This window comes from Balaenoptera musculus, chromosome 2 (assembly GCF_009873245.2).
Source record: "Balaenoptera musculus isolate JJ_BM4_2016_0621 chromosome 2, mBalMus1.pri.v3, whole genome shotgun sequence".
Classification (NCBI taxonomy): Eukaryota; Metazoa; Chordata; class Mammalia; order Artiodactyla; family Balaenopteridae; genus Balaenoptera; species Balaenoptera musculus.
The window spans coordinates 75701233-75845411 of record NC_045786.1 but is presented as its reverse complement, the minus strand read 5'-3'; the positions used below and the strand labels follow the sequence as shown (position 1 = coordinate 75845411).

The 144179-nt window shown below is 40.7% G+C and overlaps 1 protein-coding gene across 2 annotated transcripts; it reads right to left on the bottom strand.

Moving 5' to 3' along the window:
• Positions 1-25528: 25528 nt before the first annotated feature.
• On the bottom strand, positions 25529-121825 carry ALDH1A2 (aldehyde dehydrogenase 1 family member A2). 2 transcript variants are annotated; one of them, XM_036840047.1, is made up of 13 exons: positions 120985-121825; positions 85652-85756; positions 85329-85469; positions 82325-82454; positions 68014-68075; positions 65898-66026; positions 65658-65771; positions 39197-39299; positions 37355-37539; positions 35255-35419; positions 34414-34571; positions 34027-34101; positions 25529-27408 (listed from the first exon to the last, which is right to left on the bottom strand). In XM_036840047.1, exons 1-13 carry the CDS (start codon positions 121099-121101, stop codon positions 27336-27338), a joined length of 1557 nt encoding a protein of 518 aa, XP_036695942.1. In that variant the 5' UTR covers positions 121102-121825; the 3' UTR covers positions 25529-27335. The 2 variants fall into 2 exon arrangements, with proteins under 2 accessions (XP_036695942.1, XP_036695951.1); XM_036840056.1 differs by having other exon boundaries at positions 85679-85756.
• Positions 121826-144179: the final 22354 nt, after the last annotated feature.

The following is a 144179-nucleotide window of genomic DNA, read 5'->3' as shown; positions in this document are numbered from 1 at the left end:
TAGTAACTCCAAATTAGTCATTAGTAGTTGTTTTCCTGAAGGTTTAAAAGAACATCCCTAAATGTACCCAGTGGAAGAACAGGGAGTTCTGACTTATCAGGCTAACTTGTCCCTTGGGCTGAAGTGAGGGTGTAAAGCCTCACATTAGTCTTTGAATAGACAATGGCCCTATTTCTCCACCCTTGCTATGCATCTTTGTACCCACTTTTGAGCTCCTCTTTGAACTATCCAAATCCAAAGCTGTTGTGGACTGAATATCTGTGGCTCCCCAAAATTCATATGTTGAAGCCTTAACCTCCTATGAGGATAGTATTAGGAGGTGGGGGTCTTTGGGAGGTAATTAGATATAGAAGAGGGTAGGGTCATGAGGGTAGGGTCCCCATAATGGGATTATTGCCCTTAGAGAAGAGGAAAAGACACCAGAACTTCTTCTCCATGTGCACACACACCAAGAAAAGGCCATATGAAGACACAGTGAGAGGGTGGCTGTCTGTAACCCAGGAAGGGGGGCCCTCACCTGACACTGAATCTGCCAGCCCCTTGATCTTGGACTTCTAGCCTCCAGAACTGTGAGAAATAAATATCTGTTGTGAAAGCCAGTCTACGGTATTTTGTTATAGCAGCCTGAGCTGACTAAGACATTCCTCAGAACGCTCACCCCTCTCAAGAAGAAACCACTGTGCCTCTGGCTCAGGCGTTGGGAGATGCTAATGGGCTGTTCCTCCTCCCAGGCTTCTCTTTGCCTGGAGAGGCAGAGTCCCAGTGATTGCTTCATCTGCACTTTGGTCTTTCTCCCCAGAGGATGCCCATCACTGGTTTCTTCCTGAATCACCTACAAGCATATGCCACTATGGAAACCAATTTTTTTCTGAGGATGACACAGTCTAGTCTATGAAGAAAACCTATTTTTTTCTATTTACCTGACTCTGACCTTGTGAAATAACACTTGCCTTTTTATGCCATATGTATATTTGTCTCCTTTCTGAACTATGTTCATTACAAAAAGCCCCTCACCTCACCCTTCACCCCCACATTCTCTGAGATCGCATTTCAGGATGGAGGGCACTATCTCCACACAGCTTCTCCCTGGAAAGTGAGGGAGGGCCCATTTCAGCTCGTCTCCACAGGCATGCTTTTCCTTTAGACCGCAATGTTCCTTCTTCCCCAGTTCCATTATCTAAATGGCTTCTGCTTGTCTGTCGCTTCTCAGCTCAAAGTTCCTCAGGGAGTTCGTTCGCTCGTTCGTTCGTTTGTTCATTCATTCATTCATTCCTTACTTCCTAGCTCTGTACCAGGCCCTGGGCCAGATGTTGGAGATACAATGATGAGCCAAGACAAGTATGTCCCTTATGGAGCTCACAGTCTTGTGGGAGCAGACAATCAAGTTGGAAGGCATAGAGTGCCACTGTGATAAGCTCCAGGAATGCATCACTGGACAAATTGGACACATTTAGGGAGGGCAACAAGGGAGATGTATGAGCATTCCAAGCAGGGGAACAACCCGTGGAAAGGTCGTTCGTCAGGAGGGAGCAAAGCACGTATTAGGGATTGAAAGAGGGCTGGGCTGGCTGAGGCAGAGAGTGTAGGCTGTGTTTTAGTATGAGTTTGGGGAAAGGGAAAAGGGCAGAATATCAGGACTTTGTAGGATATGCTCTGGAGTTTGTCTTGACTCTTAAGAGCAAAGAGACATTGAGATTTTCAGTGTTGGGAAGGGGGTGGGGGTGTGGAAGGGTAGAGGAATAGAGGTGAGGGTAAGGGTGGCATGATCAGGTTTTCCTTTCAGAAGACCACTGTGGCTGCATTGTGTAGAATGGACTGCAGGGGCCCCGGGGTTGGGGGTAGACCCGGTAGGGGTACTACAGTGGTAAACACAAGAGACAACAGTGCTAGTGGAGACAATGGCAGTGAAGATGGAGAGAGGTGCAAAATTCTGGAAGATACTTAGGAGCACAATCCAGGGGCTATGGTGTGGGATTGGTAATGGGGAGTCAGAGGGTATGAGGATGAGTCCTTGGTTACTGGCTTCCACACAGGCACTGGGGGTGGGAGTTCTGTGTTCCCAGATGGATAGGACTAAAATAAGACCTGGTTTGGGAGGGCAGATCCTGAGTTCTATTATGCCCTTCCTGTACAAACCCAGCCAGCGCTCAGCAGTGTTGTCATTAATCAATATCTGGGTAGTTATGTGTTTATTGTATGAATTTTCTGGACAATTATTCATTCCACGAGGGTGGGACTAGAGTTGGTCTTATTCACCAGGAAATCCGCAGGGCCTGACTTGCTGGCATTCAGCAAATGCTTGTTGAATAGATTAGTGACCATCTGCCTTGGTCCGTGTGCCATTTGAAACATTTGCCATTTCTGTAGCCTCCATGTATCCCAAACTGAATTTGTAACTAACCTTGCATGTTGGAGTTGAAAAGCGCTGGGCTTGGAATCAAAAGATCTGGGTTGAAAACCTACTAGTTATGCGCTAGGCTAGCCAAAGGTCTACAGATGAGTCAGAAATATTCAGAAATATGTTCCCTCTTGGGTAGAGCAACCTGGAAGCCAGGCCAGTCAGAATATAAACACAGCAAATTGAGAAGTGGTGATTATCATTCTGAAGGTGCTAGCTTTAATATACCTGTAATAGCTTATTTTATCATTTCACTTCATTTCATTTTTATTATTTTTAAATGGTGGGGTCCTAGAGGGGCCTCAGAGTAGATCAAAGGTCTCCAAGAAGGGACTGAGTTTCCCCCCAACAGTGGGGCTTCCCCAAAAGGAATTTCTCTAGGAGACATTTCTCTAAAAGACATTTGCCTTCCATCATTCTTTCCTTGGGAAGAAGTCAGAGGTCAGAGGGGTTAGGGTGTGAGCTCTGAGTCACGCGGGGGAAGGTGGGAGCCCAGCCTCAGGAGTCCTGATTCCAGACCCAACCTGCCATGTGGTGATAGAGAAGCTAGCCCCACCCCAGCCAGAGCTTGAGTTTCTGCATGTAGAGAATGAAGGCCTTGTACTAATTTAATGCCGATTCCCAGGGTGGCACTAGGTATTGGGGGTGCTGTTGCAGAGGCAGGAGAGGTGGTAGCTTACAAGGCTAAAATCAAGGAGGCCAGAGTTGGTGGGATGAGGCTGCTGACCTGATACCAGGAGGCACAAGTTTAAATCTCCAGCCACCTGAGGTCATTCTGTTGGCTCATCAATAAGGCACCCCCTGAACCCCAACCTAAAGTGGGCCCCCCATTATTTCCTATCATAGTGCCCTATCTTTGAAATAAACTATACAAATTTTGCAACTTTAAACTAAATATTTGTGTGATTATGTTTCAAATGTGTCTCTGCCACCAGGCTATAAGTTCTATTAAATGACCATTCTGTATGAACAGAACTTAGCATAGTGCCTGCCAGGCACAGAGTAAATGGAGATCTGTTGAATGAATGGATGGATGGATGGATGGATGATTGAATAGATGAATGAATGGATGGATGGATGGATGGATGGATGGATGGATGGATGGATGGAGGAGTGTGTGAGTGAGCGAATACGGAAACAGCAGTTCCCATGCTCCAACACTCCCTGTTGTACTGGAACTTCTGCCTTCCATTTTTGATAAGTTCACTCCCTCTTCCCCAATGACTGCTCCCATCCCCCACCCTAGCAGAGTCCACGCCACTTTCCTTGGCCCCAGGAGAAGACCCAGATCTCTTCAGCTCACGTGCCAGGCTCAGCAGTGGGACTCTTTTTACTACTTCTGTGGCTGCTGTCCTGGTAGTCTTTGCTTCTGTGATTAGAAGGGCTAGAAATTAGCCCAGTTCTGAAGATTACTTCACGGGGACTAGCTGCCATCCAATTTCTGGCTTGCCAGGAGTTTGCCAATACCTCCAAGATGACTGTGGTCCTGACAATGACAGCAGCTCCATTATTATGTTCTTATTACTTGTCAAGCTGTGCTGAGCACTTCCACATCATCATTCATTCTCCCAGCCATCCTGTGACATAGACGCTATTCCCGCCTCCACTTCCCAGATGAGGGCACTGAGGCACAGAGGGGGCCTGTCCATAGTCATGCAAGTAGCAATGGGCTGAGATGAATTTGGATTCAGGCAGTCTGAGTACAGAGACCATGCCTGTAGCCATACGATAATTTCCTCTTGTCCTAAAAGTGTGTTCCTTTCCGTTGAGTTCCGGCTTCAGCTGTGAGATTTCTATTCTAGGGTTCATATTGGGTCTCCAAGTAATGCCCAACTGCAAAGCAGGTGGGTGTGGAGAGGGCTGCTGTGTCCTGGGGAGAGGAAATATTTTGATTTTTGAGTGTCAATGGTGCATACAAGTTCTGCAGATTGTCCTCCTGGGGGTGCAGGCTGTGCTTTCAGGAAATGCTCAAGTATCCACTCTGGATGCGATCAGCCCAGGGAGGAGGGGCAGGTGCCCGACCTCTGAATGCCAAGTGTGGGCCCAGGACAGTGGTGATTCTCACATCTTGGTTGGCTTCCCAATAGAAGGATGCTGAAGCTCTGCTGCATCTCTTTCTCATTGAATTTATTTCAATTTTAAACAGTAAGGATTTAAAAAATCAAATTTAGGAATTAAATCCAAAAGTGTGCCAAACAGCAGACTATAACACACGGAGGATTGATGAGTATTTCATAAAGCACCATTTTAAAGTAACAGAAACGCTCCCAATTAGTGTTTTTAACCCTTTTTTTAAATTGCTTGGATTAAAATCAACTCTTAAACAAGCCTGGAACCAATATGCTGTTGTTTCTTCTGTTTGTATCAATCTTACAGCTGTTGCCTTGCTAGGATTAATTTGTCTCCGAGGGGTTTCAACACTATCCTCCCTAGTGTATTTTCAGAGCCCATAATGTCATGTAATCGGGACCATGTTATTTTTGTCTGAATCTCTGGGAGTGATGTAAGAGGAAAAAGGAAACCAGCTAACTCCCAACCATTTGACCAAAGGTTAAATTAGTCTTGGCCTTTCCCCAGCTGGACGGAATGCTGCTCAGTCAAACATTTATTCCACCCAGCAGAATGGAAGTCCTCTTCCTTTCTTCTTGAATTATTTTCCTTACAATATCCTTCCCCATCATGTCCCCAAGTAATATGCCAATACTCGTGTCCCCCTCCTGGGCCCCCACCATCTTTACGTTGTTCATTATGGATCATTGGTACAGAGTAGAAGTATGTAGAAAAAGTCATACGAGATGAACAAAGATCCTGACATGGGAACTAGAGGCATGTTATTCTTAAGAAAGATTTCAAGCTGCTAAGTGGCTGCAAGGAGAACACACTGCTTGGCCCCTTGGTCTTGTCACCAATGCAGATGCACAGTGTTGCCAGCATCTCGGGAACACCCTGATGGCTCCGATTGCAGCTTCTTCTGAAGCCAAGCAGGACAAGCCAGAAACCCCACATGAGCCAGTAGATGGTCCTCTTATGAGACCCATAGACACGTTGACTTTCACTCCATCAAACTCATACTTCCTGTAAGTACAGGAAGCTCTCTCGGAGCCTGAGAGCAAATTAACATCTCTCCATTGACACTATCTGTTTTGTATTTGAAGAAACTTCAGGGCATGAGTTGTGGCTATTGAATGATGTAACAGGCCCAATGAAATAGTCATGTTTCCTTTAGGTGTTCTTCTTTTGTCAGCAAGCCGATTTATCCAGTGGTTAAACTACAGTCTTCTGAAAATAATGTCCCCCCTCCCAGGAGTGCGGACACTTTGGTAGAGGAGAATGATCTGGGACTTTGGAGCTAGAAGAGCTGGAAAAGCAACAGCTGACATTCATTGAGACTTCACCAGGTCTGTGCCAAGCACTTTACGTGCATGATTTCCTTTGGCCTATGCAGTGATCCCAGGAGGCAGGTACTTTTGTTGTCCCCATTTTTCAAGAAGGAAATTGAGATTTTGAGAGTTTGGGTAACAGGCCTAACATCACAGAGGCAGGAGGTAAGAGCTCAGTCTGGGACTGTCGGGACGGGTTTCCCAGGCTGCTCCCTATTGCTTCCCTGGGAGTGGGTTGTGGATGCGGCCTCACCGTCTTCCTCCCTGAAATGGGAACAATAAGACTTGTCTTTCCTACAGAGAGGGTGGTTATAAGACTCGAAGGAGGTACAGATGTGAAAAAAAAGGTGGGCCTGTGAAACAATATGCAAATGTCTGTTATTTTACGGTGGAGAAGTGAGGAGCACCAGGGACCCGCTGCCTCATGAGGCTCTGTTTGTAGCCTGAGCTCTTGTAATCTGTAGGACAGTTTGTGGGGATGGGGGTCTATGTGGACGGTAGTGGTGATATTTCAATTCTTAATGGATGAAGTGTAAAATCAAGCAGAAGCAAGAAAACAGGAAAGGGATCTAAGACAACAAGGGCAACTCAGTGTTGTGGAGAGAGGAGAGAAGACAAGATGCTGCAGTGTCAACCCTCAGGTCAGTTACTTTCCCTCTTGCCTCCTAGCCTGCAGTCCATTTGGTCATCCTCACCCAATCAAATTCTGTCAAATGCATCCCCCAAAGAGCTCTCACATCTCACTCCCATCGACACTCATCTTGTCACAGCCTCTACCTGTTCTCTATGCCTCTAGTCTCATCCCTTTCCTCCACCCTGCCATCAGAAACCTTACCCTTCAATGGCTACACAGTTCTTTGAAGAATCATGTCTAAATTCTGAGCATGAGTTACTGCCCTTCAGGACCCAGACACTGCTAGGACCTGCAGCCTCAGCCACAACTCACAGCCCTATATTCCAGCCATATGGAAGCACACTGCTAGGACCTGCAGCCTCAGCCACAACTCACAGCCCTATATTCCAGCCATATGGAAGCACTGGCCATTGCCCATGCCTGACATTTCCTCTCTCAACCTTTGGGAGGTGGAAAAGATGTCCTTCCCTTCCTTACCTAGAACTCCTATGAGAGGTCCAACTTATGAATTGTCCTTCTGTATATTCTGATTGGACTGTAGTTGAATTATCCACCAGTATTGTAATAATTTAATACCTGTCATTCTCACTCAGGATTTCTTAGCTGTGGGAACTATGTGTTAATCTCTAGAACTATAATCCCCAGTATTGGTGTCTGGCACATAGAAGGCACTTGAGAGAGGTTGTCTGAAAGGATGAATGAGCCTCTAAATTTGGAATTGGGCTTGTATGCAAGATGGGTCTTCCTCTTCTCTTTGTTCAGTTCACTGGCTGTGTTCTACAAATTTTCATGAGTTTTTCAACAACTGTAGAGATTGTATTCAGATCTTATGATGTGATATGGCTACTTCTGATTATTCCGGAGTTTGGGGAGTGGGTGGTAGGTAAATTATCTTAAAGCAAGTAAGCCAAAAAGAAAGCTTTTTTTTTTTTAATTGGAAGAAGAAGAAAAGATTTTGGTTCAGCACAAGGTTTGAACAAAATCTCTGCCAGCCAATTAATCCAGGAAAATGAACTCCCCACACCTCCCTTATCTGCTCTTCTCAGTGGTTTAACAGAAACAACTGGAATGTCATTGACGCCACCATGTTATCCAAAGGAGCAAGATTCAGAGCTGTTCTTTCCATCAAAAGGAAACTATATAAATTCTGCAAGCTGAGGCATGTTTCTGTTATTTTTTCATGAAAACCTATTCCAATTCAGTGGGTTAACCACAGCTGTTTTGGAGATACACTGTATTAGGTGTATAGTCTCAAAGCCAAAATGTCATAGACATTTTAATTAGTCTAGTTGACTAAATATTAATTCATATATATATATTCTGTTCTGAATTTTCCCCATCAACCAGCATATATAATAACCTAAAAATAGAAATAGATTTAACTTTTAATTTTTGCTAATCTGATTACAAATGAGAAATCCTGTGTGGCTAAAAGCAACAGCAACAACTTCAGTTAAATTAAAATGAATAATGTCCACTGAAAGCCTCTCTTTAGAAATATTTCTTGGGCTTAGCCAGAGTTCTAGCTGAAACCAACTTATTTTCTAGGAAGTTGCTATACTGGGAACAGTAATCTGGTTCAGTGGTTCACAAATACTAACCCAAGGATTAGTGTAAGGCAGGTGGCATATGGAGCTTGAAAGGAGATTTTCAAAAGTGCTATTTCCAGATCCCCCTAGATATTGGGTTGGCCAAAAAGTTCGATTGGGTTTTTCCATAAGATGCGTGGAAAAATCCGAACGAACTTTTTGGCCAACCCAATAGATACTGATTTGGTGTGTCTGAGTTTCGGGGAGCCTGGAAACCTGTACTTTTGCAAAGCCCCAACTAATTTTTATGCAAAGTTGGGTTTGAGATCCACTCCCATCCCATCCTTCACCTTGTATGGGTCTAATTTAAGATAGCATCTTGGTACTTCTTTAAGTGGCATCTCTGTCCAGGACCTAAAATATGTGGCAGTGCCCTGCATGCTGGTGTTCTATAGCGAGAGCCACAGGCTAAATGAAAATGTGTTTGCCACTCAGAGAGCCAGATTTTGGTATTCCTGGGCAGTCAACAGCCTCTTCATATGTAAGTGATTTGTCACAGATTATTCTGGAGTAATTCTATTACGTAAGAGAAGTGGAACGGCCTAAGAAAAGCCACTCTTCAGCAGCCTCTGCTCTCACGAATTCTGAAGTTTTTCTCAGACCAGGGTAGGAAAGACCTAGTCTTTCAAGCTAGACTGTCTTCATCTGGTACAGATCTGGCCCATGCGTCTAAATGCAAGGGCCTTTTCCCCCAAGGTCAGCAGAAATCAGATACCTCAGCCTGTTCTCCCAGCTATATATCAGAGGCCTGACTGAGGGATAAATGTTCTGGGAAAGCTCTTCAAGGATGAATGGGGCTGTAGCTACCTTAGAACACCCAGTAATGGCTGGACTCTTTTATTTTGAAAGCTGGGTCAGGCAGAAACATAGTGAGTTATGGAAGATGGCTCATGTCCAAGGCAGCAGGTGCCCACTGGACATCAAATTGTTTCTTTCAATACAAACCATTAAGCACTCTACACTTCCTTATTTGTCATTAGATATGTATAATAGATTTTAAAGAATATATTTTTAAAATTTTTATTTATTTATTTTTGGCCACACCACGCAGCTTGCGGGATCTTAGCTCCCCGACCAGGGATCGAACCCATGCCCCCTGCACTGGAAGTGCGGAGTCTTAACTACTGGACTGTGAGGGAGGTCCCTAAAGAATATTTTAATATTTAAATTATCTTGTCCACAAATATGGGAAAAACAATTTTAAAAAATCACTCCAGCTGATTGTACTATTCCTATCCAGGCAAAGAAAGTAATTTAAGTTTGGAGAAAGTAGCTGAATCCTCGTTTTTCTTTCAGTTATAAGTTGGAATGAATAGATATAGATTTGTATTTCTTAGTTTGCTTTTCCTTAGTTCCTTGATTTCTTGTTATAAAAGGAATTTCCCCAAAGGGAAGACAATTAACTAGGCAACAGCAGACAAAACTGCTGCTACTGAGAGAGAGAATTTTAAGTTCAGTAGCATGAATCCAAGTGTTCAGGAGATTAGCACTAGTAGCAGAGATCACTTCAAAACCTCAACACATTTTACATATTTCACCCTAAACCCAGACACTTATTATCTCTAGAATTGTGTAGAGATGAATCCTAGAATCATTGGTTCTTCAAGGTGAAATGAACATAGTGAGGCCCTTATCCAGTCCTGTCTTTACAGATGAGGCACCAAAGCCCAGATCAACTGTGTCATCTCAGGCCATAGAGATGTTAGTGGCCATGCTGACTCTGAAACCTGGGATTGTGATACATACCCAGGCCACAGCCCTTCCTTTTCCAACCGTGAACAGTTAACCCTGGGATGAGGGATTAAGACCCCTGACCAAAGGAAACAATTGTGTGGCTAATATGTGTTTCCTTAATGATGACAACTGACTCTGTCACTGCACAGTCCTGTTTTCAGGATCTCCAGTTCCTCCCCAATCAAAAAAAATCAGCAATGTTAAAAGAAGCCCTTTCCCTGCACTATGTTCAAGGCCCTGTACTATGTTCAAGTGTCTGAATAACCAGCACATGTTCCATTTTTCTCTTTGGGAGATGTCAAGAACAGTGTCTATGAGGATTCATTCCTCCCATCTAGTCACCACCTTGTGCTCGACTTGTCCTTCAGATCAGACCAGTTCCTCTGCAGCAGAGAACAGCTCATGGTCCTACTGCTTCCCTCTGAGGAGACCCCAGTGGACTGCTGCACAGAGGGGCTGCAACAAAGTGTATGTAGGCAAAGTCTCTCATTTCTTCCTCCCTCCCTCCCTCCCTTCTTTCTTTTTCCCTCTTTCTTTCATGTAATTCACCCCAGTCCCAGATATTTGAAACCTAGGGTGTACTGAATGAGCCCCACACTACATGTTAGTAGCTGGAGGTTTCCCTCACATTCTTCTTCACTTCAACCCATATCGGGTACATTGGTAGTACAGTCTACCTACCGCCAACAGCAGACCTTGCCATGTGAGTTTCTTTTCAGTTTCAGTAACTTTCACTGATAATTTGGAAAGCATTCTACTAACAGTGTATTTCCTATTTCTTTAAGGAATTGAGATTTGTAAGCATAACTTTCCCTCAAAGCTATTGGTACTATATCCTTTCCTTTCCCTTCTTAGCAATTAATTTGTGATGGCTGCTCTGATGGACAGACATTATCTTGGTATTAGGGTCTAAGCCTCAACAACAATGTGTAGGTTCTCCACCAACCCCAAAGAGAATTCACTTCATGAACAAGCTTTTAAAATATTAATTCTCGTTGGTGGCACTCATTAGTCATTATTACAAATCTGTCCGAGTTATTTCTTACGGTGGAGATTTTAAAAAATCTTTTGGCGTATAGAGAGACATTCACTGACATCCCCTGGCTTCATCAACAAGCACTGAAGTTACAGGAGAGATGCTGGAAGTAAATCCCGTGCACTGAGGAGTGTGCTCAACAATTGCTACAAACACTCAGATGCTGGAAAGGAAGATATGCCACTAACAATCTCCTGAATGCATGTAAAATACGGCAGGTCCGTACTAGAAAAACAAAAATTCTCAGATGCTACTGTGAGAACCCCATCACCCAGAGTGCCCAGGAGGCAGTGGGAGCCTGAAAGATGGGTGGGCTGAGGAGCCCAAGCTCCATCCATCACCTTCAAAGCAGCAGCCTGGGTGGGAGTGCTTACCAGGGTGGGCTCCGCTGGGCAAACAAGTGTCCCATTTGCATTTCTTTGTTGCACTGTTTTCATTTTGCACTTCACCACTTGTCAGTACCCAAAGGTAGAAGTTCATTAAAATATCCTCCTCGCTCAGGAGATAGGGTTTCCCTTTTCCCACAGGAAAAGACTTCAGGGAAGTCCAAGGTGGCCCCTTTTCTTCAAGACAAAGGAACTTGGTGCTCAGAAGCTTCTCCTTTGTTTTCCGAGCCCCTTCCTCTTCTCATTTATATCTAAATTTCATGTCTCCTAGGACATATCTACCCCACTCTAATAAGCCTCCTTAGATTAACTTTGTGGATTAGAGAGAGTTAAGCACTTGACTCTATTCACATAAACTTCTGGATGGACAGTGGGTCTGACCAGATGGAGTGGGATCACCAACACTTCTCTGCAGATACACACTCTGCACTTGAGAGCTGAGCATCTCTGTTCCCAGAGGCATCTTCTGGAGGCGATGAGCACTGACTCCCACAGAGAGGAGTATTTTTCTTTAATATTTCTGTCATGTCCAGCTACTTCTGGACCTATTGACAGTTGGCACCCTGTGAAGGGGCGCCCCCTCACATGGTTCACGGCATGTTTGGATGAGTTTTTGCAACTTTTCTTTAAAGGTTACTTGGCTCTATTTATCTACTTACGCTTATTTGCCACCCAAAACTAAGATAAAGGTGAAACAGCTGGAAATTATGATCACTGTTTCATAATGATATCTTTGACCTTTAATGAATCTTGGATTAAAATATTTCTTCTTAGGAAAGGTAACTACTTTTTCTTAAACAGATATCAGTATGCAAATTCTGCCCACAGGGCAACATGTTTGAAAATGGCTCTGTTAGAGACTATCTACACAAATATATGTTCTCATAGAGGATGTTTTAACATGTTTCTATCCCACCTCTGTAAAAACAACAAAAACTGTATTTCAAACCTTTCTCGTTGCCTGGTTTTTACAAATGAATTTTAAAGTTGCCATTTAATTTAGTAAAAAGTTAAATCCTCTCTAAAACTCTTGGGCAAACTACTTAAACTCTCTGAGTCTCAGTTTCCCCTCTGTAATTTAGGGATAATAATGATACTTGCCTCCCTGAGTCTTGGGGACCAAATCAGATAATATGTGAAAGTGCTTTGGAATACAAATATTAATTGGTAGTGATTTCCTTGGAGCATTGATTGGGAACAAGAGAACCATCATAACCAGGATGTGTTTTGTCTTTGCCCTCAAGCAAAATACTCATGCCATGAGTTAGGCTTTTACTGGGGTTGCACTTTTCCTAAGGAAGTCTGGTGAGATGTGTATAAAGAAAAAGACATTAACATTTTACAGGCACAGAAATGAAGCCGAGTCTGAGTGTTTTTATGCCTTGGAGAATTTAACTTTGTATTATTAGAGCACTAAGGCTTGGAACCAGAATCTGAACCAGGAGCGTAATTGAATCTCTCTGGTCTTAGTTTCCTTATCTGTAGAATGGCATTAGGCTAAATGTGGGCCTTCCCATCTCGCATATGGAATGATTTTTGCCGACCCATTGTAGGAAGGAAGGTAATGACAGTAAAAGCTACATTATTGAGCCCTTTCTACATGCCAGCCACTAAGTTGTTCACATGTATTGTTTCATCTATCTGCACAACAACTGCCCTTGGCAAGTACTACTATTACGCTTATATCAAGAATGAGGAAACTAAGGCAGGAGAAGTTAGATGACTTGGCTAAGCTCAGACAGAGTAAGTGGTGGAGCCAAGGTATGCACAAGACAGTCTAGGTTCAGAGCTGGAAATGTTAACTATACCCCATGTTGAGACAAATTCTTTTACACACACACACATATATATATATATATTTTTAAATTCACTTAACGTATTCATTTAAACTAATCTACAAACACATTCTTATAAGAAATTGAAACTTTCCTGATAGAGCTAAAGTGCCCTTTGACAACTCTCCCCTACCAACCGATGGCAGGCCCCTCCCTTGAGGTAGCCACTGATAAACATTTGGTGTGAATCTTTTTCAGTCTTTTTCTAGACATTTACAAGAATACAAGTGCACTATGGACATATATAGTATGTTTGTGTGTGTGTTTCAACCTACATGGTATCATGCTTTATATATTATTCTGCAATAAGCTTTCTTCACTTAACATTCTATTTAAAAACACATTGTTTTCCCTCTTCCCAGCATGTGCAAAGGAGTCAGTAAGTGTAATTTATTTCATGGTAGAGCTACATAAAGTATACTTAACTAATATTGATGGCATCTCACTGTGAATCTGCACTGCCGGGATTACTAGTAAGAATGAGGATCTTTTCATACGCTAACTGAACAGGCCTTTATGTTTATTCTTCTTTTATTTTTCTCTTGAAGAATATATTTATTCTTCAATAGTTGTCTATTGGCTTTTCTTTTTCTTATTGATTTCTAGGAGCTCTTTATATATTCTAAATACTGATAATTTGTCTGTTACATATATTGCAAATATTTTCTCCTAGTTTGTTGGGTGGATGCTTTAAATCCTCATAGCACTGCAAACTATATATTACTCTCTCTTCAGTTTTATAGGAAAGGAACATGAGACGCAGAGGATAAGCATCTTGCCTCAAGTCACACACAGACAACAGAGTCAGAATTTGAAGCCTACCTGTCTTATTCCAGACTCAGTCTTACTATCACTCTTGACTTGTCTATTCTAACAGTTCCACTTGGCCAAATGCAAGGATTCTTATAATAGACAATATAAACTCTTTAATTCAACTAGTAAGTTCTCATCCATTTTCCATTAATGTCATTTGGTGTGACAATGTGCAAGCAGGTCCAAGAAGTATAAATCAAACCACAAGCCTCTTAAGGCCGGAGCCAAGTCTTGCTCACGGTGCTACACCAGAGCCCACTGCAGTGCCTGGTATGTGGAGGTGCTGGGAAGCCATGAGGTGAAAGTTTCTATCTCTAGCAGGCAGAGTTCTACTTGCCTGGTGTTGCCACCCATGGAAGGATTTGTGTTCTTCGGTGTCCATGGGGATGTCTTTCCACCAATGCATCCCTATCCTGAAGCCTGGGTTAAGAGCTGTGTGACTAGATCTTACCCTGTAGTGGGTTCCCTCTTCCTCCTGACCATTCACTGCTCCTCCTGGACTCCAGCAGAGCAGCTTTCAGTCCACTTGCCAGCCTGGTACACTAGAAACCAGGGGCTAAAGATCACAGAGCAAAGGAGAAGTGGACCTTGAAACTGCATTTATCTTCAAGAGCCCCTCTTCCAGAACGTGCCCCATCCACCTCCTGCAAGGTCCATTTAGAATTTCAGAGAAGAGTGTGCAGTCATCCCTTCCATTTGTTGCCTTCAGTTCTTGGTCGCTTTCTGAATCAGTCTTCAAGGCTCTGCCAACACCTCACTGTTCTGCTTATGCACACTTAGAATCTATCCCTGCTTGGTAGACAGATATTTTCCCCTTGAGGTTGATTCCATATACTTTCGGTTTTCTTTTGTGGCTTATATCCGCACTTTTTTTTCCCCTAGAAGTTACTGTCCCAGAGTCAGTATGAGGTTAAGTAAGATTCTGGGCTTTGGATATGCCTCTGAATCTCCTAACTATGTGCCACTGGGCAAGTAAAAAATGCCTGCTATGTAATAGGCTACATGGTAAATCATAATGTTCTCACTCTCTAATCCCTACCCAGTGTTCATCCTTCTAAAATACTTTTGGAAGCAGGGAGGTATTAAAAAAACTCAAATGTCACCTTCTGCATAAAACGTCCCCCCAAACTCACCCTAGCTCCTGCTCAAATCAAAGTTTATCACTTTCTTCCTCTGCCTTCCCATTGCAAATTTTCTTCTTCCTAGTACAGCACTTATGATATTACAGTGATTTATTTCTCTGTCTCGCACATTAGACTGTGAGCTCCAGATGACCAACACTTCTCACTGGCTAGGTATTCCCAGCACCTAGTATACGCCTGAAACCGAGCACAGGGCAATCATCCTGCTGAAAGTATAAATAAATGACAGAAAGAAAGGGGACGTCAAGGGAAGTGGGGATGGGTTCTGGGTGGGTGGCGGTGGGGAGTAAGTGTCAGTGAGCAGAGTGGGAACAATACCAAATGGGTGCGCTGGGGCTGGAGGAGGAGATGAGTGGGGGGATGTGGTGATGGAGATGTGTGGCTGGGCAGAGGCTGGGGGTTAGGGTCCCATCACTTCTGATACTCCACCCCAAGGCCTGGAACTCTAGTTCATATACTGCGGCTCCTGAGCTCCTCTCAAATCTCACTGCCATCAACGAAATGGGACTCATGTACCTCCCTTTCAGGGCAGTGGTGAGACTGAAGTGGAACAACGCAATGGGAAGAAACTGCGCGGAGGAGAGGCGCCAGCACGTGCAGAGGAGGACGCTGGCTCCAAGGGTGTGGCGTCAGCACACAGCCGGGACCAGAACCCAGGTGCCCGGACTGTTAGTCAGGGGTCCCTCCCACTGCAGAGGGCTGCCCCCATGGGAGCTCTAGAGTGAGGAACGTTGGATTTTAAGTAATGCGAAGGAATTCTTCATATGCTCACACACAAAGCCCATACTCATGGCCAGCTCCAAGGCGAGCCAATTGGATGCTGAGAAACAGGAAACAACCAAGCTATGAAGTAAACGGATCCAAGTGTTGAAAAGATAATATGTCCAAAAACAGACCCCTGGTGAAGCTTCACTGTGTTATTTATTAGCTAAGGGCAGGAGTATGTGGAAATGGAGGGTTGCTGGGACCACTGCTAGAAGAACCTTAAGGCCATTACTAACTCAAATATCAGGAACGAAGGCTCTTTACTCTCCAGGATTTCCACCTCCTTTTCTGGGAAGATTTCTCAGATATGAAACCAGTCAACTTTGGGAAAAAATTCCTGCGTTCAAGTTTTTGATGCCACCAAAGACAGAGAGAGGAGGGAAGGAGGCAGTGCCCATGGTGGAGCTCTTATCTTCCCAAGGGCCTGGGGAGATGCATTTTTTTCACCTTGCCAGGCTTCCTTCTGAGGCAGCACCTGGGGGTCCCAATCATTCATCCAGCAATTTGGAAGCCCAGCCAGGTGTCTAGCTCTGAGCGCAGGAGACCCTTCCTGGCAAGGTTCCATGCTAGGGGCACAAGTCAGCTCTCCCGGCTTCAGGAGAGGAGAGAGAATCTGGGGCTGGACACACCATAGCCCTTCAGTCCCATACAGCAGTGGCCTTCAGCAAGGCAATGACAACAACAAGCATAGGCCTTAAGACATGCCAAGCACAGATTCAAGGGCACCGTACATCAGTGCTGCTGTCAGTTCCCAAACACTCCATGAGGAGTGATGTTTTAATGTCTGTGAGCTTTAGTTCCCCCATCTGCAGTAGGGAAGCTCTAGAGGAGACACCCCAAATGCCTATCTTCAAGCCAGCTGTACCACAATCACTTGAGCTACATGTTAAAAGCACTGATGACATCTTTGGAAAGATACCAAGAAACTGATATCAGGTCTACTTCTGGAAAGAGGGATGGGAGATGAGGGCAGGGCACTGGAAGGAAGCTTTCCAGTATACAAATACTTTTTTTTTTTTTTTTGTCTTTTGAGTTTTGAACGTACCTCATGTAATTATTCAAAAATAATTAAAATAACTCACATTTAAAATAAGATGAACCACAAATATAGATTTCCAGGTCCTACCTGAGTCCAGAGGAAATGGGGCAGTGTTTTTAACCAATTCTCCAAAATGACTCTGATGCCAGATTCAAGGACTCCTATCCTCCAGGATGACACTTCCCTCCTGACGAAGGACCCTGTTTTACAGATAAAACTGAGTTCTGAGAAGGGTAAGGATGGGGCCAAGTCACACTGTTGCTTAGAAACAGAACAGTAAGTAAAATCTAGGTTTCCAGTACCCAGATCTTCAAACATTGTATCCCTTACCCTCAATCCCATGGGGGCCCCCAGCATCGTCTCCTCTCAATTCTACTTCTCTACACAAGAAAGACTTTTCTTGTCTCAGATCCCTTGCCCTTCAAACCCTTCCTTCAAGCTAATCTGGTAAACTGAGTGATGATGTGTTTAGTGGGTAATAATGGGCAAATGCGCTCTATTAAAAAACACTCATGAACCCTTCTGGAAACATTTGCAATCAATGACTGCGTTTCACTTCTGTAAAGTAATATGGGGGATTCAGTATAAAAATTTTTCTAAAATTCTATCCCAGGAGGCAGGGGAGGAAAAGCAACAGACTTAAGTTCCAAGACCTGGGTTGAAAGGTTTACCGTGTGGAAGTCATCTCTCTTTTTGGCTCATTTTCTACATCTGTAAAATGAGGGCATTAGACTGAATAATTCAAAGGTCCCCTTTAATGCTTAAAATTCTATTATATAATCCCTGACTAAATCTGTCTTTTCTTTTTAAATCTATATTTTCAACCATAGGCACTAGAAGATATAATTGTCCTTTTGGAAAAGAGTTCTCAGTAACTAAATACTGTGTAGCTCTGAGCACGAGTAGCATGGTTTTAGCCATTTCAGGATTAGGGGGGTGGCAAAGGGGACCATTCAGTGCAAATTCAATCTTGATCACGAGAAAGAGGAATAGCTTGGGATTCGCTAAAAGAAACTGAAACCAAACAAAAGTTAAAGATGGAAAATAGCCTATTAGAACAGGAGAAGACCCAGCACGGGAAGCTGCAGGTCAGCATGGACACGCCTGATCTCTAGTGATTTCTGCTCCTGCTGAGGGAGGAAAGCCAGGTATACGTCTGAGAAAGAATGCTCAAGAAGAGATGCTCTATTTTTCATTCCCTTAGGTCCCCCTGTACCAGCTGGGATAAGGAGCCTTGATCTAAGGCTTCTCTCCTGCTAAAATGCAAGTGTCCTGAGAGCCAATACTCTAAGTCTTATCAGCCATATACTCACCCCAAGTGCATATGAATTTATCAAATCTTTTTATGAGTAGGGCTTTTTAAATTGTGGTAAAATATACATAACATAAAATGTACCATTTTAACCATTTTAAAGTGTATAGTTTAGTGCCAATAAATACATTCATAATTGTGCAATCAATACCACCATCCATCTCCAGAAATTTTTCATCCTTTCCAGCTGAAACTCTGAACCCATTAAATAATAACTCCACATTTCCTCCTCCCCCACTGCCAGTAACTGCTATTCTACTTTCCATCTCTATGGATTTGACTATTCTGGTACCTCGTATAAGTGGAATCACGCAATCTTTGTCCTTTTGTGACTGGCTGATTTCACTTAGTACAATGTCTTTAAGGTTCATCCATATTGTAACGTGTCAGAATGTCCTTCCTTTTTAAGGCTGAATAATATTCCATTGTATGTATGTAGCACGTTTTGTTTACCCATTCAAGGACACTTGGACTGCTTCTGTCTTTTCTGTAAATAACACTACTGTGAACGTGGGTATCCAAATATGTTTGAGTCCCTGTTACGACCAGGTTTTGGCGGAGTGGGAGAACCAACTCCCTACTTCAGGGTTTTTCATAGCCTTCCCATGGCACAGGTCCCCCACCCTCATTGCTTTAGGTCTGTTCACACCCCGGCATCTATCACAGCAGATGGAGCCCCACACACCAGTGAGCCCTCACTAGTTGGCAGCTGTGTCCAACACCCCCCGGCTCTCCTTCCCAACCAGGAAGGGCCTGGAACAGCACAACTTGGTGGCTCTGTGGAACGTTTTCCTCACAAGCGTGGACCTTCCTGCCTCTTCAGCTGAGGACACGGATTCGTGACTCAAACTCACCTATAAGAATATCTTCCAAAGTCTTAATGACCTTCAAAATAGGAAACAATTTAATTGAAGGGTATGGGAACCTCTCTCCTAGAGTAGGACTTTAAAGGTTACCAAAACATTTCTGAACAATGTGTTGAATAGACAAGACTAACATTGTGGTTGAGTTTCCTGAAAAGAATTCCTGACAAGCTTATTTATTACAAAGCCCTTGATGTCGCTGAGCGTAAGTGGAAAAAAAAAAAAAAAAAAAAGACAAGTGTTTCCAATATGGATGTGGCTTTGTGCATTAATTTATTTGTTATCTTTGAGAAGGAAAAGAAAAAAAAAGCCAAATCAGAATCCTGGGTCATCATGCCCCAAGCCGAGCCCTCGGGATTGATTTTCCAGGGTGGTTTTATTTTCCCTAGGTTCTTCAAGGTTATCGATTCTTCTTGTGGGTAAGCCTTGTAACAGGTTTGTAAGAATAACAGTTTCTTGTGGGAATGAAACAGACAAACAGGGAGCAGAAGAATGTGTTCTGGGCATTTTTCAGGTTTGCTCTCTGTGGCCCTTTTGGCTTAGCTGATTTGATGTAGGTCCCTGCTTGGGACAGGGCTCCTGTTTCCAACATCTGGGCCTGAGCTCCTCTGAAAGGGCCAAGAACTTGCAGAGTCATACTTTGTAGCTTCAGGGGAGAGGAGATCTTTCAGATTGTCACTCTCCCATAGGTGTTACCATCCCCTTCCTGAGAATCACTGCTGGGCTTCAATTTAAATATTCAAACCAGACAAGTGATTCCCCTCCCAGGCAAAAAAGCCACCATGTTCCTTGAATTAGAGAACGATAACAACAACAATAATAATTTAATAATATTCTATTATTTTCTGTTACTATATATAATAAATAACGTCAATACAGCTGACATTTATTCAGCACAAGGTGGTAAAACCCTCTTCTGGGTTAACACTGGCCTGTCTCACCCCTGTGCCTCTTCTTGCTACCTGTGCTTTTAAACAAATGGGAGCCATGATATCCTCTGTGTTAAGAAATCCTTAGATCTCGGTGACTCAGCAAAACTGACTGGGCACCAATGTCATTTTAAATGGTGATTATCCTTCCAGCCTCCCAGCATTCACCAAGATTCCTAGTTCCAATCCCACCATCTAACACAGGTGTCCTCCTGCCTGGCTTCTGCACAAGAACCCAAAGCCCCAATGTGCTAGACGAAGGCCAAGGGAAAGTGAGATTTACACCTTCTTTGGGACTATAGCGCTAGTGAATACTTACATATTTATTCATTTTTAATAGTTGCTAATTTTTTTTTTTTTTTGCGCTCTTACAATGGGAACTATTCAGCACATTACATGTACTTTCTTGTTCCACTCTTATGACAACTGTGTGAGGGAGATAATTTTATCACCCCGTTTTCCATGTCAGGAAACTGAGGGCTGGGATGGCTAACTGATTTTCCAAGGGCACACAGCTGCTGAGCCGTGGAACACTTTAGGATTCTGCTCCTTTGGCCACTGGAGAAACTCTTTATGTTACTAACAGGCTTCCCTTTCTGGAATTAGCGTGTCAGATCTGAATTTAAAAGACTAGACATATGATGGATGGACAACTTTACACACACACACACACACACACACATGTGCACGCCCCTGGTCCCCAGCCTTTGCCTGACGAGCTCCTGTCCCCACCTGCCGCTGGCATTTCTTTTAGCACACACAATTAGGGGCTGCGAGCGGACACGGCTCCAGGCTCTGAGAGTGTTTGGGGGCATTACACCTCCCTCAGGGCCGCTAGAGAGCATGAGCTAATTGTATTAACAAGTGGCATCTGAAATTTATTCAATTTTACACGAACGCTGCATTGTTTATGAATGAACCTAACTTGGGAAATGGAGACTAGGATCCCGGCTGTTTAACAAACAGACCCTTCCCCTGGGTTTGCCAAGCTCTGGCAAACTAACAAAGCACTTGGGTTCATGTTCACTGCTATCCATTGGCTACCCCATGGGAGTCTTGAGAGTTCTTATTCTAGGTTATCATCCAATAGGACTTGGGCAGAGGTCCTACATTATCCTTCCATTAAACTGGATGCACCTGCCTGGAGTCGGAAAGAGAGAGGTCTTCCCAGGGTCCTGGAATCCCCGTGTTTGGCTCCAGAAGGGGTAGGGATTGGAGGGGTCTCTATTCTTTGCAGCTCAGGGGTGCCTGGGTTGGTGTACTTTTTAACCTGCTCAGAATATAAACTATGAAATCAGCTGCACATTTCTGCAAAACAGGCTGGGGAAATGGTCACCGGCAAAGCCCACTGGGGTCCTCGGGATAAATAAGATGGAATCTAGGGTGGTAAGATAAAGTCTACCACTAGTCTCTTGCTATCTGAAACTGTCTGGTGTGCTCTGTTTCCAAGAGGTTGTTAGACCATTCGCTCAGGGATGCGAAAAGTCAGGTTGGAGCCCTGGGACAATCAAGCACGTCTAAAAGCAGCTGGGGAGAAGTCCTGCTCCTCCGCCCGGGGTCAGGACGCCGCCCCAAATCAGCAGAAAGCAGTTACAGACAATAGACCTGTGCCCTCAAGAATGAGGAGCAGGGCAAAAGACACAGGAGGGACTTGTCACCGGCAAAGCCCATTAACCATTCCCAGGCAATAAAAATAGAGTTTGGATAATAAAATTAAGCCTAACCTTTTTTCTTTTTCTTGGTGCTTAGTCTGGTTGCTCTTGCTCAGAGGGGGGCCTCCTGCAGAGGCCTCTCAACCGGCCTTTCACACCAGAGCTCCTGGGGCAAAACAGCAGCGCCCAGCACCTCAGCTCCGGGCTGTGAGCAGAAGCGCCACGCTCAACACTGCAATTCAAGATGGCGGCGTCGGCGTCGGCGGGCTGTGCGCAGAGACGCTGCCCCCGGCGCTGAGATCTGGAGCCCTGAACTGCGCCTGCGCCTGCGCCCCACCCCCTAGAACCCCACCCCCTCCCAGCTGACAGGATCCCTATAAAGCAGCCACGCCCGCCCACAGCGTGTCGGGGGAGTGTTTGGACTCCAGAGCTGGAACGCGCACCTTTCCCTTCTCTGATCAAAAAACAGAGTTTCCCTTTGCTTCTAAACCGAACTCAGTCTCATTCTGTTGGTTCAGACGACACGGGGCAGGAAGATCCTTGTTGGGGACTGACTTGGAAGGGTCGGTAACAAAACCATGTAGTAAACGAAATTAGTCAACTCGAGCCGACTTGGTAAATAACATATATTTCATTTCACGAGAAGGAAGACAGGGACCTGCTCTTGAGAAACAAACCAAAAAAGCAGGGTTAAAAGACCTTGAAACCATTCAGAGGCGTTCCTGCTAAAGCAGTAATGGCGCCTGCGCCATGCTGGCTTCAAGTTCCTCCTTGCTACGTTAATGGCCAAAGGAAACATTATCCAGGAGTTCCACATCAAAGGCTAAATGGCAGGCTGATTTTCCCTTTAATCTGTCCAATAAGCAAATGAGGATTAGACAATGTACATGTTTAGGAAGAGGACTTCATGCCTTTCCAGAGTGGACTTCCCTGCATTCTCATTCCCAGCTGGTCCCCACCGAGGAGCAGCTGTTGTGTAAAACATTCAGGGTGGCACAGACAGTCCGGCCAGAGCTTGGAGATCTTGTAATCACCCTATAGAATGTCGGAACAATGTACTGAATATACACAACCAAAACCTGGGGAACAGTTGGAGCTGCATTCACCGCCTTACTCCCAGCTGGCTTGAGGAGTTCAGATGAGGTCCACCTTTGGGAAAGGAGGCCTCCTGGAAACCACAGGAAACCCGTCCTAAAGAGTCAGGTTCTACATGATGGCCTCAACACTGGATGAGAAATGATGGATTCTGATGTCCTATGGACTGAGCAGCAAAGCAACAGAGTCATCTTGTTCGTACTTTTTGTGGTTGTTTAGAGTTGTATGTGTGCAGCATGACATCTCAGACCAACAGAAGAGATACATCATCCATGATGTTGTTTAATGCTCACACAACGTTGTGAGGTAGGCAGGGCAGGAATGATCATCTGGATCCTACAGAGGAGGAAGTGGAGGCCCATGGAAGTTAAGTGACCTACGCAAAGACACACAACTTGCAAATGGCCAGTTAGGGACTTCAGGTGAGGACTTCTGATCACTTCTCTGACCCTCTGATGCTTTTCGCTCTGCGATGTTGCTAATCGGCTATTTCTGTGTGCAAAGTTGTCACTCTGGATTACCAAGAGGACCTGGAAAAGGTTCTACATTATCCTTCCATAAATTGAATGTATGTGCCTGGCAAGGAGTTACAGCGACATAGCAAAGAAAACTACCAACTCTTGGCTCGGAGTTGCCATATGAGACCATGAGATTCACGAAGGCAGTAGCCATGCCCGGCCCGCTCTGTATCCCAGCGCCTGTGCTGGCATCTGGCATAGTGAACATTTGTGGAGGTAGGGAAGAGGAGAGGACGGGAGGGAGGAAGGGAGGTTAATTTCTTAGGCTCACTGGACTGCGGTGTTGGCTCTTCTCTCACTAGATTATCAGATTCCCCTAAGACGAGTGATGATAGGACTTTGTAGAATGTGTATTTTCTGGTCTCATTTTGGCTGCTTTAGTTTCTCACCTTTGTTTTGTTTTTTCCTTTACTCTTGCTTTTAATTCATGTGATTTTGTTGTTTTCATTTTTTCTGTTATACTTTAAGCATTGCTGTTGCTGACTAAACATTTCTGGGACATTAGTCAACCAAAAAAAAAAAAAAAACCTAGAAAAGTGAATAAATAGCTATATAAACACATGTAAGTAACAATGGGCATTTCTGTTCTATTTGTGCCCCTCCCCCTGCCAAGAATGCAGCCCATGTGACATTAACAAATTCTGTGGGGAGATTTTTTTTTTTCCCAGCAGTCTTGCTATCCCTCCTCTTCACACCTTTCCAAATTCTACTCACTCTTTAACACCTATCACACGGACAGTTTCCTCCTCCCTGACCTCAGCTAGCTAAATACAGCTCTAGTTTCTTCTAACTGAATGTAGCATGTGCCACTTGCGAGCTCTGAGGAGCTCTGAGGCTGGCAGGAGCATGGAGCAGGGCAGTGCCATGGAACTCGCCGGCCGACCCCCATCTGACCAAGTTACGGCATGTGGTACCTGCTCTTGCTGGTCCATCCCCTATCACAAAAGCATGCTTTGGCCTCCCTCACCTCTGTGCCTCTGCAGGTTACTCCTTGGGGCAGGAATGCCTTCTTCTTGCTCCCTTGCCTATTGAAATTACATTCCTTCCTCAAGCCTTGTTCAAAACCCACCTCTTCCATTAACTTGTCTCTGACTGTCCTCTTTTCTTGGGTGCCTTCCTGTTTTAATGACACACTCCAGTAGAGTCACTGTTCCTTTCTGCTCTTTACTCCCTACATTGCAATATTTTCGTCTTTTATTATCTAAAATGTCATTAAAAAGAAAGACACTGTCAATATGAATGCACTGAGGGTGTTTCGGAGGAAAAGGTACAATGAAAATCTCAGGGGTTAACAAAAAGACTGTAATTATGTAGTGCCGATGACAAATCACCAATTGGTGTCTCTGTGTTGGTTTCATTAATGACACCTAAAATGCCATCTCTCTTCATTTTCCTTTATGTCAGCATCATAAATGGATGAGGTTTGAGGGACTTTATGCTTTGAAGAACTATCAAATTATGCCTTACTTTATTCCAGATTCCTGCTATCTATAACATCTACTTGGCACCTAACAAAGGACTTTTACATGATTACTCTGTGTCCATCTTGTTCTCATTTTCTCTCCGATGCCCGGAGTATTGAACACGAGGTAAATTCGCAGAAAGCCTACAGCCTACGTTTCAGAGTTCACCCCATGCCCCAGGGACGGCATTCTCCGACGCCCAGTTTGTTCCTCTGAGGAACAAGATACCAGCAGTCAGAGCAAGGAATCCCAGTCCAGAGCAACATGTCTCTCCCCGGGTCTCACTTCCTTTGTGTCTAAGTCATCAGTTTTTGTTTTTGCTTCACTTGACCAGGACTTGGGTGGGGAAGCACGGTTGGAAGGAGGGGATGTGCAGGTCTAAAGGGTGGAAACCGCTCTCCAAAAGCACAACCCTGAGAACACAGAGAAAGCAAACAAGCTCTGGCTGGTCCTACCGTCACCATTTACAGCTTCCTTTCTACAGCTGCAAAAATATTACATCAGGTTGTCAGTTTTTGACTTTGTTCCACTTCGGTAAATAAAAATAAAGCTACTGATAAATGCCATTAGCAAATGTGAGCTCTCATCACGTGGTCCATGTTTGTGAGAACAGGCCTGAAGACTCCTCTACATGTTAGCTTTCACAGAGGCTCCTTTGGATGAAAATTGTCATTTCATATGTTTCATACATGGTTATACTTATTTGCCACACAGAACTGTATGTATACCTGGATTTTAAACAGTGTCAGAAATAAGGGTCTTGTTTACCTTATGGCAAGAATACCCTCCAAATTCTGCTCAGTAGCCAGAGGCAGCAACATACCGGAAAAGCCCAGCAGCTGAGAGGAGGACCTAGATGGACTCAGTATGACACAGAGACACTGATAAACACAGCCAAATGATCCCGAGGAGTACACAATATAAATGCTTTATTGCTAGCACAGAGGTTTCTTTTTAAGTAAATTAAAAGAAATAAATCTTCATTTTCACATTCTATATTGCAGTTCAAAGGTAACTAGCTGGTTAATGGATATGTTCACTGGGACACAGGCTATAGGAGGAGAGCATGACATTCACACGAAAGAACTCAGAAATGTGGCATCTCTCAAGGCATCTGGCCACTGTCCTTTGTCAATAACAGCAAGGAGAGGTTTCTTTAAAACATCATGAATAGTCAAGGGTTATAAATAGAAAACCGGTATGGTTAGAAAGCAGAAAACCATTAAATACAGAAGGCTATATATGTGTTGCCCATATTTCATATATTCTAGGTTATGTTTGGTACTTTTAAATAAATGATCTTCATCTAGGTTAGAGAATGAATTGGATTTGGCAGCTGGAAAGAGGGAAGAAGGAAAGGAAGCTGACACTGCCCATGTCAGAGATGGAGCCTTCAGTGGGAAGCAGAAGAGGAGCGCGTGGCTGGAGGAAAGGGAGCCAGCCTGCTTCATGCTTCCCCCCTTGGGAGGCCAAGAGCAAGAGTGGTGTGTGGACGAGCCACGGGCGTGACAGGTGGAGATCTGGTGCAGCGTGGCAATCGTGGCACACTGGAACTCTACAAATGGAGAAGGAAACCTCCGAGCCTGGCCAGATTTTCCAAGGTTACTGCCAGTGGATCTAGGGCATGGGAGGCTGAAGTGACACCCACAGCACTGGGACTGGGAGGTGGCGTGCACCAGGGACAGGGACTGGGGTGGGGGGACCGGTGCGGAAGAAGCTATAGAGTCCAACTGCAGAGATAATTCATTTAGTATGAATTGTCAGCAGTATTGGAAATGGAATTATTTCTACAAGGCACCCAGCATTACCTTTTTCCAAATTCTCAAGCCCGCTCAGATCAGTTTTTGGTTGATTTTAAAAGACAAGCTTTGGAAAAGATCAATCCATGAAAAACAACCCACCCCCTGACTTATTCCAGAATGCTCCAGAAGGAATTAAATGCACAGATGTGTGCGCAAACGCGCGCACGCGCACATGCACACACACACACGTCCCTCTCTATTACCCCCTCAAACCATGCAGTGATGAGCTCTGAGGCTGTGAACTACACATGATGATCTCTGGAGCTCCATCTCCTGATCTTTCACTCATGTTATATATGGATGTAAGAAAGCCAGACTGGGTCAGGAATATCCCAAGTTCTTTCTCCTTAGTACATCTGCAGTGTACCAGCTCCTGGCATTTTCAGTCTGGTCTGGCTCTAACTGAAACCATTTCATGTTTTGCTTTGAAGAAATGGATGACATGAAACGGTAATTTGGCTGCAAAACCTTGGAAAATTGTTCCCGGCCCAAACATCTGCCCCAGATGAGCTCAGCTAAGATCTCCTTGGAGGAGCGGGAGGGGTGCGTGAGCAGGGAGAGCCTGGAAGGGGGAAATGAAGACAATGGAAAGGCTACCTTTGCTCACAAGCAAAGTCCTGTGTGACAGAAGGCATCAAATAATACAGCTCCCTCATTCAGCCCCTCACCCCAGGAAGAAATACTGGGTATGCCCCACAGCTACTCCTCGTGCCTTTATCCCACTTTCCCCAATATTTGGTACTGTTAAGGTGATCCCTCACAGGGTGCCAAGAAACCACGCCCGACTGGTTTGCTTTCATTACGCAGCGAATGGCCTGGCCTACCTGCTGTCATTTAAATCATTAAGTAAGGACTGAGTATCAAGTTTGGATTCCTGAGAGCTGGGCCCCACAGGGAAAGCAGAGGGGGAGAGTCGTGCAGGCTGGCCTTCACCTTCCTTCTTGGCCATCTTAAGAGTTCTTCTGGGGGATCTTTACTGTCACAGTCTTAACTTCGGAGTACTCTCGCAAACCAAATTCTCCCCTGAAAAACAGAAACGGGCTGTATCAGGTACCAGAGGCCCAGGCAGCCCAACATGGGCTTTCCTCTTCAAAAACCCTGTTCCAACCACTGGACGCCCAGGATGTGCCTGTGCTCTAATGGCTCTCCTAGAGACCCGGTCCGCTTTACCTGAAAGAAAACCACGAGGGTCCTCTCGGCTTGATGGTCTACATTCCTTCTCACTGGTCCTTCGGTTTAATAAGCGGAAACGATACCCAAAGGCCCACCACAGAAGAGTACAGATCACACGCAATGCCTTAAAGACAGAACCCTGAACAAATACCATCTGCGGCCTCCACAGAGTCAGGGGAAAGAGGAAATCAAAACAACGGACGGGATAGGAATTGGGAAGTGTGAGTCAGCTGTCTCCCGAGACTTGCCCTCGGCCACTTCCCCTCCTGGCTCGTGCCACCCTCTGGGGCCTTGATCAGGGACCAAGGATTTCTGTCATCTGGCAAACAAACGTTTATTGCACTGTTACTGTGGGGCAGCACCGTGCTGGGCCGGGTGCAGGAGAAGGTAGATAACCGGCCCCGGCCACTGAAGGGCCCGTGGGTGGCCGGGCCTGAGAGGGAAGAGCGGGAGCCAGGTCAGCTGCCTAGGCGGCCCCGGGAGAAACAGCGCCTCCGACCACTGCTTGAAGGGCGCTGACGCGTGGAAAAGCCTCACTGCTACGGTGCTCCTTTTCTTCCCTTCTCTTCTCTAGCTCCTTCTTATTCCTACCTCTCTTTAATTGCCTTTCTTTCTTTTCTCGATTTCATTGTCACATCAAGCATGTTCTCTTAATTTTTTTTCTGCAAAATACTTGACATTTTCTTCTTCTTTTCAAAGTCACTCCTCTGTGAAGCTTCTCCTCAAGTTCTCAGCAGAAGGAGCGCCCCTCCTCCTCTGTGTTCAGAGCACCTTGTACCCACCTCTACCACAGCCCTGTCATGCCAGGAGGGAGGGCGGGGGCTGCTCGAGCGTCTCTGTCTCCCCCACCAATCTGCATCTTCCTGATCTTGCTTTCTGTCCTCCCCCAAACCTAGCGTGCGGCCCACAGCATCAGGCTGAAAGAAGGCACTTGATAACTGTGGGAGGGAGGAAGGGGGGGCAGGCTTCTTCCTACCCCCTCTTCCCCAGTTCCACCCTGCTGACAGACCATCTCTGCCAGAAAAAAAACATAAAAGAACGCTTAGAGATATATTTGAATAAGAAAGGATTAAGAAAGCCCGTTTTTAAAAACAGTCTTATATAAAAGGTACAAAGTTACTGCAACTGGGCTTTACAGTGAAGACCCGCTGTAAAGGATACATTCTGCTTCCCTGGCCCGACACAGAGCTGCCCTCGCTGTGCCAGCAGCTCCTCTGAGCGCCAGGGCACCTGAGTGGTTGTGCCCCCCTCCTCCCCCACAGCCCCCAGAACGTCAGCGACTCAGGCGGCATGCTGCTCTCTCGTCTGCACTGGCCATTCTGCGTGCAGGAATTGGAAGAATAAACTTGGGATTGCCCCACTCAGTATGTGGCTCCCTCACCCGCTCTGTCCAGGCTGTCTCTTTATTACCAGCTCAGCGCTGGCTCTCGCTGGACTTTCTCCTGCCCTCGGGCAATTGTGCATGTGTCTCTTCATCACGGACATCATCTGCCTCCTGTCTGAAGTGTGGCTACTCCCTTCTTGTTCCCTCGCTTGTGCACGCACTTGGGGCAGGCCCTGAACCACTTTCCTCCCACTCAGATCTCTAACCAGGTTGTGAGAAATGTAAGAAAGTCTAGAGAGCTAGAAACCTTGCTTTCGAGTGTGACTGCCGGATCCCAAATCTCTGAGTGCTCAAAGCAACGGAAAATTCTGCTGGACTGGAGGTGCTCCTCTCTCGGGTCCCAGGCGGCCATCTGCTGCGTGGCCGGCACAAAGCCTGCTCCGAGATGGAGGAGTGGACTCACATCTGCCGTGAAAGGAAATACTGCCCATGGGCCCAGGCCTCAAGGAAAGCCAATGAGAGGTCTCAGGGCAGCGCGTGGAGCAGAACACTGAGGGTGGGGGTCGGCAGACAGGAGTGCCAACTCGGCTCTGCACTAACTGGCTGTATGACTCCAGCTGACTCTCTCCCTCCTCTTGGCACCCGGTCGTCTCTCTGACATCAGTTCCTGAACCTTAATATACACATATCACCCAGGAAGCTTGCTTAAGTTGTAGGTTCCTGACCATCCCCCACCAAAGATTCTGTTCCAGCAGGTCTGGGGAGGAGCCCAAGAGACCATGAGACGGGTGGCTATTGGACCCACTCTTGGAGCAACACTGCTGTAAGGTCTCGGAATCCAGTCCCTGACATTTGGATTCTTCAGCTATTTCGCCATCTCATTCCAGGGTCTTTCTCTCAAATCTACTTAAATTTTTCTCAATCCAGTTAAATTCTGTGGCACATAGTTCCATAGTTAAGGAAGAAGTCCACTACTGCACAAAAGGCAGACGTATTGTTACTGACATGCCCCAATCTCTTTGTATAGTCACCTTTCCAGCTGGGCCATGTGTCAGGGCACAGCACATTTAGAAGCCTGTATTCCTGCTTCTTGACCAGACTAGGTTATATTCCCAAAGATGAACCAAACTCGGCATACGTAAAGGTAAGGTAAGATGTTAGATTTTGGTGTCTCTCAGTCAGCCATTTTAGGAAGTCACTCATACTCACGCATAAAACAAATAGGGATTTCTGCTTAGGGTGTATATTTCCCTGCCCTTTTCTTTGACTTACAGCAGCATTTCTCAGAGCAGCGTCCCCAGACCACCTGCACGAGAATCATTCCAGAAGCTTGTTAAAAATGCAGGTCCTGGGCCCTAGCCCAGATCTACTAAATCAGTATCTCTGAGAGTGGGTCGCCAGATAGGCAGGGTTAGAAAGCCCCTCTCCCAGCCTGCAGGTGACTTTCTGTGCATACGCATGCTGTGCACACACACACTGACTCAGAGCGTCCGAACAACACTTCCCATCTTCAAAGCGTGTGTGCCCTTAGTTTTTAAAATGCTGAGGTTCACAGCTTTCTTTCCATCCCCTAGGTTTGTGATACATATTTTATAGTTTGGGCTCTATGACCCCTTGTCTCAGGAGAGCTTAAATGAGACGGAAAAGGATGGGAAGGCTGAAATAGATGGAATTAGCTGGACAAGCAGAACTGAGAGAAACTCAGCCCAAGTCTCTGACCCTGGGAATTAGAGGCCAGCCCATCGGATAACCTGTAGAGGGCAGCCCTCTCCACAGCTCTCTGTGGGGTAGCACGCAGGGGCTCCGACAGCCTCCTTGGAGCTCGTTTCCAGAAAGTGCTACTTCCCTTCTCTGTTCCTCTTAGAGGTGGGCAAGGAGATGTCAGGGACCAAAGCTGCCTGGAGCCTGCAGGCCATGAGATAAACACTTCTGTCCAGGTGGAAGGCTAAGCAGAGTTTCCAGGACTGTATTAAATGAGAAGAAGAGTGGGGAACCAGGACAGGGCAGGTTCTTTTATTTGAAGCATTTCCTACCACTCCAGGTCATTTAAGGAAGAGAAAACATGTTTTGGGGGCAAACAGGAACAAAGACTCATATAATTTAGATAAGATGAAGTGAGTCTCATCAAAGAGCACTGTTTCCTAATTATTTTTTAACTGCACTGGGAAGGCCAAATCACTACTGTGCCCATGAGACGAGTCGAGAAAGGCCACTGTTCTGTGTGGTTCTGACACAGCCAAACTGTCTCTTGGACCTTCTTTCTAGGCGAGGGCGATGTTTCTGACAGGAAGAGACTGCGCCTGAACGATGTCCCAAGCCCGAATCCTGGTAGGAGGCTTGCCTGTGATGAGAGCGCAGGGCTAGCCTGAGATGAGAAACCATCAACCAGCAATCATTTATTTCAAGTGTATTTTATGCCCATGATACACCCTGTTAATGATCTGTAACAGTCAATGTGAGCAGCATTCCCAGAGCCGGCGATGGCCCCAACATTTCAGAGACTGGGAGAGCACAAACACAGGGGCAGGAAATGAAAGAAGTTGAATGCATCTTGAAAAGTGGAAGCAGAAAGTTAAGGCCATGTGCAAGTTAAGAAGAGATACTCAGAGTACATGAAGACTTTATAAAAGCTGAAGGAATACTAATAACTTAGCAAATAGGATCCAGACTGGGTACGGGTTCTGGCTATAAAGCAAGTGGGAGGCACTGAAGGCCAGAAGCAAAGGTTCAAGCAAGAGCAGTTTCTCCCTTTCTTAATACATTTATTAAGAAAAAGAAGGACTGCCTACATTAACAGTCATCTACTTGATAAATAATGATGATAGTAGCTCACATTTTCTGAAGGTTTGCCAGATACCTTGATGGATGTTTGGCATACATGATTCTAACATTTAATCCTCACAGCAACTCTGTAGGGTAAGTACTATCTATAATTATTCCCATTTTATAGATGAGGAAACTGAGGCTCAGTGAGATTAAATAGTTTGTCCAAGCCTGCACAGATATTAAGCAGTAGAGCCAGGGTACATATCTGTGCAGTGTGATTCTAGAAACTCCGCTCTCAGCCTCAAAGCTATATCTACTTCATGGTTTCATGGCTCGGGACTAGAAATTACCAGCTACAGTATCTGAAGATGTAAATCCCCTGTGTTAGTCATGGGTTCACTGCACTTCCCCCCAAACACCATACTTATTTCTCCCACAATGCCTTTGCTCACTCTTCCCCCACTGCTATCCTGTTTTGCCCACCAACCATGAAAAACTATTCCTCTCTCCTCACCTACACAAATGTTCCTCTCCTTTAAAGGCCAATTCAAATCCCTATAAAAGATCACATCTAAAGGTTTCCTGGACTTCTCCAGCTCACAACGATCTCTATCACCCCTGAATTCCTCTACCACTCCACAGGCTTTTCTGGAATTCTTTTGATTCTTTCAATGTTGCGTATTTCATTTATCCAACAAAATTTTAAGTAATTTAATGAGTTGCACCTTCCCCTACAGACCAAGCATCATGCTTTGCACATAGTATGTATGTGCTCAATACTTTTTAGCAGATTGATTGCGAACTAAGCATTTGTTCAAAAAAGTATGCACTCAGTAATGCCAGAGGGAACAGGCATGGAAGATGTTTCCTCTGATGAGTCACAGGATTTAGAAAACATGGATCTAGCTCCTTTCGAAATGAGGGAAAAATGAAAGTTTTTTGGGATGAGGGGAGATGTCAGCTCAGGAAGACCCTAGCTACCATTCATTCTCCGAAAGCAATTCTAAAAATCCATTCATATATGAAGTTGCAAATGCAATCCCTCTAGTTTTCCTCTGCCACAGTCCCATTTTTCAAGTCCTTAGCATCACAAGAGGGCAGCCCAGCTCTGATTCTGACCCGGAAGAGTCCTTACACCTGGTTCCCATGCTTCCTTGGCCAGACATCACGGAAACTAAGCCACTAAAATTTAGGTTCAAAGCTCAGATCTGCCACTTACTGCCTGTGAGACTTGGGCAAGCTACTTAACCACTCCAACCCTTAGTTCCTCATCTGAACCATCTGTAAGATAAAGATAAATGTATCTATCCCATAGAATCACTGTGAAAAGCAAATGAGACAATGTTAGGTAAGAAGGCAGAATAAAGCCATATGCAGAGCAGGCATTTAATTAATACCTATTATTGTTATTGCAAAATCCTTGTAATGGGTCATCTTCCTGTAATCTCTGCCAAAACATCCTCTATACACCAAGAATGTTGGCCATAAAAACTTTGGTATCCCCTCAGCTCCCACAGTATGCCCTTTAAAAACCCTTTGAGATTGGGTTTAAAGCAACCTCTCCACTTGTATCCTCAGCAAGTCTCCTCCATGCATCCTGTGCCCTAGGCTCTGCAGCCCCAGACTCAAAGATCCTATAGGCACTGAGCAGGTGACAGTGAGTGAACTGGGTACGTGTACAACTAACACAACCAATATTCAGTTCCCAGAAGCAGGCATGATGGGGAATAGGGAAAACTGCAGAGCTCATAGCTACAGCAATTTTGCTTTCGGGGAATGAAAATAAGCAAGAAATCTAGATTTTTATGGAAAGTCTCCTCATTTTGAATGTCAGGTAAAGGTTTTTAAATGTTATAAGGAAAAAAAAAAAAAAAACATTTCTCTAAGCCAGATTTGTCCCTGGGTGGGCAGTTGGTGACCTCTGTTTTAAACACGCCAAACTCTGTTTTGTGTCTGGACTATTCTGTATTTGCTATGCCTTCATGCCTTTGTTCTTGCTATTCCCTCTGCCTGGAATGCCTGCTCCTAAGAAACTGAAATGTTATTTCCTCTGTGAAGTCTTCTGTGACCTCATCAGGCAAAATTAATTGATTTTTCCTCTGTATTTAACAAGATATTTGACATACTTGTATAATAGCACCTATTACATGGAATTATTGGTACATGAATTTTTCTCCATTCCCACTTAAGGTAAGGGTATTTACTGTGTTTTATTCATCTTTGTAATGTGTGTTTTGCTTATACATTTATGTTTTCAACAAAGTGTTTGTTTAGTGAATGGATGAGAGTAAGAGAATTCACTGATGTTGTGAGTGCCCCTCTATGCTGCTATTCGCAACCCTGTTTCTCTTCAGGCACCAGCAACTCTGGACACTTACATCTCTCTCCCATTTCCAGACATCTTGAATCCCCCAAAGGGACTCTGGGCATTTAAGGCATTGTAACAATTGATCCTGAAAGAAGAAAACATGGTACTGTTAGTGTGTATTCTGCTTACACAGAAACAATCCCACTGGCATGATATTTCTTTTGTAAGTTCTATTTTTTAATTCCTTTTTCCCCACATGAAAATTTTATAATTTAAGATTTACTTTGATTTCCTGATCTAGCCAATAGGAAGTATCCCTTCTCAGGGTGAAGTCTTCGGTCTCCCCCATCCTTCCAGAGCCTATGCTTTTATTTCACGCAGGCTCTGGAGAATTACAAGCCCCCTTCCACCCTCATGGAATGTGTTATGGCCAGAACGAGACTGACTCTGGTCTTACCAAACAGTCCCAGCTTGCATTGCAGAAGACACCGTGAGGGCCTTGTTGATGTCATTAGTAAAGACAGCTGCTACAAGTCCGAAGTCTGAGTTATTGGCTCTTTCAATAACTTCATCCATAGTCTTAAACCTCAGAATTTCCTGAACGGGGCCAAAGATCTGCAATAAAATAGGTTGACCAAACATGGTTGCTTCGCCATCCTTTCACCTGTTTTCTATGTTTCAAGGCAAGTTTATTCTGCCTTCATCATTTAAGTGATGTTTAAGTTTAGCAGAACATAACTGTAAAAATATCCCAAACTTTCCCAGAATAAGATTACATAAGTCTACCCTTAGAGTTTAACTCCTCCACTCCCCCACCCTGCCTGGCAACGCTTGATTCCACAGTGTGTTCTAAAGCTGTGTTCTCCATCATCCCCCAGGCACTGCTCCAGAACTGAGAACTACTGCTCTGGAGAGCTGGCTGATCTGCAACTGGTCCTCTCCTACAGAAGCGTGAGGACGCTTGGGTGCTTTCTATTTCCTGATTAACAGCCTAATGACCCATATTTGGGGGAACTGAACTGTTGACAATGTATCACTGAGACCAGTGATTGGCTTTTACGATGGTTCTGTTGGCTAATAACAATTGAGATCATAAAGCACATCACCCGGCCTCCATCTAGCTTGCTTACCTCTTCGTCTAACTTATTTCTTGAAACTGGGGATTTTCATAGCCATGTTTATTGCTATTGTACAATGTATATAAAATACAAAGAACTAAACCTCTAATATTGTCTACTAGAAATGCCCTGGAAACCATCCCAAGGAAGATGTGGCTGCTGTTAAAATCTACGTGATACCTCCTCCTTGGCGATCCGCATGTCGTCGGTGACGTTGGAAAACACTGTGGGCTCGATGAAAAACCCCTTTCGGCCCAGCCCTTTGCCTCCACACTCCAGCTTGGCGCCTTCAGCCACACCACTCTGGATGAGTTCCAGGATCCTGTTGTACTGTTTCTTATCAATCTACAGAAGAAAGTGCCTGATGACTCCAAGTAAAATCTTCCATGAAAATGGAAATAAGCAAGTGCTCAAGAATCTCTCTCATTTGTGATTTTTGGCCAAAGCTTCATTATACCTAGTCAAATCATATGGAACTGCTGTTAATTAACCATTTTTGACCTATGAAAAAGGGTAATTTTGTATGGTTCAACCTAATACATCAAGAATTCCAGTGAATGCACTGCTCTGATGATACTGCCAAATCATAAGTACCAGGTCAAGATTTAAGCAATATTTCTAAATGACAGAGATACTGGCTAATTGATTATTCACTGTTTACATAAGTAAAAATTAACCTTATAAACAAATGAACATTGGGGTATATTTTTATGGAACTACTGTTACACCATCAGAGGAAAGGATTAAGTTTAAAGAGTGAGAGCGAGCATCCTAGTCCATAAAATAAGGTCATTCTCGCCCCCCGCAAGCCCCCGAGTTATAGACTTATCACTCAGTTATTACGGTAAATAAAAAAGAAACCTACATTCACCTGAGTTTGAATTGCTGTTACAACTTCAGTCTTCTCTCAAATGGCCCCAAAACTAAGGAGATGTTGCTTATCAGGAAAACCCATGCTCTAGTGATCCAGATGAGATCTGGTCGACATATTCCTTGAAAAATTCTCAGTTCAAAACCAGAGTTCCAACTGGAAATATACCTTGATGACCATGGAGAACCTGCAGAGCTCAAGAGTGCAGCCGGCAGGGACCTTTGTGGCCCTCCTCATCCACCACAGTGCATGAAGCATTCAGAGTAAGAGAGAACCATATGGCAGAAGAGAGAGCAGACAGCTCTCCATTCCCTACACATTTACAAACTGCAAGTGGTCATCCCAGAGTAGGTCAGGTTGGTGGAGAGAATCCTTGGCAGCTGGTAAAAGTATAAATGGGTTTCTGGGAATGAGAGATACCTGCCCTCCTTGACTGTGGCACCTGTGGGGATGTCTTGAATCCAGCAGTTAAGGACTGGGGCTGGGTTCTAGTCAAGATCCATCTTGCCATGCCTGGGTCCCTTTTTGGAGCTGAGAGACTCCAACCTACCCCCAAAGTTCAAGATATCCTTAAGGCAATCCTAATCTCTTGGTTTTTCAAGGATAAAATTTAGAAACAGAAAGAGAAGCACAAGACGTAAGCAAGCAATGCCTCACTGGCTACATTTCCAGCCATGAAGACAGATGAGGAAGAAGAGTAAGGAGTCAGCAGAAAAAGGAAGATGATGCTTTGTCGGGTTCCACCAGAGTGTCTGGTTTCTGTGTTCATCAGAGATTAAGTAAAGAAACGGCACTTCCAGCACACGGAAGCAACCTAAGTGTCCATCGACAGATGAATGGATAAAGAAGATGGGGCACATATATACAATGGAATATCACTCAGCCATAAAAAGAAATGAAATTGAGTTATTTGTAGTGAGGTGGATGGACCTAGAGTCTGTCATACAGAGTGAAGTAAGTCAGAAAGAGAAAAACAAATACCATATGCTAACACATATATGTGGAATCTAAAAAAAAAAAAAAAAGTTCTGAAGAACATAGGTGCAGGACAGGAATAAAGACGCAGACGTAGAGAATGGACTTGAGGACACGGGGAGGGGGAAGGGTAAGCTGGGATGAAGTAAGAGAGTGGCATGGACATATATACACTACCAAATGTAAAATAGATAGCTAGTGGGAAGCAGCCGCATAGCACAGGGAGATCAGCTCGGTGCTTTGTGACCGCCTAGAGGGGTGGGATAGGGACGGTGGGAGGGAGAAGCAAGAGGGAGGGGATATGGGGATATATGTATATGTATAGCTGATTCACTTTGTTATACAGCAGCAACTAACACACCATTGAAAAGCAATTATACTCCAATAAAGATGTTTAAAAAAAAAAAGAACGGGCATGTCTATGATTTCTCTACCTGGGGTCCCTGCTCGGTGGTGGGGTCAAAGGGGCTGCCCACGACGCGCCTTTTAGCCCGCTCCACGCTTCTTCTCACAAACTCTTCATAGATGGACTCCTCCACGAAGATGCGAGATCCTGCAGTGCAGCACTGGCCTTGGTTGAAGAACACACCCTGGTGAGCCTGCTCCACGGCGTGGTCCACTACAAGAGGAGACAGCCATGCTCTCAACACTGCTTTGCCCGTGGAGGGGCCCAAGGGACCGAGCCTCTTCCCTCCCCACAGTCCCAGGTGTAATGTCATGCTCCCCACAGAGCAGAACCGTGAGCAGCCCAGTGAAAAGCACTGGACTGAGAACACAGCTTGGTTCTAGTTCTAACCAGACCCTGATGTTACTGGCTGTGTTAACTTGGACATCTTCACTTCTTGGAATCCCTTTCTTCTGTAAAAAGAGGGATTAGACCATGTTATCTATAACAGGAGTCTCAAACCCCAATAACCAAAGGGGCTAGGCAGATAATAGTAAAGCAATGTGACAGAGACTCAGAAGGAAAGTACCGCATTTGGCTGTTGCTATGCATAAACATAGCCCAGGGATGCCAGATTTCCAGTTTTAAGAAAAAACAGAAATCAATATTTTGTGTAATACTTAGAAGTAAACATAGCCATACCTTGCATCTGGCCTATAGACTGCCAATTTGCAATCCCTAATCTATAGGACCTTGCAGCTATACTTTTAATTAGTATTTTGGCAAATTAAACTGTAACAGCAATGATCGTCTTTGAAGACACTAAATTTCCTCTGTATTTACATGGAATTGTATAGTAGCATATGGTAACTCATTTACATCTCATGTGAAAATAAGAGATACTAAATAATACTCAATATAGTATTAATAAATCTGGTGTCTGCTAGTTGCTAAATGACTCACTGACTGAATGAATCAATGTACTGTCAGTGGAGTGCCTACACCTTAATAGGAATTTAGGTACAGAATTCTGATCCTCTTGACAACTAGTATAAAGCTGAAGCTGAACTCCTTGCAAATTCCAAGCTGGGGCTGAAATTCAGGCAATCTGCTTTCTGCTCTCTGATCTCTCTAGTAGTGAGGAAGCAGTGCTGGCCTGGCAGGATGTGAAGAAGAAAAAGGATGCCTGAAAGAGGTTTTGTCATTTCATTCCCTGGAAAGTTTTTCCAAACATGAGGAGCACACCCATGCAGAGTGGACTAGAGAGCATCCTGCCTGGAGACGTGGGGTTTCTAGGTTATAGCTCTAGGCCTCTGTATCGTCCTACTGCCAAGGTGTAATCACCTCCAATTGAGGTCTATTCATACAGAACTGACCATAGTGTGTTGTCATCCTGACTAAAAGCCATGGGAGCAACAGAAAGGTGTGGGGATGGCTAAACAGAGAAGGGGGTGTGGGTTTGGGACAACGTTGGTAGAGCTAGTGAACTAAAAAATTTTAATGATCTACAAAGCCACCAGGCATACATGAGACATTTCAGGTTTCTTGAATCTAGGCAGAGGTTATATTTCCAGCGTTCAGAGGCTTAGACCACGGCTCTTTCCACTATACAACACCGACGAGGGCTTCACCTCTTCTACCCTATTTTACAACAACACAGAGTCAAAATGTCTTACTATGTCTAGAAAACAAACTCTATCTGATTGTCAACTGATAAGTGGCCTTTACCAATATTATTTTCTCCTTAAAAGGAAGGGTCTAGATTTTTCTCCTTGAATGCCACTTAGTTTCAAAGACCTTTTTCTTAGTGTCCTGTTGAAAGTGGAGATAATAAAAGTGAGCACCGCAGGCCAGTGTGCCAGGCCACGTAAGAGATCTGTGGTTGACTTACAATCAGCATCTGCAAAAATAATATTGGGACTTTTCCCTCCAAGTTCCAGAGTTACTCGTTTCAAATTACTTCTTCCAGCTGCTTCTTGGATAAGCTTTCCAACCTGAAAGAAGGGAAATGGAGAAAGGTTTTGCACACCTTGCAGTTGAGACCGTCAGTGGCCAGAGCCACCTGTGGGCAACAGTGGGACACAGCAGTAATGGATCCTGCAGGGCAAAGCACCCACCAGATACACAGGAACAACTCCTGTGGTCAACTTGTGTGGACAAGATATAAGTCAGTTGGGATGCAGTTTAACGTCTGTTCTGAAGTGAGTTGGAAGACTGCTTTCGTATCATGATGGAAGGAGCAAGGAAAAGGGGGTTAAACCTGGAATCTTAATCACTGAAAGATTTCTCTAAAAGACAACTGGCAAGCAAAATGTAACTAGAGATTTTCCATCATGGCATTGTGACATTTAGCTTTGGACTCTGGCCTCCAGAAAAAAGCCAACTGGCTCCACTTGAAAAACATGATGAGCGTTAAAACAAACTCTTTAAGTGCCTCCAAAAGTGCCAGGTATGACTTTAATCACATGGTCCAAATATATATATTGATGTGATACCTTTGCTTCTGCCTAGGGCTATAGTAAAAGGATTCCAGAAAGCTGAGGATCTCTCTTTATTTGTGCAATGCCTATTTACCTAGAATCCAAGCAAATAAGAGGCTGAGTTTGAAGAAAGCATTTCCCATTGTGTAGACTCACAATGCTAATAAAATTGAAAGTGTCAAGATGGAAACACGGATGCAGCACCTAGAGCCCCCTTTCAAGGAAGAAGGCACTGCCTCAGTGACAAGGAATGCTGTCAGCTCCTTCAGAGTCACCTCAGCTGGAAAGAGCTTCCTTGCCCAAGGGGATGCCCTCCTTCAGGTGTCCCACATCCACCACCTGATGGTGGCGGTGGTACCACCACTAGGCAGCTCTGAGAGACCACGTCTGCTCCCCCACAGCCAGGTGCTTGGCTGAGGCCATCAGGCCTGCACTGCAGCTCAACTTCCCGTTGTGTCAACTGCCCTTCGGCTGGGATCCCTAATAAATAACCTGCACGGCAAACTCCACCTCAGCGACCCCTTCCAGGGCACCTGGCCTGTGACAGGGTGCTGCCCTAATGGAGGGCAGAGGTCACTCTACGGAAAGTGCTGGGCCACCCTATAGCTCTTACAGGCAGTTTGCCCTCATTGAGATGAAGACTGCTACTTGTGCCTGGAATCCCACTGAAAATAAAGTATTTTAAAAGGCTGGGGGGGGGGGGTGCTTCCCTGGTGGCGCAGTGGTTGAGAATCTGCCTGCCAATGCAGGGGACATGGGTTGGAGCCCTGGTCTGGGAAGATCCCACATGCCGCAGAGCAACTAGGCCCGTGAGCCACAATTACTGAGCCTGCGCTTCTGGAGCCTGTGCTCTGCAACAAGAGAGGCCGCAATAGTGAGAGGCCCGCGCACCGCGATGAAGAGTGGCCCCCACTTGCCGCAATTAGAGAAAGCCCTCGCACAGAAACGAAGACCAACACAGCCATAAATAAATAAATAAATAAATAAATAAAAATTAAAAAAAAAAAAAAAGGCTGGGGAAGAAAAATGCTAAATATATGCTGGACCCCTCTGGTCCCTGCCTGAGATCCTCAGGAAGGACGCGTAACTCCTCAAGCAGTATAGTAGAGCAGCGGTTAAGAGAAAAGGCTCTGGAGCCTGCATTTTTTTTTTTTACTGATTATATCACTTAACGACTGTTTGACCTTGGGAAATTTTTTATCTTCTCTGAGCCTCCGTTCCCTCCTCTGTCAATGGAGCTAAAAACCATATCCACCTCAGAACTTAGGTGTCCTGAGGATGAAGTGACTTAGGGTCGATGGCCCTCAGAACCCAGACTGGCACGCAGTAAGCGCCTGCACAAGTTAGCCGCACGCAGGTATGAGAGGCCAGGGCCCCTTCTTCCACGCTGGGCGCAGAGAAATGGAGGTGGTTGTCGGGGGCGGTACCTTCCAAAGCAGGTCTCCTCCCAGGGCCCCTACACTCTCTGTGCGTGTCAATTACCTCAGGAAAACCCTGAGGAAGCCCTCTGACTTGCCACCCGTCTCCAGTATTGCTCATTAGCTGGGCTAAATGCTTTACATGTTTTTATTGTTACTCTACCTCGTGCCAAAACATTTTTAGAAAATATACTCTCATTCTGAGGAAATCTAACTTCGGTGAAAAAATAGTGATGTCTCTGAAAGAGGTAAAATTAGAGTCTCTTAGATGCAGAACACTGTTACTCATTAAAGGTTTAAGAAACACCAACATCTGGCCCTAAGGATTAATGGGCAGACATCAGCCCACAGCCAGACGGCCCTTCCCCACCGGGCCGGCTTGTCTCTCTTCTACCTCCAGGTAAACCCCCTAAGAAGACGGGCTAATGAAGGCCCCGTTCTCAGGCAAACATGCTCTCCTGCAAGAGGAAAGTATGGATACACAAAGGAAAGGAGAATCTGGCCCTCCATCCTGGCAAGAGAACAGCAGTCAGGTGAGATTAGGACTGAAGCCTGAGAACCTAGCAGAGGGGAACCCACACAAGGGCAGCAGGGCAATATAACCGTGGGGCGTCCCTGAGGAGGCTGTGGCCTGCAGCTGCCTGTTCTGAGCAATTCTACTGTGCTTGTCTCTCTCTGCCCTGAGGAATCCATATCAACTGAAGGGGACTCATTTCAAAGTCCAGGAAGATAAAGAGACAAGCGCTTTCTCAAAGAAGATAACCACTGGACGTCATGAACATTATTATTAATTATATTTTAAAAACTAGCATTTATTGAGTTGGTTTATATCAGACATTTACATGTATTCATGCATTTAAGCCTCTCAAAAACCCTACAAAGTAGGTATCACCTCATTTTAAAGAATATTAAACTCAGGTTAGAAGTCAATGGATGTTACCAGGTTACCCGGCAGTTACTCGCAGAGCCTGTTGGACTCTGTGCAGGTTGACTCCAGGGCCCAAGTGTGGATCACTTCCTCTCCTTCCCTTAACCTCCTCCCAGCACTCTGCCTCCCCTTCTATATTTACTGAGCACCTAATGCATGCCACATACCACCAAAACCTTATCCCTGAACTCCAAATTAATTTAAAAGTGAGGAGGAATATCACTTTTTATAGACACAAATAATGACCACAGTTCATCAGTTACAAAAGGTATATTCCGCCTTCAGACTGACATTTGAAAAACAAAAGCAAGGAGAAATCACGGATTTTACACATAGGAAGATGCTGAATAAATGTGTGGAGTTGGTAAACAGAGTGCCGACTCACTAGCATTACATTTCCGTTAGCTCTGCTCCCCGACATTCATCAAAGTGCCCTATGGGTTGATATTTGTTGCACTAGGAATGCTGTCCAATGATTAGTATTTTCATGGCTACAGTAACTATACAAAAATCTTGCTCAGTCTATGGTCATCAGAGAAGAATACCTAAAGAATAATTTTTCCTGCATCAATGCTTTGCCATTTTTTCCTTAGAAACCAAATTCGTGCTAAACACCGAAAGGCGAATCTCAGATGAATAATGATTTTCCTTTTCATCTTTGGAAGAAGATCAAGTTGCAGCCCAACCTCAAGAAAGAACTGGATGTGTTACGCTACAGGAGAACCACTTCCATCTGGAGTGGCCTCAGGACAGGATACTCTGAAAAACCCCAGTTGTTCACCAATCCCCTTCATTCAACACTTACTCCTGGTTCTCCTACTATGTGCCAAGTGCAATGCTAGGCACAGTTCCTTATCCACAAGGAGCTCACAGCTAAGAGGATTCCCATGTAAACCTAACAGGTGTTCAATAAGTACAGAAAAATCTGGGCCTGATTTAATATTAGATCTGAACAGTGAAATTATAGTTGTGCAGCATTTTGTTATAACCCAGAGTCAGGCTCCTCTGGGCCCCACCCACAGAAGTGGGCTAGGTGTAAAAACCTTCATTAATTACGTGATTGGGTATCATCTGCCTTCCTATAATACTCTCAGTTTGCAGGTCAGACTCTCTTTGGAGAACATATTACTACTCATGAATTCTCCCTGCGAGTGGAATGAGGTTAAGTGACCCTGAAGGGAGGCACTCCTCACTGTCATTACCATAAGGGGGAAAGAGACAATACGAAGAAGAGATGCAACTCCAAAGCAGGGAATTCTTAACAGGAAAGAGTAATGTTTAAAAATAAAGAGTTCATGTGAGAGCCAACTCTTACAAAATATGATAGGTCCTGTGCAAACCAACCTAAAATATTACTTGTACAAATCCCATGCAAAGGTTTCCAAAGTTAAAATCTATGGGGTAGGAAAGTCCAGGAAAGAATGAAGTACAGACATCAAACAAAGGCCTGGGATTAAGTGACCCATCTCAGAAAAGTAGTAAGTTCCGCAGGGATATGTATGTGCTACGCCAGTCATATTTATACATGACTACAAGGTGGGAGCATGAGGTGAGATAAATGAGGCTGCCAGGATGCACAGGTCTTCTGAGTGGTTCAAGTCAAGTCAACAGGGGTGGACTTCGTAACACCAAGCCCTATTCTGATAAAAAGGCAACCTGTGAGATAAAACAGAGAAATACACAGTTTGAGAAATTAAATCTTGTATGTGAACACAGATTAAATAGAATAAAGGCACACAGAGAACAAATTTTGACCAAGTTCATCATTATCTTTTTTTTCAAATCAGAAAAGATTTCATAATATACTCTTATTATACATCCTGTCCTATCTCTGACAACCTAGCTAATTATAATCGTAACCAGGTTTATGGACGACAGTTTGGCCCACAGGAGTGAGAAGACCTAGTTTCTATAAGCTCTGGCTTGGCCTCTAACTAACCTTTGATTTGGGGAAGCCACTTCACCTCCTTGGGCCTCAGTTTCTTCAACTGATGAATGAAGACACAAACCAAGCAGTTACTCTGGCCCTTAGTACCCCAGTTAGTTGGAAGAGTTAAAAAAGACTCAGGGCCCCTGCTCATTCTGAGGGTCTGTCCAGAAGAATCCAATTCTTCTGGATTCTTCTTGTCTTACTGAGCAGACCTTGCTTTTCATAGAGGCACCACAGCTGCACTGAATGGTAGATAAACCTGATCTTTTTCGGTTTCCCACAAAGAGCTCATTATGAGAGAGTAAGTGATAATGTTCCTATCATGGGGTGTCTTAACTTGGCACTCCCTGCAGAGTCTCTCAGCTGTATCTGTGTACCTCAAACAGGCAAGGGCGAGGAACCAGGGGCTCGCCCACACATAATGGAACTGGGCTAATTCTCAGCAGGAATGTTGGCACACATCAACTCTGACTCCCATCCTCATTCTGAATAGTCTTCACGATTGATATCAGGAGTATCCCTGGAAGAGCCACAATGTACCAGAATCATGCTCACAGCAATGCAGCAGGGTAGGAAATGCAATTGGGAGCTTTGCATGGAAAAGAATTTGTTATACAGGACAAAAAGACCATGGAAGGCTTTCTGTGCCCTCTTTATTCAAGGCTGTTGCTCCCTGAACAGAGTTTCTAAAGTCTGGTAAAATTTTTCTTTTTATTCATTAGTTAATTACCCATATTTCTAGGATGGGTTTCTTCTCAGAGACATTTCTTTTTCTTGATTAGTTAAGTATACATATTGGGGTGGATTCCTTCTCAGAGATATGCCACCTTTTTTAAAAGATGGAAAACTCTCTAGCAGAGATCTCAATAAACAGGTTGAAGATGAATGCTTTTTCCAATATATTTTCCTTTCTTAAACCCCAAACAGATTGACTCTGTGCTTCTTTCCTCCTCTCCTTTCTTGATTTTCATTGTGCTACTGGTTCTATGATAGAAATAGAAATGCCCAAAATATGTATAATTGGACATTTCTTGTCTTTCTGAAATATCCAGAAATAACAGACCAAATCAGTCTGTTCAGATCTGCACCAGAAAGTCACAGAACCAAGGCATCTAAGCAGTTCCTTTAATTTAAGGGATAATAGCAATTTCAAAACTTTGTGAAATTCAGATTGTGAAAAACGATGCAGCCTCTGACTATGCTTCCAGCCCCTCTCCTCCACCACCATTCTCACCACCACACACTCATCACTACAGCACAGGAAACCACTTGCCCTTCCTGGAATATGACCGTGTCTCTGTATTAGCTGTTTCCTCTGCCTGAAATGTCTTCCCTCTCCTTGCTTACTCATTTTTCCAGCCCTACCTTTGCCACTTCCTCTGAGAAGCTAGCTTTCTAGATACACCCTTGCTATAGGGTTTGGTTTTCCCACTTTTCTGATCCCACATAACTCTCATACTGCTCTTGTTTAACAGCTGTCTTCCCTACCAGACTGACCGTGCGCAGAGGGACTCCTGTGCACGCACATGCACACACACACACACACACACACACAGATTTTCAGCAACATTTGATGAGCCGATGGGCCAGAACATGACAGCTGCTCTTGAAGTCTCTGGAAATCAGAGGCTATGAAGTCTTCAAGGAAACAGAGGTGAGCGATTAGAACACGGAATGCCTATGTCCAAGGCTTTTGCCTTGACACCACTGGCAGAATGATCTTGAGCTTTCCTCTTCTTACTTATCTTTGGCTGAAATTTCCACATCTTTAGTGAAGGGGATGGCTTCATGGTTCTGACATGACTGCACGTTGGAGCTCCCGGAGCACTTAAAATCGTTTTCTTTGTCTGGGCTCTGCCCCCAGAGATTCTGATCATCTTCGTCTGCAGTGGAGCCCATGGGCATGGGTAGTTTAATGTGCTGCTAGGGTTAAGAACCATGGAATTAAAGAATCCTTAAGGGCATTTCTCTCATACTGTCTCTAACCTTTCATTGTTGGTTCTGTTTTCCAACTGTTGAACATTATCATTTATTGAGCACCTATTTTGTGCTGCTTGTTCTCACAAACATTATTTAATCCTCATGGTGATCCTGTGAGGTAAGAATTATTACCCCATTTTAGAGCTGAAAAAAAAGCATGACTCAGGTCAAGAAATGACTTGCTGACAGGCACTCACTGAGTGGCAGAGCCAGGACTGCTTCTCTTCTCCAGATGTTCTCCTGGGGTTATATACCCTCTGCTATGAGCAGAATTCTGATGGCCAAACACACTATCCACAGCTAACAGATATTCCAGAGCGACTGCCCTGTACACTTAGCCCTCCTTCTGTTACATAAGACTCTCCCTTTTAATCTCAAATAAATTTTAAAAATCAAGATTTTGATTTTGGGGGAGGGCTCTGCTTTGATAGGAAGAAGCCTGGAATCCTCAAGTCAAAGGTACTACATGTCCCACTAACCAGGTGGACTAAACGGATGGGCTTCTTAGGATCGGTTCATTCTCAGCCTGAGCTCTGAGGAGATAAATCTACTGCAGAATGAATCAAAGAATCTCAGCTAGCAGGCCAAGACAACAGCATACTCTTTCCTATGCTTCAGTACTCAAGGTTTTATTTAAGTATTAAACAAGAAAAGGAAGAAAGCTCATAATTTAAAACCTGTACATCCAAAGGTTTTGACACAACAAACTGGTATTTTTCATTCAAATTCTGGATAGTTTACTAATGGACTCATACAACCTTAGAAAGAGGCTTATAAGTTGTTTTAAAAAAAAATAACAAAAAAACTCTAGCAGGCCACTTCTCCCCACCTACAAAGAGGGGTGAGGCTACCCAGAGGGGAGAGCTGACCTGATTCACTACTCAAGCAGCAGAGAGGGTGTCTGTATCATGTAAGATGACATGCATCTCACTTAGGAAATGAAAGGAGAACCCTGGCTGCGTAAATTAGAATCAGTGATAATACAGCTGTTAGCTACAAACATTTGTTTGGCACAGATCAGTCTGGACTCTCCTGTAGTTTGCTTTGATGGTCTCTCTACTATCTTGTTGACTAATGATGAAATCATGGTTTGTTAATTTAACTGAATAAAGAAAACATCATACCAAGCATAATGCAAACTGTTTTCCTGTACTTTATTGAGGTTGTTTATTGACTCTGTGCTTATAAGAGCCCTTTTATATTCACTTATCAAATATTTACATTCATTGCTTATGTATTTAGCTGCAGAAGGAGAAATTAATCCTATCTTTTGAGTCACTTTGTTTTCTTTTTAAAGGCCTTTTGCTAAAGTAAAATGGAAAGCAGCCACCTCAAATAAGCTTCTTGTTGCTGACTGTTCCAGACATTTTGTGATGTATAAACAGGTCCCCTCTACTAGGATAATCATTACTGGAGCCACATTCAAATCCATATTTAAGTGACATGTACCCTCTGGAAGAATCTATACAGTTTCCCAAGTAGCCTACAAAATTAAGAGAGGGTAGATAAATAAAGAAGTAAAAAAACTACAAGCTGTAAAGGGGTTTGGTGATTACATGATTCATTTGCCTGTGAAAGTTCTTCACCTACCACCATTAATATAATTATAAGATGGCTTTCGTAGTCTAGTCAAATACTTCTCCCTCTGGTTCTCTACTATCTGTCAATGATATCATCCCAGAGAAGAAACTTGGAGATACTCCAGATGCCACAGGATTTGTTTCCCTCCTAGTAAATGTAAACCCCTCTAGAGAGAGAAATATCAATAGACTCCGCCAGAAAACTTAAGGTGAAACTTGCTCTATGCACACTGCTATAAGCTACCTCACTGTGTGAATGTTCCTAACAGCAAAATACTTCATGGGGCCACCTTTCGTCTTATTCTCTTTCCCAAACTCTCCCTTCTCTCTCAGCTCCCCCACTGGATATCTGCTTTGTTGAAGATAACATATTAGTTGTTAATGTTCTTCCTGTGAAGATAAAGAATTTCCTGTGTTATATAAAGCAACAGTGAGACAGCACTATACCCCTATTAGAATGGCCAAAATTATAAAGACTGACCATACCAAATGCTGCTGAGGATGTGAAGGAGCTAGAAGTCTAATACATTGCTGGTAAGATGATACACCCACCTTGGAAAACAATTTAGTAGCTTCTGAACCTAATAAGATCCAGCCATTCCATTGCTAGGCATTTATTTACCCAAGAGAAAAAAGAATCAATCAATCTATCTATCTAACTATCCACCTACATGCGCACACAGACACACACACACACACACACACACACACAAGGACTGGCACATAAAATGTTCACAGGAGACTTTATGTATAGTAGTTCCAAACTGGAAACAACCTAAATGTCCATCAACAGGCAAATGAACAAATTGTGATGTATCCATAAAATCGAACACTACTCAGCAATAAAAAGGAATTAATTTTTGATATATATGCAAAAATGTGCATGGATCTGAAAATAATTGTGCTGAGTAAAAATAGTCAGACAAAAGAGTACATACTGTATGTTTCTATTTACATAAAATTCTAGAAAATGCAAATGACCTACAGTGGCATAAAGCAGATCAGTGCCTGGGAATGGGAATGGGGGGAGGAGCAGAGCGAAAGATGCAAGAGAGATTACAAAGGCGCAGTAGGAAACATTTGAGGCTGATGGATGTATGTACTATGTGAACTGTGGTGATGGTTTCACAGGTGGATACATATGTCAAAACTTACCAAACTGTACACTTTATGTGAAATTTATTGTATATCAATTATACCTCAATAAAGGTGTTAATAAAGATATATTAAGCAATAAAAATGTTACTTTATTAGAGTAATTATGCCATACTTCTTTTTGTTGTCCTTTGTGAATTATTGGTGGGGAAATTATATTGAATCCACATGACTATTTAAAATATGATTTAATGGTTTTAATTAAAGTTAAATGCATTAGAATAAGTTAATTAAATTTTAAAATAATTAAAGCCTGACAGGGAAAGAGAACAAGTGAAGAGGAAAAAAAAAATAAACTTAAGGGAAAGCAAAAGGTGGTGAAAACAAAGAACAGATTAGAAGCCAATAAAAGAAATTATTGGAAGTAAAAGGGTGACAAATTTTGAGATTATGAATCTAAATAAGAATAAAGCATCATACTCATTATAGAAATTGACCAGTTCTCATTTATCTGCACAGATGGTAGAACAAAATCATTGAGCTAAGATCTCATTGGGTAGATAAGGGAAGGGTGGTCATTTTTGTCAGAAGAAATGACATGTGCAAAGTCACAGAACTGTGGGGACTTCCCTGGCATTGCAGTGGTTAAGAATCCACCTGCCAACGCAGGGGACACGGATTCGATCCCTGGTCCGGGAAGATCCCACATGCCGCAGAGCAACTCAGTCCATGCGCCACAACTACTGAGCCTGTGCTCTAGAGCCCGCAAGCCACAATTACTGAGCCCGTGTGCCGCAACTACTGAAGCCCACGTGCCCTAGGGCCCACGTGCCGCAACTACTGAGGCCACGTGCCGCAACTACTGAAGCCCATGCGTCTAGAGCCCATGCTCCACAACGAGAGGCCACCACAATGAGAAGCCCACGCACCGCAAGGAAGAGTAGCCCCACTCGCCACAACTGGAGGAAGCCCATGCACAGCAATGAAGACCCAATGCAGGCAAAAAAAAAAAATTCAAAATCAGTTTATTCAAGCAAGCACCCCAGGTAATCTTCCAAAAAAGTGAAATAGAACAGCAAAACAAAACAAAAATAAACATTTATTAGAAGACAAAAATATTTGTAAAATATTTATAAAAGTCATAAAACAAACAAAAGGAAAGTAAAATTTCTAGAGGAAAGCAGGAATTAGTTTTCGACAGACATATCCTTTGCAAACAGATTCAACTAGAATCAATCAGATTCAACTAATATTCACTGAATTCTTACAATGTGCCAGCAATAGGACTGGAACTTTCAAATACACTATCTTCATTAATCCACAAATAAACATGTAAGCAGTTCTTCATAACCCCTCTTAATAGATGAAGAAATGAGAGACGAGAAAGACTAAATAATATGCCAAAGAGAGCTGGGATTTGATCCAAGCTTGGATGAATCCAGCGCCCTTCTATATTACACCACATTTTCCCAAGACTATATTGTTATATAAATTTCACTTAACAATAAATAGAAAACAGTAACAGCTAATATTTATTGACACTTTACTAAGGGCCAGGCCCTGTGCTAAATACTTTAGATATACTAGCTTACTTCCTCCTCACAGTCGATGAATTAGGTACAATCATCCCTTATCTACAGACGGAATCTGAGGGTGGGAAAGATTAAATATTAACATGTACTGTGAACAAATGCACACTACCATGAGAGAGGTTTAAATTATGTCTAGTTTTCTCATATAGATCTGATATTTAATCTTGATTGCTTTTAGGATGATTTGAAGACTATGTTTGGCATTTCTTACTGAAAAAATACTTTCCTCTAGTTTTTTTAGAGGTAGTGTGATGCAGCATTCTTTCAAGCTTTCATTTTAGCAAAGCCATGAGGAGTACTTTATTTTTCTTTAAGAGACTCTAAATAAAGGATTGAAAGAAATAAACTCAAGGTGAACTACATTAAAGCTCTAAACTCCCTAATGTAAAATTCTGTGAGGAGGTCTTCGTTGATCGTGAGATTGATCAGATTGATTATTAACCCTTCAGCTCAGTTATTACCTTTGCTTATCATAAACCACTGGATAGTTTTGTAGATGGAAATTAACTTGGCCTGAATGTAGGTGAGAGTAATATAATCTGAGCATTAGAAAGATGATTTATGGAAAATGGGTATACGGGAAAACCTAATATTTTTCCTAGCTTTTGCACACTTTTGTGTCCCTTAAATATAAAAATACTTCCACTAGAACACTGGAATTATGTGTTTAGCAGTCACTGACTGAACATCTGGTGTCCAGCACTAGATCACTCTACCAAGTGTTCGGGGCACGAGGAAATCAGACACCCACTAACTCCTCTACAAGTCCCATCTGTTGTGATTTAGATTCATAGGGCTATTTTTTCCCCCATCTCTATTAGGCTTTTCACTTTAGAAGAGATTTTAAGGATATACTGAATTAGTATAAAATCTACAGCTCTGGAGTTAAAATGCCTGTTAAAAGCAGAGCTGACAAAAATGCAAAAAACAAAAACTGCATCTGCTATTGAGAGGCAACAGTGAAACCTAATGTCCCATTTTACATTCCAGCAAAATATGTATCAAGCCTTTTGAAAGTGCTGGACTATCAGGCATGGGAAATGATTCTGAGAATTGAATGATACCAGTGTTTGATGATTATCTGCCAATATCAAGCAACACATTACTCACAAGGGTCCCCACAGCTGCGGTTCCTTTCCCACAAGTCCTTTTCGAACTTTGGCTCCCATACCATACCACCATAATTTCATTTTCTCCAAAGAGAAAAGGAAGATAGACCTATATTTTCCACAGTTGTGAATATTAACAACTGTGGAATTAAGATGTAGAATTATCTTTTTCTTAAATGGTGTTACCTTTGAATGAAATAGCTTTTCGTTTGAATTTAGACATCTTGAACACATTATATTTCTCCTTAATGCACAGATATAGATACATTTGAAAACCATGTTGAGCAAAAGAATTTTAGTTCTAGCCTTGGTCTTAGAAGGCATCTTCAATAAAGAAGTATTAAGAGAAATGGTGCAGAATTATTCTTCTCTTTCTCCATGCTCCCATACACACCACACTATACTAGTTACATATTCACAGACTATCACTGGGTTAGACTGAATTGAACAATTTCTCTAAGGTCTAACATTGTACATGATATTTAGTTAGTGCTCAATAAATATTTGCGGAGTGGACAAGACAGCTTAGGTTTAAAACTGTAAGTTCTATGCCAGAGATCGTCCACTGGGAGCCCTATAATGTATCGAATAAGATTTAAAGAGGCTGAAGATGCAATTTTAAAGTAAATTTTAGAAAAAAGGAAAAAAAGTTGAGTTAGAATAGTGTCTATGACCTTTCAGAATTACATACGTTTGACCATGCTTTGAACAGAATATGTTCCACTGATATTATCCTTCCTAAGTATCCCCTTTGATATGTCATTCCTGATTTTAATGGCTCCCTCCTTCCATGGTACCGAGTGCAGCCCCTTAGCAGCATAGCACTGTCATTTGAAGTATAAGCTCTGGGTATGATTCTCAGACCCACAACTTACTAGCACGTGACTATGGGCAGGTAATTTAACCTCTCCCAGCCACACTTGCTCATCTGTGTATCTCCTAGAGCTACTGTAAAGATGTAGTGAGATGATATATGCAAAGCACTTAGCAGGTACCTGGCATACAGTAAGTGCTCAATCGATGTTGGCTATTAATATCCACAATTTTAAGCCTTAAATACTTCTTTAAAAACATCCATTTTTAACAGCTTTATTGAGATATAATTCATATACCATAAAATCTACCTTTTGAAATTTAAAATTCAATGTTAGTATATTCAGACAATTGTGCAATCATCTCAATGATTACTAGTATCTAATTCCAGAACATTTCATATCTATTAGTAGTCATTCCCCATTCTCCCCCTTTTTCCTGCCCCTGGAAACTACTAATCTACTTTCTGTCTATAGATCTGCCTATTCTTGACATTTCATAGAAATAGGATCACACGACATGTGGCCTTTTGTGACTGGCTTCTTTCATTTAGCATGTTTTTAAGGTTCACCCATGTCAGCCTATATTGGTACTTCCTTCTTTTCTGTGACTGAACAATATTCCACTGTATGGATATGGATACACCCACATTTTGCTTATCAACTCATCATTTGATGGCTATTTTGATTGTTTCCACTTTTTGGGAATTAGGAATAATATTTCTGTATGTTTCTGTGTGGTGTTTGATTTTGTCAAATGCTTTTTTCCATGTCTATGGAGATGATGGTGTGGTTTTGTCCTTTATTCTATCCATATGGAATATTACACTGACTGATTTTTTGGATATTAAACTAACTTTCCATTCCTGGGATAAATCCCACTTGGTCATGGTATATAATCCTTTAAGTTGCTGATTTCTGTTTGCTAGTATTTTGTTGAGGATTCTTGCATCTATATTCATAAAGGACACTGGTGTATAGTTTCCATGTGATGTCTTTGTCTGAAAGGTCTTCTACTCTCTGGCCTCAATTTTTAAACTGAGAATTATTTTCAATGGCTTGATTTGCAGAATAGTACTTTCTAGTTCATCTGCCTCCCAACCTTTCTCCCCAACCCCTTCCCTATCCCTATTCTGCTCCACTAAGACTTTCTGTACCACTAAGACTTTCTGTACACTCCAGCCTCTAGTTGTTGACTAATTCTACTTCTTCTCCGTTCACTCTACTTACCCATATCTTACAAAACCTGTATCAAATCCCTCTTTCTCTTGAAGCCTTGACAGATCATCCAACTCACAGAGCTCTCTCATTTTTTAGAATGCTAATGACATTACAAACTAACATTTGCTTGTTGCTTACAACTTATAAAACTCATTGTGCATTTAATTCTCACAACCCTGAGAAATGTGTGCTTACTATTAAGCAAATTTTGTACAGAATTAAGTGGTCCATAATTATATAGCTACAAAGTAAAAAATATTAAACCCTAAGCTATTAGTGACATTTTGAAGAAAGAAAGTGTTCCACTGATATATCACCTTCTAGCTCTGAGATTAAGCTTTTATTTCTCAAATTCAGTCTTTCCTCCTTCGTGTATCTAACAAATACTTATAATTCATGCTGACTACACATCAGATGCTACGCGGGGTAGTGAGAAGAATGACTAAAGGATAGAATCCAAAGAGAATGCAAACCACCACCCCCCCAAAATCGGTATGTTTGACCAGAAACTGTAATCTTCAAAAATTAAAGCTAAAAAATCACCACTAAACTGATAAGCAAATTATCTCACCCCCAAAGATTAGAAATTAGTGTTTTATAGGCAAATCTTGCATAGAAATGTTATCATTTGTATAATAAATAAAATTAAAATAATTTAAAAAAAAGATTAGAAATTAGTCATTTATGGGATTAAAATACTTTAAAAATATTCTACACCGAAGAAACCAAGGACTTTTAAATCCAAACATTGTTAGGGTTGTATTCTTAAGACTTTAGTTGTATCAACAGAAGTATATAAATTTGTAACCTCATTGAGTATAATATATTCAATTTGAGACGATGATAAACTATGAGAATCGGTGACCTGCCTGAAACCTACCTAACCAAAGGCAAATTAGAATATCAATGGTGATTATAGGAAACTTTTGAAATCCTCAAACTTACACAGGTCTAAAATTTCCCAAACTGAATGGAACACCTATTTCAATTGGTAATTTGATGCTTCCAATCATTAACAGAGCTTACTTTCAGGAGACCCAAAGAGCTGTGGGAAACAGAGACTCCACTCTTAAAGGGCACACACAACACATGTTCTGAGACCAAAGGCAGCAGCAGTAATTTGAAAGAAGCCTGGGTCATACCCACCTGCTGATCTTAGAGAGCCTACCAGAGAGGAAGGGGGCAACTGGGGCTCACCCAGGGGACACCAACGCTGGCAGCAACCATTTTGGGGAGCTCATTCTACCACGAGGGCACTGCTATTGGCAAGTGCCATTTTGGAATTCACCCTCTAGCTTATTAGCACCAAGACCTGGCCCTGCCCACCAACCAGTAACCACCAGTCCTGGGACACCCCAGTCCTAGCAGATAGTGGTGCAGGGACACAGTCCCACCTACTAGCAGGGCTGCCATAGGACACCCTGAGCCCCAAGATGCCCTGGAACTGGCCCCAGCCACCAGAGGGCCCAGGACCCTGCTATACTCACCAGTGGGCCAGCACTAGCCCCAGGCCCCCAGGACCTTGCAGCCAGCTGTCGGGACTGGCCCAATCCACCAGTGGGCTGGCACTAGCCCCAGGACCCAGCCTCACTCACCAGTGGGTGGGTACCAGCCCTGGGATCCCTTGGGCCCAGCCATACCCAGCACTGGTCAGGACCCAGACCACTCACCAGCAGGCTGACATTAGCTCTGAGACTCCTGCCCCTGCAACCTGCCACCCCCTCCCCTGGGACCCAGCTCTGCCCACCAGTGGTCCAGCACTAGCCCCAGAACCTCTGAAGCTCTGCAGTGAGGTGCCCTGTGACCCAGTCCTGCCCACCAATGGGCCAGCACCAGGACCAGAACTCCCAGGCCCCGTGTAGCCAGTTGTGCCAGGACCTGACCCTGCCCACCAGCAGCCAGCAGCCTCCACATTAGGCAGAGCCTAGCAACCAACCAGGCCAGGGGCCAGCCATGCCTACAAGTAGGCTAGCAATAGTCAGCTCGCCACAACAGAAGGGCCCACAAAGCCCACACAGAGGGGCCTCTAGAGCAGGTAGCTCTGCTGAACAAAGGGGAATGTACTGCTGGGTCCCATAGGATGTCTCCTACATAAGGCCACTTTGCCAAGATGAGGAAACATAACCAACATACCAAATACATAGAAATAAAAATAGGAAATTAGGCAAAATGAGGTGACAAAGGAATATGTTCCAAATGAAAGAACAAGATAAAACACCAGAAGAACTAACTGGAGGTAAGCAATCTACCCAATAAAGAGTTCAAGGTAATAATCATAAAGGTGCTCAAAGAACTTAGGAGAAGAATAGATGAACACAATGAGAATTTTGACAAAGAGAAAATATAAAGTAGAACCAAACAGAGCTGAAGAATACAGTAACTGAAATAAAAAATACACTGGAAGGCATCAACAGTAGATTGTATGATACAGAGGAACAGATCAGTGAACTAGAAGACAGAGGAGGGGATATCACCCAAGCAAAAAAGAAAAAAGAAAAAAGACTTTTGAAAAATAAGGACAGTTTAAGAGACCTCTGGGACAACATCAAATGTGCTGGTGGTCCCAGAAAAAGAAAGAGAAAGGGGCAGAGAACATATTTGAAGACATAATAGCTGAAAACTTCCCTAACCTGGGAAAGGAAGCACAGAGAGTCCCATACAGGATTAATGCAAAGAGGAACATACCAAGGCACATTGTAATTAAAATGACAAAAATTGAAGATAAAGAGAGAATATTAAAAACAGCAAAGGAAAAACAACTAGTTATATACAAGGGAATTCCCGTAAGACTATGAGCTGACTTTTCAGCACAAACTCTGCAGGCCAGAAGGGAGTGGCATGATATGTTTAAAATGATGAAAGCAGGCCTTCCCTGGTGGTGCAGTGGTTACGAATCCGCCTGCCAACGCAGGGGACATGGGTTCGAGCCCTGGTCCAGGAAGATCCCACATGCCGCGGAGCAACTAAGCCCGTGTGCCACAACTACTGAGCCTGCGCTCTAGAGCCCGCGAGCCACAACTACTGAGCCCGCGTGCCACAACTACTGAAGCCCGCGCACCCTAGAGCCCGTGCTCCACAATAAGAGAAGCCACCGCAATGAGAAGCCTGCGCACCGCAACAAAGAGTAGCCCCCGCTCACCGCAACTAGAGAAAGCCCGCGCGCAGCAATGAAGACCCAACACAGCCAAAAATAAAATAAAAAATTAAAAAAAAAAAAATGATGAAAGCAAAAAACCAAGAATACCCAGCAAGACTATCATTCATAGTTGAAGGGGAGATCAAGAGTTTTACCGACAAGTAAAAGCTAAAAGTGTTCAGTGGCACAAAACAGGCTTTATAAGAAATGTTAAAGGGACTTCTCTAAGCAGAAAAGAAAAGACCACAATTAGAAATATGAAAATTATGAGAGGGGAAAAACCTCATTGGTAAAGGCAAATATACGATAAAGATAGCAGATCAACCACTTATAAAGCTAGTAGGAAAATTAAAAGACAAAAGTAGTAAAATCATCTGTATCCACAATAAGTAGTTAAGGGATACACAAAACAAAACTTATCAGCCTGGTTTCTCTGACTCATATCTGCTAGTTCATATGCTTGCTGGTGAAGGCTAGGCCCAGCATTGGATGAAAGCTGCTAATTGGGAAAATCCTGAAAGGTCTCTAGAATTAAAGCTGGAGACCAGCCCGCTAAGTTATATGACCAGGCTCAAGCAACTGCTAGACAACTTCATCAAGCAATTCCTAGGACTTTTCCAAAGCCTGTTGACTGGGACAAAATTCAAGCTTGCACGCAAATCTGATGAACCTGTTCATGACTATTATAATTAACTTCAGATTGTTAAGGAAAATTCTGGTCTTCCTTCAAATGTTGATCCCACCTGGGGAGCCTTTAATTTTATGTTTATCAATAGGCTGAACCGGGACCTTTCCCTTCTGGTAAAAAGGACCAGGATAGAATGGGAAACTGTGTCCACTTCAGATTTAGGTAATCTGGTAAACCAGCTCTCTCACACTCTAGAGCAGTCACCTAAAAGGAAGATCAACAAAATTCTTAATCTTCAACTCCAGCAAATGAAGGTCCCTAAATGAAACCAAAACCCTCCTAGTTTCTGCTATCTTTGCAAAACAGCCAGGACACTGGAAAAGAGATTGTTATAAATTCAAGCACTTCCGGCACCTTCAGGCCTCTAACCAGTCTTCCTGTTGCTCTCCCAGTCCTCAAGGAAGTGGCTCTGAGGAACTACAGGGGCTCTTCCCAATCCTCCCTCTTAATCATCTTAGGGAAATGTTTCTCCAGATTGGGGCTGAATCTCCTCCAGTCCTAACTGACACCAAAGCCAACACACCCGGTGCTCAACTCTGCTACTATAAAGCAGCCCCTGCCTTGGAGTACTAAACAGTTCAAATATCAGGGATCTCTAGTGAACCACAAGAGGTTCCTGTCTTTGAACCTATACTCTTTTGTTTAGACCCTTTGAGAAATACATACTCTTTTCTCCTTAGTTCCTCCACCCCTATCCATTTTTAGCTAAGACTTCTTAGGGAAGTATCATGCCAGAATTTCTTTCTCCCAAAACAGGAGAAAAATTCATTACTGCCACTGCCCTTTTGGTGAAGGCCACCACGAAAAACTATTATGGGATCCCCTTTAAGCATTTTTGTACCTCATGCAGTAAAAGCTCACCTGAATTCTCATCATATTCAACAATTCTCAGTCAGCTGCCTCACCTCCTCTAAAGTCTTTTTGTTAACTGCTCCTCACATCACTCTTTTACAGAGTGACGGTAACCCTGCTACTCTTCTCCCCTCTGTCACTGATGAAGTCCCTCATGACTGCTTAACGCTGATAGATCACCTCGTGACTCCTTGAGATGATCTGCAGGAAAATGCTTTGGGTAACACTGATTTCTCATGGTTCACTGATGGTTTCTATTTAAAAAGTGACAATGACAAATATTGTGCTGGACATGCTATTACAACTCCTTTTAATGTTGTTGAAGCAGCATCTTTACTTATGGCTACTTTGGCGTAACAGGCTGAATTATGTGCTCTTACACAGCCTTGTACTTCAGCCAAGGACAAAAGTGCCACTGATAGTAGATGTGCTTTCAGAGTAGCTCATACTTTTGGAATGTTGTGGAAGCAATATGGCTTCCTTACTTGTAGTGGAAATAAAATTTAAAATGGCCCTTATATTAAGGAATTGCTAGATGCAATATTTTTATCTGCTGCTTTAGCTATTATTAAGATTCTAAAGTTAACCTTCTGGAAGCTAAAAGAAATCACCTTGTTGACATTTCCACAAGGAATGCTGTCCTTAAAGGAACCAACAACAGCCAAACCTCTGGCATGGTCCAAAGAGATATTTCCCCAAATTATAACTTAGAAAAACTGGTTAGAGAAGCCGAACACAATTGGCCTCAGAGAAGGAAAAATAAGACTGGAAATTCAACAATTCTTGGTTCGACAGAAAGAGAAAGCTCTGGTTTGGACCAAATAACAACTCAGTCTTAGCGGTGATTCTAGAATTCCCAATCCTAACCACTGTACATACATTAAACCATTGGTCTACTGACATAATGATAGCATTCATGAATCAATATTGGTGAAGAAACATTAAGAAGGTTGCAAGAAGTTCCTACCTCACTTATCCCACTCGTCTGAAATATAACCCCGAGAAGCCTGTTTGCACTGCTCCCGGACATTTCAAACTGCCTAATAACCATTTGAGGTCTGGAAAAAGCATTTCATACAACTTCCTCTGTCTCATGAATATAAATATGTTTTAGTCCTGGTCTGTCTGTTTTCACACTGGGCTGAAGGCATCTCTTGCAGACAGGCTACTGCCTCTTCTGTGGTTAAAGTCCCTTTGAAAAAGATTATCCCTACCTGGGTAACTCCTCTTGAACTTCATAGTGATCAAGGAACTCATCTTACTAGTCAGTACTTTGACAACTGTGCACTGTTTGGCCAGTTTTACAACGCTTTCACCATGTGTACCACTGTCAACCCTCTAGTTTAGTCAAATGCACTAATGATATTATTAAGACTCAAATGGCAAATTTGTAGAGTCCCTAAAAACACCCTGGCCAAAAGCATTGCCATAGGTCCTTCTAAATCTTAGATCCATCCCTTCTGGAACTCATAAACTCTCATACTTTGAAACAGTCATAGAATACCCAATGCACTTGGCTCCTGCTTGTTTTGACTCACTGATAAGAGAGATACTGCAATATTGCAAAGGCCTAACTGCTTCTATTAAAAATAACCATGTTTTGTTAGAGCAATCTTTTTTACAGTGTGCTCTTGGGAGACAAAGACGTTCAGCATCACACCTTGTACGCTGGAGATTTTATCTATTGGAAAAGACCTCCAGAAAGACTTTCTCCAACCTTGCTGGAAAGATCCCCTATCTGGTACTGCTAACCAACCCTTGGCCACTGAACTCCAAGGAATAGACTTTTGGATTCATGTGATACACTAAAAGAAAGCACCAAACCCTGACTGGACCTGCACATCATCTGGGGACCTGAAAGTAAAAATTTCCTAGAATTGAAGCAGACACCACCTGATGAGATAGCTTTCTCAAGATAATCTGGACCAGTCCTGTTGGACGTTTGCCTGCCAGACCTTTAATGATGACATAACACTTCAGAAGATCTCCTAGGTCTACAATTTTGATAACACATGGATTTTAAACAAAAAGTGCCTGAGAGTTCTCCCTCCTAACCCTCCTTGTTACTAGAATGTGACCTCAATAGGTTTTCAATCTGTGTACTTTCCCTCTGACATGGGAAACTACACCCAAGGTCCTTCCGGGCATTGAGAGACAAAAAGCTGCTGAAACCAGAAAACTGGACTCTTGATCAGCAATGCTTTCAGAGAAAGCTCTTGATCAAAAGGGGGAAATGTAAAAATTAATAAACAGAAACCTCAATTAAGATAGAGTTGGGAGACCAGAAAGGGGAGTTCTAACACCTATGACAACAGCAGAGCCTAAGAGGAAAAAGAAAGACTTTCTCTTCTTGCCTGGCAAGAGCTCATCCAATTAGAGGAGACTGTCACACCTCAGCCAATGAAAAGCCACTATACTTCAAACTGTCAATTTCTCCAATGGATTCTGTTTACTATAGCCCTCCAATTTCCTTTTCCCTTCTTTAAGAGTCCTCTCCTTGCTGTGGAAGGACTTGCATGTGGTTTGCCATGGTTGCAGACCCCAAATTGCAATTCTTTGCTGATTCTGAATAAACCCATTTTGGCTGTAGGAATAACTGGCAGTCTATTTGTCAAAAACTGTCACTGGACTTGCCCTCTCATGGTAAACTAGAAAGGTACATGAAATTGCTTTCTTTAAATGAGATATCAGGCAGTATGGGACTGTGATTCTAGAGATAAAAGAAACAAACAAGGGAAGATCTTTCTGCCAAAGGACTTTCTAGATTGCAGCATGGGATGGGGAGACCAAAGTAGAACACGGTGGTCTCACTGAATTGATGAAATAGATCAGAGTTTAGAGAGAATAAGGTGGTTAAAATGTGAGGGGCTTAGTACCAGAGGGAGACAATGCAGTCAAGAAACCTTATGGGGGTCCCATCAAGTCTTTGGCTGAAGGCTAAACTGGGTATACATATGGTGAAACTCCACAAGAATGGATAAAGAACAAAGACCAGGTAATTTGTATGCTGAATAATCCCCAGAGCTCATACAGAGTTGGGGACGTTTGAGTCCTGACTAGCCAGAGTGGAAAGACCTAGTTGAACACTGAGAACATTCAGTAGAAACTCCAGAAGGATCCCAACTTAGTAATCTTAATAAAGTTTAGTATCTTAGTAAAAGATAAGCTAGTACTTAACAAAGCTTAAAATTAAGTGTCAAAAGGGTCAAGCTGTACTGCAAGTGACTTAACCACTTTACAGAAGAAAGTCCAGCACTCTTTAAAGAAAGAAAACAAAATCCACATGTTCAATAAGGTAATGGTCACAATGTTCAGCATCCTTTCAAAAATTAACAGACATGAAAAAAGCATATATATTTGAAAAATAACTGCCAAAGTTTTCCAAATTTGATGAAAATACAAACTCACAGATCCAAGAATTTCCAATGAACCTCAAATGGGAAGAAAAACAAAGAAAACTACACAGAAGCACATCATAATCAAATTGTTGAAAATCAGTAAAAAGAAAACATTTTTAAAGCCCCCAGAGAAAAAAATTATATACAGTAAAACAAAGATAAGAATGACTATGAACTTCTTATCAGAAACAGAGCAAGTCATAAAAAAACAGAATGACATCTTTCAAGTGTTGAAAATAAAATAAAATAAAATAAAAACTGTTGAATCAGAATTTTATATTCAGGAAAAAGTCATAAAAAATGAAAACAAAATAAAGACATTTTCAGACAAACAGAAGCTGAGAGAATTTTTCACTAACAGACCAGCACTATAAGAAATGTTAAAGAAAGATCTTTATATAGAAGGAAAATGATATCAGAAAGAAACATGGACCAAAAAAAACAAAAAACAAAAAAAAAAGAAGAGGGTCAGAAAAGGCAAGTATGTGAGTAAAGGTAAAATAATTTTGTTTTCTCATTTAAAAAATTTTTTGAAAAGATAGTTGAATTTTTAAAACAAAAAGTGTAGCAATGTACTATGGGCTATATAACATACATCAATAGTGAATTATAGAACAACAGTAGCAGGAAGGATGGGATGAGAAATAGAAGAATTCTGTTGTACTGTTATTACATTACGTATGAAGTAACATAATACTTTTAAATAATAGACTGTGATTAAGATGCATGTTGTAATTACTAAAGCAAGCACTTTAAAAAGAGGCTTAGCTGGGGCATCCCTGGTGGCGCAGCGGTTGGGAATCCACCTGCCAATGCAGGGGACACAGGTTCGAGCCCTGGTTCGGGGAGATCCCACATGCCGCGGAGCAACTAAGCCTGTGAGCCACAACTACTGAGCCTGTGCTCTGGAGCCTGTAAGCCACAACTACTGAGCCCGCGTGCCACAACTACTGAGGCCCACATGCCTAGAGCCTGTGCTCTGCAACAAGAGAAGCCACCACAATGAGAAGCCTGTGCACCACAACAAAGAGTGGCACCCACTCACTGCAACTAGAGAAAAGCCTGCACACAGCAACGAAGACACAACACAGCCAAAAATAAAAATAAATAAAATAAATAAATTTATATTAAAAAAAGAGGCTTAGCTAATAATCCAAAATAAAAGATAAAATGGAGTACTAAATTCATCCAAAATAAGGGAGAAAAAGAGGAGAAAAAGAACAAAAAGCAAATGGGACAAGTAGAAAATAAAATCAAAATGGGAGATTCAAACCCAATCATATCAATAATTCATTAAATACTGAACAACAACCCCCTCACCAAAAAAAAAAGCAGGCACAGGAGAGTACATATTGTATCAGTCCATTTATATGAACTAATAGAATAAGAAAAATTAATAAAAAGGGTCACTGGTTGCCTGGGGCCAAGGGTATGACAAATCTTTTTAGGGTATGGAAATATTCTGTATCTTAATCTGGGTGATGGTTACATGACTGTGTACATTTGGTACTTAAATGGGTGCATTTTATTGTGTGTAAATTATACTTCAATAAAGTCTTTTTAAAAGTTTAAAAAACTTTTTAAATGGCAAAACAGAGATTTAAACCCAGGCAGCTTGGAAACAAGCACTTATGTTCTTATTGATTCACTATGTCACTTCTTGTCTGGCCTGAAAGATTAAGTCATCATTTCAATATAACTTTCCAATACACGGTACTGTGACTTAAAAAAAAAGTGCTCAGTTTTTAAACTGAAATATCCTTGGAACAAAAAGTTAAATCCCCAGAAATTAATTTATCAAGAAAGCCTAACATGTAAATGATGATATCAGTGATGAACATTATAGGACAAATAAATGAAGAGATTTATATTACGTTCCTAGATGAGAGGTCAATCTTCTAGAGAGAGCACTTATCCCTCAATTTAACATAGACAGGTAATATGACACCAATCAAAATTCCAATGAGAGTTTTGTAGAGGAAGGTAAGATACTTGGAAAACTAATTTGATATTTTATCTGAAAGAATGGGAAAGGATAGCCAAAAGGTTTTGAAAAACCAAATAAGAGGGCATCTTGCCTACCATATTACAACACATCTTTTAAAACCTAATAATTAAAGCAACCTGGTACTAGTGAAAATACTGAGGAGTGATGTTACAAAGATGGCAACATAGGTTGTTCCAGACTTTGCTTCCCTTCACGAGAAGCATAACTAACAACTATCAAAAAAAACAAGACATCACTGAGAGAATCCTAGAACACAAGGTTAAGCCTGAAGCACTCCCCTGCACCATAGAGACCCAGACAGACTCCATTAGAAGGGTTATGAAAAGCGGCCTACACTGTGACCGCATTGCCCCTCCCCCAGGCCATTGCAGCACCATGTGAAGAGATCTCTCCTGACCCTCTGGTTCCTCCAGTGGGAAAAGAGAAGCCAGAATTGTGAGTTAATTTGTGGGAGCCGCTACTCTGATCTCGTACCACAGGGATTGCAGGGGACTCTGAGGAGCTCAAGCACTGGGAATGTGACTGTGACAGTGAAGCGGGTAGGGGCTTGCAGCACACAAATCTTGGCAGACTGAATTCCTACCTGCGGTGACCAAGCAGTAATCCCAACCAGTGGCTTTGCCCATCTGCAGAACCAAACTGGGGGCACACTCTGATCAGGGAACACAGAGGGTTGCAGATCTGCCTGATTCAGCTACTCAAGTAAGGACTTTTGCTAGTAGCCCTAGAGCCCTGCCCAGACAAGGAGCTGAATCACGGCACCACCCACTGTAGAGTGTCTTCCGGCCCCATGTGACCAGAAGGGCTGATAACTCCTGAAAGCTGTGTGGCTCAGTAGTGCTTGAGCCAAGAGGCAGGCAAGCAGAGCCGACTGCACCCAGAGCAAAGCCAGTACAGGACATGGAGTGCTGGCCTGTAGCCTTGTTCAGCTTATACATTACCTAAGGCTACTTCGTGCTACAGGGGCAGAGTTAAATAGTTGCAGCAGAGACCATACTGCCGGCAAAGTCTACAATATTTGCCATCTGGCCTTTTACAGAAAAAGTTTGCTGACCTCTACTCTATATCACCCCTTATGGCTCATGGCCATAGTAAGCTGCAAACTGCATCTACAGGATTTGGTGATATAATAAGACCAGAGATTAATTTAGATCTCCAGTTCTTTTTATTTTTTTTTTAAGATTTTTTTGATGTGGACCATTTTTTTTTTTTTTTTTTTTTTAAACATCTTTATTGAAGTATAATTGCCTTACAATAGTGTGTTAGCTTCTGCTTTATAACAAAGTGAATCAGTTATACATATACAATATGTTCCCATTTCTCTTCCCTCTTGCATCTCCCTCCCTCCCACCCTCCCCATCCCACCCCTCTAGGTGGTCACAAAGCACTGAGCTGATCTCCCTGTGCTATGTGGCTGCTTCCCACTAGCTATCTATTTTACATTTGGTAGTGTATGTATGTCCATGACACTCTCTTACCCTGTCCCATCTCACCCCACCCCCTCCCCATATCCTCAAGTCCATTCTCTAGTAGGTCTGTGTCTTTATTCCCGTCTTGGATGTGGACCATTTTTAAAGTCTTTATTGAATTTGTTACAATTCTCCTTCTATTTTATGTCCGCGAGGCATGTGGGATCTCAGCTCCTCGACCAGGGATCAAACCCGCACCCCCTGCATTGGAAGGCGAAGTCTTAACCACTGGACCGCCAGGGAAGTCCCTAGATCTCCAGTTCTTACCTTATGATCTTGATTTAAGAAAGTGTTCAGAATCCCAGCTTCTGGGACACTTTTGTGGGACAGTCTGTTAGTTTGTTTGTTTTTGCCTCTGATATGTGTTCCTTTTATTTCAAAATATAATAATAGGGTTTTGTTTGTTTTTCTGGGACTGGTCTCACACAAATGGCATACAAAAAAACCTCAGAGATCTGTGGCATCAAATAGTCAATGTACACCTTTACTTTGACATTCCTCAGTCTTCTAGCTATGATACCAATGCTGCTCGTTGAGACCTTGGGTATTCACTGCTCTTTAGGTGTTCAGCCTATGGGTAACATTTGCAATTTTCTCTTAAACCCTCTACTCATTTGCAGAACTGTTCTTCAAGCTATGGTTTCTCAGGCACCTACCTCAGTAGACCCTGTGAATGCAATCTTGTCTATGCCAACGTGAGAAGCTATTGCTGCCCCGGCCGTTGGCCCGTATCCTGGCAAAATATTGATGACTCCCGGTGGAAAGCCAGCCTAACAAAACAGAATTGGAGGAAACGTGGCTTGTGAAAGCTGATGAAGCACGTTAAATCGGATATGCTCCAGTGGGCCCCAACTGTAAGGAGAGTGGGAGCCACTCCTGAAGTCAGTTTCTCTTACCTCCTTGATGAGGGCTCCCATGTAGAGCGCGCTGAGTGGTGTTTGTTCTGCTGGTTTAATAACTACTGTATTGCCACAGCACAGAGCTGGAGCAATTTTCCAGGCAAACATCAGCAGGGGGAAGTTCCACTGAAAGGCAAAAACTCAAGGTTGATAGATGAAAAATATTCCTCCATTACTTTGTTTTCAAGCTGTGACTTCTCAGATGTCTCAGACTAGTCCTCAACATAAATCTTGTCCCACCAGAGTATAGATGTTTGGATTTTTTAATTACTTCATTAAGAACAGAATAGGATTGACCGTGAAAATCTCTCCTTTTCTCTCTGGTCAGCAAATTACTATTTCCAGCTACCCACAAAAAGAAATCCCATGGTAAAAAGGGAGTCTTTGTTTTGTTTTGGTTTTTCATTGTTGTTACTTTATATGTTTTTGAAATTAGCCTTTGGTTCCAGTAAGTTCTTGTGTATGAAAACTTTTCCTTGCATTTGTGATTTTTATACCAGGATTTCAGAATGGTATGAAAGCTTTTCAGTGTGGAAGAACTAGAAGTCAGTGTATATTTCCAGGCAGCACCTTTTTCTTTACCTACATGTATTGTCACAAAACAAATGATTACAAAAAATAAAGTGCATCTACTGATGAGTATGCAAAAGTTTTAGTTTGTCTCCTTGACACTGCAAAAAAAGCTAATGGAGACTAAAAAATATATGTGAGTATCTGAGTCTGCAGCCTAAAATGGTTTAAACTGATTTTAAAAGGATATTAAGCTTGTATTGTTATACGTGCAGGCATGAGCCTCAGTACTATCAGGTGTCGTTGATAATTTCATTAAGAAAGAAAACAAAAATCCTGGTCCCCTGGCTTCAGCCCCTGACCACAATGTGTTTCTGCCTGAAGCATCTCAGCTGCCATCCTTGAAAGATTCTCACTGGCCCTGGCAAGCTTGCAAAAATATACAAGTGTCTTGCCTTCACCAAACACCCAATTTCTTTTCCCCTTAGTTGTTTATAAACTTGGGAGTACACAGTGATGTTTTAATTCCATCTACAGTATATAAATCTTGGAGTGCAGTAATTGAGCCGAGCTGGCTGACAAGCGGCTCTTGCCCTGTCAGTGAAAGCTGCAGCTCCAAGAGTCTGGGGACGGGCAGGAAAAGCAGGTTTGAGTTCCTGCAATTAAGGTGACAGACCTCAACCCTGCTCTGAGCTGAGTAGGATTTCCCTGGGTGGTTTAGGAGCAGAAGAACTTAAACCAAATCTCTTATCTTCTCTTTTCATTCTCTAATAAATCTCACAGTAACCTAGAGCTTATGGACCACTAAAATAATATATTAATACTTCTCAAAAATCTTTGGTTCCCAAAGCCAAAGATTATCTTGAATTATTCTCCTATATTTTGAGAAGAGAAAACTTCTTGTCTATACTGTAAGAATTTAAATTGAGCCTTCCCTGAAATCCTTGCCAGAACGATTAGCTAGAATCTTCTGTTGGCAGATTTGATGATGTTTTGTATAGTGCCAAGGCTGTGTATGAGACAGAGAGAAAAAAAAATGTTTAATGTTCCAATCCAAACACTAAGCACTACATCTATTTCCCTGTACAAGACACACAACAGCCCGGCATGGTTTCAATTATGACTGTGACGTTAATTGTACTGCTGTGTCTTCTGTAGAGTCTTCTATCTAGATTCTTGTGAAAAGAAACAGTGGGAAAGAATGGGATTAAAAGACCATATAAAACAATATGCCTGGAAAAATGGTGAGTCACAGTTCTAAAAACTAAACAAGCAAATATAACAAAGTATTAATTTTCCATAAGCAGAATGGACATCCATAACCAAGGGCAGGTTATTAATACACTGGACTTTGCTTTGCTTATTTTAATCATGAGAATTCCATGACTTGAGAACTCAACTCCTGGTAACGAAGCTGAAACCCTATTAACCTGTTCAAATAAGCATTTGCAGGGAGGCTGTTAAAGATATGTCAACAACATGAACTCAGTTTTTTTTTCCCCCAGTAATGGAAAACACACATTGCTGAGGTCCATGTTTTATGTATCTTTAAGAGAACTGGTTCAAATGAAAATAAATACGAGGCGTGAGGAGATACACTCACTGGGATGATCTGTCCACACACTCCAATAGGTTCATGTCTTGTAAAGGTAAAATAGTCTCCATCTGAAAGAAACGAGCACCGTCACTACCACAGAGTTCAGACTAGAAGAAAAACTGCAGAGGGAGAACTTGGGTGGCAGCAAAAAGCAGAAATAAAGTTGAGAAAACTTTTTGTCCATGGTTCCTACTCAACTGTGTATGAAAGCTGGTAGAAGAGCTGTCACTTGGCAAAGGGTTTCTCCAGATACGGTCCCCAGACACCCGAACAGAGTACTGGTAAGAGGCCCTCAAAGGCAAAATAAAAGACAAGTTTATGACACTAGATGCAGTCCTGGGGGTGGAGGGTGGGGCAGGGAGGGGGGCAGGCGGGCCAGGGAACTGGAAAATAGTAATATTATATTAAATATTAAAATGATATTTATATATAGAACAGTTGAGTTAAAAACTGAGGTACCTCAAAATTTTAAATAGCTTTCTGAAAGTACTAAAAAAAAAGAAACTAAGTAAAATGCTATTGGGTAAATTTAAAATGCTAGGCAACTGGAAAAGGTGAGGTGTAAAAGTAAGATCTATTTCATAACTCAATCCTGGTGTCCAAATGCACTTCCAGGCACTGGGGGAACCCAGGCATGTCTAGGCCTATTTCAAGAAGGCAAAAGTTCACTTCAAAGAAGATTACATCAATAACCCAAAGCCTCCACCCTCACATCAGCCATGGAAATGAGGACAATTTAATAATCTTGTTTGCCCTATAGGAGCAATGGGAAATTGGAATAAATACCCAGGAAATCCAAACCAAATTCTTCTTTAGGAAAGTACCATTATATTTATCTGAATTATTTTAAGTGGCTAATTGAGATAACCAAAGAATGGCTTGTTTTTTTTTTAGCATAAAGCTTTTCATTTCTGGTATTGGGTCTTTGTTTTTCCCTCAGTTGCCAACACTTTGGCTGCTTCACTGATACTTGTTTTCTCTCTCAAAAGCCATTCACTAGGGAAAGTGAAGACCCTCAGTTAATACTCAGGAAGAGCATTACTATTAGGGATGGGAATGAAAGTGGGGACAGGAGGACATGCTAATTCTTCCTAGAATTAACAGCTATCTGTTGCTGGTACATCTTTTCAAAGAACTTTTTCTTCCCACATACATTAGCATCCTTTTATCCCCTCTCTTTTTAAAAAAAAAATACAAATGGGGTCATATTATTCACAGTCTTCTATACTTTGGTTTTTCCCACTTTTTTCATATAAATCTAACACATTTTTTAAGCTGCTGAATGTTATTCCACTGGCTCAGTAAATAATGGTACCACTGTAAACTGTCCTGAAGGACGACAGAGATTGCTTTCAGTTCAAGCTATTATAAATAATGCTGTAACACTATCATTTTATATATCTCTGTATATCTGTGAAATTTCATGGTCAGAGTGTACATGCATTTCACATTTTGATCAATATTGCCAAATCACTCTTCAGAAAAATTACACAATTCATAATTCCAAAACAACATGTTTTTTTCCCTACCCTTTAACACTGGGGTTTTTCAAACATTTTAATTTTGGTCAACCTGATAGGTAAGAAAATGACAACCTGTTTTGATTTGTGTTTGATGATATATGGAGTGAATATTTTTTCATGTTTAATGGTCATTTAAAATTTTTTTCTTCAGATTTATATCCTTTCTCATTTTTCTACTAGGTTATTCTTTTTTAATCATTTAGAAAACTCTGTGTATATTAAGAAAATTAGGCCTTTGTCATGTGTATATGCAAAGTTTTCCCCTAGTCTGCTACTTGTCTCCTAATTTTGTTTCATGTATATTACTTTAAATGGAAGAATTTAGGAAGTAGGTAAGCTCAGCAACTGTAGGAAGGAAATTATTTTAGAATGTATCTCCACTACAACAAAAAAAAATAGCCAAAATGTGGAAACTGTCCACAGGATGATAATAAGAAGTCTGAGTAATATTTTAAAAATCAAGTTAACTATCTCAGCTTTGTATGCAGACAATTCAAGAACTTTCATAGATATCTTTTTTTACAATAGTGCAAGTTACCACCATTCTTCAATTTATAAATCTCTGAAAAAGTTTTTTTCTATTAATACGTTTTAATGTTTCACATTTTTTTCCCAGAAGATATAAATGCAATATTAGGCTCCTCTTCCTGGGAAGGTTTTTCACGGGGAGCAAAAACACTGATCAATAGGCTAGAGAGTTTCATTTGCAAGGAAATCCTTCTCAAGTAAACTCTGTAATCTGGCTAAGGTGATGTATTCGGGTATTAATCAAAGACCATAGAAAGAGAGTGTAATGTCAAGATGGAGTACAAATGGCCTGAGAAAAAAATGGGAATATGAACTGAAGAACCACATAGGTGTTTATTTTAGCAGCACTAGAATGGTTCAGAGAGAATTCACAGGGCACTTGCACAAGCACAGCATGGTAATTCATAAAGCGTTTCCCCCCTCTACATTCTAAATGCTGAAGAATTTAGTTGTATTACTTATATAATTTTGAAAGTTACTGAAGAAATGAAAGAGAAGAAAAAATGTAGGAGAATCTTAAAAAGCTGACCTCATAAGGAATTGAACTCGACTCCATAATTGATCCCAAGAGAAACCTGAGTTATGGGGAATGAAAACTTTCTTGGATAAACTGTTCACAGATTTGACAATGGCTGGCGCAATGAAAGAAATCGAAGAATCTTCCATCTAAGTTCCCCTAAGCAGTAGATAAATAAAGGGTGTTTTGGTGCTTGAGCTCTTCCCAAAACACCGCTGAGTGAAAGACATAAAGAAAGGGTCCCAGACCTTGCGCTCAGTCCGTATTCTCATCTGGTTAGTGGAAGAGGATTCTGAACACCCTTAGTCTGAACAGGGTGCCCAGCACACACGAGAACTATACCTCCTACGTGCACCCTTGGCCAGGGCTGGAGGCACCTCAGAGGTCCCACACAGCTACTATGACCCTGCTCTGGATCTCACCAAGCTTCTAGGCTAAGGTTACCCAAAGGCCAATCGCTCAAGAGCCACCTTCTTAATTTTTGCCATGTTCAAGTATCACTTACCCTATTACTTATAATTTCTTAAATTAATTCATCTTTTAAAAGCTATTTGTCAGCTATTTGTTAGCCTCACCTTAAGGAAAATCTATGAAATAACAGATTTCATGAGCTAGCAATATTTTCTTCTAATATTCTTCAAACCTAATAATTAAAATAAAACATGCTTACTGCATTCCTGTAAAGAATCATCTTTAATTTTTATTTTTTATTGAAGTATAGTTGATTTATGTTTCATGTATACAGCAAAGTGATTTGGTCATAAATATATATATATTCTTTTTGAGATTCTGTCCCATTATAGGTTATTACAAGATACTGAATATAGTTCCCTGTGCTATACAGTAGATCCTTGTTGTTTGTCTATTTTATATATAGTAGTCTGTATCTGTTAATCCCAAATTCCAAATTTATCCCTCCCCCCCCTTTCCCCTTTGGTATGTTTTCTATGTCTGTGTTTTCTATGTCTGTGACTCTATTTCTGTTTTGTAAATAAGTTCATTTGTATCATTTTTTTAAGATTCTACATATAAGTGATATCATATGATATTTGCCTTTCTCTGTCTGATTTACTTCACTTAGTATGATAATCTCTAGGCCCATCCACGTTGGTGCAAATGGCATTCTTTCTTTCTTTATATGGCTGAGTAGTATTCCATTGTGTATATACACACATACACACACGTGTGTATGTGTGTATATATATGTGTGTGTGTGTGCGTGTGTGTGTGTGTATATATATATATATATATATATCACATCTTCTTTATCCATTCAACTGTCGATGGACATTTAGATTGCTTCCACATCTTGGCTATTGTGAATAGTGCTGCTATGAACACTGGGTGCATGATTCTTTTTGAGATAGAGTTTCCTCCGGACCTATGCCCAATAGTAGGATTGCTGGATCATATGATAGCTCTATTTTTAGTTTTTTGAGGAACCTCCATACTGTTCTCCATAGTGGCTGTATCAATTTACATTCCCACCAACAGTGCAAGAGGGTTCCCTTTTCTCCACACCCTCTCCAGCATTTATTGTTTGTAGACTTTTTGATGATGGCCATTCTGACCGGGGTGAGGTGATACCTCATTGTGGTTCTGATTTTCATTTCTATAGAATCATCTTGCAGGTTACCGGTGCCACATGGTATGCCATATTGTGCTTCTCAAATTTAAATTTGTACACAAAGCACCTAGAGTTCTTGTTAAAATGCAGATTATGAATCTGTAAATCTAGGGTGGGACCTAAGAGTCGGCATTTCTATATAAGCTCCCAGATTATGCCAACGCTTCTGATCCACAGACCACACTCCAAGTAGTGAGGTTCAGAGGAACCAAGCAGGTAAAGGGTAGTCCATGTGTACTATGATGACCTACAGCTGCTGACTTCATTTCTATTTACTTTTTGCCTCTCTGATAACTACTAATTTGCCTGAAAGGAGTATGAAGTGTAGGAGAATCTAAACAATGTTTTTAACACTTTTAAAATAGGAAGATAAGAACAAAAACATATATACTTCTACAGAACCTTCCAAAATATTTTTACATGCTTGCCTCATTTCATGCTCAAAACAACACTATGGAAAAATTAGGGAAAGTATTATTATTAGAAATTTACAATTAGAGAAAATATGGCACAGAGAGGTTAAGTCTAAAGTGATATCACTGGTTAAGTTGTGGCTCCTGCACTTGAATCTGCATCATCAGACTTCAAATTCACTTCCCTTAGAAACATATTAAAGGCTCTTTTGTGAAAAAGGTGTTGGATTTAGGTGGCTATCACAAAGCATAGAATCAGAGTGTAACGTCAAGGAGTGCAAATGGGGGGAAAAAGACAACCCTTTTACGAAGGGTGAAGATGATTCTTTGAGGATGTGGTGTGTGGACAGAGAACTCGCATAGACTCCTGTATCTTAAGTTATAAAGGGAACGCTACAAAGCAACAGTCCTCTCCTCAGGTGGGGGAGCCCAAGGCTGAGCACCTCTCTGCATCTGGGGTGAGTTGACTCCAAGAGGGTGCGGAGTGTTACTTCTCCCTCTCTCTCTTCTATACCTAAGATGATGTATAATGAGTACTGCTCTCTGCCTAGAAGAAAAATTGCAGCCCATTTTCCCATCTTTGACATTAATAATGATCTCTAAATATGGCAAGATGATTAAAAAGATTGTTCCCATCATTTCTCTAGCTTTGTGCTATAAAGCACATCAGCCTGACATAGAAAAAATCTCCATCCAAACTCCGATACTCCATTTTAGGCTATGATGATCTTAGGTCTTCTTACCAAATATGAGGCATTACAGAGAGAGTTCAGATTCAGCAAGAAAGGATTGCATGTGATGAAAATACCAAATAAATGTTCTGAATATCACATTCTGAGGCAACAAGTTAGCATACAACTATGGTGGAGAAAACTAAAGAAGCGATGAGACATCAAAACAGAGATACTAATTCACGTGTTTAGAACTTTTTATCTGTCAGCCTCTTTTCCATTTCACTCAAGTAAAAAATACTGTTCTTAAAAGGAGTTTATTTTAAGACACACCCAGAGACAACTTCTCTTACGTGTTTTCATACCTGAATGTTATACACCTTTATGAAGAATATAAAAATCTTACAATTAAAAACTCTATTTTACCATGAATTTGGTTGAACTATGGATCAAACTTTACTGAGTATGTATAGATTGAGCCATTTCTAGAATTAAACTAAGAAGAGTCTTTGTCTCTAGAGATGAGTAATAAAAAAACCTCTTCCACATTTGTGAATGTTGAGGCACTCTTCTATGTTCTTTCATGGGGGCTCATCAAATTACACAAGCAATATAACAATTACTTAGTTATTTAGAACAATTTAAATATTTGGATTATTCCTTCAGGGTAAACATTACTTCTTAAAGCAGAGTTTATAGTTGTTTCAAAAAAAATTTTGACAGAATTATTATTCTCATAAGAATATCTAGCATTGACACAATCTACACATAAACTAGACAGAGTATGATTAGGTAATACCTATGGTCAATGAAATCAGAAGAATCTGCAATGTGCCAGAAATTGAGAAGAAATTTATCAAATATGGACCCCAAGAAATGGCTCCCAGGAATGCAAGGATTCTTCAATATACGCAAATCAATCAATGTGATACACCATATTAACAAATTGAAGGATACCATATGATCATCTCAATAGATGCAGAAAAAGCTGTCAACAAAATTCAACACCCATTTATGATAAAAACTCTCCAGAAAGTAGCCATAGAGGGAACTTACCTCAACATAATAAAGGCCATATATGACAAACCCACAGCCAGCATCATTCGCAGTGGTGAAACACTGAAACCATTTCCACTAAGATCAGGAACAAGACAAGATTGTCCACTCTCACCATTATTATTCAACATAGTTTTGGATGTTTTAGCCACAGCAATCAGAGAAGAAAAAGAAATAAAAGGAATCCAAATCGGAAAAGAAGAAGTAAAGCTGTCACTGTTTGCAGATGACATGATAATATACATAGAGAATCCTAAAGATGCTACCAGAAAACTACTAGAGCTAATCAATGAATTTGGTAAAGTTGCAGGATAAAAAATTAAGGCACAGAAATCTCTTGCATTCCTATACACTAATGATGAAAAATCTGAAAGAGAAATTAAGGAAACACTCCCATTTACCATTGCAACAAAAAGAATAAAATGCCTAGGAATAAATCTACCTAAGGAGACAAAAGACCTGTATGCAGAAAACTATAAGACACTGATGAAAGAAATTAAAGATGATACCAACAAATGGAGAGACATACCATGTTCTTGGATTGAAAGAATCAACATTGTGAAAATGACTATACTACCCAAAGCAATCTACAGATTCATTGCAATCCCTATCAAACTACCAATGGCATTTTTCACAGAACTAGAACAAAAAATTTCACAATTTGTATGGAAACACAAAAGATCCCAAATAGCCAAAGCAATCTTGAGAAAGAAAAACAGAGTTGGAGGAATCAGGCTCCTGGACTTCAGACTATACTACAAAGCTACAGTAATCAAGACAGTATGGTACTGGCACAAAAACAGAAATAAAGATCAATGGAACAGGATAGAAAGCCCAGAGATAAACCCACGCACATATGGTCACCTTATCTTTGATAAAGGAGGCAAGAACATACAATGGAGAAAAGACAGTCTCATCAATAAGTGCTGCTGGGAAAACTGGACAGCTACATGTAAAAGAATGAAATTAGAACACTCCCTAACACCATACACAAAAATAAACTCAAAATGGATTAAAGACCTAAATGTAAGGCCAGACACTATAAAATTCTTAGAGGAAAACACAGGCAGAACATTCTATGACATACATCACAGCAAGATCCTTTTTGACCCACCTCCTAGAGAAATGGAAATAAAAACAAAAATAAACAAATGGGACCTAATGAAACTTAATAGCTTTTGCACAGCAAAGGAAACCATAATCAAGACGAAAAGACAGCCCTCAGAATGGGAGAAAATATTTGCAAACGAAGCAACTGACAAAGGATTAACCTCCAAAATATACAAGCAGCTCATTCAGCTCAATATCAAAAAAACAAACAACCCAATCCAAAAATGGGCAGAATACCTAAATAGACATGTCTACAAAGAAGATATACAGATTGCTAACAAACACATGAAAGGATGCTCTACATCACTAATCATTAGAGAAATGAAAATCAAAACTACAGTGAGGTATCACCTCACACCAGTCAGAATGGCCAACATCAAAAAGTCTACAAACAATAAATGCTGGAGAGGGTGTGGAGAAAAGGAACCCTCTTGCACTGTTGGTGGGAATGTAAATTGATACAGTCACTATGGAGAACAGTATGGAGGTTCCTTAAAAAACTAAAAAGAGAACTACCATATGACCCAGCCATCTCACTACTGGGCATATACCCTGAGGAAACCATAATTCAAAAAGAGTCATGTACCACAATGTTCACTGAAGCTCTATTTACAATAGCGAGGACATGGAACCAACCTAAGTGTCCATCGACAGATGAATGGATAAAGAGGATGTGGCACACATATACAATGGAATTTTACTCAGCCATAAAAAGAAATGAAATTGAGTTATTTGTAGTGAGGTGGATGGACCTAGAGTCTGTCATACAGAGTGAAGTAACCGTATGCTAACACATATATATGGAATCTAAAAAAAACAAACAAACAAAAAGGTTCTGAAGAACCTGGGGGCAGGACAGGAATAAAGACACAGATGTAGAGAATGGACCTGAGGACACAGGGAGGGGGAAAAGTAAGCTGGGACAAAGTGAGGGAGTGGCATGGACATATATACACTACCAAATGTAAAATAGATAGCTAGTGGGAAGCAGCCGCATGGCACAGGGAGATCAGCTCAGTGCTTTGTGACCGCCTAGAGGGGTGGGATAGGGAGGGTGGGAGGCAGACACAAGAGGGAGGGGATATGGGGATATATGTATATGTACAGCTGATTCACTTTGTTATACACCAGAAACTAACACACCATTGTAAAGCAATTATACTCCAATAAAGATGTTAAAAAAAAAAAAAAGAAATGGCTCCCAACTACAATATGAAGAGTATTTTAAGAATTGCTACAAATCTTACATATCCAGTAACACTAAAAATGAGTTTACTTAACAGCATCAAAATCTGTAACACAATTCAATGAACGGATGGCCATCTCCTAATCTCTAATTTGTGTACAGAATTACCTTTCAAGGAGCTAGCAACCCTTTTGGTGACCCCAGTACTAAACAATTAGACCAACTACATTGAACTAGTTCATTTTGTCCTCTAGCAGATTCCTATGTATTCTGAGACTGAACAGACCTCACTGAACATTTTACAGGTGTAAGGATAAACTCTATAAATGCTTATACAGACACTGGAGATGACATTAGCATACAGTGGTGCTAACATTATTTCTCCCAAGAGGCTGCTGGTAGCATCTCAGAAGTTAAACTACATGTTCCTGAGTCAGTTATGAAGATATCTTAGCTCTACTACTACTCCATTACGTCACCTTGGAAAGTTACTTTACTTCTCCGGACCTCAGTTTCTCTGTCTGAAAAATGAGGAGACTGGCCTTAGTGATCCCTGAGTTCTTCTTCAGCCTTAACCTCTCAAAGAGGTTACATGTGAAGCAGACTTTGCGATCTCCTGTCACCACCAATTCAGGTAACTACCTACCCTGGGTTCTTAGGTGGGCAGAGCAAATAGCTCCTCATTCTCATTCTGAGTGAACAATAAGATCTCACCATATGGGTTCTCTGCTGACAATGCTAAATTAGATTGAGCTGTTAAAGGCAAAACCTTAGGATATGAGTTAATTTCTGCATATTTTTAGCCTATTTAGTTCAACAGGTAAAACTGAAAGGAGGTGAAGTAGATAAATAATTACAGATGGCCTGAGTAGCTTTTTAAACTTTTCTATATGCTAATGTATCATAAGGTCATTTTTATGTCAGAATTCAGCTTAAAGCATGGACTACATTTTCTCTGCTTACGTATCACAAAATAAATAAAATCAATACTGTTAAAGAGAAAAATCATAAGTAATGTAAATCAATTATCCTCTATTTTTCCTTCAGTGAACTAAAAACGATCTTTGTTCCTTCCCCCATCACAAGGAGTTTGTGGCCATGAGAGGTTAAAAATAATACAGGTTAAAAATAATCAAAATGGGGATAAAACTACTTCCCCTGGAGGGCTTCTATGAGATTAGAGATATTGTAATGGGCACAAAGAAAGTGTACAATAAATCATAATAATGATTATTATTTATCATCATAATTAGCAGATGTTATAGCAGAAGGGTCAAAGCATAGGATTTATGGTCAGAAAGAATGGCTCCATTGAGTACCATAGCAGGAAATAATAGACAATGTTGTAAAGGGAAGAACATCAAGACCCTGAATCAAACTAATACCACATGATTCTGTGATAACATCCAACTGTGGGCCTTGAGGGGGATGTGACAGAAAGGGATGGGAGAATCTTTCAATTCAGAGGGAGAAACAGCTGTCCAGTGGATGGCTCAAAAGTGGTCATGCCATAACCCTTTTCTCCTCCTCCCAAATATTCTAGAGGGAGGCTACCCTTCAGGGGGAGGGGAAAAAGTACATACTCACTCTCTCCAACTGATTATCCATTATGTAATCAAAATCTCTTTCTAAAACACAATTCTGATCAATGTATTCATTTACTTAAAATAATTCAGCGACTCACCATTACTGTGGAATAAAACTTGCAGCATGGTGTCCCCAGGCCCAGAGCCCCTCTGTCTTCTAAATCTGGCTATACTTTCAGATCCACTAGCACACTGTACTCTCCTCCCTCCATACTTCGCACAGGTTATTATCACTGCTGGTGATGGCCCTATCTCCATCTTTACTTACCTGCCCTTGTACAGGCATCACCTTGTACATCCCACTTCCTTCTCCAGGAAGCCTTAATACTGGGTGAGATGCCTTTCCTATGGAGTACCATTGTACTTTGTACTTCCATATGTGAATAAGCCACTCTGTATTGCACTTGGCTGTCTACTTGTTTGTTTCCTTTACTATTCTATGGACATCTTAGTTGTTCACCTTTGTAACTCCAGTGCTTAACACAGGTGCTCAAAAAAAAATCTGCCGAATGAATAAATGTATGAAGAAATGAGGGGATGCCTGAGAGACAGGCTGAAGCCTGGTAGAACAGGTGAAGGAAGAGCTCTTCCCATTACGAGGCAGAACGCCCAGCCTTCCTAAATGGGAAGGAGTCCAAGAGACAATAGCATAATTCTTCCCACTCTTTCTGGTTCTTATCCTTTAGTGTCAGGGATACTAAGCTAGATGAACCATGGAGTACGATTCAATGTAACAAAGCAGCCTTATATTAAAAAAAAACTTTCAGGTTTATTTTTATGGGTGACCAGGCAGAACTGTGCTTTCCGTCCTTGTATTTCTCCTAGGAGCAATGGTTCAGTATTTACTAACTCAGTGTCCACGCCAACTTTATAGAACACAACTACCGTGAATAATGAGAATCAACTGGATGTTAATCTAAAAATCGGAAGAGGGTGACTGGCTTCTTCCTTTTGCCACCCTGCTGTACACGTCTCCACAAGAGGGTCTACAATGGCTTAGGCAGAAAGAGACTTGGGTTTAAATCTCAGGCCTGCCACTTACTCACATGTGACCTTGTTCAAGACACTAAACCCTCGCTGTCTCATTTTCTCACCTGCAAAATGGGTACAATACCTTTTAAAATCTGACCTGTTTCACAGGATCATACACAGAATCACATAGATCCTGTATGTGAAAAAAACTTTTACATGCTCAAGTGCTTTGCAAACATAAAGTACGTTATCCCTTTATATTAAAATTTCAAACAAAATTAGGGTGTTTCACAGGAAATGTATGTAACACAATAAAGACCTCATGGTTAAAGGCTAACGGCTTTCCTACATTCCAGATTTCATTGAAAAAAGCCAAGAACACAGAGACAAAAATCAAGCTGATGTTAAATTATAAAGTTACAGATGACAAATAAAACATAAATGGATTGATTGAACAAATTTGAGAATAAATAAGTAAATAATAATGACGCTCCCTTTCCCTGATCTTCCACTATCACCCCTCTGGCTTAGCCAACTAGATTCCCTAAGCACTGAATTAGCCAAAGGGGTTGTGAGATGAATTCTCAGGAGCCTACAGGCATGTCCAAATGTACCTAAAAATGGAACGGAAAGGAAAGCGGCCAAGTTCACGTTTGCCGTCATCCTTCCTTTCAACTGCTTGAGGCACCACAGCAAAAAGGTCTTACATCCCAGACCCCCAGCTTCCTAGGAGCTCTGCTTAATGACCTGAATCCCTGGAGAGTCCCTCATCCTGGTATCCCTCTAAACGCACTTAAGGAAAAACTGGGGAAACAAAAATTACTTGGCATTTAAGGGAATTCCTCACTTTTTTTCCTTCACAGGCTGGACACCAGTTTATGAGTAAAGGTGGGAGAGACTACTGTGAAAGACTTTTCTAAGCCCTGTATTTCTAACTCAGAATCCCCAAAGAGCATCAGATGAAAAGTGAGACTTATAGACCAACCACCTCTACTGCCAGATAAAGTTACAGTAAAGTATCAAACATTATCAGGAACTCCAATAAATCTTTATCTAATCAATCAAGGTCTTCTCTCCTAAGGAGGCAAAAGAAAACCAAGATATCGTTAGGTCAAATACCAGGTCAAATGTGTACAGCCTTCTGTTTCACCTTATTTCTAAGATATCTCTAAATCATTTGAAAAGATGTTTAAATGCCTGAAACATATTTGTTGTCTTAGTGAAATGGCAGGTGGGGTGGGGTGCCAAACACCCAGGGCCTTTGATCCTGATAATTTCCTTTCTGCACTGAAGCAGAAGAGGTCAACCTGAAAAGGCTGGCGCATGACCTGCTCTTGACAAAGGTTTTCGTTCCCAGGCCCTCCCACAGGTATGCTTACGCCAGACAACGACTCTGCCTCACTTAGGCCATTCCTCGATCCTACAAATGAGGCCAGAGAACAGTGGTCTGTAATATCCCAGAGCCAGGAGTGAAGTAAGATTCTGACATTCCTTAAGAACAGTCTTCTCCATCCTTCTGAGTCTGCTGAACGTGGGAAACTTCTGGATGGCAGGGAAGAGTCCCTATAACCAGAAACGCATTTTCTAAAGACTGACATTCCACATGTCACCATCATTCATGGAGGTAATTTTAAAATAGTCCTTTGAAGCCTCATCTCTGTCCCTTCTCCCTTCTCACTGTGACGTCTTCTCTTCTTGCTAAATGAGGCATCGCAGTGGCCACATGGTTGGTGCTGGTCTCTGTATCGTCTCCTCACTACGCAAGGCAGAGAACCCAGCAGCATAGGCATCACCTGGCAGCTTGTTAGGAATGCAGAATCTCAGGCCCCATCCTAGACCTGCACTTGAAGAAGATTCCAGGTGATACATATGCACATTCAAGTTTGAGAAGCACTGCTCTAAGCCAGCTACACTATCATCCAATCATCCCCTTTTCTGGTAAACCAATCCTACTCAGCCTAGGAAGGCCCAAACTGGGCACTCCCAAGTTCCCAGCATCACTTTCCACTCCTCCTAGTATGCACATGGGAAGCAGGCTGTTTTCCAGAGAACACGGGCAGAGTACCTGGCATGTTACTTAGCAGCATCCAGAAGCCACTCAAAAACAGGTACTTTCTTTCTTTATATGTATTCACCACTGCCAATATCGTCCTATCTCTTCCAGTTGGTCCCTTTCCTGTCGTGATATCTCTTCTACCCAGTATCTAAAATGGATCCTCTAGTGAAGTCATTCACCAGGCTCTAATGTCAAAGTTTCAGCTCTACAATTTATTTGCTGGGTGAATCAGGAAAACTAACCTTTCTAGGCCTCAGTTTTCTCCTCTGTCAATGAGGATGTTAATAACAGTGCCTTCCCCTTGGGGCTGCTGTGAAAGCATTTCATTTGATATTAGCTACAGCTAGTATTCATGCTCAGACCCACACCTTTCCCCCAACTTAGTTTGGATACTTTCCCTTTCCTTTAAAGGGCTACAGCACTGACAGGCCAAGCCACACGACTTAGCACCTAAGTGTAACTCTCCTGTAGAGATCTTTGTTTTGTGTTACTAGTTTTGTCTCCAAACCTGGATCTTAAAAAAAAAGTGTCAGGATGGTGGTTGTTTTTACAGACTGTGAAAGTAATTTATAGGGAATACAGAAAATACAGAAAAATATGAAAAAGAAATAATAAATAATCCATAATCTCACCACTAAGAAAAAACAACTGTTAACATTTTAGAGGATTTCCTTCCAAACAAGATCTTATGTTTCACGAGAGCAAGGGCCAAGTCTTAATCTTCTCAGAATTTTCCCTGGCTTCCCCACACCTAGCGCCTCTCCACACTCCCAGCACCTAACCTACCACAGTGCTAAGCACTTTGCAGCTGACAAACACACGCCTGTTCCTTAGCTGAGAGACGTACTGATGTGGCTTGCCCCTACACCTGTGTGTGGACTGTCTGCATATTGAAATAAGGATACTGTCAGAATTAGTGACACAATCTGTTTAGTTCTTTGTTCAGTTCAAGCTGCTGTAAAAGTGTGCTCAGATCTGTACTCCATGTGACTGCTGTTTGTGTTTGGTGGTGAAAGTGTGTTTCTGGTGAAGCCTCATGTTTCCCTTTTCAACATACTCAGATTACACATACCTACAGGAATGGTCATCCCGTGAATTTTATCAGCCCAGCCTGCGTAATACCGAAGGGTTTTGATGACTCCTTGCAAATCGATGTAAAAAGCTTGCAGGAACGGTTTGCCACCATTTAGGGATTCCATGGTCTGTAGGAAAAGAAATGGAGAGAACTTTCCAATAATACACTAAGTAACTTCTACAGCAGAAGAAAAAAGGAATAGAGAGAATACAAATGAATCTGAACAATGATGCATACCTGGTCAACTCTGATTTCCCAAATGAAAAGATTTTTAGTACCGCGTGTTTAGTTTAGTTTCCAGTAAAAACCACAATGAACTTATACGTGTGTGTTCTTGTGCCTGTGTGTTTCCAGTAACCACTATCCCAATATATAAACACAACTGGTGATAAAGAAGTGTTCTGCTTGTCAAACCAGCTTCTGTTGTATTAATGATCAGAGCTGCGTGGGGAGTTTTCAGAGTCTACACCAGTATTCTGAATCCAAAAAGAGGAGCAGGGACATGGGCTTTTATGCAGTTGATGAGACTATAAAACGTTCTCCACACTGCCAAGACCCCTGCTGAGAAATGGAATAGCCACGGTGCACAGCAAGTTTATTTATTACCAACAAATAAACAAGATCTCCTCTAGGGAAGCTCATACTATAACAACTTGAGGGCTGTTTTTTCATAAATATTTATGTTAATAACCATTATCTATTAAGAGTGAAGTATCTGGTCGATTTAATAAAAACACAGAGTTATTAAGCAGTTTTAGATGATAAATGTTATTATTTTAATGACACAGTCCTAAATAGGGTAAATCTTAACATAAAGAATTACAAATGAACACAATGAAATGAGTATTTTGACTTGAGAAATAGTAAAGGTGTTACATATTTAACAAATAAAATTAAAAAAACATGTTTGTAATCTCATGTCCTTCTCTTCAAGGACATTTTACAACACATACTGGTACGAAAATTATTTGAGTGCTGACAAAACTAAAATTGAAATATTCTCCATTCAATGACATGAAAATATTATTTACAGTGCAATTTTTCCACTTACCATGTGTATAAGATGGAACTCATTTTAAAATATCATGTGACCTATTCACTGTATACTGGCTCACCTTTATTAAAGGAAATCAAGTTATTTCCCAGTTCTTTTTAGAATATTTATATGTCTGTGAGATGAGCATTACATTCTCCACACAGCAGGCATAGAGCCAAGGTCTTGACAGCATAGACTGAAGTAGAGTCAATAACCAGAATCTGGGCCACCTAAATGGTCCTAAATGGTCCATCCCTATGAGCTGTTGACACCAGCTAAACTTACCTGAGAGTTGCCAGCCCTAGGTTTATTTTCAATTGTGTTTACCTGGGTGCAGTATTAACTTCAGTATTCTGGTCAGGAGCTCCCCCTATATTCGAGAGGCTACCTCTTAACAAAACTCACTCCTCTCATGCCTTGGGAGTGTTTAAAAGTAGAAATCACATTTAAGTGTGATGGGAAAAAGGACTTGACCACAGTGAGACATATGTCAGAAACAGGATGGCATATGAATTTTATGACATGAAAATATAACTGCAGAAATGAAGTATATCATCATCTAGTAAGTACTGCTAATCTAATGTTATAAATATTATGTGGATTTAACTCAATTAAACAGACACTTATAGACCATCAATGTGCCCCCATTCACCGTTTATGTGTCACAAACTATGCTAGGATTACAAAAAATGGAGTAAAATATAATTTTCACTCTCAAAGAAATCATAATCCAGTAAAGAGACAGCATATAGACCAGCATTCCCCCAAGGTACTCCAAAGAATTCTGTTTTGTACGATATTGACAGGTTAGCCAGAAAAATAGTGTTGAGGCTCCAGCAGGTTTGAGAAACACTGAGTAGGGCTTGTCAGAGTCTTTAATATGCTAAGTGTCTTATGAATCTCCATCAAACACCTTTTCCCAATATATATAAACACCTCACTGGAAACAGTATTCCTTGAAGTACCAAACTAGAAAATATTTTTATAGATCAATAAATGTTATATATAGCAAGAGTTCTAAACCATCTCCACAAAGGATTCACTTTTGTTTCCACACTATGAACAGACCCATGAAAGGGATGGTAGGAGGGAGAGCCATGGTAGAAACGACACTGAGGAAGGGTACTAATGCTTCCCTCTCCCAGAGCGAACCCAACAGTGATCTGATTTCCCAAACAGAGGGTAGAATATAGTATTCATGGCTTTAATGCCCTGACTCAACGAGGATGCCCTAAATATTAAATGATCAACTATGGGTCATGCAGGTGGAGATCCCTGCAAGACAGGTATACTGCACAGGCATTCCTAAATGGTTCCAATTTCCAAAAAAGCTGGTATTCTCTAAGAAACTGACTTTTATTTTTAAAATAGCAACAACAACAATGACAACAATAAACCACTAGGAGAGGGGACATTCCTTATGTGAGAAAATGATTGTTTTAGTGAAAGAAAGTTGCTGTCTCCTTCTGTCTCTCCTATTAGTTCTAAAAGAACAGAGGGAGCAGAAGTATATGAGAGGTCCATATCATGCTCTCTGCTTCTGAAGGATTCTCTTTAGTCAAGAGGGGCTAACTCTGGAGAGGTAAAACTCTTTTGATTGCCAACAGTAATTTGGTATTGGTTTCCTGCAAGGAGCGTGGTGACTCTCTTGCTGCTTGACTGTTTTTGTTCTTTTTGTTGAGGGTGGGAGGAAGGGGGACGAGGAAAGCAGGAAGGTCCTTACCAGTCATGGGAAGCTATGGTTTTGTTCTTCAAAATTCAATAAGAAGAGACACTCAGCTGGTCCTCCACTTCCCCATCTGATCCCAAAAGCCAAACCTCTACCATTTTTCATGTGTATTATGTACCCTTTAGCTTGTTCCCCAGGTCTGCTTCATATCATACTTTCAGAAAGACTGAGGAATCTAAATTTCAATGGAATGGTAAATTTGGGGTAAAGACGTGATGCTTTCTTAGGTTACTTACTGCAAGGACTGCCCTGTCTCGTTCCACCAAGTCTGCAAGCTTATCCAACAGACGTCCTCTTTCTGAAGCATCCATCCTTCTCCACACTGAGCCAAGAGAGAAAGCCAGGCGGGCTGCCTGCACTGCTTTGTCTATATCTGCCTGTTAGAGAGGAAGAGGCACAAGTGAAGAGAGAGATTGCTACAAATAAAGGAAGAACCATCTGCTTTCACAAAAAAGGTGATGAATGAACATCAGTGGTGATGTCTGGAGAGCATAAGTTTATTGCTTTGTTGTCTGAAGGTAGTTATTTCATGAGAAATTTTTTTCTAAGACAAACATACCTTGTCTGCTTCTTGAACTTCACACACCTGTTCTCCTGTGGCTGGATTATAGACAGGAAACACTCTCCCACTTTCCGAGTTCTGCCACTCGTTGTTAATAAAAATCTAAGGGAGTAGACAACAGAATGGGATCCATGAGACAGGTGACAGGAAGTCAGTCAATGGTGCCGTATTATATGGAAGTACCATAGTAGTAATACTTGCTCTGTATGCTTGCTGGTATATAATTAAAGTATAGAATTTGAAGTGTTACAAGAAACCCTTGATCATTATGCAGTCCAGCCTCACCCCCAATTCAGAAATTTCCTTTGTGGTATTTTTAACTCAACGTCATCCAAAGATTAAATATAATTCTTACCTTTAGTGAACCTGTCAACTACTGAGAGAGTCAAACAAGGAAGGAAGGCTAGACAGTCTCACATACATACAAACCATACACTGAGATTGAGAAAATATTTATTATAGTCCAAGCTCTGGCCAATATCCCAAAAGGGTAAATCGTGGATCAAACTGACAGTCATCCGGCCTTAGCTACTAGTTTCTCTGTCAGAGGCATAAGTGACTTCACAGGGAAATCTGAAGGGTGCTGGAATAAGCATTTGCCTGATTTATAGTCAGATCCTGAACTGAGCAATGACTCTGACCAAACCAACTGGTGAGTTAAACAACTTACATGTGTAAATCCAAGTTAGATTTCTTTCCTTTTGCTGGGTAGGCTATGTGGCTCAGCAAAGGGAAAAGGCCTATAACTTTCAAATGGGTCTCTCTAGGATTTCTTAAGAGCCTTGGTTTCTTTATATAGGAAATGAAGATTATATTAAAATGGCAAAGAAATGGTTTAAGAAATTATTCAAGTCAATTTCTCAGAAGATTTGTAAGATATGCATTAACGAAGGAGGGAAAATATAGGCAAAAACATTTTAAAAATTTTATTGATATTAAGAGAGAAATCCAAACTAATATTTTTAGACTATGAAAGCTCAAAGAATACACAAAGATATTTTACTCTATAAAATTTATGGCACAACAGTGAAAATTTCTGAACCTATGAACCATTCAGTAGTCAGTCAGTTTAGAACAAACACAATGATAAACTGATTTGCTACTGCCTGGCATTTTAATAATCACAAACGAGGCTGAGTGTAGATCTACAATTTTAAAAATTAAGTTCTAGATTATGCCAAAGCTTTGCTTTTTCCTTGATTTGATAAAACAATGAATCTGTGTTGAAGGAGTCTTCTTTTCCTGAAGGCTTTTTAAGATAAAGGGGGGCGTGGTGGAGAAAGACCTTAAACCTGTAAAAGCACTTAATACAAATGTACTGAGCACAAACACAATGACCTTGTAATTAACAATTTTTTAAAAGTTTTTACGGTGAATGTCTAAACATGCTTAACATACTGTATTCATTTGTATAATGTATTCAATAAATGCATAGATATTTCTAGACACAGGAGAGGCAAAGATGATTAAGAGTTCCAGCCTTCCAGGGTCAACAGTCTCTAGTAGTTCATTAAATACTCACAACAGGGCTTCCCTGGTGGCGCAGTGGTTGAGAATCTGCCTGCCAAAGCAGGGGACACGGGTTCGAGTCCTGGTCTGGGAAGATCCCACATGCCGCGGAGCAACTAGGCCCGTAAGCCACAACTACTGAGCTGCGCATCTGGAGCCTGTGCTCCGCAACAAGAGAGGCCGCGATAATGAGAGGCCCGCGCACCGCGATGAAGAGTGGCCCCTGCTTGCCGCAAGTAGAGAAAGCCCTCACACAGAAACTAAGACCCACACAGCCAAAAATAAATAAATAAATAAATAATAAAAATAAAGGAATTCCTTTAAAAAAAAAATACTCACAACAACCCTAATGGCAGGATTTTATTATCTCAACTGAAAATGAAAAAAATTGAGAGGTTGAAAGTCCGAAGAAGCAGGTTCTCATCGTGACTCTGATTCAAAGTCTGCTGCTCTTTCCACTACACCGTGGTTTCCAGGACTGCTCAGCCCAAAGAAACACAACTAGTTATGTCCAAGCCTAAATCAGATCTATAATTCTTGGACTCCTGATCTAGTTCTCTTTTCACTCCATTTAACAAATTTCCTAACATTTCACAGCGCATCAAATCTGCACACTCCTTTGAAATACAATATGATCTCAAAGGTAGCAAAAGAAAAAAATTAAGAGGTTAGTTTCATTAAAGATTCACTTCTAGAGATTATCAGGTTTAAAGGAGAATGGGTCTTGCCAATATTCCTTATTCCTTTTATTCACTATTTGACTGAAACTTCTTAACCCTTGGAACATCATCAGATCCAATTATAGTTTTAAGCTTCTTTGTTGAACAGTTATAAATGTTATGTAAGGATTGATATTTCATGACTTTTATTGTTTCTTAGAGGTCTTCCAAAGATCAAAGAGAAAAATTACTTATTTTTTAATAGAATAAAATTCATTCTCTTACTGTTATCATTTAAGTACACTGATCGTTTTATCAATCTAAAATACATTATGGGATCTTAGTTAGCTTTTCCTGTATCTTGAAACGTATTGCTAATTTCATCATTCTTGGAATTATTTCATCACTCATCAATTATTTCCAACTATGCTTAAAAAAACCCTAAAATAATAAGGAAACAAAAACATTATGGAACTGTCTAGAAATGAATAAATAAATACAACCCCACTATTTCATCATCCTTTGGTTTTATTATTGTATTATCCAAAGTAATGCATTATGTCTCAAAAGGGTATAAATAAAGAAGTATGGAGACACCATCTTTGTCATATTCTTTTTACCTTTCATTGAACACAGTTAAGAATTCAGAATTTTTCATTTCTGTCCATAATGAGAAAGAGAAGAAAATTAATAGAAAAAGACATTTCATAACTGTTAGATGAGTCAGAAGCTGAAGGCAAAGAGACAGAAACACTAGAGACTGCTGATGAGGGTGAAACTGACTGTATAAGCAAAATCTTGGACTATGAGTCTTTAGGATAAATAAATGCATTTTCTCCAAATTAATAATCAGGAGCAAACAAGATACTTATCAACACAAAAAGGAAATATGATAGTCTAACCCAACTAGTCATTCAATAGGAAGGACTTAATAATTTAAAACCATCCTGTTTTGATAAAAGAACATGTAAGAATTCTTTTATCTTTCATGATATTTGTGGGTAAAAATTTACTTGATATGATTCAAAAATGGACAAATGCTGAAGGTAGGTGTACACACAAAGGTGACTGGGAGTACAGATATTACGTAGAAATAAAAAAGTTCATTGGATTGATCAACCTAATTTACATTTATAAAACTAAAAATGAAAATGTTTTTGTAATTATGGAACAAAAATGGCCATGCTCTTTTCTACAAAATTATGAGCCTTCAAACTTTTCAATAGTATTACGTTATGATAATACAAATGCAAGAAGAACCAGAAGTAACAGTAAGATATAACCTATAAGAGATGTGTTTAAAATCTGCAATCAGTATTTATGGCATAAATATTTCCAGTTTCAAACATGATGGCTGATGAGTAGTTAGTTGCATTCAAAGGCCATTGTTCACTTCATGTACATATACCTCCAATACCAGGAAAATATGGAAGAAAAATCGGTTTTATTATGTTTAAATTCTTGCTCTGTTGTTTTCACTGTCTCTTTACTTTCACTTTTCTAAATTTTTCATAAAATAACTTAATTTTAAAACTTTATAGCCTCCATTGGACCCAGATGGTAAATGTGATGACTATTTTTCCTGGTATGCCAAACATTAAAATATTTCATATTTTTACTGTGCTATTATTTTTTATAGACCTAGCCTTATGACACTTAAAAAACAAAGGAAAGCAAATTCCTCCAAAATACCTGAAGGTTTTCATCTTCTCTGAGCAATTTCAAAAGTTTTGAATGCTGTCCAAAGTGTTCTTCTCTGATCAGGGCTCCTTAAAGAAACAATATATCTCAGGGCTCTAGAGGGAAAGGACAAGATGATCCTGGAATACTATGGTGCCAGAAATCAAGTACATGCTCAAAAACTGATGGGGACATATCAAAAGGACACAGGAGCCAACATGAAGGGGCTCCCAATGGCCAATACTGGGACAATTTAGGCAACAAAGCAAATAGTGATAGTAATGGATTATTACCCAAAGAATAAAAAAGGCATCCAAGAGTCCAAAATGATATAAATTTTTTATGAATAAATAAATGGGGGATAAGGAAAAGCTGTTCTTAACAGTAGAATTCAAACTAATAGCTGTCAAGGAATGATGGAATTAGATTATCATCATGTGTCAAACCCCACAATAGTAATTGCTTCAGGCAAATATCATCAATGGATGGTAAAATTAGTGGGTAAAAGTATAATGAAAAATTGGATGTTTATGTAGTCTCAAAGTATCTCCCCTCAAGACGCTTATTAATGACAAAGTAGAAGATAGTAACTTATCATTGGAGAAACTTGGCATACAGCACCTTAACCAAGTGATCAAAGTTAACATCACCAGTAATGGGACAAATTGATCTTTCTTAACATTTCATCTGCTTGTCCTACTGATAATTAGAAAGCTGTGTTGAAATCTCCCACTTTGGTGGTAGATTTGTCAATATATCCCTTAGCTCTATCATTTTTATACTTACAAATTTTAGGTTATTTTATTAGTGAATTTAAGTGGAACTATTAGATTCTCTGATAAAACAAAACCATTTACCAATATGAAGTGACCCTCTTTATTACTAATGAAGCTTTGTGTCTTAAAGACTATTTTGTTTAATATTAGTAAAGTCACGTAAGCTTTTCTTTAGTATTTTCCGGATAGATCTTTTCCCATCATATTACTCTCAATTACATCTTTATTATTTTCATGTGTCCCTTTAAATGATGTATGGCTATGTTTTATTTTATTCAATATGAAAATCTCTTTTAACTGGCAAGTTTAATACATTTGTATTTATTGTGATCATATTTTGGGTTAAATAATGTATCGTGTGATATTTGGACTTAATGCTTTTTATTTGTCTTGCTTTACTTTACTTCCTGTCTTCTTCCGTCCTGCCTCTTTTTTCAACTTGACTAATGTTTGTTGTTTGTTTTATAATTTAATTTCCCTCTTTTATTGGTTTGGAAGTTGTATATGATCTTTCATGTACATGAACACGTACATCTTTCAAGAACATGAACATCTTTCATGTTCTTTCATTGATTATCTATGATATTTTATCATGCATATCTAAGAAAATTAAGTATAAAGTTAATATATATCTTAACATTCCTCCCAAACAATTACAAGGGCCTTAGAACACAAAATCTAATCACTCTTCTCCAGGGGCATGTTATAAAATTATTATTTTATACAGAGAAGGATTTCTTATATTTAGTAAGATTTAAAAATTTTTATTCTCATGATTTCTTAGAATTTCATTTAGTAAATATTTGTTGGGGGTAAAGTCTCAATTCTGAACATATATTTATTGCACCCTCATACTCAAAAGATACTCCCAGAAGGTTACTCAATTCTAGGAAGACAATCATTTTCTCACAATACTTTGAGAATGTTATTCCAATATTTTCTATCTTGCAATGGTGTTTACAAGAAATCTCTGCTGTAAATCTCTGGTTATCATTTCTTTGTTGATGATTTGCCTCTTCTGTCTGATTGCTTTTCAGATCTTGTCTTTGTCTCAGTGTTTTAAGATTCATCACAATATGTCTATGTATCAATTTCTTTTTTATTTTGATAGTTAAGCATTTTGCTTGCAGCGTCTCTGAGTTTTTGTCTCTTATAATTTCTGAATATTCTTAATCACTATCATCATTTCCTTGAATATCATTCTTTCTATTCTCTGCTCTGGAACTCCAAGTGTTATACCTTTTTAGTCCATCCTCAATGTCTTTAACCATTCATATTTTCCATCTCTTTTAAAAAATATTTTATGTAAATATAGCTTTGTTGTGTTTGTAAATGTGTGAAAAAATACTCTTCTAAACAATTCAAACTATACAGGAAAGCAAAGAGAAGGTTAAAAAATCACCTCAAATTTCATCATCCAGAAATAACTAAAGTTCACATATTCATGACCATCCTTCTAGACATGTCTCTAGGCAGATATACACACACACACAATTTTACAAAACAAGATCAATTTTACATGAGCTTTAGAATTTGCTTTTTAAAAAGTTAACAATATGCTACAGACATTTTTAATGGTTTCTTTGGACTCTAATGTGTACTTCTGTGTGTATGTATATAGGTGCGTGTGTGCACGCACGCATGTGTGTGCATGGGTGTAGCTTAATGTATTCAATCAGCCCTCTACTGAAAGACATTTAAGTTGCTTCTGTTCTTCTCCTTTTTCCTCTGTGCTGCAGTTGAATAATTTCTTCAGATCTATCATTCAGTTCTCTTTACTAGGGTCTAATCTGCTAATTTCAATGTTTATATTTTTATTTCTAAAAGTTCTGCTTTGTTCTTTTTCAAATCTGCGTGGTCTTTTTGTTTTTGTATTAAAAATTAATACTTTAATTTTTAGAACAGTTTTAGGTTTACAGAAAACTGAGCAGACAGTACAGAGAGGTCCCATATACCTGCTATTCCCCTCCTCAGTTTCTTCTGTTTTTAATATCTTGCTTTAGCGTTGTACATTTGTTACAACTGATGGACCAGTATTGATAAAGTCCATAGATCATATCAGGCTTCACTTTTTGTGTTATACAGTTCTATGGGTTTTGAAAAATGCATAATGTCATGTATCCACCATCACTTAGCACAGAATAGTTTCTTCACTGCCCTAAATATCCTGTGCTCCACCCATTTATCCCTCCCTGTTCCCCCTAAACCCCTGACAAACACTGATCTTTTTTACTGTCTCCTTCATTTTGCCTTTTCCAGAACGTCATATAGCTAGAATCATATAGGAGGTAGCCTTTTCAGACTGGTTTCTTTCACTTAGCAATTTGCATTAAGGATGCAATGCATAAAAAATATTGCATCCTTCATGTTTTTTCATGGCTTACTAGCTCATTATTTCTTAATGCTGAATAATATTCCATTTATGGATGTGCCACAGTCTGTTTATCCATTCACTTTTTAAAGGACATCTTGGTTGCTTCCAGTTTGGAGGAATTAAGAATAAAGTTGCTATTAACAGCCATATGCAGGTTTTTGTGTGAACATAAATTATCAACCCATTTGGGTAAATGCCTAGGAGAGTGCTGGATCACATAGCAAGACTATTCTAAGCTTTGTTAGAAAGTGCCAAACTGTCTTCCAAACTGACTGTACCATTTTGCATTCCTACCAGCAATAAATGAGAGCTCTTGTTGCTTCACATCCTTGTCAGCATTTGGTGTTGTCAGGTTTGTTTTGTTTCATTTTGTTTGGATCTTAGCCATTTTAATAGATGTTCAATGGCACCTCATTTTAGTTTGAAATTCCCCAATGACATATGGTGTTAAGAATTTTTTCGTATGCTTATTTGCTGTCTGTGTATCTTCTTGGGTGAGGAATCTTAGATCTTTTGCTCATTATTTAATTGAGTTGTTTTCTTAGTGATGAATTTCAGAGTTTTTGATATAATTCGGACACAAGTCCTTCATCTAACATGTGATTTGCAAATATTTTCTGTCAACTTGTGGCTTGTCTTTTCTTTCTCTTTTGCAGTACGTTTTGCAGATCAGAAGTTTTTCATTTTAAGGAAGTCCAACATATCATTTTTCCCTTTCATGGATCATGCTTTTAGCGTTGTATCTAAAAACTCACTGCCAAACCCAAGGTCATCTATATTTTCTCCTATACTATCTTCTAAGATTTTTATAGTTTTGCATTTTACATTAGGTCTTTGATCCATTTTGAGTTAATTTTTGTGAAAGATGCAAGGTCAGTGTCTTGATTCATTTTTGCATGTGGATGTCTAGTTGTTCCAGCACCATGTCAAAAAGACTATCCATTCTCAATTACTGCCTTTACTCCTTTGTTAAAGATAATTGACTATATCTGTGTGGGTTTATTTCTGGGCTCTCTATTCTATTCCATTGACCTATTTGTCTATTCTTTTACCAATAGTACATTGACTTGATTACTGTAGCTTCACAGTAAGTCTTGAAGTTGGGCACTGTCGATTCTACAACTTTTTCTTCTCCTTCAATATTATTGGCTCTTCTGCCTTTCCATATAAACCTTAGAATCTGTTTATTGATATCTACAAAATAACTTATCAGGATTGTGACTGGGATTGCACTGAATCTACAGATGAAGTTGGAAAGAACTGGCATCTCGACAATACTGAATTTTCCTATCCATGGGATATCTCCCCATTTATCTAGATTTCCTTTGATTAATTCCATCAGAGTTCTACATTTTTCCTCATAAAGATCTTGTACATATTTTGTTAGGTTTGTACCTAAGTATTTCTCTTTTTTGTGGCCATACAAATGGCACTGTGTTTCTTATTTCAAATTCCAAGTATTCATTGTTGGTGTATAGGAAAGCAAATGACTTTTGTATATTAACTTTGTGTCATGCAACCTTGCCATAATCACTTATTAATTCCAGAGGCTTTTTTTGTTTTTCGGGTTTTTTTTTTTTTTTTTGGTCAATTCTAGGGATTTTCAACATAGAAACCATGTCATAAGCAAAGACAGTTTTATTTCTTCCTTCCCAATCTGTATACGTTTTATTTCTTTTTCTTATCTTAACTGTATTAGCTAGGACTTCCGGTACAATGTTGAATAGGAACTCAACATTGAAGAGAGAATATTTCCCAGTCATAGAGGGAAAGCATCTAGTTCCTCACCATTAAGTATGATATTAGCTATAGGTTTTATATAGACGTTCTTCATCAAGTTAAGGAAGTTCCCTTCTATTCCTGGTTTACTGAGAGTTTTTACCATGAATGGTTGTTGGATTTTGTCAAATGCTATTTTTGTATGTATAGATATTATCACATGATTTTTCTTCATTAGCCTGTTGATGTGACAGATTACAGTAACTGATTTTTGACTACTGAACCAGTCTTGTACACATGGAATAAATTCCAGTTGGTTGTGGTGTATAATACTTTTTAAACATTGTTAGATTTTATTTGCTAATATTTTTGAGGATTTTGTATTTATGTTAACGAGAGATATCAGTTTGTCGTTTTCCTTTCCTGTAATGTCTTTCTGGTTTTAGTATTAGAGTAATGCCGGCCTTATAAAATGAATTAGGAAGTGTTCCTTCTGCTTCTATTTTCTGGAAGATATTATAGGAATTGGTATGCTTGGTAGAAGTCACCACTGAAACCACGTGGACTGATGGATTTTTAATGGGGGAGGTTATTAATTACTGATTCAATTTCTTAAACAGATATAGGTCTATCCAGGCTTAGCCAGTATAAGTCTCCATCCTCAGCTCCCACCATCAACTATTCCTTCCTTTTGTGTCTCTTAGGTCAATCTCAGGAGAGTGGCAGTTGATTGGGTTCCAGTACATCTTTTCAAGCCAGTCTTCAGATGTAAATTAAATGACTGCCCTTGGGTCCAAACATCTGGAACCAGGAAGCAGAAAGTCATGCAGTACGGTTTGAGGCCATTTAAACTCCAAGTCCTGGGTCAGGATAACTTACGATCAAAAGAACCATGGAGAGGCAGGCAAGAAGTGATGACTATTTCAGGACTGGGTGCCAATTTGGTAGATGTTGGGATTTTAAATATATATTGGTAATGTCTTCGGTTTTGGTGTCAGGGTAATGCTGGTCTCAAAGAATAAGCTGGGAAGTATTCTCTCTTTAATTTTCTGGAAGAGTTTATGTAGAAGTGGCATTATTTTTTCCTTAAGTATTTGGTAGAATTCACCAGCAAAGGCATCTGGGCCTGGAGTTTTCTTTGTGAGAAAGTTTTTTTAGCAACAAACTCAATTTCTTTAATAAATATGGAGCTATTCAAATTTTCTATTTCTCCTTGTGTGAGTTTTAGTAGAATGTCTTTTAAAAAATGTGCCCATTAGTTATCAAATTTGTGAGCATGGAGTTGCTCATAATATTCCTCTGTTATCCTTTTAACGTCCATGATGATTTCTCTCTCATTTCTGATATTAGTAATTTGTGTCTTCTCTCTTTTTCTCTTTGTTAGCCAGGCTAGATGTTTATCAATTTTATTGATCTTTTCAAAGAACCAGCCTATGGTTTCATTTATTTTCTCTATTGTTTTCCTGTTTTCAATTTCACTGATTGCTGGTATAATTTATTATTATTTTTCTTCTGCTTGACTTAGGTTTATATTGCTCTTCTTTTTCTCGTTTGTTAAGGTAGAAGCTTAGACTATTTATTTTCTAATATATATACTCAGTGCTATAAATTCCCCTCTAAATACTTCTTTCATTGCATCTCACCAATTTTGATAAGTTGTATTTTCATTTAGTTCAAAATATTTTTAATTTATCTTGAGACTTATCCCTTGATCCATGTGTTATTTAGAAATGTGTTGTTTAATCTCCAAATATTTTGGGATTTTTCCAGGTTATCTTTCTGTTATTAATTTATGGCTTAATTTCACTGTAATCTGAGAGTATTTTTTTATATGATTTCTACACTTTCAATTTTGCCAAAGTGTGTTTTATGGCCCAGAATGTGATCTAACTTGGTTGAATGCTTCAATGTGAACTTGAGAAGAACGTGTATTCATGGAGGTTTAGTTTACTATTCCTAGAGCTAGTATTGGCATTTTGCTTCTAGAGAAAACTCAGCCTTTGCATTTTCCTTCAGCCCCTTGATTTGTTTTCAGATCACTGTTCTTTTAAGTAAGCAATACATTAAAAATAATATATGCAAGGATAGCTGCTCCCACTATTTCTATTTAATATTGTAATAATATCTGATATTATTAGGTCAAAAGGTTGAAAATAAAATAAGTAGTATTTTCTTTATTTTCAGACGACATGATTGTGTAGAAATTCCTAAAAAATCTACCAAAAAAGTACTAGAAGTATAATTTAGCAAAGTCCCAGGATACAAGATCAATATACTATCAACAAATCATTGGAAACTGAAATTCAAGTACATGTATTTACTCACACACATTAATTCATACAAGAGCTAGTTGCATTGTGATTGAAGGATCCTTTAGAGTATGATAGTTTACTTTAATGCCAGAAGTGGAAATCCTGGGCAGCAACTATTAATCTTTTAAATGATGTAAATTAAAAAATAATAATCTAAAAAAGAGTCTAAAAAAGAGTTAATGGATCTAAGTTGCGACGCAACCACTTCATAAAATTGAGGGAGCTGCTAAACCCTCTCACTCCTCCTCTGTGAAACAGGTTTGATAGAACAAAAACAGCGTGAGTTCAAATTAAGTGGGGAAGGAATAGCTGAGCAGAAATTTGATTTCACAGAAAAAAACTGCAAAATGTTCATTAAAGGCCGATTCTAACCAGGGAGCTGTTTGTAGGTACCACTGAAAATCTACAGAAGATGTGTACTCTGCTGTCCTGGAGCTTATAATCATGTTTCAAAGACAAGATTACTTGCAGGAAAGTTAAATAATGTTAAGACACTCTATGATTTAGTGCCAAGATGAATGGTAGAGATAAGCACCACAGGAGTTTGCTTCAGAGAAGGGAGATATTGGTGTGGGCTGACATGTTAGAAGAACGCTTCAGGGAAACAAGAAATAGTGAGGGAGTATGACCTGGGGTAGGGAACGGATAAGGTAGAAGAAAGAAACTCTATCCCTGATAAAATTATTCAGCTGGCCTCCTCAGTCCCTCCTCCTTGACTTCAGCTCCTCTCAACGATTATCTGATACCCGGGCTGAAGATGTGTGACAGAGAAGGAAGAAATACAAGTTTAGCTTCTCTCCTTCCCAGCTAAAAGTCCCCGGACCCTACAAGTAGCTCCAGTGGCTGAGGGCCCCAGCACTCTCTGCACTGGCCTCTACCACAGCACCGTCTTCAGAGCGAGCAGGGTACCTTCAGGCAAACAGGGCCAAAAAGCCATGAAAACTCACAGTCAGAGTAAATAGGTCAGAAACACATAAACCTAGTCAAACAGAGTCATATAAAGAAGGAAGACACGAGAAAAGAGAGAAGAATTTTTAAAATATAAACTAATCACATTTAATAGCAGCAATTAAAGGAGTGAAAAATACTGTAGAGGAAACAAGAAGAGGAGACTTTTAAAAGATAAGGAAATGAATACTGAAAAACAGCGTTAGAAAACATATTTATTTTTAAAAATACAGTTCTGTTTGAATAGAAGAGACTAAGAAAAATAAGCCTTACTGATTTCACACTGAGAAACAATGAACTGAGAAGGGAACCAAGGATGAAGGGAGGTGGGGATGGAGGGAAAGGGAGAGGGTACGACAGGGAAAATAGACAGAGGTGGAGCTCATCTGTCATGAAAGTTCAGGTATTCAATATTTTGAACTATTCAGTGCTGAATGACTAGCTTTCTTTTCTTTTTGCACCATGAAAATACTGTTAGAAAAAGCACTTAAAGCAAGACCAGCTAGAAAACATGCATAGTCTGTGTCATAAGATCAATTTTATAGCCATATACTTGCATCATCAGAATCCTACTATTTGCAGACATATACCGTGCTTGGGGTCCTCGTCAATTTCTGCATTTTGCTAGTATCCCATGCAATGGAAAAGGAATTATACTGTAGGGGAAGTGTGGTATTCCTTGGGTAGCATAATCCAGATATTCATAAGTATGTGTACTTGGGCCAAAAGGTTCTCTCAGAAGCCATGCAAAGAAACGCAGAAATAAAGACAAGGAGTCCCTGGCGATCAGTAGGGACTTTTTTGTTTTAAAAAGTCTATTCTAAACACAGCTGAACTCATGAGGATATGTCTCTTAAAATATGGGTTTCCATGGTCTCTTCCTATTGAACACCCTCCCTTCCCTTCTTCCCTCCTTTTCTTATCTCCTTCAACAATTTTTATTGAGTGCCTACTCCCTTCTAGGCATTGTGCTCACTAGTGTCTCCTTAGATTTCTATATTTTCTTTCTTTTCCAGGCTGAGCAAATTATGTCTTTCAGGCTAAATATATCTGTCTGTCTCCAGTATATGACCTCAAGAGTACGAGAGGGCTAAAGGGGTTCCTGTGCCAGTCATCCCAAAAGACAAAGGCCAATGCTTCCATGTAGAGCACCAAAACACATCCAAATAATTTTTTTAGGAGAAAATAAATGACTCACATTACTGATTTGCTTGTAGAAAACAGACCTGGCTAAAATAAACTCAATTGTGTATAATCAGGATACCTACCTACTCTACTGTCCCACGATTCCCATATCTGGGAATGCTTTTCACATCTGTTTTAGGAAAAATAGTAAGACAACAGTCAACTGGTCTGAGCAGCCTTATCAGAGCCACAGTGAATTACAGCATTTGTTACTCTGTTACATGTTGAAGCAACATGGCATTAAAGCCAAGTACACACCAATGTCAGTTGTGACATATTCTCAAATTGGTAGAAACTTTGCTTGCCATCAGTGATATGGCAGAAGGCAATGGGAATTGCTACTGGTAATGGTTAATGTTCATTTCTTCCTGTTCCACTTTCTATAAACAAGGTAATGCCTATACAAGCTCATTACTGTAAACTGAGCACATTTAAATTGGCAGTAAAACCAGAGTATTTACTCTAGTGCACATATAAAGTGCCTCATCCAATGTTTTGGAAATGTTTCAAGTTTTGAAACCAAGCAGCTGGCAGCTTTACAAGCCAAACCTTACACTTAAATCACTCACTCTGGAAAGTTTTTTGGTGTCCCGTGTCAGGTAGTACCATTCAGCAGACATTCATTCCCCACCCCTTGGATTCTTTTGCAATAAATTTGCATTCATGGGGCTCTTATAACTGTTCCAGCACCACAGACTCCAATGGCTGTTGATTAAATGTATATATCCTGTGCGTTTAATCTGACTTTCATTATGGCCACTTCATAAAAATGCCACAGACTGGACAAGCGATGACACATAGCAAGAACCTGGAATCCCTGCAAAGCCTCAGATTAGGTTTTTTTCTCCTTCTTTATTAATAGTGACCATTTTGTGGCCTAGCTCTAAATCAGCAAAAGTATTTGACAGCAAATGTTCCTATCTATGGATTATATATAACCCGTCCTAAACACTAGATGAAAAAGGGATAACCCCAGGAAAGGAAGGGCTGGCTTCCATGTAAATCATGTTACAAATTGGACAACACCCAGAGAGTTCATTGTTCAGCCTCAATTGTGAAGGCCATTCCCATTTACTATTCCCCTAGAATCGATGTTAATTAAGGCAGACTGAGACCATAAATCAGCCTGGGAGTTTACAATGTAATACAGCATTAAACATACATATTTAAATTAAAAGTAACTGATTAACCACAAGAGTTTTTCCAGAATTGGCCGAGGCCATTTCTTTATATGAAGACATGTCACGTTTCATTTTTGTGAAAAGGGGAAATGAAAGAAATATTATCTTCTAAAAAGGTGAATTAAGGCTAGTAAATGACTCATGACACTAGTTATTGGGAGGAAGGGAGGAGCTGAAAAGAGAGGGAAAAGAAGAAAAAGGACAGTCATGTGTGAAGGGGAGTGTCTTTGTCCTGTCTCCCTTAAAGTTATTAATTTTTCTGTTATTCACAATCACTATATGGTAGGCACTATGCTAGGCACCGGGGATACAAAAATAAATAGGGTCAGCCCCTGCCCTTGAAATAAGTGTTCAGCACTGCAGTGGGGGAAGACCAACACAGGAACAGCTCCAATGGTATGACATGGTAACAACATTCAAAAGTATTATTGAATACCTACTATGAATATGCTTTAAGGATAATAGATTTTATATTCTAATTTTATAAAACACTAGACAAGTAATTTGTGTGCCTCGGAGAAATCCAACCAAAGAACCACACCTGCCTGATAGAAGCCAAGAGAACATCCTTCTGAGGAGAGGACTTGGGCTTCATCAAAGAAAGCACCAGATCTCTGAACCCACAGTTGAAAAAACAGAACTGTTTGATAAGTAAGTCCTTCTCCAAGACCTGTGCTAACAGAGCACACCTACACAGGCCCAACTATACCATGAAGACCAAATTTGTTTTAACCCGAAGTATATGGATAATACACATTCAAAAAATAATTCTGATTATTAACATTATTAGGTACCCACCATTTACTGAGCATTTTCACTATTTCACTTAATCTATATAACAAATCTGTGATGTAGGTATTTTCCTTCCAGATGAGTAAACTAAGATTTATGTTACAAGTCCAAATTTATACTGCAAATAACTTACAGGGCAAAAATGTGAACCTAGGTCTCCCGAAGTGAAGTACAGAGCTTTTTCATTCCTCTTAACATTACTGGTTTTCCCCCCTCTTCCCTGCTGAACTATAACAGTAAGTTAAAGATCTGTGTTCAGTTAGGCCAAAGGCAGTAGAAAGAACATAATTAGGAAATTTACTATAAAGTCAGAACTGAAAACCAAATGGATCAAGAGAATAATGATGAAAGTTAACATGTGAGTGCTTACTATGTTCCAGGCACTGTTCCAGACACTTTACATGTATTAACTCACTTAATCCTCAAAATTACCACATGAGATAGGCACTGTCATCATTTCCACATCATAGGCGAGGAAGTGGAAGCTCAGCTATGTAAAGGAACTGGGGCACGGCAGTGGTCCTCCTTTGACCACTACCAATTATGTAGTTTGGCCATTTTATAGCTCATTATTTAGACTGATTATGCCTGGGGGTTTATTTATAAGAGGATACCACTTTAGGGCTTCCCTGGTGGCGCAGTGGTTGAGAATCCGCCTGCCAGTGCAGGGCACACGGGTTCGAGCCCTGGTCTGAGAAGATCCCACATGCCACGGAGCAACTGGGCCCGTGAGCCACAACTACTGAGACTGCGTGTCTGGAGCCTGTGCTCCGCAACAAGAGAGGCCGCGATAATGAGAGGCCCGTGCACCGTGACTCCCGCTCGCCGCAACTAGAGAAAGCCCTCGCACAGATACGAAGACTCAACACAGCCAAAAAAAAAAAAAAAAAAGAGGATACCACTTTAACAGTTCTATTTTCTTCCACAGCGAAAGGAGGAGGAGGAGGTGAAGTGCTTGTGCTCCGGTCTTGGTTTCACACTAAATGTTCGGCAAGTCTCCCACCGTCCCTCTTCCATCTATGACAATACCAGACTTGGCAACTGAAGACAGGCTCATCGATGGCACCTGTGATACAAATCCTCTGTCCAGTCCCTTGACAGACTTTGATAATTGATCATGACACTTCCCAGTTAAACTCTTGAATACTTTTCAACATGGCACTTTAGAAAGCTACTACCAATTGAATGGAAGATGCCATCTCTAAGGACTTCCTAGTTCTAATACTCTGCCTGTCTGAGGTACTGGGTATAGAACACACGTGACCACCAGTGGGCGCTCAACAAGAGAGTTTATCAGAGGTCCTGTGACACTGTAGATTTGTTTTGTTCCTTTTCTAAGTGCAGGTTGATGTTTCATAACTACTTGAATCATATATCTCCATGCCCATAGCCTACTCCATCCTCCAGGTTCAAAAGTTACTGCCTCCTTTTCCAATTATGTCATATACTTGAACACGCAACTAATGTGCTAGAAAGATACCATTTGAAAAAAGTGAAATTTAGGTGGAAAAAAGTCCTAGAACAAACATGTTTAAACTTATGCAAAGTGATCACCAAGAACAACTGGAAACAGCTCACCTCCCGCAAAATTGGTTTTAGTTTCTTATTGTGAAACTATGCAGCATGCCAAGCTCATACTTTAACAGCTAAGCCTTATTAAAGTACTATTTTTAAATGCACTAATGAATGAATATCTTTTTTCTTGGTCTAAATATAGTAAAGGCTGCTTTAATCAAGAAGAGACAGATTCAAAGAGCTGGAAAGGGCTTTAGATACAATCTATGCAGAAGGAAAGTGTTACATAAATAAACTTGTCAAAAGAAGTCCAATGACTTGCCCATGGTCATACAGCCCATTAGTGGCTGAATAGGGACTGGAACCCAATATCCTGATTCCCATCCCAGGGCTTTTTCTAAATTTAAATTTTGTTGATGTTTCTTTAGAAAGAAGATTTGATGGTCGACCAGGAAATATGAGCACCTCTTTCACAATGTCTCTTTAAAATTATTCAGCACAAGGAATTTTGTTTGAGTCCTTTTTTCCTTCAGCACAATCAACACGGGTGACAGCAAAATACTTTTTCATTTTCTTTCTTGAAGGCAAAATGTGTTATGGAAACAGTGGTGATTTACATTCCTAGTGGATTCCACTCAGAGGTGAGGTCCTGGGACATTTTCTGCATTCTCCTCACATGCAGAAGCAGGAACTTCTGCCAGAGGACAGCAGCCACACTATTGTCGCCTTCAGAGAGAAAATTATTTTCCTAGGCTTATTAAAGAAAAGTTTTGTGCTCTTACAACCACAGGGCTATATTTGAGGGTCCAGGAAGGGGACTTCAGAATCAATCCCTATCCTAACGACCTTCCACAGAAGGGTTGGTTTTGGATGCGCGGAAGAAAAAGGGAATGGCCAACCTTGCCTGATTTAGGAGCTGGTTACAAATTCACTGCATCAAAGTGCTTCCTTTTTCATATGTTCCTTTCTCTGAAGAATCTAGTTATCAAAACAGGCATCAAATGCCAGTCTTTATGAAACGATCACAGCTACCTGGCTCTCAGTTACCTCACCCAGCTAAGGGAATTAAAATTAAAATTCATAATGGCAGTTAATTAGGGACATACCACACAGGCATTTGGAAAAAACCTGTGAGTACAATTTCCTTCTGTAATTACTTCATAGCATCCTAGAATTCTGAGAACCTGTTCAGGAAATGTCATCTATTTCCCCATCTCACAAATTTTATTCCCTTCCTGGTGGAATGCTTTTATGAACTCTAACAAGGACCATACTCCACATGCCTTCTGCCAAACAGAAGTGTCCCTTCCCGAACCTGAAAGGAACAGACATCTCATAGCATCCCAGAGAGGTGGCCTGAAGTATGAATGAAATATATGGTTGTGTCCTTGGCTTTAAACAGTAAAGATGATAAAGGCAGGCTTTTTGAAAGCCAATTCAAGACGACTGGGTTGGTTTATACAATTTTTTTCAGAACACACCACCAGGATAACAAAGTAACATGCAAGTCTGTTCTCCCCAAGACAACTAGAGAGACTGAAGTTGCTTAATTATTCAACAGTAATGGTAAGATGTCATGAGGGTCATGTCTATGTATGTAAAACAAAGTAGGAAATTCATTGAGCACTGAGGTGATTAATCTTGCATGTACTTCTTTATCTTCCTTATAGAACAAACTAGAATGGAAGTACTAGAGTTGAAAGATCTCCATTTAAAATCAGTCTGCCTTTTACCACTTGTGTAATCCTGAGCCATCTAAAATAGACTTTGAAATTCTTTGAGCTTTGTTTCCTTTTCTATAAAAGCAGAAATAAGGCCTGTTCCTTGCAGGGCTATTGTACAATTAGGTGAGATAAAATGTGAATGTGCCTAAGGCTTTGCTGGCTAAAATGTAAGTTTCTGCCTTTTCTAAGTTCCTTGAAGAAAGGTCTCCCGGCATCATTTGGATTCCCCCCACATTCTAACACAGCACTTAACATGCAGACAGTTTTCAAAAGATTTAATAAATCATGTTACTGGGGAAAGAAGCAAAGGTGGGATAAGGAATTCAGACTGGCTGTCAACAGGAATTTGATTCTTCTAAAAATTGCTTTAATTTGTTTTATAAATCTCAGCAGTTACTTGGATAAAGATTCAAAACAGTGAAGCTTAGCCACGCAAGCCAAGCCACATCACTTGGCCACTTCTGCAGCAGGAAGACAGTCAAGGACAAATCAGGCTTACCACACTGCCAGCCCACAGCAAAGTGGCCGTGACAGTACAGAGAGGCTGCCATGAATTTTCTAACTGGAGAATCTAAACCCCTGAGGAGTTCTCAAAGCAGCAGGCATTAATAGGAGTTAGGTGTAAATAACTTCCTATCCTCAATGAATCTTTGACATAAAGCTGCCATGTTTTATTTCAGTAATAAAATGTTTTGTTTTTTTAATAGTAAATGCTTCAAATGATTTGTATTAAATCCTGCAGTAGATTATGCCTTGGCGAGTTGAATTTTACTCGGTTTGCCGCTAAACTGCTTTTGGTTCATCAAAGGAGAGTACCAGACAGCAAATCAATAACCAGACTGATCTATTTATAGGAAAAAGTTCAATTACTTTTAATTAAGAGTGGAAAGAAGTAGTCTGAGGACTTGTCATACCTTAGTTATCTCCTTTTACATGATTGTTCCATTGTTTCTGCTGATGTACTTTAAAGAGATTTACGGACAACAAAGTACAGACAGCACTATCCTTTAACTATATAAAATTAAATTCCTACTGTTACAAAAAATTATATTGATGATCACCTCAGTATGCTACCTTGCAAAGCTGGTAGCCTTTAAATATTATAATCAAAGGCAATAAAGGTATTTTTAACTTTAATGAACAAAAATCCCCACCTTATTTTACTTCTAATTAAGAGGACACCTATATAAAATAAAACAAAGAAGCAAATGTCCAGATCACTTATGGGGTGAGAGGAGAAGCTTCCTATTGAAATATCTAGGTAGTGAGAGCAAAAGTGGTCCTGTTGCCTTCCATTCTTCGCTTTGCTTCACGCCAAAACATCTGGCTAAAAAGTGAAAAAACACCCAAATGGCATTGTATAGGAAAACACCTAGATGATTGATTGCATTTTTCGCTTTAAAGTCAATGTTTTGATATTATCGAGACATGGCCTTTGTTCAATAGGTGTAATTGTTTCCTGGCAAAAAGCATGGTTTTACAAAGCCTGCTTTGACAAGGACTAGTTTATCAATCTTAATTTTAATCAATTAACAGTTTTAAATAATAGACTCAATATTGTATGCCTTGAATCCCACTTATCCTGAGTCTTAGGCTGAAAGGCAGGAGAAAGAAAAAGCCTTCAACAGAAAAGACTGCAAACTAGACTTTGAAAGTATGTAAATAGCACAAAGTCAAAGAAATGAGAAACTAGAGGCAACGTTTTAAAATAGCTTTAAAATATTAATCTAAATTGATTGTGCCAGAGTATTTTAAAATAAATGCTGTATGCCCAACATATTACACTAACATGCCATGATTACACAAATTATGTTAACGCTGTAAACAGAAATAAGTTAGGATATTAGCAGTTAGGTAGCCAAGATCCACCCAGCTTCTCACATATCCATCTAACCTCAAGGTCTGTTTCTGAAAGTGAAAGGACACTGATGAGAGTACAGAGACAAACGATCATTAGTCACGTCCCCCAGAGGACAGTTCAGTTTGGCCAGCCTTCAGGGGACGAGGCTCCATCCAACTGAACTAGGAGGCGAAGTATGGGGGGTAGGGGGCTGCCTTCTTTCCCAGAACGAGGCAGCTAGGATTACTTAGATTAAAGGGCTCTGAGGGTAATTCCAAGAACCTGTGACACAGATTAGGGCAGACCTAGTGATTCAGGATCCCAAGGGTTATGGCAGGGTATCTCTACCACAGACCTAAACTGTCTGATTTTCCCAGCCTCAGTCATATCACCAGGTTTGACTAGCACCTATGTTGAATCTCATGGAGGTCTTTTTGGTCTTCTTAGGTGTCCTAAGATCAAATTCTGCCTCCCCATTGCTCTCAAACTATTTCTTTATGGATCAAATTTCTACATGTATAAAGATTACTAAATGGTGTGACTTAGGTGTGTCATTTAATCTTTCTGTGGCTCAATTTTCTCAACTCTAAAATAAGAAAATCACCTCATCCAGTGGTTGTAAGGATTAAAGTATTGGATTACTGAAAAGTCTGGTATAGTGTGCACTCAAACTCTTAACTGATTCTGATTCTGAATGTAAACCATCAATTCAAGGCAATTTATTAGTGCTCTTAAAAAGCTAGACACTCCTTGTTCTGTGTTTATTTGTTCATTTATTCTTCTCTCTATTGCCAGTAAGACCCCTTTGCCAAACCATGAGAGACACATAGGGCAAAAGGATGAGAGAAGAAGGTAAAGATGGTGAAGGTCATCCCACACTCCGACTAGTCTCTCAGAATTTCTGATTGTGACCCTTGCCTGATTCGGCCATGAAGACAGACTAATGCGGGTCAGTTCAAACACACTACTGTAGCCTGGCCCTGAGAGGGTCTGAGCAGTGGTGTGGGAAATACCCTTGGAGAAGAGCGAACTTCAGGAAGGACTTTAAGGCCCTCCTGTCGGTCTTGAGAAAGCAGAATGTGACTTGATGTCTTTTTGACTTCTGCTTGGAAACAAATGTTCCTTTGCCTATCTTTCCTAGGTTTAATTAGTCTTCTGTCTCTCTCAGAATTCAGCCTGTTCATTTGCAAATGGAAGACATCAGAAAGGCTAGTGAGTGTGGGTGTGGGCGTTGGTGGGGGGGAGGAGACTGAAGTGTTTATTTTCAAAGCCACAGGGGTCCCCATTTGAAAAAGCACCCAGCTTATCTCAATGTTTTTGTTTGTATGATTTTGAATTAAAAGGTTGGGGCAATTCATTTAGGAGATTAAGCTGTCTTACAATGGGCCTAGTTGCCCTATTTATTTACTAGTACTGCTAGGGTTAAAAAAAAAAATCTTTCTACGACACTCCTTTTCATTATTCAAGTGCAATAATTTTAAAGGATTCCTTTGGTCTTTGATTTTATTGCCAATTAATTTTCCATTAAAATGATGTTTATTTGCTGGTCACAGATAAAAATCACAAACCATGTGTGTAACAGTTTAGGGTTGCCAGTTTTAGCAAGTAAGAATATAGGATGCCCAGTTAAATATGAATTTCAGAAAAACAACTAATTAAATTTCAGAATAAGTATGTCCTAAATCACTGGCAAATCACGGGGCATACTTATATTTAAAAAGTATTCATTATTTACCTAAAATTCAAATTTAACTAGGCACCCTATATTTTACCTGGCAACCCTACCAGGTTTTTGTGGATGTTGTACACGCTCCAAGGATGCCAAGGATGAAAACTGGGAGAAAGTCCATTTTATTACTATATTTAAACTTGCTTCCTGCAGATTTGAAGTACTTTATCAGTCAGAATAATAATTCCCAGTTAATAAACAGATATACTGACACCTCAGGAAATCAAGTGAATTTTGACTACTGGATGAGACCCAGTTCTAACTACCAAAGCCCATTCCATTTATAGTAATTTTTCTCATTAAGAAAAAGTAAAACACAAAAGGGACAACTGATATCTTCAGTTGAATTAGAAGTTAATGTCATGAACTACTACATTTAAAGGCCAATATCATCTTTCATTGATGTTACAAAGCACATATCCTGTGCAAAGAGGGGCTGAAACACCCCAGTGCATATCCTAAGGTTGAAGAGGCCTTTGAACCAATAAATGAGTGATTTCTCCACAGGAGACTAAACATTTCCTTGTGACAGTAAACAAACAACAAGTTGAATTTTATGTTGCACAACTATTTTCATGTATCTGTTGATATAAATAGTTAAAAGAACAGAGGGATTATTGAATTTTTTCTTTCAATTAAAATTAAAATTTTTGTCCTTGACTTAAATGTTAGCAAATACTTTCAAACATAATTATACCTATTTTGTACTTAAATAATTAAATCCTTCCTCTTTGCTCTTGGCCATTACAAATATACAGAAAGGTCCACGTGATACCTTCCTTACCCCAGGAATTGGATTGTAATATTCGTAGTCATTCATTCCTAAAGCCCTGAGTTAATAAAATGTGATGAACTAATGAGCCAAATTAAGCATAGCTTATAGAGTCAATTTCATTACCTTAAAGTCACATCTAATATTTAGGAAGAAAGTGTTTTTTTGTAGACCTCAAATCACCTTAATTTTTCTTTTCCTTTCTTTCTTCTTTTTCTTTTTTCTTTTGTTTTTTAATAGTTACCTTCCCAGAAAAGGGAAAAATAGGAGACATTAAATGAAAAGATCAAATTAACCTTGAAATATTTGGTTAAGAAATCCCTTTTTGCTATTTACATAAACCATAAGAAAAAATCTTGCTAGGACGTGATTTTGAAGTAAACCTCATGTTGGGGGTAAGGCTTGCTAAGAAATGCCACTGAAAGCTGCCACTTGACCCGGAATTCCTCTACAAGAAAAACTAGCCATAACTACATGTGAGACTTATAAGAGAAACTGCCGGAATGTCAACTTCATTTGCAGCAGCCCCATATGGCCTGATCACTCTCCTTGGCATGATAAATCACTGGCAGAATCCTTACCTTCCTACGTTTGATCTCTGCTCAGCAAGATGTGGTTTTGATGTGAAGAACTCCAGATCTCTTGGGTCAGAGACAAATAGCAGTGGCACTGACCTGCAAAGTGCTAAGTCTCTATTAGACTCAAGTGAAAAGCCGTAGCTTCTGACAAGTTCCCTCTCCACAGAGTTTACCCGACCCACCGTGGTTTTCATGAGCTTGGGTTGACAAAGAAGCTGCCAAAATGGTTTGGAGGAAAAGTGCCAACAAACCTTTTCTTTCTACCACTGTTACCAAGTATTAAAATCAATGTTCTCTAAGATTTAAAGGAGGAATTCTCTTGGAAGTCACTGCTCTAATTTCTAGTACTCTAAGTGTTCAGTGAACACAAAAATTTTTATTTCCAGTGGATTTTTATGACACTGCTAATCACTCATTTATATAAGGAGAATCATTAACAGAGATTTCTGTGGGCTACTTTTTGGTAATTATAAGGACATCCTTGGGAAAATATTTTTAAAAAACACTGTTCTGAGTGAAAATTTTGGGTCCCAGAAAGACTGTAACTAGATATACAAACAAGTTTGGTATTGTCCTTCTGATCTCATAATCCCAGGTTGGGACCCAGGAAATTAAAGAGTTCTGCAGAGTCAGGGTGGGATAAAGAAATCTTACAACTCTTCTAATCCAGTCATTTCTATAAGTACTAGGTGGGTTAGTAAATAAGCAACTCGTTCCGTCCTATCACTTTATAAATAATAAAAGTGATGTCTAAGAAATTTAAGTAAGTTACCCAATATCACAAAGCATTTTCATATCCTGAGAGCCTAGCGTACGAGGAAGTACCAAATAAGCAATCGAGTAATTTGTTCATTCATTAATTCAGTGACTATTTATCGTGTGCCTACATGTACAAGGAACTGCTAAATGAGCATACATCCCTGGCAGAGCTGGGACCAGAACACAGGTCTTCTAATGCACAGTCCACTGTCTTGCTCACTACTCTACAATGTACCCCGAGGGCTTCTATTTCAAAGGAAGGGGTAAGTGGGAGTGGAGGAAGGGAGTTTTCCTTGAGAGAGACAGAGAGAGAATATGCATGCACTTTCTTTAAAAAGAGAAAGCTATTTATTTCAAAACACTTTACCCTGGAATTCACTTTCTAGTCCCAGCATTCTGTCTATTAGTAACTCTGCAAATGGATCAGACAATATTATTTTCTAGTATTCATCCATTTACTCATTTATTCAAACACAAAAATGTGCGGACCACACTTTGTGCCAAAGGTGCGATGATACCAGCTTTCATGAAAATTTGAATCCAGGAAGATAAGTAGCCCAGGCATTAAGCAATAATTGAATCCCTTGATGTGACATTATCAAACACACAAGTTATTTAGCAGTAATAATAAAGATCTTAGATAAACCTAAAAAAACACATTTGAAAGATTTCTCACAAGACAGTTGGTTTGTTCAGAAGTCATTTGTGACTATAAAAATAATAGCAGAATCACTCCAAAAATTGTAAGACAAAAAATAATGTGAAATTTTAGTTGCCTGTAATGATAAGGAGTTCTGAGAAAGCAAAAAGTGTGCTATCATGTTAACAGCTGCGTTATTTCAATAGCCGTCCCACTACACCCTCACAATTAAAGACACTCATAAATAAGCCCTTCATTAGCTCTCTGTAGAACTAAGTCACTGACTTTGCCAGTGTTCATAAAAGCAGAATGTTTGGTTTCTGTTTTAGCTAAATGTAGTTTATGTACTCATATTTATACATACGTGACTATACTTAATGTTGAGCAATCATCTCTCTCCTTAATTTGGATCATCAGGAGTTCCAAAAATCACTCCGAAAAGAACTTCTTTTCTTTCTTTCTTCTCTTTTTCTCTGTTGGAATTCCTGGTAATGATACCAGAATGTGGGCAAACCTCATTAGTCTCCCTGCTGTTTACAAGACAGGATTTATGCTCAGTGTGCTGAACACAATGACACACATCACTAAATGGCTACAACTACCACCCAGGCTTTAATCTGAGAAATTTTTCACTCGGTACAAATACCTATCAGCGTGGAGAAACATGGAAGAGCAATTACAGCCAACACATGTAGTCTTTTAAGAGTACCCAATAAATACCCATTTGTGAAGGTTAATTTAATGCAACCTAGGCTGTTATCTGGAATAGTATATGTCACCAATTCAATCCATTAAGTAATTACTAAATTCTCAAGAGGGCTCACAGGAGTCAAATGTGGTTATTCCAGGTTCATTGCTTCTGGTCTCCCTAGGGACCATTCGGGCCAACAGCTGGAAGAGCTGACTACAAAGGTTCCCAGGCACAGCTAACCACTTTATGAAAACAGGTAAATGAGTCTAACCAAGGAATGAGGGTCATCAAGGGTCTGTCTGAGAGAAATGCTTAGGGAAGGAGAAGAGAAGCACAAGTGCGTAAAAATTTAAAAGGAGATGGAAAAGGTGAGAAGAAGGGATGTCTGACTGGGAAGTAGAGGAGAAAGAGAAATGTGTTCTCTCTAAAAGTGAAGACAGAAATTGGGAGACTATAAAATCTGGCTTAAAGGCAATAACTTGACAGTAGTTTCTTTAGACAGGATTTTTGAGCCATTTACAATGAAACATTAATTGTGCATCCCAATCACCACCACCCTCTGTCACTGCAACTCTGTTAAAGTTTGGTTATTGCATGAATTCCTGAGGACCACTGTTTCTCTATTCTGCATCCCCGCTGAGGTTACATGTAATAGATGGATTTAACAGTAGTTAAGCCTTAGTGAGAAATGGTTGCTCATAAAGGCAAGATAGAACATATCCACCCAACTCTTTCTGGCAAGTGCCTCTCCCACACAATTTATAGTCAAATAACACAAAATGATGGCCTATGGGGAGAGAGGAAGATTTGAAAGACTATGAAATATATTCGCTTTCAGCAGTCTCATTAATCCTCTCCCCCAAGTGAATCTGAATAACCATACCAAAGAAAAGCACTTTTTGACTGAAAAAACAAACAAGCAGGTGTTATTAAGGGCCATGTGTGACTACCCAACCAGTGACAATCCAAAAATACAGTTCTTTCCCATAGCCTAAAGAATCACACCTACCCAGGTGATTTATACCTAAAGTGTTGATTATATCAACTTTTATTTTTTGTTTGTCACACACTCTCATCTTTATGTCAGGTTGAAATTGTTGCTAATGATAGCTATAACAATACCAACTGGACTTAAGGTTGGCATTTGTAGTCAGAGAACTGGGTTTGGGATTATCCTGTAAGACATTTAGCAGAGCTTTAGGCTAATAATCCAAAATTTTTTGTCTTTGTTGTGGTTTTTGTGCTTGTTCTTACTGTTAGGAGGAGGGAAGGAAAAGGATTATTTGAGTCTTGGAATTGTCACCTATAGCTATTGATCCTGGAAAAATTAATTAACTTTAATATGCTTAATTGTATCACTTATAAAATGGGGATATTAATATAATATTCACATAATAGGACTGCCACAATTATTAAAAGCAATCATATGTGAAAAGTACTTTGGAAACCGTAGCATTAATAATGAAAGGATAATATATTAATAAAGTATTAATAAAAAGATAATTCATTGCTATTAGTAGCTATTAATGATAAAATATAACAAGTATTCATTCAACAAATATGCCCTAAGCATTTACACTGTAAGGCACTGAACTAGATGCTTCCAAAATACCAACATGAATGAAAGTTTATAATCTAGTACAGTTTAGGAGTAGAAGATTACGTAGAAAAATATAATACAAGGCAAAAATTGCACAGTTTAGTAGTAGTGCAAACAAGTAACAAGGGCTTTCAGAGACTATGTTCATCTGTTAGGTATTACATAAGTAACATCCACAGAAGGGCTAGATTCAGTTTTAAGGTTGGAGAATTTCATTCTTTGGTAGGTTCTTTAGAATTAGAGGCACACATGCACAGATCAAATAACTTACGAAATCCAAATACGAAGGTGAATGTATAACACCAGCTTTGAGTTTAAAACACAAGGAGTTCAAATATTAACAAAAAACAAAGTAATGTTATTTTCAAGCCTGGTGCTAAGGAATAATTTAAATTCTCTAAACTAACAGGATGAAGCATAGTACTGAATTAGTTAGCCAAGATATAAATGGTACCATTTATATTAAAAGGTTTAGCATGAGAGACAATAACATATATCATTTATGAATGCATATACATGTATGAATACGTACACCAATGGGAAAGATAAATGCTAAATACCTCTGAGAAAGGAAGGAGAGGAGAGAGGGGAATGGGAGAAGTTCATAGGGGAAGCGTCAGTGTACTTCCTTAAAAAGATTAGAAGCAAATAGGGCAGTTAAGAACAAACATCTGGGTATATGTATGCACGCTTGTTATATTGTCTATACTCTGCTGTATGATTGAAATATTTGATTTCCTCTCAAGTATGTCTAACAATACAATGTGCTGTTGCTGTGCTGAGGCTGAAACATCTCTTTACCTTCTGAATCATCATGGGGCTTTAAGTGCATTCAGTCAAGAATTTAGCATCTTCTATCATGCACCATAGTTATCTGTGTGCATGTTCTCATCCCACACCCAAATAGGAATCCTCTCCAGCCTCCCTCTTCAGGACAGGGTACACATCTATGTATCTTTTTGTGCCAGACAGTGATTAACAATGCTTTGTACACAAGAGGCTCTAATAAACATCAGATGAAGAAACAAGCAAATAAATTCAGGGGAGCAAAAGGGTAGCTCTGACTGCAGTTAAAGATAAAAATAACCCCGAGATAATACAATTAGATAACCTTCCCTGTGAAAATCAAGTTATATTGGTATGCTAGTTATCAGACTCTAAAATATAGATAAGGCAGAATTCACTGGTTTCATGTTCAACCAATCAGTCTGACACTATTTCCTGATTTCCTCCCAAAAATGATTCAGTGAGAGAGTCCAATTTTCACACCTGGGGAAATAAGACTTTAAGTTATCCTCTGCAGATCTGTAGAGACATTTCATCATTTTGTCTTCCCAGGCAAGGTCTTCTTATTTCCCCTCTTCCTTCAACCTAAACCCTACATCATTACACACACCTCAGTCCATATATTTGGTGTGTGTCAATGGTGGGGGTTGGAGGAGGAGGGAAATAGGTGATTTCTGCCTGTTAGTGGGTTTACTAAATTCACACTACCTTGGTAGATCCACTTACCTAGAGGTAGGCTCCATCCTTACTGAGGGAAGAGCCATACAACTTATACCATTTTCTGACTCAGCTTCATCTCTTAGAAATCCCTAGAAATGACCCAGGGCAAAATATCCTAAGAGTCATTGGACTTGAAATCCGAAGACAGGCTAGACAAATTAAAATTATGTATAAGAAAATGTATAAAAATATAATCTTTAATTATTTTGAATTTTTCCCCTATAGTTTATAATCAATATTGGAAAGTGTTTTGGTACCCATGATATCTTAAATTCTGTCTAAATAAGGTGTTTCCAGTTTCAACTGGACAATAGGTTTTATCTTTCCAGAGATCTAGGAATAAAGAAACTGCTACTTTGGCTCTCCAAAGGTCAGATTGTGGTAAGGAAAGGAAATAGAGCAGGTATCTACTTCTGGAGGTAACAGAGCTGAACTGCAGTAAAAGGAAAGTTTCCTTCTATAATAAAAATTAGAATGTTCACTCACAGACATTCTAATTTTTAACCACATGCTACAGAAGTCAATAAACCCCCACGTTTAGCCCCAGGGAAGTTTTGTTGAGAGCCTGGCAAAAGTCTAGATGGGGAAAGCACTCAATTATTATTCCAACTGGAATTTTCAAAGGCTGGAAGTGTTTTCAAATCATGTGACAAAACAGAGACTTACTGTAAATAAACTCATTAACATTTTGAAGGGAAACAATTTACACATAACTCCATCATCTTAGAAGTAGACAGACTAGCAATAGAGAAATGCCAGAGATAAGAAATTCCCAATTTGGGTTATCTCATATATCTGAAAGGTAAAATGGAATAAAGCTCAAAGACATGTCTGAAAAGGCAATTAAAAATTAACCAAAGTGACACTATGGCAATCATTTCTCTGCATTGGTTTGCTGTTTGAGGGGAAATGACTGGCTTTGAAATTACCTGTCACAGCAAACAAAGAAATTAAAGAAATGCTAGGAGGACTTTCAAAATAGTCACTATGTGGGTACTTTTACTTTTTGGAGGGTGAAGTGCCCCCAGATTGGGCAATCAGGACCACTGAAAGACTCTTCAATTTTAAATTACATAAACTAAGATACCTTCCCATTTCCAAAAGGTATCTTCTGAGAATGTCCTCCTGTGCTGCCATACTTCCCAGATTTTTGCACCAATGACTTGGCAAGATCTTTCTTCAAACTACTTAAAATACCAGAAATGACTCTTTGCCATCTGACATTTAGGCCCCGCCAACTGGGTATACTGAGGCATATGGATGCAGAATTTTGGCACAAGTGTCAGACATCTAATTTGATTAGTAAAATACTGGCTGGGAAATTGTTTTAGTAACTTTTTAGTAAAGAGAAGTCCTTGGTAGGGAAACCTCCAAGGGATCCCATTTGATGAAAATCCAGTGTAAACATATAAGGATTCCACAGCTACCCAGAATATTAAACTCTTATACTTAATTAAAATTGTAAACAATGGCCTGTTTCAGAAAACTTTACTGATCATACATTTCTGATCTTTCTTAAAATGGGCATCCATTAATTTGAAACAACAAATGTATTCATCACTTCCCAAAAATGAAATGGATCTAGCCCTTAGCTGATTATCATTATATGCCACTTACTTTCACACACCTGCTCGCCTAGTCCTGACAATAACCATCATGTAAGGTAGGTACTACTATTACCTTAATTTTGACAGATGTAGAAATTGATACTCAGTGAAGAAACTCCCTGAGAGGAGGCACTGTCCATACCTTGCTTACTATTGCATCTCCAGAATCTGGCACCATACCTGGCATTGTGTGGTGAATAAATGTTAACTGTGCACATAGCTAATAAGTACAAATCTGACCTAGATTTGAACAAAGGCCTATTTTTATTCAGAGCCTTTCTTTTTTCTAAGTAAGTCAAGGGCTTATAAACTTTTTCTGAAATGTGGGTTATACAGTCCTGTTGTAACTACCTGACTCTGCCACTGTAGTAACAGCTACAGACAATAGGTAAGTGAATTGGTGTGGCTGTGTTCCAATAAAGCTTTATTTACAAAATCAAACAGACAGTCTGTAGTTTGCTGACCCCTACAAGCTGTCACTAAGATAACTAAAAAGATAAAAATAGACATTAGTATTTGTATTTCATTATCCAACTGAGAAAGACTTGAGACAGAACTATGTTGATATTTGAGATGTTTTTGTTTTGGTCATGGTTTGATCATCACGCTAATCATCGTCTAATGCAGCAGAGAACTTACGCATGCCTGGCTTCTCTTAAGCCAGGCTGCAAGGAAATCAGACCTCACAGAACGTGCTCCTCAGAGAATCTTCTACCCTTACATAGAGAAACTATAATTCCTCATTTTATAGAAATAAAGGACAAAAGCACCTCAGCAAATGATGATTCCACATGATTCCTGCCTGTATAGTAGAAGGCATCAGGCAGGACCCCCGAAAAGTTATCTAATTCAAGTCCTGCAATGAAGTTGTTTAGCTTCCCTGGGTTAAATGGAGATGATACAAACATCAAAAAGCTGTCCAATTATGAAAAAGTATAGTTTTGAAAACCTGAGGTCCCCATTAAACACGAAATTTGATTAACAACTCATGATCAAGCAGACAATCTTGATTAGAGCTTTGGAAGTAACCAAACCTGTACCATCTTTTAAGAAATAATCCCTGGGATAGGCAAGAATCTTGCCTCAGACCTAACCTCCCCCCCACTAACTCATAGAAATAGCAAATATAGTAATTTAAAGTCAGGGAATCAGAAGTCACAAAACGTAGCTCCTTCTTAAATGAAGTAGACCAGTTCATATTCTCTCCATGTTTGCAACAGAAGCAATATACAAAAATAAAAATTTAAAACTCTTTCTCTCAAAAAAGAAAAGTATGTGACTGTTAGGAAAAGCCAAGTGTATGGTGAGGAAAGCTCTTATCAATTTTTTATAAGTCAAGGCCAAGGTCTTCCTTATCAATTATTCCTACTTTTTCCTACTCTGTCTCCTTCAAAAGGTTTTGCAAGGATCAAATAAGATATATACGAAAGTGCTAGGTAAGTCATTAAGTCCCATACACGATGTAAGTGGCATTATAATTATTATCATTATTGTTATTATTACATTGATCAACTGAACTACTGCCATACTGATAACCAAATTTTGGCATTCCATCTTTCTAAAAAGACCTTAAGCTCCTAGGAGGTCCATGCTTCCTCAGCCCCACCAGCTTAATGAAAAGCACTGTTGTTAGGAAGATGCCACTTAAAAATCCTTTGAACTGAATTGAAATTGATCCCAGAAAACAGTAGGTGTTCAATAAAAGGTTGTTAAATGAATAAATAAAAGAATAAATAGTAGTTACCCAATGCACATTAGCTCTAATTTTCAGTTAATTGCCTTTTATTTTTTTCTCTTCTAGTTCAGTGGGTCAGTTCTCCATAAACCCCTTCTTCCCTATGTCTTAGCTCCTCACAGTATCAAATGCTAGAGGAAAACAAAACCCTTTATGTTAGTGTTAGTTATGGGCATAAACTCCCACTGAAAAGTGATCAACAGAGAGACAGCACAATGCATGTGTGTATAGTGGGGGGGGGTGGGGAGGAGGGACTAGTAGAGTCAGAAAAGATGATAGAGACAATAGAGAAGGTAGGGGTGGGATAAAGTCGGAAAGTTTTCAAAGATCTTCTGGGAATCTGGAAGAGATCGCCCCTGCAGTTAGGGGCAGTCAGCAAAGAGCAAGCCTTGATTTTATAATGTGTGTACTCCTATAATATATTCAGATATACAAAAATTTTAAAACCAGACTGATAAAACAGGAACAACTCAGAAAATCTTTAATTCATAAAAGCACAGCTAAAAACAATAACACTCCTATGCTAGCTGTTAAGCAGTCTCCTTAGGACACAAGGAAGAGAGTGCACATTCTCCCGGCCCCAAAGTGGTCCCCTCGCTACTTGACGTTGGTGGAGTTATCAGTCTTTCTTGACTAACGCAGTCTGTAGTTTTTTGTTTTGTTTTGTTTAAACATATTCCTTAAAAAAAGAATCACTTTTAAAACTTGGGGTCTAGCTTGCTGTATTAGGAAAATAAAAATAGACATATTCCAAAAAATGGTATTGCTATTGATGATCAGTTCTAAATGGGTGTTGGAACTTCAGAGAGGAAGGCTTATTTGAAAAACTAAATGCAATTGCCCGAGAGTCAATACAAAAACCACGAGTTCAGCCCTTTCAGCGTTCTTGGGGATTGAACTTTAATTTTGGAGCATTTTCACTGGACAGACAATAGCAGTAACTTTTATTTCGTATGATCTCCCCTATTCCCCTTTTATAAAAAATGTAAAATACTTTTAGAAGAAGAAAGAAAACGGTGAAAAAATACAGAAAAATACAACATCACAAGTGCAAAGTTTTCTGAACGCATGCTACTTGAAATACTCAAAATATCAGCACTTATATAAAAGTAGTGACTTTATACTGGTCCTCAAGTCATATTTTAAAGTCCTGTCATTATATATCCTTCACTGAAGAGTTTTTGTTTAACAAGACAAAAATTATTAAGGATCCATCTATATTTGTCTTGTACCATTTTCTGACACAAATATTGTATTTCTTTCCTACATGTTATTCAACAATCACGCTAGCATAATAATATTTTAGCTATTACCCTTTAAAAAAATCCTAATGAATGTGGTATCACTGTTCTAAAGGACTGTCTACTGTACCTTGTTCATTCTTGTGCTTAAACTCACTAATATAATTTCCTGATCATAAGTGAATTTTTAAAAACTCTCCATTAATCTTACTTTCCTTTTAAGTAAAAAAAAAATCATTACCCATTACCCTCGGCTACCAAAAGAGCAGCTTCTGCTCTTCATGTTAAAGATGCTGCTTGCCCATGCCGCTTCTCTCAGAAAATTCAGAAGTCTCTCTAAAGAGCTGAGGAGGAAAGCTGCTGGGAATGTTCGCAGATACCTGATTTTACAAGGTTTTGTGAAAAGAGCTTGCCTTTAGATTGGTAATACTCAGTGTTTATGAGGGTTGTTTGCCAAGCCTAAAATAAGGTGCCTCCTCCCCACAAATTAAAGAATCAAGTTACAATCCATTATTTCATTTTTGATTGTTTTTCTTTGTAATAAGTGGGAAAGTGGATACTGGATAAAAGTCTCCCCTGAGCTAAAAGGCTCCACATTAAAGGCTTCAATTAGCTATAAATCAGTTGTCTTTCCTACTGGGGGAGAACAAGAGAAAAAAAGAGAGTGAGGGTTGTCAGAGAAAAAGAGAACTGGAAGAGTTTCAAAATTAAATTCCTAGATACTTAAAACTCCTTTCAGGGGCTGTGAGGAAAATCCAATCCAAAGTAAGACTAAAATCGAACCCTCCCAAATCTGAAGTCCTCTCTCCAGCATAGCTCTTGCATCCTAAGACCTTTAAAGAGAGCCTGAAGAGGTTAGGGACCCTCATAAAACAAAACTCTTTTGCTGCATGCTTTCCCTGCTTGTTCCTAAACCCGGAGAATTGCCACACATTGGCACCATTGTTATGCAAACAACGCCTAAATGGTTGTAACCATTAACGACCTCTCCTTAAAATGGCTTTCAAAAATTTGTCACACCATCTAAAAAGCTAACAGGTACATTAAATCCATCTAAGTTGGCATTCAAAACACAAGTCACCCTGATTTTTATCCTAAAACTTAGCAGGTAAGATTTCAATATTCTGATGGATTTTTTATAAATTTCTCTTTCAACCCTTAAGCCAAAACCAAACTATTTACTTCTGGACAAAATTTAGTTTATCTCGTAATAAGCATGATGGAAAACAACTTTAACCGTATTGTGTGTGTGCAGTATGCGTTTAAGTTGATTGGGCGATGTCTGTAGTAGAAATCAACTAAAAGGAATAGAAAATCAAACAGGACCACTGTAAAAGGAACTCCAGGAAACATTATTTTAAATCGCATCTATTTCTCTCTCTCTCCCACCCCAATGCCATAACATAACCTCCCCCCCCACCGTGTGTGTAATCAATGCATTTTTTTCCATGTCGAATTTGTGGGAAGTAAATTCTATTTACATTAAGGTAGCGAACTCATTTCCTTTTTATGTTGTGGTGCAACAAAAAAATTCCTGCTTGGCCAACCCGAGATGTCAGAGTTCGTTATAAAAAGTAATTTTTTTTTTTCAGTTCAAAAGCGAACCCATTAATTTGCACGAATTTGAAGACTTCTCAAGTTTTCCAGGAAAACTGCCACTGCCTACAGAATTCGAATGAAATGCTGACATCGGATCTACTGTACTCAGCAGCCAGGTTTCCATGAAATCTGCAAAGGCGGCCAGAGCGCTGCGTGCCGGACGATCCTACGCGAAAGCCGCTCGCGGCGCACCGTGCGGACTGCCGAGGACCCGAGCGGGGCCAGCAGCCCTGCGGCCCCTGAAGGTGCACGGCCGAGAAGAGACGGCCAGGCTGCGTGGCCGACCTGGCGGGGAACCCTTCTTACCCCTTTGAGGAGTGGAAGTGGTGCCGACGCCTTCCCCGCAGCAGTCGGGACGCTGAGAATTCGACCAGAAGGCAGCGGCAAATGCGGTTTGGGAAGGAGCCGTTGACGGCGACCCTCAGCGCCGCGCGGCAGGCTGGGGCGAGTCCCCGACGCGTCCCAAGATCCCGGCAGGACTTCAGAAGCCCCAACGCCGAGGACGGGGTGTTGTCCCTCTGCTGCGCGGGGACGACAGGCTGGCCCGGGAGACCCGGGCCCCAGACCCCGTCTCGCCACCCTCTCCCCCTAACAGACCATGGAGAGGAAGGAAGGTTCTAGAAAGTCTCCGTGGACGGCAGGCCCTCTCGGCGCCTTACCTTCGTGTACTTGATCTCGAGGTTGGGCGTGGGCGACGGCAGGAGGTGCAGGGACGCCATGAGAGCGGCGGGGTCGGCCTTCACCTCGCCGGGCATCTCGATCTTACTGGAAGTCATGAAGGCGGGACGAGGTCTCGCTCGCCCGCGGCGTGGGCTGTGCGGGCTTTGCGCTCGGTCCGCGAGCCGGGGGCGCGCTCGCCTGTATATAGGCAGGTGTCAAGCTGGGGCTCTTCTTATTGGACGTGAGGGCCGAGGCGCGGGGGGCTGGTCCATCCTACCTAGGACGCCCCGGCTCAGCCCCGATTTACATAAAGCCCGCCGCCGGCGCAGCGCGGCTCGGACGCTCGGAGCCCACGGTCAAGTGCGCCTGCCGTACCCCTGTGCCCCCTGGCCGCGGGGACCGGCCCACGCCCACGCGGCCGCCGGAGTCCTCGACGGCGGGAGACCAAACCTGCGCCGCGGCCGCGCGGGGCTCAGCTGGCTGGACTGGCCTCGCTCCGGCCGGGACAGTGTCAGCGGAAGGCACACCTTGGCGGATATGGGGCGCGGGTCGTGGACCCGGAAGCGGAGCGGGGGCTGGCGGGGGACCCGAGCGGCCCGGTGCTGACGCGGCCCCGAGAGCGGGGCGCGGTGTCGGCGGGAGAAGCCCGGGGCGCTGAGGGGGCCCGGCAGAGGATGGGGCGAGCGACGCTGCAGCGGACGCGGAGATCCCCTACCGCTCGGCGCCCGCGGAAGCCCGTCTCCACTTCTCTCCCAGGGACCCGCGGGACGCCCTCCGCTCTCCTTCCCCGGGCATGTGCGCCCGGCCCTCCGCAGCGACCCCAGTCCCCGCGCACACGCACTTCCCGAAACGCGGCCCGAAGCGCGCCGTGGCCACAGGGTAGGGGACGAGTAGTGATGGGCGCGAGTCTCTCGCCCCACACTCAAAATGAGTATCCCCGCGAGCCGGTCGACGCCGCGCGGCCCTCACCAGGACTCTCCCGCCCAGCTGCTGCCCTCTGCTGGCCGGGACCACCCCGGGCGGTCTGGGCTGCGCTGGGAGGATGGAGCCTTGGTCCTGGTACGCTCCGGGGAGTTGCAAGTTGCATTGACGCCTCTGGTCTTTCTCGCATCCCTCTTTCCAGCCCGTACTCTCCTCGCCTCCAAACACACAAGGATACACCAGTTTTGCTTTTCTGTTGTTCTTCACGCTAACAGCTATCATCCCGCCAGACACTGGGCTTCTCACTTAATTGCCCCTTTGGGGTTGAGCTCCCATACCTATACCCCCCTAATTTAAACGTTTCTGTAGCTCCAACAGATCTTCTAGTTTGTGGGACGCTAGAGGTCAGCATGTAGGTCTACGTCAAGAACACAGACACCCCATGTCAAAATGGGCTTTGGGCTCCGTGGGCTAAATCTGGGGTCCAGATAAAAAGACCTTTATAGGTCACTTCCCTTCCTCACTCTCAATGTAAGCCTGGCGGAGGCCTACTGATTCTTTGGATGTTAAGTGTCAGCCAGAAAAGATCTTGCCTTAGATACTTTCAGTAACTAAAACTGCCCTATGCTCAGTGCTTGGATACTAAACAACAGTAGAAATAGACCTAAATATTTCATTTTAGTATTAAGTCTAAAGAAATAACTTCCAGCCTCTCAGAACCCAGAGTATCTACACAAGGTTACCAGAGTGAATTGGGTTTTTGTTTTGTTTTGTTTTTTTTGAGAAACTAGGAACCTTAGCTTAGGCAGTTACAAGATTTCAATTCACAGGGGATCTCTATGGCCAAAAATTATGCCTTAATAATAACAGTATATGCTCATGAAATAGATGAAAACCTTATAGGGTTAGAGATACAACTGAGAGATAAAAAGTAAGGTTAGTTGAGGAGAGGGAGAAGTCTATAGCAAGGGAAATCAGTGATGCTTGTGGAACAATTCTACAAACATGTTTGCACCTTCCAATGCAAGGCAAGGTGCTAGACTTGTTTACAAACAAGATGGACAGCCCTGGACGTTAGTGAGCTTAAGCCCTTCCCCATAGAGAGGGAGATCACTGACTATGAGAGGTTGTGGTGAAAAGTTACAAAAGAGCATCAACAACATGATCTGGGTGCCCCATCCAGGAAGAGGCCAGCTCTCTGGGGACGCTGACCTTTGAGCTAGGCCTTAAAAGAAAGGTCAGGCTTCAACAAGGGAGAGAAGGGCAGTATAGGAAGAAGAGTCCACAAGAGCAAAGGTGCGGAGATGTGAGAATGCTTTTTACAGGACATCAGTGGTGCTGGGGGAGCAGCAGGTGAGGCTGGCAAGGCAGTTGACTCAAGGTTGTAAGGGCCTTTTTTCTTGAGGCACTGAGAAGGACAAGTCATCAAAAGATTCTGAGGAAGAGCAAAGGGAAACCTGTATAAATTAAACTGATAAATGAATATTGTCAAGAAAGACTATCATAGGGACTTCCCTGGTGGCACAGTGGTTAAGAATCCGCCTGCCAATGCAGGGGACACAGGTTCGAGCCCTGGTCCAGGAAGATCCCACATACCGCACAGCCACTAAGCCCATGAGCCATAACTACTAAGCCTGTGTGCCACAACTACTGAAGCCCATGTGCCTAGAGCCTGTGCTCCACAGCAAGAGAAGCCACCGCAATGAGAAGCCCACGCACTGCAACAAAGAGCAGCCCCCATTCACCACAACTAGAGAAAGCCTGTGCACAGCAACGAAGACCCAACGCAGCCATAAATAAATAAATTTATAGAATAAAGTTTTAAAAAAAATTAAAAAAAAAAGAAAGACTATCACAAACCAGAAACCATTGATTTATATTCTCCACAAAGTATAAGACAGGGGTGTTCACCCTTGACCTACCTCTGGTGTGCTAACTCCAGTTCCATCACCATGGCTGGAAGGAATAGGATGATAGAATTATTAGCGTTTTTTACACAGTGAGGAAGAGTAATAAAGAGATTCCCTTCTTGTTCAGGCAAGAAAGTGAGGATCTCTTGGCTTCTTCTCCTAAACATTTCCAAAACATTTCTTCTCCTAAACCTTTCCATTTCCGCTGACTACTTAAACCATAACTGAAGGTAACTTTCCTAAGCTCTCTGATTGAGGGACATTTTCTCTTCCTGATCTTAAGTTTTGTTTCACTTTTCCCCATCTTTTACTATAAACTCTTCTGTTCATAGATTTCTAAGATTTTTTTTCTTTGCATGATCATTCTCTTTTCACCCTATCTTCAGCTCATGATTGTGGCCATTTTTTTGTCCAAACTCTTTAATTCAAGATGAGGGACAAGATTTAGCAGAAAAGAATAGTGAATTATAACTACTTCAGTCTTCTTGGTTTCTATTAGTAGAATTTATTCTGTTACTTTCAAAGCTGCCTTAAAATCTCTTCTCACATTCTTCTTCTTTCCTCTTCTCTTTCTTTTATCATCTTGTTTTGTTGTCCTCTCATTTCTTCCATAGATTTCAACAATGGTTGAAGTAGCAGTCTTTATCTTCAGGTTTCTAACATTTTGAATTTCAGTCTTTTCCCTGATTTGGCTAAGAAACATATTTTTTGCCCACCCTTATAATGTTTCCTTCTCTCACCCTCCCCCACTAGTAATTATCTATTTTTTAGGATACATTTGTTTAAAACCCCCTGCACAAGGGAACATAAGCTACAACATGCTCTATTTATTTCCTTGTGAAAACATTTTATTAGGCCTGGTGGAGCCAATATCCTGGGGTTGTAGGGAGAAAAATAAATTCTTGCTTCATATTTCCTCACCTAAATAGTAGAATTGCAAAGTTGTAATTTTCAGGCATCAGCTCTATGTGAAGCTTGACTTCAGGTATGAAACCATAGCAATTTAGGCTTCTCTTCAGATTACAGTTAAAGGGGAAAAGTATTTGTTAAACTGAGAAACATGTTTTAGAAGTCAATGAGGGAAACTAAGTAGAGCACAAAGATTCCTTCCAATGAAGGAACACTTTTGGTTTTGACAATAACTGAACGTCCAGCTTGAACTTCAATCTTTCGTGTTTAGGGGCTATTTCAGCCTCAGGTGGCCCTGCTTAATTGCCTTCCTGTTCCCGTCACTAACCACGATGACAGCCTACCTTTTCTAACAGATACACTTGCATTTTAATTTATCTGCAAAAATAAATCACACATTATAGCATTTCCTTCTTCTGAGCTAATTGAATCAGTTCCTTAAATGTCTCTAAGTCTAATGATTTGAAAGAGGCATGGTGTTTGAAATATTTTAAAAATTAGGGCCCTTGGGTTGTATGCAGAATGATCTCAGTGCTTATTTCAGATATAAGTGTTTCCTAATGACCTCATTCATCTCAAATGGGATACGCCTGGCTACTTTATTTGAAATGTTTCCTGAAAACTCTAACAGGAAAGCTTAATGTAAGGTATATTTATAGAGAAATGGTATTTAATATATTAACAAAAGCGTATAAGAACTTTACATATTTTTATCCAGAAATGCTTAACGAAGTATTTTCGACCCATTATGAAAACTTCTATAAAATAAATTCACTTATATTTTTAATTTAATGTGAATGTTAACTTTTTATTGGGATCTAAATGCTCACTTAATTATTCTTTTCCTTCCAATAGCTAGAAGAAAAGAGGCTGAGATTGTGGCATTTATTAACCATAAAAATTCTCTACATATTAAGTCCCCATGCCCAATGTGGCCTCTGGTCACTATATTCTATGAAAAAGAGTATTTACGGTTGCAGGGAGTAGATTCCTAATTGGTCATGACTCCAAAAATCGTGTTTTGTTACAAAACACAATTCTTTCCTTTTAAAATATATCCTCCACCTTTTGAGAGCCTCAGGAGACTATTTTAAAAGTGGAAACTAGATTCCTCTTTGTTGTAAAGCCCAGTTCCACCTCATATATGTTTTAGAGGCTTAATTTTGGGTGCAGAGATGAGCTCAGTACATTATCAATAATCACGCTTAACAGGCGTAGGGAGAAATTAAAATCCCAGTTCTGCAGCCTTTTCTGATGAGCCTGAGGAAAAAGGCATTAGCTCCCTCTGCAGTTGATGGTATGTATGTGCAAGTGAATATTGTCATTTAAAAAGCAACAGCTTGGATTCAACGTACTTGTCTAATACTGATAAGTCTTTGTTAGATGTTACAGTTTTAGTCTGAATTACTTTAGAGGAAAAAAAAAATCTTCAAGATCCAGACAAATTTTACACTGCAGTTAGTTTAGGAGAGGGACTTTCATTAAAAGACTTTGTGACTTTTAAGAAAAGAATGATAGGGTTCATTAGCCAAATTTACCATAAAAGGTGCAGTACTTAGAACCCTAGAGTCCCTTTCACATTATAGTTAAGAGAAGGTAATATCCCAGAGCAAGTCACATGGGTGTGTCTCAGGTTGGAAACAACTATTTTTATCATCATGAGTGAGGAAGAGTTACTAACAGGCAAGCCCCAGAATTTATTTTTTTCCTCACCCAGATAAGTGGTTGACATGTAACTAAGTTAAGTTTGCTCTTCTGTTTTTCTTTTGTGTTCCTTAGTTTGCATTTTTCTTTTTACTTTAAAAATTCTTCATGTCTACACATAACTAACTCTTAACCATTACTACTACTCACTTTAAGACTCTCCCGTTCTTAAATATAAACTTCTTTCCCAACTCTTTCTGCCCTTACACAGTCATTTACCCAGAGGGTCTTTGGGCATAAGTAATCCTCATATGAACTTTGGTGATATTTGGGACGGGGATCCATGTTCATGTTCACTAGAAAATGAGGCTAAATGAACAGTCATTGTTCTCCTTTACTTGCTGGAATGAGCCATTGAAAAGATAATGAGGAACACTTTAGATGTCTTGACAATAGAGGGGGAATGCCAGCATCTTTCTTCTCAACCCCACAGTTCAATCTGTGAAAGGCACAGGGCAAGAATGGGAGGCATTCAGAGCCAGGATATAGACATCCAATTTGGACATCGAGCCCCAGACTACAAAGGAAGGGTCTCTTGCTTCAGATATACATACTCCCCCGTTCAGAGCATCTGTGGCTCCTTGACTACATTGGTAAACCGGGACATTTTTTCTCCCCCTATCAATCAAATAGCTTCAATTGAACAAATATTCACTGATGATACATTATGAGCCAAGCACTGACATAGACTCTGTGAAGAACAAAAAAGAAGTGTGTGGAATGAGAGTAACTGCATATGTGAAACAATTCAAGGGCCATATGAGACAGGAAAGAAGTGAGAATATGCAGTGCAGAATGAGAGTGAAAGAAAGTGATATCAGAAAGACAACCTATTACAAATACTTTTGTTGGGGCTTTCCATAGGCCTAATACTCTTCCAGGTGCTATGAGGGACATAAGACACAAGTGATAAAGGTAACATTTTCCAAAACATGGCCCAACAAAGAACTTCTTTGACATTTTTTAGTGTAAAGATAACTAATGTTATCCAGTAAGTTAACTACTTGTAGAACTGGAACTCCCAAAAGCAAATACCTGGATTACCTCCCACTTCCCAAAATGTTAAATGTTCTCAAGTAATAGCCCGGCACAGGCCTAGCCAGAAGAGAAAACACAGTAGGGACTAAGGGCAGTTTATTTTTTTCCCCACTTAAGAACAAAAGAGAGCATTAAGTTTGACACTACTAATGCTTACATACCTGCCATCGACCTGCCACTTTACTCCTGCTATTACATTCATGGAATAGTCCTGTGGTTTTCAGCCCAGTTTCCAATTATAATAATTTAGGGAGCTTTTAAAAATATGAATGCCCGGTCCAATCTCCAGAGATTTCAATTAGTCTAAGGTGGGGCCCAAGGCATTGATATCTTTAACAAAGCTTTCTGGTGTCTATAAGACACAGCCCAGCTAGAGAACCACTGGTTAACCCACAGGATGTTAACTCTGTGGGGTTACTTGAGTCCACTCTGCAGCCTCTGGATTGGAAGAGTGGACTCCATGCTTCTCACTTTGTAGTGCTCTTTGATTTGCTATTTTTAATTTACTATTTGAAAAACACATCAAGCCTCAAATGGATTGACCTTTCTGCTAATGTAATTCACCTAAATTAACAGAGGCAATTAACTAATTTATATTGGAATTGTGCACTTTCCAGTTCACATTTATCAACCCTTAAATGCTTGATCTGGTGTTGCAGTTTAAATTTTTAATTACTACCCTTTAAATCTGAAGAAATGTCTTACATCTAATTAGCCAAACTTACATATTCAATTAATAGATTCATTACAGGCTAATGAATATGGAGGCAGCACCAGGGTAACATCTGCTTGCCAGTTAAAAAGATGCAAACTTTTCTACTATGAAAAAAGAAAAGCGTCTGTTATATAACTAAAACAGCTTGAGCTTTCAGTTTTAACATTTCTGTGTACTATAATGCTCTTAAGGAGTTTTATGAGCCTGCTAACCTAGCAAAAGCAGTATGTTGTCCAGAGATAGCTGCCTTTCCAGAGAAATATGGAAATCAGAATTGCAAAAGAAATACATATCCAAAGACACTTTTCAATATGAAAATTACATGTCTAGATTGTAATCTCAAATTATCAAGTTTTTCTAACCTGAGTTTTTCATTAAAAATGCCTAAGATAATGAACTCAATGAGAAAATTAATATCGCAAATTAAACAAAACCTTTAATTTACTATAATATACTTTAGGATCATCCCAAATTCATGTGATTTTATATATTTAAAGATATGGCCAGACATTATTTTGGGAACTAGATGTTCCAATAGTCAGTTATATTTGTTGTTGTAGTTGTTGTTTTTGATGAGGACCTTTTTTTTTTTTTAAGTCTTTATTGAATTTGTTACGATATTGCTTCCTTTTTTTTTTTTATGTTTTGGTTTTTTGGCTACAAGGCATGTGGGATCTTAGCTCCCTGACCAGGGATTGAACTCACATCCCCCGCATTGGAAGGCGAAGTCTTAACCACTGGACCGCCAAGGAAGTCCCTGTCAGTTATATTTGGATTCTAGATAATTCAGAAATCTAAAATGAATTTCCACAATATTTCCAGTTATTAAAATTCTGGGTTTTTATTTCTCTGGCTACGCAGGAATAGGCATTTTTAGTAATTATGAAAACAACCATGAGTTTCAGGAAAGGTGGGTGAGAGCTAGAATTCACTTGAATTAGAGGTGGCAAGAGTGTGAGGAAAATAATCAGAAATCACTTCTAAAGCATGTGATATCTTCCATGTCAAAGCAAGAATTAAACAAGTGACTTTGGACCTATGTCTGCAGGTAAGAGTATTTCAAGACATGTGTGTGCTACTCTACTGGAGCCTTAAAAGTCTTTTTTTTTTTTTTTTAAAGAATTTCACTTTATTTATTTATTTATTTATGTATTTATTTTTGACTGTGTTGGGTCTTCGTTTCTGCGCCAGGGCTTTCTCTAGTTGCGGCAAGCGGGAGCCACTCTTCATCGCGGTGCGCGGGCCTCTCACTATCGCGGCCTCTCTTGTTGCGGAGCACAGGCTCCAGACGCGCAGGCTCAGTAGTTGTGGCGCACGGGCTTAGTTGCTCCGCGGCATGTGGGATCCTCCCAGACCAGGGCTCGAACCCGTGTCCCCTGCATCGGCAGGCAGACTCTCAACCGCTGCGCCACCAGGGAAGCCCTAAAAGTCTTTTTTTTTTCTTCCATTTTACTCCTTATATTCAAGCTGACACTTGGACTATTAAAAGACCATATTTCTTACTTTCAGTTATACAAGTGCAAAGTCCCGATATCCTTGTTAGAGTACCAACTGCACACTAATCAAATATTCTAAAAATGAGTCACTGCAATATTCACATGTCTAATATTGATGGCCTCTTATGTACCTAGCACTGGCAAGACTCCCTGGGAGTATGAAAAAGAAAACTATAAAGTCACACCTCAAGAAATTCACAACTTGATCCTTGTAAGGAAAATCTTCATAACTGACAACAAATGTACTTAGGCCCACAAGATTTAATGTGTTTCAAGGGCAGTTAACACTTTTCAGTATCTGAAAAACAGTGCCAATGTGAGTAACTCTTCCCTACGCTATTCTCAGTAGATGTAAGGAGCACAAGAAAAGACAGAAGGGGGAAAAAGTTCACCTCATGTGCTCAGGGGGACTGAGAGGAGACCATATAAGCAATACCTGAGTAAGAGGAATGTCTGCCCTGGTACTCATGCTGTAGAGGGGCCGCAGTTACAAATACACAAAAAACAAATTCAATAAAGAATACATGAGCACCTCTGTCATTCAGGATCTGACTCTCAGTGTTCATAAACCTAAACACACACAATCACAACTAACACCATTCAGGTCCCGAGGAAATGCTCTTCCTCATCTCTTACAAAAGACAGCATTCGCATGCTGGAAGATTAGTGTGTTAAGTGGCTGTCATCATTAGAGTGCAGGCAGGATTTGATCAATGCAAGCACAGAGATGAGAGGAAAGACAAATGAATTCACTTACCAGATCCTTTCTCTCAGAGAGCATGAATGCAGTAGATTCTTCGAAAGTGGAAGCATTGTTTCCCAAGAGTGCCAAGTGTCCATTTTCTTGCTTCTCTTTGTGTTCCAATTGATGGTTTATAAGGTTGTCAAAAATGAAAATGGGAGATATTCTTAACAGTTCTATGAACTGAGGAATATTTTGCAACATTAAATAATTTATAATACTCTAAAATTTGTATATATGTAGGTCTAGACATAACATGCATTAAGTATGATATTGCTGCTTTAACTTGGCAACTAGATGGACATTAGACTCTAGAATTTCTAATAGTTTTATTTTTATAAAAATATTTTATGAGATATAATTATATATTTTAAAACAATAATTGTACTGTTTGATACTCATTAATTTTAATTTCTATTTTGCCTTTAATTTTAATTAAAAATTTTAAATATTTTAGAAAAAATAACTTTTTTTAAAATATAAGAAATACTTTAATGTTTCTATTTTCATTTAATTAACATTTTTGATGAAATATATTCAAATGTGTAGACTTCAAATTCTTTTTTAAAAGAAACTTTTAAATTATTTCTGTCAACATCACCAAATTACGTGAAAATCTTGGTTATAACAATATAGTGATTTTGATGAAATAAAGGCAAAAGGTGCATTTTTGTGGGATAAATATATAATTATGAGTCATGTATGTCTTTATTGTATTACTTACCCAAACACTGCTGGCACATCAACAGAACACTAAGACATACCCGATAATAATGAAATTCAGTAGTCTTGATATTTTGCTGACTTTCAGTCAAATAAAAAGTATAACTTTACATATTTAAACACTTTGCCATCATGAAGCTCTATTGGTTAAAGCAGAAGAGAACCTTATATTTAAGGATTTATAAGTCTAGTTAAAAATTGTAAAATATTTAAATGTACGGTGGTTGGTTCTTCATTTCTCTTCTTTATCTGGACCCCACAAATGTTAGGGGTGGGTGCAGATACAGGGAGCTGCTTTTCTCTATGGCCTTATGAGATCACTGTTTCTTTCTGTGCTGATTCTATGGGACTTTCCAGAGACACCTGGTTAGTTTGCACTGCTCTCTTGTTGTTCATTGCGCTATGATAATCCTCCTGCATATTTTTAAAGTTTTCTCTGAAAAAAGGCATGTAAATTATTTCCAGAAACACTGCTTTAACTTGAACTCAATACATTAATTGGCTGTTCATTGTAAAGTGGTTTTCGTGTACTGTTAACAGGTTGAGTCGAGGTTGTTGGAGTTTTCTCTATCTTGTAATAATTTTCTGTTTGGTTACCTGATTTCAGTATGGAAAAGGCACTGGACCCGGATTAAGGAAACCCAAATTCTAGTCCTGATTATTCCCTTATTCACTGTTTGAGCCACTGAAATGTCTCCTACTTCCTCCAATAGAAAATGTCCATGCTAATGTGACTGTATCCTCATGAGAAGTGCCAAACTTTGAATTAGGAGATCTGCATTGTTATTTTTTTAACTACAAAAGGAAAACAATTCCAATTTTTAATCTATGTTACAAAGCTATTCTCACAACTGTGGAATAAAGAACTAGGGCACGGTTGAGCTAAACAAGTTGTGGTTTCAGTAAAATGTAGTCATTACATCTTCATAATCCAACAAAAACAAGCATAGAACTCCTAGGAACTGAGGACTATAAAAGTACATAAACCAGCGTCTCACAACAAGGAGCTCTGTGTTCAGGCCAGCAGGGAGCATAGTTGAGGCATTATGCTCTAACAGGTGTACAGTGCTATAGAGGTCAGAAGAGAGAGTGGTTATGTCTCCATGGGAATCAGAAGGATGGCATTTGAGCTGTACCTAGACTAGCATGGTGGCAGGAAGAATGAAGTAAATCGTGGAAAAGAAAAGTGTTAACATGCCTGTAAAGGAAGGCTTAGGACATAGCCTAGATGATAAGCTAAGAAATTGATTTAGTAGAATGGGGAACTAGAATAAACCAGCTTTCTATCTCGCCTTTTTACTGTGGGATATTATATGGGTTAGGTGGTAGCAAGCCCTAGAGAAACGTGATATGTAAGTTACTGCTATTCAACATTGTAAATAGCCAGGAAAAAGCAGAAAAAGTTTCAAAAGGTCTATGCGTGTATCAAAGGATTCCCAGGAATGGGAGAAATTCCTAGGGCCATTGCAGGAGGAAACATGATGATGAAAAAGAAAGAGTGGTGAGATGCCTGAAGGTGCTACTAAAAAAGAGGTAAGCTCTCACTCTCACTCCACTGGCTATACAATACCTTACAAGGCACAGACTGGTCTCTGTGTTAATCCTTTCTTCACCAAGTTCTATATCTTCTATCTCACTAACATTCCCCTGTCCTGCCCCTTCTCTCCACCTCTAGTGCTGCTGCTTTGGTCCTGGTCCTCCCCATCTCTTGAATAGCATATGTAGCTGTGCATGACAACAAAGAATTTCAGTTAAAATTAAGTGATACCAGATGAGTTCCTGTGGTATGAGGGAAGCAAGATTGCTCCAAGCCACTAATTGGAAAAGAGGATTTCTGGACTACTGTAATAATTTTGTCCTTACTGCTTCTCCTTTTATAACACCCTTTACATTACATAGTGGCCTTTCAACATCTTAAGTCTGATCATGCTACTCTTCTCATAGTGACTTCCCAATGCCTACAGGATGAAGCCCAAACTCCTTGATCAGAGCCGTGACTTTGGAGGGTTAGTTGTATAACCATGTGTTAGAGAAGAGATAATTTACATGAAGACCATTTATTCAAGCCCAACAAGGGAATTGGCGGTCATCTAGTCCAGGCTTTCCTAAACTCTTCTCATCAGTTGTAAATATAAGAGATTCTTAGTTTCCTCCCAGGCCTGCTGGATTGTTTCCCAAGGAAGGGTCCAGAGTCTGTGTGATTAAAAACTTGAGCTTCCCCAGAGCATTCTCGTGTTCAGGTGGTTTGGGGACCTGATGAAGAAACTTAAGTCCAAAGAGAAACACTGGTTGCAGAAGCCCAGAAAATGAGGGCCAGGACCAGAATGGAAGGACCAGAAAGGAAGGTAGCTGTGAATGGGACTGCAGACCTCATGGCAATCTCACCAAGGTGTCCATGCTAGAGCCAGATATAAAGGCCACCTGGGGGCTCCTGGGAGTAAGTGATCATGCAGGGAGGGCCTCCCTCCCACCTTCGTCAGCCCTGTGGGCACAACAGCAGGGCTGGAGGGGGCAGTGGAAGGGCAAGAGAGGGTGAAAAGTCCTGGGCTGTGTTCCTGCTGAGGAACCAGGCAGAACATGGGGTACTTTTGCCCCAAGCTTCTAGTCCTTCAGAAACAGCTGAAGAAGAGCAAGATTTGCTTGAGGGCAAAATTGTGAGTGAAGCAGAATTTGCTGTGGTGTTCACAGCTTTTCTTTTTTGCTTTCTTGCCCTCCTTGTTGGTGTCCTCACTCCTTCATCCTGCCAGTGTGTCCTTGTTCTAAACTCTTTCTTCCCTAGATGCATAGAAATGGCTTTGTTGTCTTCATTCACACTTTGACTGAGACAGTGTTTTGCCTTGACCAGCTTTCTCTACTTTCTACTCAGCTTCCTCTCTCCCCCTCCTCCCTCTCTCTCCCTCTCTCTCTCTCGTTCATAAATGTAAAGCTTAAAAAAGTAAACTATTTCATCACTAGGCAACTTTTAACAACTTGTGACTTTTTCTCTTATAAGCTCCTAATTCTTTCTCTTCCCCCAAACACTCCTTTGGGGTTTCCCAAATCTGTGTCTTCCCAATTGGAATTCTTAAGATCCCATGAATAAACTATTTTGTTATTGAAAAAAAAAAAAGTAAACTATTTCAGGCAATAGTAGAAGTGGAAAAAAATATTTGCAATAGAAGCTCAAGGGAGCCACCTTGCCCTTGAAATGGCAGTTTTCTAAAGTTTGCCTTAAAGTTTTGTTCTGTCATTCAAGTCACATTTAATGAGCGAGGACCTTGTGTTAAGCACTGTGTTAAATATTTGGCATTCAGGAGAGAACAAGGGACATGTAAAAAAAAAAAAAAAAGAACAACAAAAAGAAAAGAACAAGTCTTGGTCCTTTTCTTTGAGTTGCTCATAATCTGTTGAGGATAAAAATTCAACCAGATAATACTGTAAGACAGAGAGGTACATACCATATATAGAAGCCTAGGGAAGAGAATAGTTAACCTTCTTTGGATGGAACAAGAAGGCTTTACAGGGATACAGCTTGAATTTGGACTTCAATCATGAGAAGGTTTTCACTAGGGAGTTAACAGGGAAAAGGAAGGACATTCCAAGCATAAGGAGTACCATATACAAGGGTTCAGAGGCATGGAGAAGTTCGTCATCGTCGAAGAAAAAAACTAAACAAAACAGATCAGTCTGGAAAGTGTAGGGTGAGTGGCAAGGAGTAGAGGGAAATGATGCTGGAAAGGTAAGCTGGGGGCGAAGGGTCAGGTTAAGCCATATGGCAGATTGTATTTTTCAAAGGTGACCTCACAATTATATATCCCATTCCACAGGATCTTACTTTCCTCCATCTGGAAGTAGGGTCTCTGTTCCCTCTCTGTGAACCTGGGCTGCCTCTATAACCTCCTGACCAATAGGACATGGCAGGAGTGATGCTGCATGACTCCCAAGGCTGGGTCATAAACGACAATATTGCTTCTGTCCAGTGTGCTTCTTCTTCTTCCTCCTCCTCCCCCTCTCCTCCTGCCTCTCTCCCTCTCTCCCTCTCTCTCTGGACCCTTGTCTTTAGAAGTCAGCATGTTGTGAGGAAGGCCAGGTCAAAAGGAGAGGCTTGGTGTAGATGTTTGAATCCTGGCCCCAGCCAGGCCCCAGCCAGCATCAGCCATCAGACATGGGATGAACAGGACTTCAGATGACTTTAGCCAGTGAGTCTCTTTGCAGGGTCCTGGATACTGCAGAACAGACCACTCTTGCTATATTCTGCCTGAATTTATACCCACAGTAACCATGAAAGACAATTAGTGATTATTGTTGTTTTAAGCCACTAGGTTTTGGGGTAATTTTTTATGCAGCAGTAGATAACGGATACAGTCATGCCAAGGAATTGCACTCTATCTTAAAAACACCAGGGAATGAGAAAACCATAATTCAAAAAGAGTCATGTACCAAAATGTTCATTGCAGCTCTATTTACAATAGCCAGGACATGGAAGCAACCTAAGTGTCCATCAACGGATGGATGAAGAGGATGTGGCACATATATGCAATGGAATGTTGCTCAGCCATGGAAAGAGGCGAAGTTGAGTTGTTTGTGGTGAGGTGGATGGACCTGGAGTCTGTCGTGCGGAGTGAGGTGGGTCACAGAGGGAAAGACAGGTACCGTATGCTGGCACGTGTGTGTGGGATCTAAACAGGGATGGTCGTGAAGAGCCTAGGGGCAGGACGGGAGTGGGGATGCAGACCTACTAGGGAATGGACTTGGGGATGCGGGGAGGGGGAGGGGTGGGCTGGGACGGAGTGGGGGAGTGGCATGGACGTGTGTACACTACCAAACGTGGGGTGGATAGCTGGTGGGAGGCAGCCGCGTGGCGCGGGGAGATCGGCTCCGTGCTTTGTGACTGCCCGGGGGGGTGGGATGGGGGGTGAGACGCAGGAGGGAGGAGATGTGGGGACGTGTGTATATGTATAGCTGATTCACTTTGTTGTGGAGCTGGGGCTAACACGCCATTGTGGGGCAGTTATACTCCAGTGAAGATGTTTAAGAAAAAAACAAAAAACCACCAGGGAACCAGTGAAGGTGTTTCATCAGGGAAGTGGCAAAAGAATTTCGAATTAGAAAGATAGCCCTGGTGTCAATATGGAAATAGGATGGTGGCGTAAGGGTGGCTTAGAGGCTGGGAAAACAAGGCTATGCCAGTTATCCAGGCCAGTGGGAACCATAGGGCAGGAGAGTATCTGTGATTTCTTAGGAAAACTTTGAGTTTGGTTTATGAACTCTTTTACTTTTATGTACCCAAAAGGTGAGAGGCAGTAAGAACAGCAAAATTCTTGAGCTGATTCTTTCCCACCCTCCCTTACCACAATCTTTTCCTCTGCTCCCTTATCTCCAGACCCTGGACTTTTAGAGTCAGTTTTCATGGTGCCCTCATCCTGCCCTATTGATGTCCACTGGCTAACAGTACACTCCTAGTTGGAGTCTTCTCCTTGTCTTTTCTCCAAGTATGAAGGTCATGGTGCCAGTCTCATAACCTAGAGTTTCTTTTGCCTCTAGCTCATCAGTATCTAGGGTCTTACAGGGGGCGTGGGAGGAGATGTTTGACGGAAAGATGATCTCAACTGTTGCGGAGGCAGATCCTGGCCTTTTTAACATAGGTAATCATGAGATTTATATGACTTATACTATTTCATACTATTTTGACACCAAAGATGATTGTAAATACTGAAGGAGTAACATGTTTATTAATACAGATGGTTTGATTGTATAGTGTTAAGTGCATAATATCATTCACCACTTAGAGCAGACTCATTAACTGTTACCCATTGTCTAGCATATATAGTAGAATGTAAAAGTCTAAGAGATATGTAGGAAAGCAATGTAAGCTAAAAATAAAGTGAATTAAAATTCTTCTTTCACTTCATCTCTGCTTCATTCTTCCTACTAAATATTAAGCTCATCTCTAGATTTATCTAGGAGGAGTTGGCAATAATATCCTACATGTACTGTCATGGATTTTTATTCACCTTGGTAAGATTTTTGACTCAGCTTTTTCAGAATTACTTTATTGAGCCGTTTGTTTCTATCAGGATCTTTTATATTCATTGTCTTACTCAACCCTCACATAAATCCACAAAGTAGTATTTTACCTCTATTTTACAGTTAGGAAAACTTTTCTGATTTGACATGCTGAAGGTTAAATAGCTCAGAGTGATAAAGTGGGACCTTGACGCTAGGTATTCTGATGCTCAAATTCAGAATTCTTTTCACTGTGGGCCAGAAAGTATGGAGGACTCAGGCCATATCTTTACAATAGCAGTAACTGAAGGCAAACTGCATTTGTCGGTTATAGCCATATAACTTTTTTTTATCCAGACAGTGACAAACTGACAGATGATACTCACAAGGGTGGGCGGATGCTCCAATCTTAGCTGCTAAGCCTTTTCATATGTAGAAGTTTTCACTAGCCTTGTATGAACATCTTCCCTAGCATCTCAATCATTCTCTATCACATTGTCAGAATCCGGCAGGCAGTCATGGTGCTTAAAAATCTCAGATTCTGGAGCAAACTATTTGGATTCAGATCCTAACTCGGCCTCTTGTGAGTTCTGTGATCTTGATCAATTATTCTTCCTCCCTGGGCCTTAGTTCCTTCACCTTTGAAATGCAGATAATAACACTGTCTATCTTGTGAGTTTGTTGTTAGGATTAAATGAGTTAATATAGACAAAGTACTTAAAACATTACCTGAAACATACTAAATGCTATGTAAGCATTAGCCATTATTTTTATCATTATCGTTATTATTATTACCACAATTCCAGGAACCTAAAGGCAATCGATAAATAATTATGAAATCAGTATGGCAGTTTAACAACACACATTTATGTGTATATGTATGTGGGGATATGTGTATAGCTGCTTTTTTTTCTAATTTTCCAACCAAGATTTAAGGGTTCCCATTGTCTGGTACTTGAAAAATCTCTTTCTCTCTTTGATCATAATGATAACTTAACAAAATAAGTGCTGTCTTGTATTAGTTTGCTAGAGCTGCCATAGCAAAATATCACAGACTGAGGAGCTTACACACAGCAATTTATTTTTCTCACACTTTTGGATGCTAGAAGTTCAAGATCAAGGTGTCAGTTTTAACTTAATAACCTCCTTTAAAGGCCTTATGTCCAAACATTGGCTACATTCTGAGGGAGGTGGGTTAGGTTTAAAACTTTAATATGTGGGGGACACAATTCAGCCCTTAATGTGATTATTTAGATTATATTTACATGTCTACTTGGTAGGAGCTGTGGTCCCCCACTAGAGTTATGTAAATCCCAACAATTTCCCAAGGATATTGTCCCAGGTAGTAGGACACATATATAGACATGTGGTTGAAATATGGTAGCTTGTAAAATCCTCTTGGGCTTTCATTTGGATTGCTGAGTTCTAAACGAAAATACATGAGAAGGAAAGCCACCTCTGAGGGCCCCATGTGCAACCAGTCATCAACCTGCCAGGGGTTGCTATACATATTTGCAACACAGAGCCCTGTGGGACACAGAAAGTGGATCTGCTGAAAAATGCCAACGTTGATCAGAACATTTTCTGTGGGTTAACTTCAAAAGTTTTTGATAAACTTGAAAATAAAGTTAAAACTTGAAAATAGCTATACTTGGCCTTTTCCAGGCAGTCAATAGAGGACCTGAACAGAAAGAAAAGAACGGAGGAGATTGGCCAGCAGGATGGCAGAGTAGAAGGATGTGAACTCACTCCTTCCTTCTTACAAAAACACTAAAATCATAACTAATTGCTGAACAACCATCAACCAAAAAAAATGCTGGAAGCTAACAAAAAGATACCCTACACCCAAAGACAAAGAAGAAGCCACAACAAGATGGTAGGAGAGGCACAACTGTGATAAAATCAAATCCCATACACACCAGGTAGGCAACTCACAAAATGGAAAATATTTATACCACAGAAGTTCTTCCACAGGAGTGAAAGTCCTGAGGCCCACATCAGGCTTCCCAGCCTTGGGGTCTGGCAACAGGAGGAGGAACCCCCAGGGAATCTGGCTGTAAAGGCCAGCGGGGTTTGATCACAGGAATTCCACAGGACTAGGGGAAACAGAAACTCCACCTTGGAGGGCGCACACAAGGTCCCATTCGCACTAGGACCTAGGGAAGAAAGCAATGACCTCATAAGAGACTGGGCCAGACCTACCTGTTAGTATTAGAGGGTCTCCTGTGTAGGTGGGGGGTGGCTGTGGCTCACTGCAGGGACAAAGACACCGGCTGCAGCAGTTCTGGTGAATACTCAGGAGTGTGGGCCCTCCCAGAGGTTGCCATTCCCCACCACCACCAAGACCTAACCCCACCCAACAGCCTGTAGGCTCCAGTGCTGGGACACCTCAAGCCAAACAACCAACAGGGCAAGAACACAGCTCCACCCATCAGCAGACAGGCTACTTAAAGTCTTCCTGAGCATGGCCCTGCCCACCAGAGGGACAAGACCCACTCCACCCACCACTGGGCAGGAACTCTCCCACCAGGAAGCCTGCACAAGCCTCTGAGACAGACTCATCCACCAGAGGGCAGACAGCAGAAGCTAGAAGAACTACAATCCTGCAGCCTGCAGAACAGAAACCACAATCATAGAAATTTAGACAAAATGAGATGGCAGAGGAATATGTCCCAGATGAAGGAACAAGATAAAACCCCAGAAGAACAACTAAGTGAAGTGGAGATAGGCAATCTACCAGAAAAAGAATTCATAGTAATGACAGTGAAGATGATCCAAGATCTCAGAAAAAGAATGGAGGCACAGATCAAGAAGATGCAAGAAATGTTTAACAAAGACCTGGAAGAACTAAAGAACAAACAAACAGAGATGAGCAATAAAACAACTGAAATGAAAAAATACACTAGAAGGAATCAACAGAAGAGTAACTGAGGCAGAAGAATGGATAAGTGAGCTGGAAGACAAAATGGTGGAAATCGCTGCCATGGAACAGAATAAAGAAAAAAGAACAAAAAGAAATGAAGACAGTCTAAAAGACCTCTGGGACAACATTAAATGCATCAACATTCACATTATAGGGGTCCCAGAAGAAGAAGAAGAGAGAGAAAAGACCTGAGAAAATATTTGAAGAGATAATAGCTGAAAACTTCCCTAACATGGGAAAGGAAACAGTCACCCTAGTCCAGGAAGCACAGAGAGTTCCAGATATAATAAAGCCAAGGAGGAACATGCCAAGACACATAGTAATCAAACTGACAAAAATTAAAGACAAAGAAAAAATATTAAAAGCAACAAGGGAAAAGCAAAAAATAACATACAAGGGAATTCTCATTCATAAGGTTATCAGCTGATTTTTCAGCAGAAACTCTACAGGCCAGAAGGGAGTGGCATGATATTTAAAGTGATGAAAGGGAAGAACCTACAGTGAAGAATACTCCACCCAGCAAGGCTCTCATTCAGATTCAACAGCACAATCAAAAGCTTTACAGACAAAAAAAAGCTAAGGAAATTTAGCACCACCAGACCAGCTTTGCACCAAATGCTAAAGGAACTTCTCTAAGCAGAAAAGAAAAGCCACTGCTAGAAACAAGGAAATTATGAACGGAAAAGCTCACAGGTAAAGGCAAACATAAAGTAAAGGTAGAAAATCATCTGCACACAAATATGATATCAAAATGAGCAACTGTGAGAAGAGGAGAGCACAAATGGAGGATACTGTAAAGGCATTTGAAATTAAGACACCAGCAACTTAAAACAACCTTGTGTATATGTAGACTGCTACATCAAAACCTCATGGTAACTGCAAACCTAAAATCTACAGTAAATACACACACACAAAAAAGAAAAAGGAATCCAAACACAACACTAAAGTTAGTCATCAAATCACAAGAGAAGAGAACAAAAGAGGAAGGGAAGAAAAAAGACCTACAAAAACAAATCCAAAACAATTAAGAAAGTGGCAGTAGGAACATGCATATTGATAATTACCTTAAATGTAAATGGATTAAATGTTCCAGCCAAAAGACATGATTGGCTGAATGGATACAAAAGCAAGATCCATATGTATGCTGTCTACAAGAGACCCACTTCAGATCTAGGGACACATACAGACTGAAAATGAGGGGATGGAAAAAGGTACTCCATGCAAGTGGAAATCAAAAGAAAGCTGGAGGAGCAATACTTATATCAAATAAAATAGAATTTGAAATAAAAACTGTTACAAGAGACAAAGAAGGATACTACATAATGATCAAGGAAAGAAGATATAATAAGTGTAAATATATACGCACCCAAACTAGGAGAACCTCAATATATAAGGCAAATACTAACAGCCATAAAAGGAGAAATAGACAGTAACACAATAATATTGGGAGACTTTTACACCCCACTTTCATCAATGGAAAGATCATCCAGACAGAAGATCAATAAGGAAACACAGGCCTTAAATGACAGATTAGACCAGATAGACTTAATTGATATTTATAGAGCATTCCATCCAAAAGCAGCAAAATATAAATTCTCCTCAAGTGCACATGGAACATTCTCCAGGATTGATCACAAGCTGGGTCACAAAGAGAGCCTCAGTAAATTTTTTAAAACTCAAATCATATCAAGCATCTTTTCTGACCACAATGCTATGAGATTAGAAATCAACTACAAGAAAAAACTGTACAAAGTGCAAACACATGGAGGCTAAACAATATGATACTAAGCAACCAATGGGTCACTGAAGAAATCAAAGAGGAAATAAAAAAATACATAGAGACAAATGAAAATGAAAGCACAACAATCCAAAACCTATGGGATGCGGCAAAAGCAGTTCTAAGAGGGACATTTATAGTGATACAAGCTTACCTCAGGAAACAAGGAAAATCTCAAACAACCTAACCTTACACCTAAAGCAACTACAGAAAGAAGAACAAACAAAGCCCAAAGTTAGTAGAAGGAAAGAAATCATAAAGATCAGAGCAGAAAGAAATCATAAAGATCAGAGCAGAAATAAATGAAATATAAAACAAAGACAACAGTAGAAAAGATCAATGAAATTAAAGCTGGTTCTTTGAAAGGATAAACAAAATTGATAAACCTTTAGCCAGACTCATCAAGAAAAAAAGGGAGAGTGCTCCACTAGGAAGCCCCCACACTTGCAGGGACGGGGGGAGATTTGGAGCCTCAGAGGAGAGTGCAGCAACAGGTGTGCGTACGGCAAAGCAGAGAGTCCTGCACAGAGGGTCGGTGCCGACTGGCACTCCCCAGCCTGAGACACTTGTCTGCTCGCCCGCCGGGGCAGGTGGCGGTTGGGTGCTGAGGCTTGGGCTTTGGAGGTCAGACCCCAGGGAGAGGACTAGGGTTGGCTGCTTCAAGACAGCCTGAGGGGGCTAGTGTGTCACAGCTGAGGGAGTCCAGGAAGAAACCTGGGCTCACCAGAGAGACAAGGGACCATTGCTGGGGGGTGCACAAGGAGAGGGGCGGGCCCACTATAAGAGTTTCTTTCTCCGTGTGTTCACAGGCAACCAGGCACTGCTTACATGAGCTTGAGAGGCGGGCGCAGACCGCTACCACTGCCGCCACTACCAGCAATGGTCCCGTGAGCAAGTGCAGGTAACTGCCCACACATTCCCGGGAGTCTGCGCAGCCCGCCACTGCCGAGGGGCCCGCGATCTGGGCCCAACTACCCCGGGAGAATGCATGGCGCACCTCAGGCTGTTGCAACTTCCTGCTGGGCTCTGCCACCACAGGCACTCCCTGCACATCACATTTGTGGCTGCCATATCCATCCCTCTCCCCGGCCTGAGAGAGCAAGTGAGCCCTAATCAGCCACTGCTTTTGTCCCCTCTCACCTGGGTGGAGAACAGATGCCTGCGGGTGGCCCACATGCAGAGGTGGGGTCAAAACCGAAGCTGAACCCCAGGGGCGGTGTGACAAAAGTAGAGGAACGGAAATCTCTCTGTGCAGCTGCAGGAGCAGAGGATTAAATCCCGGCAATTGGCTTGGTAAACCCTGCATCTGTGGAATATCTGAATAGTCAATGAGTGTTCCCACAATTGAGGCTGGTCTAGCCTTAACAACTGTAGACACTGGCGGCAAGTACATGAGGGAACTGGGCCAGGTCAGAGTCTGAGCTGGCCCCACAGTGCCAACATCAAGTCCAGAGACCTACCTAGAGGTATTGGAGGACTTCCTGGGGAGGCGGGGATTGGTTGAGGCTCCCTGTGGGGGCAAGAACACGGACACCTGAGGCCCCACGAAAATATTATTATTACTGCAATTTTTTTGTTTCATTGTGTTCCATTGTTGTTCTTTTTTTATTATTTTTTTAATAGCTACTTTATTTATCTATTTATTTATTTTTATTTTTGGCTGTGTTGGGTCTTCGTTTCATGCGAGGGCTTTCTCTAGTTGCGGCAAATGGGGGCCACTCTTCATTGTGGTGCGGGGGCCGCTCTTCATCGTGGTGCGCAGGCCTCTCACTATCGTGGCCCCTCCCGTTGCGGGGCACAGGCTCCAGACGCACAGGCTCAGTAGTTGTGGCTCACGGGCCCAGCCGCTCTGCGGCATGTGGGATCTTCCCAGACCAGGGCTCGAACTCGTGTCCCCTGCATTAGCAGGCAGATTCTCAACCACTGCGCCACCAGGGAAGCCCCTATTATTCTTTTGTTATTTTTATTTGTTTTTTTTTCCTTTTTTATGCTTTTATTTTTAATATATTTTTAATTTTATTCTTTTTCTATTTTTACTTTACTGTTTTGTTATATTGTGTTTTTTCCTTATTTTTGTTTTTTCTTTTGTTTTGCTTTGTTTTTATCGCATTTTTAACTAAATTTTCTATTCTTCTATTTTTACATTACTTTTTTGCTGTTTCGTGGTTTTTCCTTTTGTTTTCTTCTTTCTTTTGTTTTTATCTTTTTTTGGATCACTTTTGTGTGTTTGTTTTATGCTTTCTTTGCCTTTTTTTGTAGTTTGCTTTCTGCTTTTGATTTGTTTTTTGTTTTTGTTAGTTTAGTTTTTATTGTTTGTTTTCGGTTTTGGATTCATTTATTTGTTTGGTTGC

What these genes read in the sequence shown, in the direction of transcription:
- ALDH1A2 (XM_036840047.1), bottom strand. Translation starts at nt 121,101, where the DNA reads ATGACTTCCAGTAAGATCGAGATGCCCGGCGAGGTGAAGGCCGACCCC. An exon ending in TATTTTTGCAGATGCTGATT is followed by an intron (nt 37,540 to 39,196) that starts GTAAGTCAACCA and finishes CTCCTCTTGTAG; the next exon opens with TGGACCACGCCGTGGAGCAG. An exon ending in CCACCGAGCAGGGACCCCAG is followed by an intron (nt 35,420 to 37,354) that starts GTAGAGAAATCA and finishes TTTCTTCTGTAG; the next exon opens with ATTGATAAGAAACAGTACAA.